Raw genomic sequence first — 144,179 nt, 5'->3', positions numbered from 1 at the left:
AGCCTGAGAAACTAACTCCACAGACCAGAACATATGGTGCATGTTGTAGTTTTTTTGTTCAGATGTTGAAGCTGTGCTTCAGAGGAGTCACCAGATACAAGGAGTCTCTCTCCAGGTTTCCCAGTACACTCTTCCCTCGCGATCAGCTCACCACCGGAAACAGGCAGCAACTGAAGAACTGTACCTCACTGCAGGTTTGTAATTGGACAATATTTTTAAAATTATATATATGCTCACTGAAGTATGTTGAAGTCGGGATCATTGTGGAGAAGTGATACGATGTAATAGTTTATAGCTACAAGTATTCATTTATCTTGATACCAATATATTCAGTAGTGATGATACATTGTTACAAACAAGAGAGTATTTCCAAAGTACAATCATGTCAAAATAATAATCATTGGAGGGGATGGGGGTCATCGTCTCATCTTGATTTCCATGGAAACAATTTGTACTTAGTCTCACAAGGGGGTTGATTTCGTTTCTGAAGCACAACTCAAAACTGTTCAATGTCTATTAACAAAAGTTGGCAGATATGTCAAACAGATCCTGAAGGTGTGCCTTTTGCTATTTGAGGATTTTTTTCTATCGATCATAGCACTACGACAGTCATATGTCGGGGTTAATATTTGGGAATAACTATGTTGTTAATAATCCACAGTCCATTACTACTAAAATATTCATGACCTATTTTTATTTTTTTCAATTTTGGATTTTTGCCTGAGTTGTGTATAGTTGTAAACCTTTCAAGTCTCTGTCATTGATTCTTGAGTTCTGCAGTTTGTGTCCAAAATGCATCATATCTTTTTTCGTTGACCATGTTGACAGGCAACTGAAAACTTGAGAGTGAATTAATATTTGGAGCAGAAGGAAAATGCAGGAAACGATCTATGACTTTCCCATTCATAGGGATTTGATTTGTTGTTTCAATACGAGCAGATTTTATTTTATTAACCCCCGCCACGAAGTGTAAGGGGGATATGGTAATAGGTGCTGTCCATCCTTCCGTCCATCCGTCATGTTTTGTTTCACTCTCCAAGTCACTGGAGCTACACTGGAGCTACACTGGACTTGTTGTTTACTGATCATGCCAGTGCTGTGGCATTCCAGACTCCTGTCTACACTCAAATCTTCAGATGATTGGTGCTGTACTTCTTAGTACATCTCATGATAATCCCTGTCTCAATGATCTCTAAGTGAAGTAAGAACTCCCTTACTTCTCTGATTATTGTTTTAGTAATAACACAACTCATCACAAATACAGTTACATATTCTATTGAAATGGCAAGAAACACCAGTAATTATCTTTTTAGTGCTGCATTTAGGCCATTTACAAACAGTTCCAGTGAACATAGTTCACGGGGGCTAATGCCTTGCACACAACCAGACATGTCATACTGGCAGGGGATGAAATGAGTATTTGAAACTCGTTTGAATGAGGATTTCAGTCTGTAATAACATTGAATGTTTTTGTGGTTTTTTTCAGAAGAGGATGAGGATGAGGATGAAGAGGAAGATGATAACAGTGTCTTTGTTATCCTTGTCCAAGGATTGGCAAATACTGTGACAAAAGATACTCTGACAGACTTTTTTGAAAACCGACGTCGAAATGGAGGAGGAGAGGTGGAAATCGTGGAGATTGACAGAGACTCAGCAACAGCTCTTGTCTACTTTGTGAAAGGCGATGGTAAGTGAAACAGCTTAGAATGAAGTATAATGACTACAAGTTGTAGTTTGATTACATGTATATCTAGCATTTCTAAAAGAAGTTACTTAAAGTAGTTCAATAAAACAATCAACAAACACCTAAAAGAACCAGCTGAACTGAGTAAAAGTCAATTGTTTTTTTTTTCAAAAATATTTTTTGTGTTCTTATTCTGTGCCTGTTTATAATGTTGGCAAGGTCACAGATCAGGGTCATTATTCCTTAATTCAAAAAGGGCATGTAAAATTCAGGGGGAAAGTAACATGCACTAGACATGAATTACATTTGATAAACAGACATGCTAGATTCCTACTATGAAACACATAACATGTACATCATGTTTATTGGAATGTTAAAGGAATGTTATTTTATTGTCTTTTCTTCAGTTATCAGATTATTTGTTTCTCATTAGTTAAGCTAATGTTCCATAGATTGTAATGGAACATAGCCTTGTGGATCAAAAATGACATTAAAGTTTTCAGAATTGATGAACAGTAACTCGGAGCTGATTCACATGCTATATTTTTCTTAAGTATGTTACGGATGTGTGTATATGACCCCCACTACAATACATGTGTGTATATGATACCCACTATGTTACATGTGTGTATATGATGCCCACTTTGTTACACGTGTGTATATGATACCCACTATGTTACACGTGTGTATATGATACCCACTATGTTACACGTGTGTATATGATACCCACTATGTTACAGGTGTGTATATGATACCCACTATGTTACACGTGTGTATATGATGTCCACTTTGTCACACGTGTGTATATGATACCCACTATGTTACACGTGTGTATATGATGTCCACTTTGTCACACGTGTGTATATGATACCCACTATGTTACACGTGTGTATATGATACCCACTATGTTACACGTGTGTATATGATACCCACTTTGTTACACATGTGTATATGATACCCACTATGTTACACGTGTGTATATGATACCCACTTTGTTACACATGTGTATATGATACCCACTATGTTACACGTGTGTATATGATACCCACTATGTTACAGGTGTGTGTATGATACCCACTATGTTACACGTGTGTATATGATGTCCACTTTGTCACACGTGTGTATATGATACCCACTATGTTACACGTGTGTATATGATACCCACTATGTTACAGGTGTGTGTATGATACCCACTTTGTTACACGTGTGTATATGATACCCACTTTCTTACATGTGTGTATATGATACCCACTTTGTTACACGTGTGTATATGATACCCACTATGTTACACGTGTGTATATGATACCCACTATGTTACACGTGTGTATATGATACCCACTATGTTACAGGTGTGTGTACGATGCCCACTTTGTCACACGTGTGTATATGATACCCACTATGTTACACGTGTGTATATGATACCCACTATGTTACAGGTGTGTATATGATACCACTGTGTTACACGTGTGTATATGATACCCACTATGTTACACGTGTGTATATGATACCACTATGTTACACGTGTGTGTATGATGCCCACTTTGTCACACGTGTGTATATGATACCCACTATGTTACACGTGTGTATATGATACCCACTATGTTACACATGTGTATATGATACCCACTATGCTACACGTGTGTATATGATACCCACTATGCTACACATGTGTATATGATACCCACCATGCTACACATGTGTATATGATACCCACTATGCTACACATGTGTATATGATACCCACTATGCTAAACATGTGTATATGATACCCACTATGCTACACATGTGTATATGATAGCCACTATGTTACACGTGTGTATATGATGTCCACTATGTTACACTTGTGAATATGATACCCACTATGTTACACTTGTGTATATGATACCCACTATGTTACACGTGTGTATATGATAGCCACTATGTTACACGTGTGTATATGATACCCACTATGTTACAGGTGTGTATATGATAGCCACTATGTTACACGTGTGTATATGATAGCCACTATGTTACATGTGTGTATATGATGTCCACTATGTTACACGTGTGTATATGATAGCCACTATGTTACACGTGTGTATATGATGTCCACTATGTTACACGTGTGTATATAATAGCCACTATGTTACACGTGTCTATATGATGTCCACTACATTAAGGATGTGAAGATATGATACCTACCACATGTTCAGATATTCATAGACCTTGACTGGGTTGTAAAGAAACTGTTTGTGAAAATCTACTTGTACTACTTGTGAATGTGTTAGCGTGTTATGTTTTCAGTTGTGAGGAGGGTTCTACAGAAGGCACCACTTGTCCTAGAAAAGAAAACAATTGAAGTCTCTGAATATCTCCCTTCCAAACAGCCAGGTTTGGTTACCATGGATACTGTCTTGAAAGGAGAGAAAGAGGGAACAGTTGTGAAAGTGGAGAAATATGGATCGAAGACAAGTGATGATGTACTGACCATGTACTTCGAGAACAAGAAGAGGAGTGGGGGGTCTGACGTGAAGAAGGTCATTGGGGATGACCAAGAACATGCAAAATATGTTGTTTTTGGAACCAGAGAAGGTATAGTTTCCTAATGGATTATCTATTCAGATTTGTTAAAACTGTTTAACAACCTCGGACAAATGTATCAGATAGGACCTTTGGTGGCATATGTCTTTGAAAATAATCGGTGAAAACACTCATCAAATGTCTGTCTGTCAGTAATAATTTAATTGTCTACATGAAAGACCCAATGGTATAAAAACATTCAGCACAATTGTATCATTTTCAAATTGAGTACCTGTTTTTGTTAGTTAGACATGTATATCTCTGTTGTGAGTTTATGTGACTGCTACACACTTTGGACAGCGCTCGAACAGATACAATTAGATGTCATCTGAAGCTGCATTATAAGCAGAATTGGTGTAGAAAAACATTGATGTAAAAATACCCAATAGACTGGACCCAAGGGTGTAAATATGTTGGATTCCCAAGGAAAACTATCAATATCCAAAATGGTGACTTGAATTGTTTGGTGCCCTGTGATGCTAAGTCAAAGATGCAGCAAAAGTGCACCAAATAGAAAGTAACTATTTTATTTTATTCTGTTGATTGGCATTAAAAGTTTAAGCAATTATACATGCATATATCTATTGCAGGCAAATGTGTATTGTACAGCTTTGGTATATTATTACATACTTTTTTCCAACCCTGGTTTTGTTTGACAGAAGCAGAAGCTGTTGTTGCCAAGCGACACCACACTGTGGATGGGCACAAGCTGCTGGTGAGTCCGTACAGACCCCCTACCCCTCCTCCCCCTCGGCCACAGTATCATGACAGATTCTTCATCACCGGACTCCGAGAGAAGACCACTAAAAAGACCTTGATGAAGTTCCTGAAGCATAAACTGGCCTGTCATCCCAAGGATCTTGTGTACGGGGAGGAACCTGGATCTGTTCTTGTTAATATAGAAGTCACACAAGGATCACTAAGTTAGTAAATTATATATAAATATATATGTATATATATATTTGGGACCATTCACAAAATGTTCTGTGTATGATCAGAATTCAATTCATAAGTACCTACAATGTATTTATCACCTTGACATTAACAATTATATCATGGGTCTTCATCTGTCATCTGTCCGTCTATTAGTTTGGACTTCAGTTATAAGTCTGTTCTTCTAATACACTGAACGGTTCAGCATGTTCAGTATCACTTTCAGCTCATCTGATTGAAAGTCAAGGAAGCATATGTCGTGGCCTGTTTATCCATGGTCCATTGTAAACATCTTCTCCTGGACCAGCAAAGCTGAAATTTTACAAACTTGTACCCACCAATGATGTTGAAGAGGTTCCAATTGAGTGAAATTTGGTAGCGTAAATGAAATCCGAAAAATGTGAGCGGTCTTTGTTCACTTTTATGAAACTTTGCATTTTTGTCTCCAAAATGACTATCAACAATAAGATGGCCTCACTGCACACTTTGGATAGCCGAAATGCCAACTTGAATATAAACACAAACATATATTACCCTGTCATTCAAAGAATAGGAATTACACAATAGGCATCCGGTGAGTTATCACTGCTGGGGTCACAAGTTCTACCAACTCGTGTCAAACTAGGTATCATTGATCACTCCAGCAGTCCAGACAGTCACCACCAATGCAACACTGCATCAAAGGCCGACATGACCCAACATGTACCGATAGGCTTCACCACACTCGCCAGATCTGTAGCCTTTGTCTTGTCATCTGCCTTCAAGTTTTTTATACCTTCTCTGCATAACAATCAGAGAACTGGTGTTGGTTTAATCGTTTTATTGCCTTTGAACTTCCTTAATGCCAATCAACAAAATAAACATTTTAACGGTGTGTTGTTTATAGAAAACACTGTTTAATGTTGGATTATTTATTTCTGAAATAACTGCCTTTCTTTTACTTTTTCATGTATGTAGATTACAAAGACAATTTTGTCGTGATACATCGTTCAATCATTGAGAAAAACAATTAACAATATTTGTGGACTACCAACGCCTTCATTTCATTTTACCAAATGAATTTGGTTGACATTTAGCATCTTGACTAAATATCCAGATGAGCTACAGTTCCATGACACTACTTTTACATATTCAACAGAGTCCAGACTCCTTAGTAACCATTGTATTGAACCTTTCATAAGATGTTTAAGAGTAATCCTGCTTTGCCTTTCTTGACCTCCATTGTGGCTTTTTTTTTTTATAAGATTGTGGATGCCCTCTGATTAAGGTCAAGGTCACAAGGAACCCAATGATCAAAATATTCAATATCATATTTTCTTATGTCTTGTTAATGCTTACAATATTGAAAGAGATAGACATGGGCAGAATGTTAACAAGCAATCTAAGATGACTTCGCTCTTATCTGTCAAAAGAAAAACTGTTGAATTCCAGCCAATGATTTTTCTGACTATGCAAAGGATTTTCTCTTTTCACACAGAAAACTCATGCCTGGCATATAAGTATTGATTATAGCTAAGATTTACTAAGGTTCTAAGTACAATGCCTTGGCCAAGACTGGTACTTGGAACATTGACTCCAGACCTGTGGAGCATCGTTGTCTTCTGTATGGTAAACACATAGTAGGTAAGCTAAAGTAACGATGGAATATTGTTTGTTCTGTCACCTTTGGCTGTGATCACTTGATCAGTAAGCCAGAAAATAAGACATTGTTTCACCTTAACAAAAGTAATATAATCTGCCTTTCATCTACCAGAACTGAAGAAGATGGAGCGTGTGTGCCGGAAGCATCCCCTGGAAGGGGCGTTCCTGGAGCTGTCTGCAGTGCCGGTCTCCAACTGTATCCAAGTGACTGGCATCACGGCCAGCACATCCGCAGAAACATTACAATACTACTTTGAAAGTAAAAGGGCAGGCAATGCAAAAGAACTCTCTGTGATAAATGTGAACACAGAAGATCCAAGACATGCCATCGTCCATTTTGAAGACCATTCAGGTACATGTAGTGACTGAATTATTTCTCACCCAAATGACTATGCCCCGTTCTGACAAAGTTTGTCATGTGATATAGAAACTGATTCTGTCTGTCACATTACTTTCTAGAGAGTAAGTCACAAAATATTCACATTTCTTTGTGCAACTTTGTTTTTGCTATTAAATGCATACGCACCAAGCAATTATTGACATTTCTGATATATACTACTCAAAACATGTTAAGGGTTACAAAATTTATTGATGATATTTTGTTATAATACAGAGAGCAAATATTTTAAATTCATTGTAATACGAGGTTCATTCAATATATAACCAGCCTAAGCTATTTATCAGATCTTAACGGTGGCATGCTTGTCATGTGCTGTGCACCAATGTATGTCACGTGCATAGACAACGTTTCAATGAGGAAATTGTATTTGAAGTCACACACGTGATCTGTAAAGATGGCAAGGGTAGATTCTGCCAAATTTTCGTCACAGGTTGAATACAGGGCTGTTATTAGGTACCTCTACTTAAAAGGGAAACCGGGAAAGGAGATACATGATGAATTGTCAAATGTTTATGGTGACAGTGCACCTTAGTATGCAAAGGTCAAATTCTGGGTTGAAGAATTTAAGAGGGGTCGGGTGAACCGGGAAGATGAGCCACGCCCTGGCAGGCCTGTAGAGGTGACCAATGACCAAACCAGTGAAGCTGTGAGACAACTGGTTGTCAAAGACAAGCGAATGAAGGTGTCAGAAATGGCCAAGGCCTTGGAGATTTCAGAGGGAAGTGTCCATACCATTTTGCATGATCGTCTGGGTAAGAGGAAGCTGTCTGCCCGATGGGTCCCAAAATGTCTGAGTGATGATCAGAAGGCTGTACGTGTGTCAATGTGTCAGGCACTTTTGACGCAATGCAGTCGGGATGCAGACAACTTTATGGAGAGAATTGTTACTGGTGATGAAACCTGGGTACACCACTATGACCCAGAAACCAAAGAACAGAGTAAGCAGTGGACTGGCTTTCCTTCACCCCGTCCCAAAAAGTCAAAGACTCAACCATCGGCTGGCAAAGTCATGGCAACCATCTTTTGGGATAACAAAGGGGTCTTGCTCATTGACTACTTGCCACGTGGCCAGACTATTAGTGGAGAGTACTACTCCGATCTCCTGGACCGTTTGCGGACTGCTATTCTTGCCAAACATCGTGAAAAGATAACAAAAGGTGTGCTGCTCCAACATGATAGTGCCAGATTGCACACCTGTCGACTTGCGGTTGCCGCAGTGAAGCGGAATGGGTTCAAAGTATTGCCTCATCCACCTTTCTCACCAGACCTGGCACCAAGCGACTACTTTCTCTTCCCAAACTTGAAGAAAGAACTGCATGGACGACATTTCCGGTCCGATGATGAACTCACGACAGCAGTGGAGGGGTGGTTACACGAACAACCCCATAGTTTCTATCACAACAGGCTTTTAGCTCTCACACATCGCTGGACAAAGTGCATAGACCTCAGTGGTGATTATGTGGAAAAAGAAGAAGTGCGGCGCAGTAGCAAATAGGTTAGGCTTGTTATATATTGAATGGCCCTCGTACAGTTTGGTAAGTTGTGAGTACCAGAAACATGCAAATCAATTTAGTGTCAAACAGAACTGTGCTACACACGTTCACCATGTCAATACCGGGTGACAGCACCTCGTGCTTGTGAACAGTTGATGCTCCGTTGAGGCATGCTGTCGATCAGATGTTGAAAGAAAGGTTGTGGAATAGCCTGTCACTCTACCTAAAGGAAGTGGGCCAATTCTGGAAGGGTATCAGGTTGCCTATGATTGTCTGTCACTCATCTCCCCAACTCATCCCATGCATGCTCAATCGGTGCCAAATCAGGCGAGTATGCAGGCCAATCCATTCGTTGAATGCCTTTTGGATTGAGAAAATTATTGAGTCTGGGGAGTACACACCCCCAGTGATAACGTACCCAGGCTCTGTGACTTGTGCACCAGACTCTGCATGCTGACCCATGACGTTGGAGAAGGGGTTGTCCAACTGCTTGCTGTCGAGATCGAATATTGTTGGCTCGCAAACAATTCTGTATGGTCTGGTCCAATACCTGAATACAAGTTGCATGTCGCAGTTGATCTCTCAGGTGTCTAGCTGTGACGGTGCGTTGAGGTAGTGCCATGTGTAGGATATACTGGTCATCGCACTGTGATGTTGATTTTGGCCTACCAGAGCGAGGACGATTCTCTGAATGGAATTAGTGGCTTGGAATTGCTGTTGTCGTTTATCAAACTTTTTGGCTACAACTGAAGAATTCTTTAGGCCACACTCCTCTGAATAACCATCCTGCAGCTACGCAATGGCTCTTCCTCTATCAGCATTGCTTAGTTGACGTCTGACCATGATGAAATTTCAAGTGAGTACAACACGATCATGGTAGCGATTTGTATGCCCCAAATGTTCACAGACGACGCAGTTTGCAGGTGCATTGACAAAACAAAAGCATGATGACCGGGCAACACTGTGTTCCGGCGATGCACACAGTTTCATTAACCCTTGTTTTTCAGCTTGAATTGGTGATTTGTCAAAAGATTCTCAGTCGTTGTGGTTGCATAGTGTGTATGATTTGCACTCAATGCTAAGCTTTAGGACACCGATTTGTGATTAGAAATTTCTAATTCCTATGTTTTCAATGTCAAATTCACGATCCTGCAGGATTATATGTTTGACCATTAACTTGTTTTGTGTAGTGTATTTTATTCAAAATGTGATAACTCTGTGTTTGTGTTTGATCATTTTGGCCATTTGGGTTATGTACATTAGATGAACATCGGTTAGATGAACATTCATTGAAAATTTGTTTTGCTGTCAATGAATGGCTTCAATTAAATCAAACAAAGACAACTTCTGGACATTATTGTTTCCTCATATAACTGACAAGAACTGGTATGCATGCCATTATTAAAGTATCAGGTCACATGTACAGAACGAAATTGTGTAGACATCCGGACAAGATTTCCAGATAGTGAAACAAAAAGATTAAAGGCCTAATGTTCTACAGTTTGAAGGTTGATTCTCCAGTGAACTCAAAGTAATAAAAGACAGTACATGCTTAAGTGTGATAAAGTAGAATAAAATTCAATTAAATGTTGATGAAATAGATCATATTAAGAATATACATGTTAATGTTTTTTTACTGAATGTGAGAAGTTGGATATATCTGTTCTTTCATTTGATAAGAATAAGTTTGTTTTCAGTAAAATAGTATTATACTGTGAATTATTATATCAATTCTGTACCACATTAAGAAAAGAGAAAATATTCGGCCAATACTATTATTATCTTGTCATCTGAGAGAGACAGAATCAATATTTGTTTCCGTCACTGATGACTGTATTTTCCGTTTTTTGCAAAAAGGTATGGTTTTTCACTGTCGTTTTCAGAATAGATGAACTCTTTATTAAGTGCAATCATTCGTGTTTCAGTGATACCTGAGATTTTGGACACAACCCACAAGTTAGATGACATGGCCCTTACAGTATCCCTGTACACTGAATGTCTGGGATCTGGGGGTGGACACAGCAATCCCACATGGTTCACATTGCCACCACCAATTACTTTACAGAATGTTGACTCTTACAAACTGCAATTCATCAGAGATTCTCATCTAAATATGAAAAATCTACAAAAGCAGCTGAAAGATGGGTGCGCTGATCTGAAGCTTGAGTCAGATGATTCTGTGATCCTTAAATGCTGTCTTACTAAAGATATGCCTGATGCAAGAAACAAGGCTAAGTCTTGGAAGAAAAATGCAACTGAGGATTTTGAACATTTTCTTTCCCTTCTGATCACTGAGAAGGTAAATGTCCTTCAGGAGGTTTGGAATCATGTGATGAAAGAGGTTGAGAAGATGAAAATTTCCAAGCCAGATGCAGCAAGACTTTATGTTTTTGATCAGTCTCAACTTATAGTTGTTGTCGGTCACAGGATGGTTGCAGAAGGACTGTCTAAACAGGTGAAGGACGTGGTAGCCTCGGTGGAGGGAGATCATGAGCGGAAAAAGAAGGAAATTAAGGAAACAATGTCAAGTCTGAAGTCATGGCAGTTACAGCTACTGCTTGCTCTTGGGTTCCCAGGTGATATGATGAAGAAATATGAACACCTGAAGGTTGAAATTAATGTGAACAAGAAAGAGATTATTTTCATAGGATTAGTTTCTTTTGTGAAATCTGCAAAGGTTGACATGTATGAAACAATGAATGACTTCAAGCAGACATCTTTGCCCAATGTGCTTGATGCCCAGATGATGCTTCTTCATAAGAAAGATGTCAGGGGTTACATTGTGAAGAAACTGAAGATGAAACATCTGGTTGGTGTCTGGGAGGCAGACAAAGGTAAACTGTATGTGTATGGGAGGACAGACACTGAAGCTGCAGATGTTGTAAGAGTTCTGAAACAATGTGTGGTCCAGCAAGTCATCAACCTGGACCCGGAATCTGTCCCACTCTTGGCCTCTCCAGACTGGAGGAGGATCTGTGATGACCAGACACAGAACAGAGGGGACACTGTGAAGATCATCACAGCAGAGGATAAGTCTCATATTGTCATAGCTGCTATAGATGAACTGGTTGCTGGGGTGGCAGAAGAGGTGAACAACTTCATCACAGAATACACAGTGTATAGCGACACTGTCCAGTTCCCACGGGGAATCCAGCGGTTCATGACTATGCATAAAGATACTGAAATCAAAGATCTTTCGGAAAAATTCAAAATATATTCTGTTAAGATTATCTACCAGAGGACATCTGGTGATTTTACAGTGAAAGGAACCAAAGATGGATTAAGAATTGTAATGGGGGAATTGGAAAGACTTTCCCAGAATGTGATATATGGTAGCCACCTTTTCAACAAACCAGGGATTGCTAAACTGATCCTATCTGACAAAGGAGAGGCTGATATCAAAAGGATTGAGCAAACAGAACAGTGTGTGATAGAGCGAACTTATGATCCAAATGAGCGGACGGTTTATGGTAATACACGGAAGCAAAGGGGTCTAAGAACAGTTACAGGAGGGCCTCGGACCCAAGCCACATGTGACCTTGGGTCCGGCCGTACTCTGTACATGTGCCAAGGTGACATCACACAGATGAAGGTGGGGGCTATTGTTAATGCAGCAAATCAACATCTTTCTCATGGCGGTGGATTGGCCAGAGCCATTGTTGATAAAGGTTTGTATAGTTTGGTTAACCGAAACATCCATTGAGAGTCTAACCTACAAACTCCAGATATTATCTGATTACAGTCGGTGTTTAATCCATGACAAGAGATGAAATATGACTGAGTGAGGAAGTCATGGAAAATTCAGTCTTTCCTAACTGTGAACCAAGCATTTATAAATTAATCATTGACAAATTCATTTTTGATAACAATTATAACAGCAGTTCAGTTATCAAAGAATTTTGAGGATATTTGCCTAAATATGAGTTTGTTCTAAAATATCACTTTAACATTCATTCTGTTTTCAAGAACTCCTTTTGGGGGCATATGAATAGGTATGTTAAAAAGTGTGTTGTTGATCTTCTTGAAGGTGGCAGAATTATTCAAGATGAAAGTGATGCTATCAGACGGAAAGATGGTGATGTGAATGTCGGAAAAGTAGCTGTGACCAGTTCTGGAAATCTTCCCTGCCAGAAGGTCATCCATGCTGTAGGACCTATATGGTCAGGTGGGAAGAATGACGAGGAAGGACTCCTTCAAGAAGCTATATTTAATAGTCTTGAGATGGCTGATAGCTGGAAACTTCCTTCTATTGCCATCCCAGCTCTAAGCACTGGTATCTATAGATACCCAGTGACAGCAGCAACTGAGTCTATCATTGATGCAGTACAGATATTTTTCACAGACAATCCAGGTAGCAAGGTGATGGATGTCTACGTGTGTGACAACAATGTCAACACTGTTCAAGCATTTATCCAGGCTGTGAAGAAAGTTTGTGGTGCCGCTAAAGTGGTTTCTGTGAACCAAGGTGTGGTAGCTGCAGATGAAGAAGATGGACAACACAGATCCCAAAAGAGATCAAGGAGACCAAGTGAGTAAAATGTATCTTTCATTGTGTTTAATGAGCTATTGATGATCCATTGATCAATAACAATCAACGATCAATCAGTAGACCTTTCTCGATCCAATGATGGCTGGAACGTTTGCTGAGTCTAGTGCTGAGCAACAAACAAACACAACAGTAAATCTGGTCTCATTGCATTCCCGCCCTGAATGATGGTTCTTGTTCCCCAGTCGGGAAATTACACATCTTGATTTGCCAAACATTCAGGCTACATTCGCCCCTCTATCAAAACAGCAAATTTGGCATTTTGTGTGTTCATTGAGATACAGTCTCTGAGGCATTTTTTAGCATGTGCTCAACACAGTTGTTTTAGTGATTGTGAGTTCCCCGATGGGAGCACACATTTTGGCTTCTGTGTGCACGTTCTGTTCATGCATGATTTAAAATTTCATTGTGATTTAGATGTTGCGTTCAGATGCGACGTGACGGTATTGTAAATGTACACCTCAACAATAGCTACATTCAGATCACTAGTTCCCTTATTTATTGTTGGTAGTATATATAACCACTGCTCACTTACAGGGCAATCAATGTGAACAGTGCCTTGGTGCGATTTATATGAAATGGACATGGAATCTTACCTATAAACCTTATTAGACTGTTTTCTAACTTAACTTACAGTTTTCTTTAGGATATATTCTAGTCAGAAGCTAAAGAAAATGAAAGTTGCCATCAAAAGAGCTCCTTTGTCCAGCATTTAAGCATACATTGTGTGTTAATAAAAAAATATCACCGTGAGCTCAATCTTGAAGACAGAGTAAACGTTTGATTTTTAAATTCTTTTCTTTCAATGCGACATTTTGGTACAAAATGCTAGTACCTTTATCAAGGAAATAATCACAACTGAGTAGGATATCAAAGAATATATAATTTTATTGGCAGTGACATTGTCTAATCAATATCATGCCTTTGTGACCTTAATTGTGTTTCGGAGGGTCTCTTTTGCATAAGTGACATCACTATCATCAGATCTTTGCACTGTTTATTGAAGAAATATAACAATCTCATTTGGTTATATGTAATCTTTATTAACATGAGGCACTTTTTTTGTAAGGGCATTCTAAACAACAGTATGCTTCTCCAGAGAGTGAAGACGCATTCAGTCGAGAGAGGGAGGATGCATTCAGTTCCTCAAGTATTCCGATAAACATTGTTTCTGGAGAAATAGCTACAGAACAGGTAAATGATTTATTCTGATCCAAGATTTCCAGTGTAATAAGCCCAAAGTAGTTACAGATGCAGAGCTATTTATATCAGGGATCATCATAAAGGTTCACAGACATCTGCCGAATGTAATTACTTTAGAAGAATGGGTAGGTGGTTGAGAGTCTTGTTAACGTATTTTCTTGAGTATAGTGTGCACTTTTTTTTCCAAAAAACACAGCTGTGTAGAAGGGGGTGCACATTATACACGCAATAATGAGTTTTGATGTTTTTTTCCCCCAATGGAAAGACATTACCGTGAGGACGTAACACCGGAAATACCATGTCAACAAATCCATACTAAGTACGCAAATTAATCATGTAATTAAACTGTCTGGCTATAAAAAGTGTTCTTTGTATATCTGGACTTAGAAATCTCTGTTTGTAACTTATTTCATTAATTCTATTCAAATTCCTTTTTAATATTGTTTTAATTATTTTCGGCAAAATTGTATGTGAAGCGATAGGTACTCAAAAAAAATTAAAAACAGCTTTTTATGTTTTCTTGGCTCTTCTAATGTGAATTCGCTGTGATTGAAATGTTGCACATGCCTTCTCTACATGGTTGGAACATGACACTTTGGCTCAGTAGCTGTTACAGCTCCAGTTGAATTATTTATAACATGATTATGATTTTCACACAGTTATTTAGTTGCCCGACAAGATTCCAAAACATGGGGATGCTAAGTTATTATTATTATTATTATGCCCCGAATGCAGTGAAATACAATCTCTTTCACGGCTCTAACTTAGAATGGTGGTAAAAAAATTCAACTATTTTTTAAAGTCTAGCAACTGACTCAATGTTTGAGATAGATCCTAAAGCGAATTGATCCATACTGCACAACTGTGCATTGTTCATTGCTTATATGACCAGTCCGTATTCATTTGTAAGGTCTGTTTTCTTCCATCAGGTGGATGTTATCGTCAACTCGACCTCACATGGCTTAGATCTGAACAATGGAGCGGTGTCCAAATCCATCCTGCAAAGAGCTGGAATGGTTATACAAAATGAGTGTTCTCAGAAGTACCCAAGCGGTGTTCGTCCAGGATGTTTTGCCATTTCTAGTGGAGGAATGCTGAGCTGTCGCCAGATTTACCACACCTGTCTTCCAAGCTGGACTCAAGACGCCAATGGGCAACAGGTAGTTCATTGATGTCAATGTGGGCATTTATATAAAAAAAGATTACCGGGTATATATAATTTTAGACTTTATCAATACTTGTTTAATGGACCAGTGAAAAGCAATATTGACCTCAGGCTTCGTCCTTGGTCCGCATTGCTTTTTGACGTATGGACTGAGGATAAAGTCGATATTGTTTATTGTGGGGATCCATAATAAGTAATGTCTTTACTTAATGTCTAGTATTGTCTTATTTTATAATAATGAGAAAAGCAGATTCAACATAGACAACTATGTCCGCTACAATAACGTTATGTGGTTCCAACAAATGGAGACATCTGATTGGCTTAGGTTTGGGGATTATTACTTCTTACACCCAATCTGGTTTTAGTAACTCAAGTTGTAAATACAGACATGACTTGGAGTCAATATGCATTTGTTGAATGACATATGACCACTTCTGGGCCTAAGAGTATGGGAGAACAGAGTGCATAAGATGCAAACACAAAAGGTGACACTTCAACATGAGTTTTTCTATGATTTGACAGAAATAGCCTCTGAATGTAAACCAGAAGAGCACACAGCACATTGTCCTTTCTGCTGCCATTAGGTTGTGGCTTCAGGATGGTTCAACCAAATTTAGTGTATGGAGAGACACTTATGAAACACATGTGAATGGGAACAGGTTTTGATAACAAGCAAGAAATCAGTGACGATGATCAGAATATGTTAAATAATGAGTTATTGTACCAGTAAAGGAGTTGGCCTGGTACCAGTGTCTGCAGGATTAGTCCTGCTGGGATTCTGGTGTAATGAGTGTATGGTGGGTGCTACCAGTATGGCAGGACATGCTTACCCTTTTGGAACATCACTGATTTTCACTGATCCATTGGGGGGCACGGTGGCCCAGTCGTCTAAGGCGCTACGATTCGCTGTGCGGAATTTGTGTCCCTTGGGTACACCAGAAACCTATGATTGCAGGTTTGAATCCAGGTTCGGCCCGATTATTTTTTTTAGGTTTGTCAGCATTATGCCCATGCTCGTGGGTTTCACCGAAGTGGTAAACGTCTGAGACATGCATCACTCCTGGCTTTCCTCCGTCATTAAGCTGTCACGCTGTGATATGTCTGGAATACTGTCAAAAGCGGCATAAAGCCCAGCACACTCACTCATTCACTGATCCATTCATAGATTTTTCTCCACTGTTTTCTCTTTCCTGCCCAACGGAATCTTTTGTAAGGTAATCAAGCCTGGTTATTCTCTTGCATTGATATTGTATGTTGTTCATTATCAGGATATAACTAACTACTCCACATGACAAACAACAATTGGACCACAGCCTCTAGTATTGCTGTGGGAGTTCACAAGCAGATAAAATACTTTACTTAACATATGTCTAGGTACAGTACGTTAAGACAAACAGCCATTACTTGCATTATTTTGTGTAATTAAAATGAACATACATTTGAAGAATCCTCAGTGTTGAGACGTCTCTTGTGTGGGAATACTATATGATGTTATCAATTAGGTGCCACAGTGAACACCCTGCAAAGATGATAGACAGTAGAGTGCAATACACTTTGAGCTTGCTATACTCTGATTCTGATAGATTCTGTTACAAATCAAAGGGCTTTCACGATTTACGATATAATGGCACACCACTTGCCTTGTAGGGGTTCAAGGTTAAAATCAGTGTCCAGCAGCCTATGCTGGTCATAAAAGGTGACCGAATGGGTGGTGGGACTCGGTAATTTGGTTGAAAGGTGTCCTCGTACCCCGATATCATGGATCATTGCTTACAATATTGATTACTGGACTGTCAGGTACAGACCTGATTATATACAGGCCATTGTCATATAGCTGGATGCGTTAAACAAACAAACATTTGAACTATTATTGCAAATGTTAACCTGGTATTTTCGCACTTTCTGAAAACACCATGAGTCTCGTAACTAATTCTTTCCTATCTTTTTTTGCTAGAAGGTTCTGCAAGATTTGATTCGAGATTGTCTTCAGGAAGCTCACAAAAAGAGGTACCAGTCCATTGCTTTCCCTGCACTGGGGACTGGTAACCTGGGATACCCACGAGATGTGGTTGCCAAAACCATGATGGAGACGGTGGAACAGTTCGGACAGGACAACCCCGGGACATCACTCCAGGAGGTGAAGATAGTTGTGTACCACAAGGATACACTGACTACTAAGGTACATTTATATATAGATATAAAATATTTAAAAAATTACTAACCATGATAAAGTTAGTGAAAGTGAAATATTTAGTTTTGTGGGTTTTTCAAAATTACATCACTTATGTTCAAATTGTGGTAAATGCTTGAACATTATCTTCATACAGATGATGGATTTCTAATGCAGCATTTCAGGAAATATTGAATAATCTCCATGAACTTAAGTAAGAAGTTGACATCTTTAGTCTACAATGTGGTGAATTCTTTGAAAAATTACCAAAGGTAAATATTCAGGATATAAACCTACTACTTCAGATACCTTTCATATCAATTCGGAACCGGGTTCTTTAACTTGAGGATTCAAATGTGTAAGCTTGTTGAAAATAATGGTTACAATTAACATAGTTTTTCGAAGAAATTAATGGAAAAACCTTCGGTAGATATATATTTTGTTTTCATTGCAACCTTTTTGTGTATTTGCACTGCTTTGACTCAACCAAGTCATTTCTAAAAGTTAAACATGACATCTTCCATTGTTAGGGGGACAGGTTATAGAAATCGTAACAAAAAATGCTGAACTGAGTTATTTCGGGGCTTTTGGGGCTTTTTAAGTTATGCTTATGAACGAGTTAGTTTGATATATCCCCTCAGTAACAATAATACATATCCAGAATGAACTCCGAACTTTGACGTGGCTGACCTCATTCTCTTTCTAAATGCCTAAGATTAAGATGTACTTGAACAGAGAATACATTTTTCTTCTTTTCTTGGAGGCTCAGGATTGTCTGTCTATCTCATTACCAACCGCTGAAACTAAAACAATGTCATTGAACCATTACGTCCTCCTTGCAAAGACTGCAAACACCTGTTTTCTCCTCTTGACCCACTTGTCATAAGTGTTCAGGAGATCAGCATTACAAGGCATCGTTAAAGGATTCTGAGCACAGGCCATCTTCAGCCAAGAAATCCAAGCGAACAGTGCTTTCTAATGTTTCCGTACCTCCCTCGTCTCCTTGTGAGACCAATTCATCAACAATCACTGCGCTACCGATAGAGGAGGACGCACTTTCCGACTCATTCCACACAGCTGAACTTCCCGCTGCTAAGACGACCACGTCCTGTGTGCGTGAGGATATCCAATCTTCTACAGTTGTCCCGCATTCACCTGACCAATGTACTGTAATATCAACTGACGAGTCCTTTCTTATCTCTACGATGAATGTTCTACATATGAATCTACATAACGACAAACCAATAGATCGACATACATCAAAAGGTCGACATCACTCGGAGGATTGACTGTCTTTGACAGAACGACATTCCTCAAGACATTGACAGACCTTGACAGAAAAATGTTCTTATGAATCGCTAGATCAACATGATTCAACAGATCATCCTTGATCTAGGAATCAACAAGCATCCAGAGATCGACAGAGAGCAGTTGATCACATGCGTAACTCGAGGGATCGACACCCAGCATTAGACTGCCATGGGAATGAGAGATCGCTGTCGCTTTAGATATTGTTGTACATCAAGGGATCAGCAGCACTGTCGTTTGCCAGGGGATCATCAAGGTTCTTATGGATCATCAGATTGATATGTCTCCATGGATCGTTATGCTTCGACCTATGACCATTTGGATGATAGACAGGATCATTGTCCCTATCCCACAGGAATCGTTATCGACATGGGACGTATGGACGACTGCGCGCTTTGAAACAGCCAAGAAAGATACACATCAGTTCAAGATTGTCGGGTGTTTATGGTCGTTCAGCATCTTTGTCACTTTCCTTAGGGATCGCCTTCATCGTCGATCTAGGAATCGCTCTACATCAAGGGATTGTTGTTCTCCTGTAGTTATGCCCAGACCACCTCAACGGTCCTCAACTTCAGATCAACACCTTTCTAATGATCGTCATACTTTTTTTCTTCTTTTTTTTCTTCTCAACTTTCTTCTCTTTCTTTTTACAATAAACCCTTACAGACTCACATGGTGAAAGGTATAGAAGGCTTGGTGTGATAATGACATTACTTAGAATAATAGGTACCAAAATAACAGTTATATATATCAATTATAAAAAAAAAAAAAAAAAAAATTCCCATGATCAAACTGATAACCAGAATCTTTCTACATTCCCTTCATCTTTAAATTTGTGAATATACAATTCATTGTAGATTTCAGTATTTACAAATTCAATGAACCCAGAGGTCAACCCTGATCTGTAATTTTGTGCACATTAATGTGATGATTTACTGGTGGAAATGAAAGCCACTGTGGCCCTGACACAGTACAGTCCTAAATGTATGTTATATTTAAGTCATGTGTTCTGAAATATATTTCATCATGTTTCTCATCAAATGTATACAATTTTAATGTTTTTTGGGCAGCGATTGTTATGTGCATTGTTTTGTAGGCTATCTATAGATAAATGTTCTCAAACACAAGGTTTTTGTGTGAAAGGGCATGTTAGTTTTGAAGTATCAAAGGGAATTAGGTACCTGATTTTGATCTTAATTTGACAAATCAGAATCAAGAATTCTTCAGTGTCATGGTACAATTATGCATACTAGAAATCATTCATAATATGATAAATCAGATACAGTATACAAAAGCCAAAGAACTAAAATATTGTAGAAATAATTAATGCCCTCAGATATAGGACCCGTGAAGATCCGGGGTAGTATAGGTCTTCAGCAACCCATGCTTGCTAAAAAGGTGACTGTGCTTGTTGTAAGAGTCGACTCACGGCATTGGGTGGTCAGGATCGATGCTCATGATGTCAATCACTGGATTGTCTGGTCCAGAATCGATTATTCATAGACCGCCGTCATATAGCTGGAATATCGCTGAGTGAGGTGTTAAACAACAAACCAAACAAAACCAAAACCTTAGATATTGTCATAATTTGCTTTGAACGAATGGGCCTTATATTATGACAAAGTGCAGCTTCTGGATGGAGACATCAAGAACTATCTGCAAGCTGTTTGACTCCCAGCCTTACTCAGTAATTTGCTGGTAATTGGGGGATATAGACTTTGTATATATCAAAATATCAACACCATGATATAAAGAACGGTGAGTAGATATACACATATAGATCGCATGATAATGAGTTTAACAGTAGCTATTTTGTCTTTAGTATTTTCTTTGTCATGTGATCACCGAATGGATCAGAATATCCAGTTTTGTATATATCTTTGTTTCTACTCAGCAATTGAAGTCTTTGTTACAGGCATTTCAGTACCACAGACAAAATGGTTCCAATGGTGCAGGTGCCCGTTCAGGTGCCCATGGCAAAGAAACATCAAGTAGTCGTAGCAGAAGAACATTCGCAAAGGGAGGTTCGTTATCTGCAGAAGCAAAGACAGGTTGGTCTTGAGTAGTGGTTTGAAGACATGTGAAGCAACATGTGGGCAACATGTAAAGTCCTGGATAGGACTTCTGTGAGGGAGGGTGACCTTAGGAATCATGAAACGGACACTTTTATATGGAACTGTAGCATGATCTGTGTTGGATTTGAGCACTGAATGAAAGTGAAGTATTCATCTTTTTTCTCAAATTTGAATCAGTAATATTCAAATTGTGGAACATTTTTGAACATTTCAGAAAAGATATGAGTACGTTTATCAAGTAAATGATTTGGGTAGAAAATGGTTACATTGCTAAAATTACATATGTGCACATATTTAACAAAAGCAAAAAACAAACAGTTGTGATAATGGACAAAACAATGGTGAGAATAATTAATTACCTGTCCAAAGTGAAGGAATGATAAAGTCTTAGACTTGGCAAGGGACATACGGCATTCATTGACAGTTAAGGGGACAGTTAATCTACAACTGTAAGATTAGAGTAGGTTATTCAATATAGTATTCATATTCATTTCAAGACAACAAAAATGAAGACGAACGAATGAATTGTGAACTCTTAAGAGGAACTTGTTCTGTTCTTTTATGTTGCCAATCTGTTAAGTCATGGATAATGATGATGCAGTGTCATATTGTTCTTAATGATGACATCATATTTCTTCAACTGACTAACTAGCCTTGAGGTTAGGTGAGGTGAAATGGGGTTTAACATCGCGTCGAAGATTATTGCACTTATATAGCAGCGTGCATGCACGTGTGTGTGTTTGGCTGCTTGTACTAGTCCGGACTGATGCCGATTTATAGTGCTAGCTCACTGAGATACCATGCCGCAGTTTAACATGAATACCCCACTCAGACCCAGTATACTGACTCTGAGCCGACCAGTCCTTGTTTTAGCCCCATAAAGCCAGGGACCAGACAGGGTAACAAGTACCATCTTTTAACGTCATTTGGTATGACGCGGTCAAATCAATCCCCGCACCTTCCGTTCTCCGGGCTGACGCTTTACCACTAGACCACAGAGGCAGTCAATTAGCCTTGAGAATTGCTATGATGCACATATGCAAATATTAGAAAGTTATCCCAACATACACATAGGTAAAATATTATGCAAATGTTGTTTTCTAGAGAAAATGAAGTGATTTTTACAAAGTTCTTTCTAATATATACAATAAATAATAAATACATTTCGAAGGCGCCTAATTCCATACACTTCAGTTAGTTCCCATAGCACTACATTGACTCCAGAAGGACAATAGCAATATGCAGTGTCTATATTATCCATAAAAGAGGAAATTGTTACAAGAAAGTTTATCAAGATGTTGGAGAATAGAAGTTTGTGAACAAATATGTCTAGCCAAGTCTTGAATGATATAAGAGAGAGGGTGCTGACTTTAGTTCAAGCGGCAGTTGATTCCATAGTAATAATACACTCTTTTAGCCTTAGTGTGTTGGGTTTCTGTGTAATGTATATCCAGACTTGCTATAAATTATGGAGGACCCACAATACTGTATTACTCAGAGTTTGCTAGGGATCACCTATTAAATAGATGACCATATCGACAGTGTGGGTGATGGTTAGATCGGGGCTTTGTCAGATGACCATAGTGACAGTGTGGGTGATGGTTAGATCGGGGCTTTGTCAGATGACCATAGTGACAGTTTTGGTGATGGTTAGATAGCGGCTTTGTCAGATGACCATAGTGACAGTGTGGGTGATGGTTAGATCAGGGCTTTGTCAGATGACCATAGTGACAGTTTTGGTGATGGTTAGATAGCGGCTTTGTCAGATGACCATAGTGACAGTGTGGAAGATGGTTAGATCAGGGCTTTGTCAGATGACCATAGTGACAGTGTGGGTGATGGTTAGATCAGGGCTTTGTCAGATGACCATAGTGACAGTGTGGTGATGGTTAGATCAGAGCTTTGTCAGATGACAGCTTGGATGATCATTAGGGACATGTTTGTTTTTCAGATGACCACAGTGGGAGTGTGGATAATGGATGGGAACATTTGTCAGCGAATGATCTGGAACAAGTCTTCAAGATTGGCAAAGTGACTGTAACTCTGAAACCAGGAAACATCACAGGAGAAAAAGCCAACTGCATCGTCAATAGCACAAACAGTCAACTGAACCTTCAACAAGGTAACCAACCCATATATTGGTGCATATCATTCACAAGTTGTGGGCATTTATGCCCCACTTCTGATCTCGCTTTGTTTTATCTGAACATGTAATTGTATTGGCCAATACACCTCTTGTTTTCACTACCTACACAATTAACCAATTGTGCTCCCCTTTTTGCTGATCAGTTTCTTTAAGCATATGAATCAGAATTTCTACTCTGATTTCTCAAGTCAAAACAAGTGAATTTGGAATGAAGTTTAACTTGAGCTATGAATGATCTGATATCGTTAAGTAACCATCAAATAGCCAATTCCATTCCACTTATTTACCAACCTGAACTAGAAATAAAGGAGACTAGTGAGACCATCTCATCTGTTCCATATTTTGATATGTGTATAAAGATTCTAGGTGACAAAGCACTCTCTTCAAGACTGTCTGAGAAGATGGATGTCTTCAACTTTCAAATAGTCAACTTTCCCTTTATGTCAAAGGGGCAGCAGGGTAGCCTAGTTGTTAAAGCATTTGCTCTTCAAGCCGAAGACCCGGGTTTGACTCCCCACATGGGTACAATGAAGTGAAGCCCATTTCTGGTGTCCCACACCTTGATGTTGTTGGATTACTGCTGAAAGCAGCATAAAACCATACTCACTCACGCACTTTATGTCGAGCAATATTCTAGCAGCTCCAGCCTTTGGTGTCTACATTTCACAACTTTTATATACAAATATTTCAAAAAGTGTCATACAACTCTTGCTCAAAAGTTCTTTGATCAAGGTTATACCATATTCAAGGCCTCAGTAAAGCTTTCAAAAAGTTTTATGGAAGACATGTGGATGATATTTCCAAATTTGACACATCAGTGAAGGAAACGATGTCAAATGCTATTTCTTATTTTGACTTGTCATATATGTTCCAGAGTTTTTTCAGTTGAACAATTGACTTGCCTTTGCATGTGTCTGTGATGGATGCCATCGGTGGGGTAGGATGTGCTAACCTTTTTGCAAACATCACTGTCATCACTATTTGATAGTGATTCATAAACACATGCTCATGATACAGTCAGAATTGTATAATCAACTCTACTTTAGCAAAGATTTCTTGTGGCTATGGAAGGAGTTGTGTAGCTTTTATCATTGTGATTATGTACAAATTTAAATAAGAAAATGCAGCAAAGAGGGTTTCAGTGATCCTGGCACAGTCAGGCTGGTTAGGCTCATCATCAGCTCAGGGCCCTTGCCCACTCTACACAAAGCCCAGGCAGCGAATGGGACTTCTCCCAGAAAGTGCTGCCAAGTCAAACCCACAACACTGCAGCCTTCTGCATTACCAAGATTGTCAGAAGGGCTGTATTCTGGCAGCACACCCAGATATTCTCCCAGTGTCAGTCAACAGATTGGGAGGTACCAAACCTAAGGCACTGAGAACAATGGGGAGTTAGACAACATGGTACTTGGGATGCAAGTGTGACATTTTAAAAGAGAGGTCCGCATATTTGCCATGATTTTCCTTGTCAGTCACATTAGTGTCAAAAGGGACAGAGAATTCAATGATCTATATGATTTGTTTGGATTTATCAAAATGGGCAAGATCAGGTTTGTTGGCCTTGATAGGTCTGAAGCTGTATACGGGCCTATTCCAAAAACGAATTATATTTATCATTTTCCATGAAACCCTTTACATATTCTTGGCTGTACCATGGATGGACCTCTGTGTCATAACCACAAGCATGGCCAAGATGGTAATAAAAGGATTCAGCTTAAGATACTGTATTTGTGCCAAAGCTGGGCATCCATTACAATGTGTTGGACAGTCTCATTAAGTTCATTGCACAATCTACATTTCATATTTATAGTTTGATGCAAAATCACACATTGACAGTTTCGAGTTGGAAGTGACTGGATGTGAGCTTCATCCAAGCGATGGACTCTTCAGGGTTGCTGATCCTCTCTACAAACTGTACATAAACTTGATGCAGTGTTAACAGTTATGCATAAAGGTCACATTAAAGGGAAAAAATATATAGATTTTTACTCACCTGGACTGAGGGATAAGTTAGTAATGCCAATCCTTGGTGTATCGGCCAATACCGTTACATTGATAGACCTCCATAGCATTGACATCCTGAAACGTTTGGTTTTAACTCTTACATATTTATGTTATGACTGCCACATAGAACAAACTTCTTATTGCAGATACACCTGGTACATGTGTTTATTAATCATATGTGGGTTAGTGAATGTCTTTGTAACTTTTCTGGAGTTAATGTCCAAACTGTTATGTGTACAAGAATAAACAAGCTTTCATATCACCATGTTCATTTTGACGTATTGATATTGTGACTTAGTGTAACCGTTTGAGAATTACTTTTAGAGTTTTTTTCACAGGTGCTGTATCCAAGTCTATTTTAGAAGCTGGTGGAAACGATCTAGAAAAAGAACTGACTCTTAAAAGTGAGAATGCTTATTACTTGATCATGATCAGATGACTTTCTGTTGCTTCGGAAAAACATATCTGCTACATAACCATTTTGAATATCTTATCTACCCTCAAACATTCATGAAAACTAATCTAACATCTTAAGCAAGTCCTTTGTATAGGTTACAATTGTAAATATATTTGGAAACCATTTTGTACCATGTATTGTTACTCAAATTCATATCAACTGATTGATGTTTCATAAATCATTACAGGTTTATTTTCACAATTTGATAAGTTACTATTTTTACTAATCTGAGTTGGCAAATCCAGGGATCAGTTATGATAGGTCCTAATGATATTTTGCTTTCATATACCCAAACCATAACTTTCTCCTTGATTGCTAAGCACGTCAGTAATTAAGACACAATAAAATGATCTTGTGCAGACAAAGGAGTATTCTTACTGTCATCCCTTGAGAATATGGAGCAACCATTGCATTGTTTTGTTCTTATGTTGTCACAATGTCCAAGCATTTTGACGAGACATGACATCACAAGTCAAGCTGTGTTAAGGTTACCTTTGAAGCCCCTTGTGATTTAACACTACACCCTCCAAGTCTTGTGTCAAGTTTTCCATCTAAAATACATTATTTTTATAATAGTGGAACCGCACCACGTTATTAAGCAATATTCAGGGACAGCTAGCATTTCAAACTGCTTACTGAGTGGGTTTGCAAAGAAGTGCATCAAAATGAATTTTTTCTCTCATGGTGATGTGGTTGTCAGTGACATTTATGGGATATAGTGTAATGTACATTTGATGCAGCTAGAGGAACAATCAGAATAAAGGATTCTAAATGTCACACATAATATTGACTTTCTTTTGTAGAGAGTGATATGAAGAACAATGGAATAGCCGTTACAACAGCAAAAGGTCTTCCAGCTGACTATATTATCCATTTATCAAGAGAACACTTTCGAGACTGGCAGACAGCAATAGTCCAGTGTTTGACGGAGGCTAGCAAACAGAGACTTCAGTCCATTGCCTTTCCTGCCCTTGGAACAGGTAGGAGTTATCAATCATTTCTATCTGATCTATCCATAATAATTAGATAACAAATTGTAGGCTGTTCTGTTTGCAGGTTCCTTCATCAATGAAATACTGAGAAATGCATATTTGAGCAATTTTTCTGAGAGCTGATGTCATCCCAGTGGGTTTCCCGGTGTCGTAACCTATGGGCACTGGTTCTTGCATGTTTTGGGGTGGTCGGGTAGCCTAGTGGTTAAAGCGTTCGCTCGTCACACCGAAGACCCGGGTTCGATTCCCGACATGGGTACATTGTGTGAAGCCCATTTCTGGTGTCCCCCGCCGTGATATTGCTGGAATATTGCTAAAAGCGGCGTAAAACCATACTCACTCACTCACTCACTCTTGGATGTTTTGTTGGTTAAAAGATTTTAAAACCATGTGATACATTAATTTATTCTAGAATTGGTTGTGAGTTGGCCTACTCTAACAGTGATATAAATCTCCTCTTCCTGTCAAAGGACGATCAACTGATATACTCACACTTGAGCATGGGAAAATCATGGTCATGGCTCAAGGTCAGGATAGCCTGATGCATCTTGGTTTGAGGATATCACTTAACATTCATATAAAACAGTTCACAATTTCTGACATGGGTTTTTATACCCTCGTGATCACCAGGACCAAAACTTGAAGTGAGTTTGTATGACATGGCATATTGTCCTTTGTCTGTCCATCCATCTGTCTATCTAGCTTCCTGATAGACATTCATCATTTTGAATTGAATTACATTTATCTTTATGTTTATTAAATGGAAGCAAAATGAATTTTTTGAAATCGTTTTAAATGTTCTCATAAATAGCACAAAGTCTAGGAATCCGAAACAGACATGTGATGTGCAGCAACACGCTGGGATCACAATTTGTTTTTGCTGGGAAAGTAAACAATTTAATTATTTTACAACTGAGAAACCACTAAGTCAAGAGATTGGAAATTGATGAAGATTTTTAACCAATATCTTTTACTTCAATATGTTTTTGGCAAGGAATTAATTATCTTTTATTCATATTCTGATCATGAATGTTTGTTGCCATCTCAGTATTCTTTAATGTTTCAAAATAGTTACTTTGAGATTGTACTTTCATCTCACATCAAACAGACCACATTACACAACTAATTAATAGCCTTACAACAAAGTTGAGTTCTCTCAAAAAATTTGATCTTTCAGCTTTGTACACCACTTTCCCACATGACAAAACTTCCTTGATCCATGGGGCTTTTGTTACTAAGGGTGGTTACCAGAGATATAGTAAAATATCTCTCTTCAGAGGTTCAGGACAAGTTGTCAGTACTGAAACAAATGCTATTTGAAGTTTACCTAGAAAACAATATGTAAAATGTTCGACTTCCTCAATGATAACGTCTATGTAAAATGTGGGAGTACGACATTTTGGAAAGAAGTAGGCATCGCCATGAGCCCCAATTGTGCTCCCCTTTTGGCTGATCAGTTTCTTAATGCATATTAATCGGAATTTCTGCTCAGATTGGCAAAGTCAAAACAAGTGAATTTGGCCATGAAGTAGGTGTCAGGAAATGGTCATATGTGCCGGACATGTCCGACTGGGAATCTCAAATGTCCGATTTAAAATATTGCTTACCGAACACTTAAATTGTTCTGTCCGGACATTTTAGAAAACAAACAACGCTGCCTTCGGGGTCCAAATAATTGATGAGCGTTATCGTATCACTTCAAGGGCATGAAGTATAACTTAAGGTTAAGGCATATCAATGATTTGATATTGTTCAGTAACCATCATAAAAACAATTCCCTTCCACTGATTTACCCACCTGAACTAGAAGTAAAGGAGACCAGTCAGGCCATCTTGTCTGTTTCATATTTAGATCTATGCATAAAGATTCAGAGTGAATCTCCACAAGACTGTATGACAAGAGGGATGATTTCAACTTTCCAATAGTCAACTTTCCCTTTATGTCGAGCAATTTTCCAGCAGCTTCAGCCTTTGGTGTTTACATTTTGAGGGAATCGAACATGCTCTTTCTACAAAGATTTCAGAAGTTGCTCAGAAGTTGCTCAGAAGTTGTTTGATCAAAGTTACAACATTCCATGCCTCAGAAAAGGTTATGATAGTAGACATGTGGAGGACATTTCCCAATTTGAGGAATCAGTGTCAGAAATGATGTCCTATGCAAATTTTGATTTGTGCCATATGTTCCCTAATTTTGAATGTAACCATGGTAACTGGTGAGCAAACAGTGCAAGGGGGTATTTGTTTTCTAATTTCTGTTAGTTTCATAATTTGGAGCTGTTTCCTTATGTAGGTGATTTTCAGGCCAAGTCTCATTCCATGGTTTCAGTTTCTCTATGTGGCTATGATGTTCATAAAAATGATCAAAGCCTCGTCATGTGGCATTTATCACAAACCATAAAATATCCACTTTACTTCAGCCATGGTACATAAAACTGTTCCCTAACTCAATCTCATTGTTCTAGGCATGCTTAACACAAAACCAGAGGACATGGCGAAGACATTTGTAGCTGCTCTCGATGAATACCAACAGTCAACAAAAACAATTATCCAAGATGTTCGGATAGTTATCTTCGTGAAGACCATGTTTGAACCTTTCTTCGCTGGGGTCATTGAAGCTGTGACAGCCAGAAATGAGGGGAAAAAAGGACTATTGCGGAAGGCAATGGGTAAGTGAGAAAGTCTTGATAAATATCTTTATCAATTGAATGAAATTTTCTGATGGACAGTATGGGCAAATGAATGTTGCATTTTTGCCGTATTGAAGAAATTTACATTACGTTTCCAAATCAACTGACACATACAGTCAAGTCTTGTTAATCCGACTCTCGTTAATCCGACAATCAGCTTTATCCGACACTTATGATGGCGACCGATTAAATCGATCCCAACAATCCAATACAAAACCACTTTAAGAAACATTTTTCTTCTACTTTTCTTTGCTATTTTCTGACACATTTCTTCCTGTATGGTAACAACCCACTGACAATTGACTAATAGTAGTGACTTGACTAATATCTAAAATAAACAGATGGTAATTTTGTTTACATATAATCATGGTAATGATATATGTAGTATGTTTTGGCAACAATATGACTTTATATCATCATGAATAAAACAGTAAATAGCAAATGTGGTAATTGGAAATGCCTGCCACTCAATGCAGCTGTCACCTTGGTCATTTTCAAGAATCGATACCGGGTAGATGCTTTCACAATGTACAGTGACCATGAATTAATCACAAGATTCCATTTGGATCAAACAGGATTCCTTTTTTATGACTGATCTGGTAAGAGACTATTTGCTCTCACCAACTAACAGAATAGCACCGGGGTTAAAACTGCAATTACCTTGCGCTGTTTGGCAAAAAATTTATCACTGTAATCACCACCTGTGCCACTAAGCTGTCTCTTGAAAGCAGATATCTCCTCCGCTGACTTTGACTACATGTTGTACGAGCATGTTTCACAATCCTCCATTTATTGTACAGCTTAGGAAAAACAGCCTTGACACCTTGCTGCCACCTCCCTCCCATGTTTCCTTCTTCATCCTTGAGGGCGGTCGGTTAGCCTAGAGGTTAAAGCGTTCGCTCGTCACGCCGAAGACCCGGGTTCGATTCCCGATATGGGTACAATGTGTGAAGCCCATTTAAGCTGTTCCCCACCATGATATTGCTGGAATATTGCTAAAAGCGGCATTCAACCATACTCACTCACTCACTCACTCACTCACTCTTCATGCTTGATGGCACTTCCAACTAGAACTTGCTCTAGATATTTCCACTCAACAAGAAGGTCTGGTCAGATGACCAGTTTGGTTTGCCTTTTTGAACCATTTGCGTTTCAGAAGTCATTGTGAGAAGTGTTGACAGATGACAGATGTAAACTGCTTGTTTACTTCATGTGATAGGCATGTGATACAAAATCCTTCCCCTGAATCTGTAAAATTGGGATTTCCCTGGTTACAACCAATCTCCAAACTATGAGCCTGTTCCGCAATTTGACCAACCCAAAACAAAATAGTACTGTAGCTTTCATGTTGTTATATTTCTGGTAAATTGCATTAAAATCAGATGCCATTAAAGTGATATACTGACTCATTTATGCAACCTGTGCTGCTTATATGACTTTGTTGTACAAAATATGTTGGTAGATGTTGGAATATATATATGTGCATTTTGATCAACAGACTTCTTCACTGGTAGTGGTGGAAGTAGACATGAGGCAGGATCTTCTGGATCTACACCAGGAACAGTACCTTCAGCACCTTCTGACGTGACCCTCCACTTCTTCTATGATGATGACATGCACCTTGACAGGGCTATTCGGAAGCTGGAAAATACATACAGGGAATTAGTAGCAGATCAAGTATTCCAAGACCCGGGTTTGAAAGACCTGTCGAATGCTCAGGTTATTCATGATTATGCTTTCATTTCCTATTGTACAAGGCCATGGACATACTAAGGTTGACTTACCCATGAAGATCCGGGGTAGAATAGGTCTTCAGCAACCCATGCTTGCTGTAAAAGGCGACTGCTTGTCGTAGGAGGCGATTAACAGGATCGGGTGGTCAGGCTTGCTGACTTGGTTGATGCATGTTATCAATCTAAATTGTGTGGATCGATGCTCATGATATTAATCACTGGATTGTCTTGTTCAGATTCGATTATTTACAGACTGCTGTCATATAGCTGGAATATTGCTGAGTGCAGTGTTAAACAACAAACCAACCAAACTCTGAACCTCACAGGACGTACAAGGAATTGTGTAAGGCTGAAAAATATATAGTCTTGGTTCTCAGGCACCGCCCGCATCATCATAAAGTTCGCCGCACGTTTTGTTTTTATTTCATTTTTTAAGAAAAATATAAAAAATCCTCAAATACTTTAAGTCCAACGATGGTCAAATACTGTATTCCAGTATTTTACTCATCAAGGAATACATTTATGTGGGGAGGCCCTCTGCCAGGTTGATTGTACACAATTGTTTATTGATTACACAACTGTTTATTGGTTACATACTAGTTTGAACAACAAAAAAAGAAAAAAAGACATCGCCCGCCCGCACTATATTTTCAGAAAACATTGCCTGAGAACCAATTCTTTTAATTTTTTTAAACCTAATAGTGAAATCTTTTGACGCTAACAATACATGATGTCATTAAGGTATTTATCCACAAAAACTTGAGTAAATTGTTTCGGTCTGACAAGTCAGTAAAATAAGCAGGGGCCAAAGACCCCATCCTGTGCCTGTGACATCAGCAACACCAAAAATCAAGAGACTCCACGATATGACGTGACGGAGAATCTCAATGATAGTTCAGTAGGCATTTCTCAGGAGAGAGAACATTCCATTAGCACTGAAACTTTGGCAATGAAGAAAGTGTTTTCAAAAGTTTCTGACATCTGATCAAAAACACACTAGGCACAAAATGTATCATGATAATTTAGCTCTGTTTGAAGTTAATCCAGAAACATTCTTGGGAGGATTTTTCCAAACAATAACCAAAATGGTGGAAACATTATCATTACCACAACCAAAATAGGCAAAGAGTGTACCATCAGCTGGAAAGGTTATGTTTTCCATATTCTGGGATGCTGAGTTTGTCATCATGGTGGGCTGTCTTCCAAAAGGTCTGACAATACAATAAACAAAGCATGACATCTATCGGTCAAATGATGAACTATATTGTATTCATTTTTTTAGAGAGAAGGGAGGTTACTCCAATTACCTTTCCCAATCCGCCGTGTTTGCGACTCTTCTGACAGATGGTGGAAACATTATCATTACCACAACAAATATAGGCAAAGAGTGTACCATCGGCTGGAAAGGTTATGTTTTCCATGTTCTGGGATGCTGTGTTTGTCATCATGGTGGGCTCTCTCCCAAAAGGTCTGACAATACAATAAACAAAGCATGTTATGCTGCACTTTGAGGCAGCTACGGGATGAATAGAGCTCAGAAAAAGAGTGCTCTTCCATCAGGACAATGGGCTAGTGCACAAATTAGTCATTTTCCTGGCTACAATGCACAAAAGTGATTTTGAACTCCTTCAGTACCGAACTTATTCTCATGATCTGGCTCTGTCATACTTCCATCTGTTCCCAAACATGCAGAAAGCTCTAGCCGGAACCCATTTCAACTCAAATGATAATGTCATAGCAGCTGTGGAGAATGTTTTTGATAGCCAAGAGAAGAACTTGTCAAAACTGGGACAAAATCCCTCCAACATCGTTGTCAAAAGTGTATCAATGTGGAAGGGAATTATGTTGAAAAATATATCCTTTTAATGTCTTTAGGTCAAATTTGTCTATTTGAGGCTGAGAACTTATCAATCAAACCTTCAGGATATCATAATGCACATTGATCTGCACATGTCATCATTTTGTGTTTTGGCAGACTACATGTCTTACTTGTTTATAGCTCACACGTCTGAAGATCAGGTAATCTATCTCATGTCATGGGCTGTTTGTCCATTGTTAATCTAAAAAAACACTGAACCAGTGAAGCTGATACTTCACAAACTTCCCAGGAATGATTATTTGTCCAAAACAGTTTGCTCAAGAGTTTTGAATACAATTTTCAATGTGGCCTCCAAGGCAAGCAAATTGGAAAACCTATTTATGGACATTACTCAGCCATTTGTTTCAAATGTAATGAAATCTGATACGTCCGTAGTTAGTAGTAGGGGTCAGCATAGATGTTCCGGTGTTTCTTTGTGATATTTTAACTTTTAACCTTGATTTGACCTTTGCACTTCGATCTTACTGAAACCTTCAGCTACTTGTGGACATTACTGCCCATGATGACACCCAATCTTCCTATTTCCAAACTTGCCTCCATTGCAGCCATATTGAGAAACCTATTTATGGTTACATGTGTAGTTAACTTTTGCATTTTGACCATTCTCCTAAATTCTTTCAAAGTGCCTTCCTTCCAATGTAAACATCTTGCCCTTGGAAATCACTGGACCAGTGAAGCTGTTACTTCACAGTCTTGTTCCAACCAATGGAACCTGAATTTGTTAAATTTTCAATGTGGCCTCCCAAGACATTCATAGTGTATTTGCTTAGCATCTATGTTTTACAATGTGACATGGGAATTGCTTGATTGTCTGAAGGTCAATATTAGCTTTGATAAATGAGCTAATTATGACTCACCTGTTTTTCCTTTAGAGATGTGTGTGTTTTTGAGGAATACTTAGTCATTCTTTTGTGAGAAATATTAGGGTGTAAAAGAAAGGAAATCATTAAGATTATGACTCAAGATCAACTTACTGTATGTCAATGAAACAAGGTTCATGTCATCTTATCTTCGACGATACACTTCCTAAATGGATCTGCCGACTCTAAATATTGCTGAAATTAAAAATAATTCTGACCCAATATTAATAAATGTGCATCAATGTTTTAAAAACAAACTTGTTTTATATGTAGAAAAGTAAAGAAGCTGTATGTGTTTGCAAGGATTATATAAACTGGCTATCTCATGTAAACATTACTCAGACTCTCCATGCCCTGACATCTATCGGTCAAATGATGAACTATTGTATTCATTTTTGTATGAGGGAAGGGAGCTTACTCTAATTACCTTTCCCAATCCGCCATGTTTCCACACTTCTGACAGAAGATGTTTTTATGTTAAAAAATCTGTTTCAGGAGAGGGAACTGGACGATTTAAAGGATAAGTATCAAATTGTTCTGGACTACAACCGGAAGTTGGGTCGAGTGAGGCTCCAGGGTTTGTCTGGTGATATTGTGTCTGCTATGGGAGCACTTCACAAACTTACTCTGGGGGTACAACGCCAAAAACAAGAGACAGAAAAGGCTGAGATTGTATCCTCATTTGTCCAGTGGAAATATGTGGAAACAGATCAAAATGGGAGCGATGTTCACAGAGATTATGACAAAATATCCAACCAAATAATTGAAGAAGCATACAAGAGCAAGAAACCCTCCATCACGCTAAGTACAACCGATAACACGGTTTATATAATAGATTTCAAAAACATGGAAGAGTATCCTTTGAAGAACACAAGTGACAAAGCAGCCATCATCAGGAAAGACATGATTCAAGGTAAGTTTTAAAAAACTACACGTTAATATAGGATATTCATTCATTGTCTGTTCATCTGCTACCAATAGATCTGACCCATGAAGATCTGGGGTAGAATAGTTCTTCAGCAACCCATGCTTGCCGTAAAATGCGACTATGCTTGTCATAAGAGGTGACTAAGAGGATCGTTTGGTCAGCCTCGCTGACTTGATTGATGCATGTCATTGTATCCTAATTGCGTGGATCGATGTTCATGATGTCAACCACTGGATTGTCTGGTTAAGACTCGATTATTTACAGACCGCCTTCATATACCTGGAATATTGCTGACCACGGCGGTAAACAACAAACAAGCCAACAAACAAATACATCTGTGCTTTCATATTATTTAATTCAGTGTGAATTATGTGATAGACAAACCTCTAGCATTTATGTTTTTGTGGTTTCATAATCATACAAATACCACCATGTTCTAGTTGATATTGACCAGAAGAGATTAGGTATTGCTGTTTTTAGATTAACTGATTGCTTTATCAATATTGAAAAAAACCAGATCAGGTTAGGGAATAGGTCTTCAGCAACTCATGCTTGCTTCGAAAGGTGACTGTGCTTTTCGAATGATGCGACAAATGGGATCGGGTGGTCAGGTTCAATGGCTTGGTTGATGCATGTCATCATGTCCCAATTATTTACAGACCACCTTATAGCTGTAATACTATTGAGTTTGGCATATACATATATATATATATATATATATATATATATATATATATATATATATATATATATATTTAACTTATCTAATCTCGAACTATGCATCAGGTTCAATGACTTGGTTGATGCATGTCATCATGTCCCAATTATTTACAGACCACCATATAGCTGTAATACTATTGAGTTCGGCATAAATATATATATATATATATATATATATATATATATATATTTAACTTATCTAATCTCACACTATGCATTTTTTTCTTTCTACTATCATATGTGAACAAGGTTTCCAGCTTCTAAAAATACAGAAATTCACCTGAACACACCCTAGCATCCCCATGGTTACCGGTCCAACGGCAACCTTACACAACCTGATCATTCTCGTTCTCTTTCTAATCGTCTTATTGTGAAGACATGTTTCTGCAGAGAGAATATGATTTGGTTTGCTTTTTTGGGTGCATATTTTCCCTTCGGCTTTGCGTAGGTTTAATGGAAACGTCTTACAGTAATGGGAAAAAAGTCCAGTTACGCCCGGCGCGTACGTACTCCACTTCAGACCCTTTGTTGTGACTGCCAAGGACAGTGTAGCTTCACCTCCCAGATTCTGCTTTCTTGGTTGTGTCACCGAAGGGAGATGGACTGTCAGGTGAAGTCTAAAGACTCTGTAAAGAATTTGAAGTCTCAGTTGGCTAAGCCGTCTACTGTTTCGTCCGGTGTTCCATCATCTGGCAAGGATATTGCCCATCATTCCTCTTTTCATCCTGGCTCTAATGTGTTTGATTGCTTTGATGATGTGTTAAATCAGATACTGAGCAGTCGCACCCTATTGTCTGTTCGAGATAGTGTTGTGCACTGTCTTGAAGAATCCATCATTTTCCCAGACGTCTTCAGCTGTATCCCAAGTTCTTTACAGCTATGCGGTGATTCATTGAATGATGACATACATGAAAACACGTTCGGGATGAACTACCCGATCTTATGCTGTTTTGTAAGAATAGCGTATCGAGATTGTTTCAAATGTTGTTGATGTGTTTTCCCGCTCAAGAGTTCTTGTCATTTTCTATGACACTAGGCTGTGTTCTAAGTAACTTTTGATTTGTTTCACTGTTTGAACCAACTTCCTCGTGTTGTCTCACGGTTCTAGTCTTTCAGACTAGGGTATCTGCACATGTTGCCATGCAGGGGAACATGTACATGACACTGTTGTTGGCCGGTAACCATGGGGATCCTGGGGTGTGTTCAGGTGAATTGTTTTTTTAGAAGCTGGAAACTTTGTTCAACATTTTTCCACATGCTATCCAAGAAGAAAGAAGAAATACATTGTGTAAGATAGGATAAGTACAATTTATTAAAAAATCCATTATTTAGTTGGCCGTCTCACCATATATATTCCGTGGTGATGCATTGTATCTAATTATCAGGAATTATGTCTTTTATACAAAATGACTACTTTGGCACATCCTAGTTTACATTTCTGTACCTGCGGTTCTGCTTCTATTTGAAATATATTTGTCATTTGGGATACACTGTCCCAGTCTTCTTGAAATGCAAGTTCTAGTTTATCTACGGTAATATGGCTGGGTGGTTGAAGGCAGGGGGTCACACGCATACGTGTTAACAGTTGTGTGAATCACTTTGGTGGACTGTATTCATTCATTTGATTTACAATGATTGAATCGTACATTGAATATTCATTCAAAGGATTGTCTCCTTTTGGACATGAAGTGAAGTAGTAGACATTTAATTACATTGAAAACACAGTATGTTTATCTCCATTCTACCATTACTAAATAAAACACGAACTCTTTGGTGTTAGCAAATATACTGAGTGAAGCGGCATGGGTTGAGTTCAGTGTTTTGAGCGGGTTATCGATCTGAATTACGGAATCACCGAAGAAAATATGGTACAGTATATACTCAAGCAGTTTGTTGACACCGTTATACTTCACTCGAACATATGACAGGCATTGAAGGCATGCAAGCAAGGCAACTTGGTAAGCTAACATGAGGTGGGCATTCCTAAAGAAAACAAAGCAAGCTTTGCAAGGCTTTCGCTCTACATCGCACGTCACCATTATGACGTCATATTGCTCATTGTGACGCAAAAAATATGACGTCACAGTCGTATATAGAAAAGCGCCAAAATTCCAAGCTCTCTGTTGTCTCCAAAACGTAAATACATTCCCTATGTTAATCCTGTCGCGTTTTTCTGCACGAAATGTATTGCCACACATCCTTTGAATATTGTAGTAACCGCATCTGTGCATTTTGTAACCTGTAATTGTAGATATAATTTTTTAAATATGCCTACCGACAATGACTGAAAATAGTACTATTCTATTAATATTAGCTTCCACGGTGATGTGGCCGTCAAACCAGCTGTTTCAATCAGGGAGTTTATTGTGATTTAATAGCCTCTGATTGACCAATCAGAATCGAGTAAATTCCAAATTCATGGTAGAATTGTCATCATACATCATTCACTGGTATTTACTCAAGTTTCCATGTCGCCTACTGTTTTTATAACACTCTTTTTTTGTATGAGTAGTCCAATATTGAATCACCACTTAATCTCACCATGTATGCATGGTAAACATGAATTTTATGGCAATATCACATTTAGTGTATAGATTTCCCAAATATTAAAGTACAGTCTAGTCTCGTTAATCTGACACTTGTTAATCCAACACTCGTTAATCCGACAATCAGCTTTATCCAACACTAAGAATTGGAACTATTTATAGTGCTATTTATGCCCCCATTTCACTATGACCACAAATATCCCGAACCATCCCGAACAGGAAATTTTTCATGTTAAATCTTAATCATTTCTTGAAGTTCTTAAATAAATTTTATTTGATTCCCAAACATTCGTACAGTTCGCAGGAGTTCGTAGAATCGCCAAGAAAGTTTTTGTTTGTGGAAGGGTCCCCGAATTGCAATTTCGTGGCTGTATCGTAATCCATTCGTAATTAATTCTTATATTCCTTAACAGCTTCGTAATCGATTCTTTTGCATTCTTGGCTATTCTTAGCGGATTGTGGCTCCCAAAATTTCTATCCTCAACCCGAAAACATCCCGAAACAGCCACAAATGTCCTGAGTCAACTACGAATTGGCATATTCATAACTTAGTCATTGGTGATTCTTACAATTCGTGCATGATCCGTACATGAATCTTGTAATTTGTACATGTTTCTTAACCCATTCCTGGCATTCTTCATATTTTTTAACCCGGAAATAAAGTTTGCATTATTGGTCGATTCGATATTCGATGCGGGATGATTCAGGATATTTGTGGTTCTAGTGAACGGGGGGCATAAGACCCGTTCATCACAGCTAATTTGCAAAGAATTACCAAAATCACTCATTAATCAGTCTCGTCATTCCAACACAGTGATGCGAGAGTTCAATGTGAGAGATGAGTTGGCTCTTAGCTGCATATTACAACGGCTACAGAGATAAACTTGCTTAACAATAAACAATTAATGCTGGCCAGCAGAAACAGTACCAGTGCAATAGGCTGGAAAAAAACACGAAATCATTCACAAAAGTTTTATTTTGGTTCAAGGCAACAATTCTAAACAACAAATGCTGTTGTATTTTAATTCACATTTACAAATCTTTCCGAATTCCCAAGTTTCTATTACGATCACGATTACTAAATGACAAGAGTGTCGAACGATGTTGCCTATCCTATCTCTAAAGCCAAACTGTAATTACAACACAGTGTGGGATATGTGCATGTTTTTTTCATGCTTTTTTTCCACAATATAATGCAGTGCATGTGCAAACTGTTTTCACACACAGAAACGAAACAGAACGAGCTGTCCGAAAACATGGCATACACTTACAGAAATACAAGAGAAACTAACATATATACAACCTGTGATGACAATATCCTTTTGTCCAAAAGCTTTAAATAAACAAAACAGGATTAATCACATGTTTAGATTACTTTATCACATTAGAATAAGATATAAGTTCTCGCTACCACTGAGGACATCCTATTACAGGTGCGACCTTTTGCGAACTTTGACTGACAAGTGAAATGACTTGCAGGAAGTCGACATTAGCCACTAAGAAAGATGCTGTCTTGAGCTTTGCGGCACTAACTAGTGAAACTTCAAACTGACAACATCAATTCCAGACAACGTTTACAAAGAATTTTGAATCAATTTTGTTTATCCGACATTCCTGTTAATCAGACATAATCATATGCAACCAACCATGTCAGATCAACGGGACTTGACTGTATATGGAATATACTGTCAACCACTTGGTAATGAGGTTCTGTTTATTGAAAAGGACAATCAATAATTATAAAACACATTTTAAGGAAAGAAAGTATATTATGCTATATACTTTACCTGCCATTTAGGTCTAACATGGACTAAAAGGTTTAGACATGACCACATGAGCTTTTCAGTCCAAGATGACAGTCCAAGAAATGTTTGTTTGGTGTTTAACGCCGCACTAAGCAATATTCTAGCTACATGACGGCGGTCTGTAAATAATAGAGGCTGGACGAGACAATCCAGTGATTGACATCATGAGCATCGATCCACGCAATTGGGATACGATGACATGCATCAACCAAGTCAACGAGCCTGACCCCTGATCCTGTTAGTCGCCTTTTACAACAAACATAGTCGCCTTTTCCCCATCTTCACAGGTCTCCAAGAAATGAGAAACTTACTGAGAAACTTACTTGTAGGTTTTCAACTACATGTAGTGTTGTTTAATGAAACAAGAAGTCACATCAGGAACTATATGTGGGCACTATTTTATGGCCCTCTGGCAAAGGAAAGCGTGTCTGTCATCATCGAGCATGCTGACAGTAATGCTATAGGCTTGATAGACTGTGTGAACTGGTCCTTGAGACCAAGAAATCTGTGAAAGATTACAACATGATATGTAAGTTATTTCATCTGTCTTACATACACATTATTACAAAGTATTTAATAAAATCGCCTCAAGAAACAATTGGTTGCTAATTTCCGTTCAAGAATATATATTTCTTGTAGGATATAGCAGATTTTGCACACTTTGATGTATCAGAGGTATATTAACAGGAAGATGGGCATTCTTTTTCTTCACAGGAAGTTCATCATCCTTTGAACCTCCTCCAAATTGGACTGCAACAAGTTCAGACTGTGAAAATGTTCTTGTTGATACGAATTCCAGTGAGTATCAAACACTTGTGCAAAGTTTCTTCACTAGTGTTGGATCACAAAGACCTATCATAAAGGTAAGAATAAATGCACATTTACTGACATACTCAACAACAAAAGTTCCTGTGACACCAATATTTTAGTGTATTTTTCAAACAAGTAAAGTTTGGTTTTCAATATTGTAGTACATGTATGGAATCAAGTCACAAACATGCAACTGCTACAGAAAAGCATGCATTTCATGCAAAAGTTGACTTTTATGCAAGCCCCATGCATTTCACTACCCAAGAATGGGTATAAAAACATGTGCATTAACAGGATTCCATATGCATTGTTTAGCATTGTGCTGACAATAACCACTCAGAAAAACAACAAAATTACGTAAGTATTCAACATTACGAAATGCCACACCTGTTCGAAAATGAGCGCCTGCGAGCCATTGGTATGCTTGAAGCAGGATCGAGTCAACATGATGTTGCAAGACATTTTAACGTCCACAGAAACACCATTTGGTGTTTGTGGCAACGTTGGCAACAGACGAATGCAGTCAGAGACCATCCTCGGAGTGGCAGGCCACGCGTAACCAATAATCGACAAGACAACTGGATTCGAACAACACACCTACGAAATCGATTCCAGCAACAGTGACTGCAAGAAGCATCCCTGGCCTTCGACTAATATCTTCAGAAACTGTATGTTGTTGCCTCAGATTGCAGGAATTCTCTCACCAATCGAGCACATGTGGGATGAGATGGATCGGCGCCTTCGATGTCAACCACGTGTTCCACAGACACTCCAGGAACTTCGAAACATGCTCCAGCAGATATAGACAGATATCCCACAGGACCTTGTGCGACACCTGGTCCACACACGCTATTGATTTGTAAATTGACATGTTCATGTTTTTTTTATGAAATCACGCATTTTCTGAAGACAGTATGGCAAATTAAACCATTTGAACACTTACAGGAGTCTTTTATCTGTTGCGAACCAAAATTGTTTCAGATTTGGTAGAAAACCTAACTTTGCATTAAATCTTATTCAATGTCACAGAAACTTTTGTTGTTCAGTATATATGTGAAAACAAATTTAACTGGATGCTGCTTGCAAATATGTAATTCTTTAGTGTTTACATTGAATAACATGTGCCAAAAATATGGTGTCTTTTCTATCACTTTGTCATCTGTCATCAACATGTTCTCTTTTCTCTGAAATCCTGTTCTGACAACACTGAATAATATTAGGCTAAAACAATAATAGTCTTGGTTCTCAGGCACTGCCCGCTTCATCATAAAGTCTGCTGCATGTTTCGTTAGTATTTCCATTGTCAAGAACAAAACAAAACAAAATGCTTGATACTTAAAAACAGTACGATCCAATAATGTGTGCAGTTACTTCCCTTGACATGCACTCTGCTTTACTGTGCATCTTGTGTTATGGTCGTGGCGGCAACAGGAGTTTGTGATCTTGTTTTGCTGTTTGCAAATTTGGTCAATGAAAACATGAAGTCAATGGTATTTGTGTACTGTATGCCAGACAATCTTTCATATGCAGAGATTAAGATTATATGTGTATTTGCCTTGTAATATAAGCTAGAAATAGCAATCAGCTGTTCACAGCTATGGGTGATTTTGTTTAAAAAATTCTTATTGTAATGGCCAATATCATGACTGAAAAGAAATTTCAATACAATGAAAGGAAGACTGAAGACTTTGTATCTCAAACGACTAATATTTGTTTCAAGGCGTGTTCATTGTGAGTTTGTGATTTGCCAAGTAGTTCATACAAGATTTCAATGAAATTAATGTTATTAAAATTGAATGGAATCTTTGATAAAAGTAATATAATGGATTACAACGTATGTCCAGACACACAATTAACACTTTTATAGCCAGATAGTGTAATAACAGAATTAACAAGTGTACTTCCATACGGATTTGTTGACAATGGTAGTCAAACAGTATTTCAGTATTTTACTCATCAAGGAATACCAGGTACATTTATGTAGGGAGGCTTTTTTTCAGGTTGATTGTACACAACTGTTCATTTGGCTGCATACTAGTTTGAACAAACAAACGGAAAACCCCACCTGCCGTCACTATATTTTCAAATGACATTGCCCGAGAACCAATTCTTTTATTTTTTAAGCCTTAATAATTAGATATTCATCAAAAAGATTTGAAAGTGTTAAGCAGAAGTCATTTTAGTTTAATGTTTTTTTATTTTTTTAACAAACTGTTTAAAGGCATCCACATGCACATTAAAAGTCAATGTATGTGATTCGGTGAAACTTAAATATTTTGATAGGTCAACATATCTGGGATATGTTACGGAGGCTTGAAAGAAGATTTTTCTTCATGTGTGTGTTGTTGGACAATAAGATTGTGTGAAATGTGATGTTTGGCAATGAGACAGACAGAGATGAAACTCTAATTATTTTATTTATGAATGTCTAAATTGAAAGTGACTCCTGTAGCCTTGAGATTGTTTGGGTGCTGTTCTGTTCTATTCGGTGTTGTTTTGTTCTATTCGGTGTTGTTTCGTCAGTGGTTGAAGTGCTGCAATATAGCGCTGGGACTGACCCCGGTACCCTAAGGGACTACCAGGACCCATAGTTAGTCACATGATATATTGTTAATGACAAAAATTGTCTAAAACTCTATGGTTTCACTATAAGTCACTAGTGTTCCAATTTCTTTCTGACTGTGCACCCATCCCTTCTGTCTTTTATATGTTTGAATAAAGATAAAACTTCATGCAGTAAACTTCAGTGTATGCATGACCAGATCGTTTTACACGTGTATCTAAATACATTTTGCCAGGGCTACGATCAAACTTTTCCAAATCTGACAGTTTGTACCCATCTCTTGATATCCACAGCGGGTACCCAGGTAGGGTTTTGATACCTGGGTCGTAAATTTTGACTCGTCCCAGGCCTACTGCAAGCACATGTGTCAAGTCAGTCTATCACCCTTGAACATGACGAATAGTAGAATTTAAGTCCAAATGAAAACGCAAAGCTATTTATTTCTACTGGTTGCTGATGGGTCATTGGAAAAACAGTTTCCAAACCATAATGTCACTTAACCATGTTGTTATGTGAGTTCCTAGACTTATCATGATGTAACTGTCACCATGGTATTTATAGAATTATGTATCTACAGTTTAACAAACCGTGAACTAAATCGGATACAGGCCTCATCATGTTTGGAGTGAATGCTCTTGTTCTATCTTTCATATTATGTCGTGTTTGATTCTTCTTGTGTTTTAGGTTGAACGTATTCAGACTAAGTTCCTATGGCAGCAGTACGTAGCCAAACAGCAGCAGCTCGACAGGCAGAACCCTCCTGGACATCAGAACGAAAGGATACTGTGGCATGGGACAGCACCTGATGCAATTCCTAGCATCTGTAAAGGGGGATTCAACAGGAGCTACTGTGGAAAAAATGGTAAGAACTTTCCAGTTATACTGCCATGTATATTATCTATTTGTCAGGTCATGTGGTTTGGTGAGTATTTTGATTTTGATCCAGCTACCACCTTTGACTTCACCTGTCCTTGATTTTTTATGAGTTTTCAACATTGCCTGTCCAACAACAAGGCCTATGAAGCTGTTGCATCAGTGATCTTAACTAGCTATGTTGTCTGTATATTGTCCAGGCATCGATTCACCATCCTACGCTTTGTGATACTGTAAATCTTGAAATTGACGTGAGCGTGAATTAAATTCGAAAAATGCGAGAGGTGTTTGTTCGCATTAATTAACTTCACATTTTGTCTGCTAAATGACTATCAACAATAAGACGGCCTCACTGCACACTTTGGATAGCCGAAATGCCAACTTGAATGTAAACACAAACACATTTAGTGAGGACCAGTTGTAACAAGTATATATATAACAATGTCATTCAAAGAATAGGAATTACACAATAGGCAACTGGTGAGTTATCACTGCTGGTGTCAAGAGTTCTTCCCACTTGTGTCAAGCTTGTTGACACCTTCTCCCCATATACCAATCAGTGAACTGTTGTTGGTTCAATTACTTTATTGCCTTTGAACATCCTTTATGCTCTACTCATAGCTAATACGCGGTGCTATTTGCTGTTTGATTGGATTAACATAAGGTTGGATTAAGGTAAGGATATGTATCACTCCCTGGGGATGGGGTTGGGGGAGTCACATTGATATTGAATTGCATTTTTGGCACCAGCACTTATATCAATTTGGAGAAGCATTAATTTCCAAATTTACAGCATTGGATGAAAGAGCAAAACGAGTTCAAACAGGTCAAAACTACAGAAGGCTGGCCTGCATTTTGGTCAAAATGAACGTTACACCTTTTGCTGGTCAAAGTGAAAACACCCACTGCCTTGTCAGTCAGTAAAATTCCCAAATTGGAATTAACAATTTCCCAATTCAGTGTCAAAACAGTTATGACGGTGGCTATGGCCTTGTAGAGATGACTTGTGTTTCCTGATAACAGAAACAATAAGCAGTTTTAATGCATAGTTTTACATTATTTCACTGATTGTTTCAATGTCACTTTATTTAGGAAACTATAAATAACATTAAAAAAATCCCAGTTTTGAACAAGATAATGATTATTTGCTCAATTTGCCTGCCCAGGGCACTTAGTTTAAAATCCCAGGGAAATCCATGAAGAAGGGTCTCTTTTTTGTGATGGACTTCTTAAAATGTCAATGAAAACATGAAATTTACAATAAAACGTCACTAGGCATGATGATTTACAAAATCAATGGTATTTGTGTACTGCATGCCGGACAATGTTTCATACTCAGAGATTAAAATTACATGTGTAATTTGTATCGTAAGATAAGCCGGAAATAGCAACCAGCTGTTCACATATTTTCTCCCCAATCCAAAGGTGATTTGGTTTTAAAAATACTCAATGTCATGGCCAATATCATAACAAGAAATTTCAATATAGGAAGACTGAAGACTTTGTATCCCTCAGACTAATGTTCGTTTCAAGTAAATCAAGTTAACCTGTGCTTATTGATAGATCCTCATAACAGACATTGTTTTGTAACCAGCCTATCAGTATATAATGCCAAGGTCAAAGTTCAGTTAACACTAATAATGACTAAAACAGGTTGTGAGCAGATATTGTTTGATCTGAATGAAATTATAGTTGTTGAGAGATGATGGATGGGTGTTCTTGACAATGACTCCTGACAAATGTATTTATCATTACAGCAATAGTACATGGAGATGGAGTGTACTTTGCTGTGAATGCAAGCTACTCCGCCTCCAGCACCTACTCTGTACCTGATCAGCAAGGCTACAAGTACATGTTCCAGGCAAGAGTGTTGACAGGCGTGACCACACCAGGTCAGCGTGGAATGAGAGTCCCACCAATTAGAGATCCAGCTAATCACATCAACTTTGATGCTGTCACGGGACCTGACATGTTCATCATATTCAATGATACCCAGGCATACCCAGAATACCTTATTACCTTCCAGTAATTCTAGTACATTGTAGTACTTTCTTGAAAGGTTGATGGCATGCAATTGTTAGTGATTTACGTACACTGTGATAAAGTTATAGTATCAATATTAATAAGTTTGATTGCAGTTTTTGCCATCTGACACACTGGGTCTTCATTTTATATTTATGACAATACAAAACACATGAAGTAACTAATGTTAATACTTCCTAGCGACAATACATTCTCCTGTATTAGTAATTTGTCTTATTATTATATGTGGTTTGCGTAACTACTTAAGTAGCCCCTGTAAGAGGGGCAAGCTGAATGTGTTTGCTCAAATTTGAGCTCTGCCACCACAACTTAGGACAGGTATGATTGGATGACCTTAAAGGTCAATGGCCCAGTGTGAACTTGGTATCAACAAGCCTGTACAAGATAACACAAGTATTTACAGATGGAATTTAACAAAACTTACTCATGATTTCTAAAGTGGGGTCTTGATCACATCAAATGTGTGGATGATTTCCATCTAAAGTCAAGGTCACTAGAGGTCAAATTATGAAACATGGTTCAAATTTCATGAAATTTCGGAAGTTATCAGTTAAAATAAAGTCAAAGTAACTAAAATGAAGTAAGTCAACACCTATCATATGTCATGACTGTGTCAAATGGCAAGGTCACTTTGAAGGTTGTAGACACATGAAATGACTTGTAAATAGTTTCATTCAGTAATTATTGTTCGTATGGTATGGATACCTTTTTTAACACAACCATAGTTGTAGTAATGATCTTGCATGTGATTGGATGATGTTAAAGGTCAAGGTCATTTGTTGGAAAGTAGATGTCCCTAAAAACTTGTATGTAGACAACGTCTTGAACATTAATGATTGGAAATTACAAAAAGAACTATTTACATGACCTCCAGAGATAAAGGTCAAAGTCATTGGACCCAGGAGTGTTTTTTAACTTTGTTGGGACTGTCTGTTTCAAATTTTTGCTGAACTAACAATGTGTTTTTCCTCAACAGAAGTGATGTTATTAAACTGAAAGTGATGTAGGTAGTCAAAATGGTTCATGATAATGTTTCTGATGGGAAGGCTTAAGGGAAATGGTGGTGAAGGTGCTGCTTCTGTTGTCGCATGTAATGCAAAAATCTTTCTAAATATTTGAGAATTGGCTTTCACTGTGACTGTATATGTCGAGGGATGTAGTGCTAGATCTATACTTGTGACTTCATGTTTACTCTTGACAGCCATCCAACAATCAGCTGTATCGTGGAATGAAATAGTTCCTCAAAATGAGAGGTGACGTGAGTATGTATGCTCAATTTGCTTTACAGGAACATCTGTTGTAGTTTGTTTACAAGTAATGTATTCAAATAAGGCCTTTTAAGAACTACCTCAGTAAGTCAGTCACAATGACAGCACGTCGTAATACATTTGCATCAAGTACAAGACGTCAAAATGGCTGACGCAAGAAATGAGACAGGAGATATTTCCCAAGTTGTTAATGAACCTGTGGCGGTTACATGTGTTGGTCATCACTGGTCAGTTGGCCGATCACTGAAAGGTGATTATGAAGATGTGTCAAGTAGATACTAAGGTAAATTCATAGATTGCTGTGGACTGTAACTGTCAGTCTAGACACTGATCGAGTCAATACTACGATAGTGGATGTGCATTTCTTTGTTTTGTTAACTAGGATGGGTCTATGGAGGATATTTGTGAACAATCATACAGTCAAACTCCCTGTTATTTTCTCAATGTATGCTAAAACACTGAGGTCAAGGTGAAAGGATCTCATTGATCAGAAACAATGCTTTTGTATGTATTCGTGCAAGGCAAGCTCCGACGTTCATACAGTTTGGCCCTCACTCTATGAAGGTTCATATGTAACGGAGTAACGGAAGTTTACACTCGAAAACGGAACAGGAAGTTACCTTGGTTCATACGGGTGTTTCTAACATCCAGGTTTTTGGAAAGGGATACTTAAGCTCGTGCGTGCCGCACAAGCGGCAGTCAGCGGCGGCTCCGGGGACAGGCTTGCTGGAATCTGTGCGCACATGCGTTCGGTATGGTAAGATAATTGTATTAGTAGTAGTTTGTTCTTTTTATTTGCTCAGTCACACCATTTTACATTTTTTGTTTTGTTTAGGTTATCATGTTTGTTATAATGGGATAGATTTAGCAGTAGTTTCTATATTTTCTGCTGGAATTTGTGTGCCAGTGTTGGTTAGGCTAAAGAGTTTTCAAAACTTTGGACCCGGTGTGTCGACCGAGTGTGTTAGATATGTTCGAAGACAGGTGTGACTCATTTCAAACATTTTCTTATGGGCAAGAAGTTCCTTATCAGGACCGATCATGGCTCATTAACCTGGTTGATGAGGTTTAAGGAACCCCAGGGACAAGTAGCTCGGTGGTTGGAGGTTTTATCTGAGTATGATTTTGAGATCAAACATGGACCTGGAGAGAAGCATGGAAATGCTGATGCATTGTCCCGTACACCTTGTCGACAGTGCAATAGAGTTGAAATTCTAGCAATGTCCATTCAATCTCCGTTAGAACAAGCACAACAAAGTGATTTGAGTAGCTTATATAAGGCCGTAGATCAACAAGATAAGTCTCTGGTACAACGCCCGTTTACAAAATTTGTCAGTGTATTAATGCAGCAATGGGATTCCTTAGCTATATTGGAAGGGGTTTTGGTGAGGAAGTTGAATGGTTCTAGTGTTAACCAGAGTGTGGTTCCACCTAGTATGGTTAAGGAGATTTTGCACGGAGTTCATAAGGCCGTAGCTGGAGGTGGACATCTAGGTAAAAGAAAAAGTCTGTCGAAGGTCAAGGTCCGATACTATTTGCCTGGTTGGCGTAAAGATGTATACTGGTCGATAATACTTCCATTGGTGTGTAGCCAGTTGTGTCTGAACTTGAAACCCATGTATACTGGTCGATAATACTTCCATTGGTGTGTAGCCAGTTGTGTCTGAACTTGAGACCCATGTATACTGGTCGAAAATACTTCCATTGGTGTGTAGCCAGTTGTGTCTTAACTTGAAACACATGTATACTGGTCGATAATACTTCCATTGGTGTGTAGCCAGTTGTGTCTGAACTAGAAACCCATGTATACTGGTCGATAATACTTCCATTGGTGTGTAGCCAGTTGTGTCTGAACTTGAAACACATACATGTATACCGGTCGATAAGTATGTCAATTGGTTTGTAACCAGTTGTGACCGAACTAGAAACACCTGTTTATCTTTTGATATTAGTATTTCCATTGGTTTGTAACCAGTTGTGACCGAACTAGGAACACATGTATATCGTTGCAAATACTTAAAATTGTAATAAATCAGTATGTGGAACAATTTTGTAGTTTGTCCCTTATTTAGGACTTAAGCATTACTCCCTCACTCAGAGTGCCACCCAAACTTGGAGAACCTCTTGTTTAAATTTTGTAAGCGTAACAAGAGTTTATGCAAACTCTTGAGGCGGGAATGAGTCTATAAAAGTAAATCGCTTACACATACTCCAATGAACTCACACAAAGTGAAGGTCAATTCTTAAATGTAATTACTGTGTGCTATTTTATGTTATATAACATCTTTTATAACTTTGTAGGCCTTTTGGCCAGACATTTGCGCTAAATTGTTTTTTAAATGTATTTTTTCATAAAAAATGTGTGACACTTCTTCTTCTTCTTCTTCTTATGTATGCTTGTGATGGTAATTGTTGATTGCTGTGTGAAATAGCCGTCTGCCCACTAGCCCATGGTTGGCAAAACATCCATCAGGCTATAGGTTATGAAATGTCCCTTGAAAACTGGCTACTGAAATTTTAAAAGTGGATCAAAATATAAAAGAAGTCAAAATTAAAAATCAATATTCGTAAAGAATCACGTTTGATAGGATAGGACTCCCCCATCCCCTTTCATCTTGTTTGTAATACTGTGACTGTAATACTGTGACTGTAATACTGTGACTGTAATACTGTGATTGTAATACTGTGATTGTAATACTGTGACTGTAATACTGTGATTGTAATACTGTGATTGTAATACTGTGATTGTAATACTGTGACTGTAATACTGTGACTGTAATACTGTGATTGTAATACTGTGACTGTAATACTGTGACTGTAATACTGTGATTGTAATACTGTGACTGTAATACTGTGACTGTAATACTGTGACTAAAACTGTGACTGTAATACTGTGACTGTAATACTGTAACTGTAATACTGTGACTGTAATACTGTAACTGTAATACTGTAACTGTAATACTGTGACTGTAATACTGTGACTGTAATACTGTGGTCAGGAAACATATTTTGATTTGTTGTAGTTCAAAGTTTAACCAATCACAAGCTATGCTACTTACCAAACTTCGACTGCCCCTGTCAAACATTGTGGGGACGGTGAACGTTTCCGCTTCTACTTTGGCAATTTGACTCTGAGTATGATCCTGTGACACGTCCAAATCGTCTCAACAATGTTGGGGATGGAAACCTGGCCCTGCTCTTTAGCCTAAAATGAGTCGTAAGGGGAATGGGAGCAAAATTGGGAGTCCGGAAAACAGGTCAGGAAAAGAAATTTCTTCCAAAAGATCAGTATGTATGATTGCTGACAATTTGGAAATTTTTTGCAATGTCTGTTATACATGCTATGGACCACTTATGAAAAATATTGCAAAGGACCATTCATCACAGATTGCAGTAACATAACCTGCAGCCATTTTTAATAAGTTTACTCTGACTATTTGAATAAAAACTAGATTGACGAAACAGATTGAGATTCAGAATATTAGATCAATACTATGGTACAACTACTATCTTGTCACTAGATTAAGATTTAATAGTAGACTCCTGTTTTGCAATTTGGGTTGACATTATTATATATAGTACTTTTTTAGAATTAAATTTCTGGGGGAAAAACTGCCTTGTTCTTTTTAAAGGCTAACTATCCTGTCTGACCAGGAATATTTTGAGGCAACTTTACACACTTGTTAATTGGTACAATTTCATCAGAAGCTATAAGGCTGACTACTTAATCAAGTAAGTCACTGAAATTTAATGTTTAATTTAATTTTTAATGTTTACCCTTTATAGTAATTATACAATCCTGAAAATCATTTTTGTTTCCTCTATGTCAACTTGAATGTTGCATGTTTAAGTAAATGCACACATTTTAATGCATTCTTGTATTTATTCTAGGGACATAATTTGCTCTTTGTTGTATTGTCAATTGTGTTTAGTCATGACCATACCACCTAGACTAACAGGATGTCATGAAGCAACCACAAAAACTAATTTCAAATATCCTCTGAATGTAGGGCTACTGAGACACTACTTTTCGGCAGATGATCTCAGAGCAGAAGTGGAAAATTTCCTAACGGATGAACCCGCTAGCTATGATATTCCAGAATTTCAAGTGGCTAACCATACCTTTTTTAAAATAATGGGTGATGATAAAAAGATAAGAATTAGTCTTCGTAGAGCTGTGAAACTCGCAAAACAAAATAAAATAATTTATACTGATCCAACCGATCCTATTTTTATGAATAACTGGACTCCAGTAGGAGGGACTCAATGGCTATCAGGAACATCATATATGCTTTATGGATGCTTCTTTGGACTCATACTTTTAACTGTCTACATGGGAATTTTATCAAGAAGGCTAAGTGTACTAATTTTGGCTTGTCATCTTGAGAAAGCTTCAGCTTCAGTTCTGAACCAAAACTCAGATAGGCGTTTTAGATGGCTTCCACCAACTCCATCTCCCACAAAGGCTTCAACCGATAATAACCTGGCAAATATAAAAGCAATGTTTGATATTAATATTCTATTCTATGCAGGAGTTTTGGTTATCTTTGCCATAGCAGTGTATATTATCATGAAAAGAATGAGAAATTCTAAGACTTATTTGGAAATAGAATTGGCTTCCAGAACTAAATGTACTCATGTTACCTTGGCCACGATTCCAGTTAGTCCACTATATATTAGAAGCTTAGGAACAAACATGATTCCACAATCGATCTCCATTACAAGACGATTGGTGAAATTTGACATGATTTTGTCATGGGGACCTAACAAACCGAGTTTGGTAAATACCATTACTAATGAACGTATAGAGTTACCCAGGAAGGTATCTCTATCATGGGTTAAGGCAGGTAGACTGACCAGAATGATGGATGAGGATTACATAGCAAGTGTTTCTCTGATACATGGGAACGTACAATATCCTATAGTTGTTAACGAATCAGGTAGACCTTCTGCTCCATTACCTTGCACCACTGCTACTCAAACCGCTGCTGTTAGGGATGTAAAATTAATTTATCCGTCAGTTCCGCAGAGACCAGAGAGCATTGAAATGTCACAGTTTTAGAAATCTAAGTGATCTCAGACATACTAGTGTCCTCTTGTATTAATGTTGATGTTATATTGTATTCAAAAATGTTGATTATACTTACCTGTATGCATAAATATATTGTATACAAATGTGTGTACTTATAAATTGATGACAAAATGTATTGAATTTATGAGAGAAGATATATCTGTTATATGTTACAGGTATAGTGAATAAGGTGCATTGTATTGCATCGCAGGTTTTTGTTGATTGTTTAAAAATGTATGCTGTATTGGTAGATGCAGATCTATGTTACATACAGAAATATTTGTGAGCAATTTTACTGATAGAAATATGTATGTTGTGGCATGTTTGATGTCTTCAATACTTGTTGATGGATCGTAACCGTCAAGGGGAACATTTGGTAATAACCTATATGCATGTATGTTCAGAAATGTAACATTAAGTTGATGTTGTGTGAAGAAAAAAAATGGTAATCTGTTGTATACGGTTTCCAATTGATGTGTTGCTAATGAAGCACGATACAGATACTGTAGCTATTTGCTTTGAAATAGTTAAAGTGACACCTAAACAAAAAAATGAATGTTCTCAACGTATATAATGTTGTTCCGTAGTCTACATACTGGCAAGTTATGCAAAAACCTAATCAGTCTGATTGCAAATGTAAATAGAACTGCTTGGCCGCAATCAGACTATACGCTTTAACGTGCCATGATAGTTTACGGGGGTTTGGTGTGGCTAGCTCGTACCCCGAAGTATAGTGCAATTTGTGATATCGTTTGCGATTCAAATTATCTCTATAGAATATGCTGCATACAATAACGCATATTTTGCTTATCGCTTATCACGCACTTGCTTGGCTAGTCACCGGTCGTTGACCACAGGGGTACACCTCCAATAGTTAGACGTCTGTGTAAGATATTGTTGTGTCTTACTATATATCTCAGTATTGTGAGTAATTATATTGTATTTAGTTATCATCAATTACCTATAGACTGAAAATGAACAGGAATAGGGTTAAGGGTGCTTTCAAAAATTCTATCAATCATGGTGAAACTGTCACCATTACGCAGGAGCAGGTGAGGACATGGGCTGGATGGTCCTTGTTCTTTGCACAAATGTTGACATTATACTGTGAAGTTGACATGCCTGAAGTACTTTATTTAGAGGTACCAGAACTGATAACTCCATATATTCATAAGGAGATTTTGGCAATCTTCGCTTATGATTTGAAGGAGCCTATTTTCGACAACCGGTTGCCAATCGCCACCACTATGAAAAATAGAGGGTACCGAAAATTTCAAATTCGACCCATAACCATGGTTATATATGGGATGTATTTCGGCTTCTTTGACATAGTTAAGTTGGGATTAGTCGGCATGTTGACACCGTCTAATGTAGGAGATTCTCTTATGATTTGTTATACTTCACCCTACCGAAGAAATTTGATGCCCTTCTTCTATGCTTACTTGCGAGGAGCTGGGTATACTACAGATCAAGTAAATAAATTTTGTGTATTTGGGGATGAAGGTAATTTAAACATCCAACTTAGGTTGCGGTGGACACCACTTGCCCACACTGATCATTTCCCTTTCCACAATACCTGGAAAAGGTGTGGATATTGCCTGGAGGACTTGCTTGATGTGGACCGTTATGCAAGTAAGGGCTACGAAGTGCAGCATTGTGCGTGGTGTAAACGCATGTACCATGCAACATGTGCCATGCATGTGTTGATTATTTCGAAAAAGGTTAAGTTTGAGCTAAGGGATAGTATTGCTGGCACATTAGGCAGGATGACAGAACAGGACAATTGACATTTGTTCGTTGATAGCAATAATACACTTCGGTGTGAAGTATGTCAGGTCAGGATGGATACTAACATACGAGGGGATATATCAGATTCTCTGGTACTACCCTATTTTGAGGCCCAAAGAAGGTCCGGGACTACCACCAGCTATGCTTGTGAGGTGGTCCGCAGTTTATTTCCAGATGGCATGGCATTTGGAATGATAGGGAATGAGTTTCAATTCCTCATTCCAGAACTCCAGATGGACGATCCTTTCGAACATCTCGACTTTTACGCAACCATATCCGAATATGAGTTAGAATTTCCTGACGCTTCGGGAAGTCAAACTTTTCACTATCGGACTTGTAGGGATGAGCAGCCTCATTCTACAAGATGGTGGAGAGCCGCTTTCCTCGTCAATTTTTCTCATTTAATGGTACATCACTGGCCTTTTTCAGACCAGTTCATTCGAGGGGGATTTTTCCCAATAAGACCAAGTCCACCTCCTGTTATAGTCCCTAATGTAATAGACAGTGACAGTGACAGCGAAAGTGACGCTTCGTCAGACTCAGGTCTACATTTTAGAGCTAACCCTGACGACTTGGACTGGTTAATTTAGGGAGGAATAAGGATATTGATGATAAGTTGTTAGTTGGTGTTGTACAATTATTGTGATTTTTCTGTGCCTGAAGGAAAATGCTCATATGTCCTTACATATAAGATCGAAATGTTAAGAAAATGTTTTTATTACCAATCTGCATCTACTGAAAAAGCGTAAATTTTACAAAGAAGAATTGTTTGATTATGCCTTTATAAGTCTTGGCATGTTATTATTCTCAGATAGGTACAACCCAAGACAGATCCTATCTGAGACATTACTTTGTAAAATTTTATTGTATTGATTTATCTGGTCCTCAGATGCATACATACACATGTTGTTACATATTGATATTGTACCATTGTATTTACATCTTATATTTTATTATCATTGGTCAATCGCATGGGACATGCTCTACAACGGGAAGGGCATGTATAACCAGGGTATTTTGGAAAAAGGGTTTTTAATATTTACTTAAAATGTAGTTTACTAAATTGAGCTTTTGGGTAGAATATGGATGCATATGAGAGAAGTGACCGTACGGGGTGAGGGCATAACCCCCAGGGCATATGATTATTTATTTTGCTTCTCTTGAGTAATAGAGATGGCTTTTCATTAATCTGAGGAAATTGGTAGAATATGGTCTTGAAGTGTAAGGGTCGGAGGGTCCGGATGTGATCAAATATTTCTGCAAGCTATTACTGACTTGAATGTCTAAATAACAAGCTTCATTTGAATCACAATCTTTTCGGCGCCTTCCAATCTGGCAGAGTATTGGGTTTACATCTAGGGTTGTTTAGAGTTGAGGGTATATTCGGTTGACCAATGAGTTAGGAAATTAGCTGAAGGTTTGGTTAAGAAGGGCTTGATAGAAAAACTGATTGGAACGGAAATTGGGGTTCATATGGAGGTGAGCGTTAGGACTCGTTTCACATGACGTCAAATAATATTTCGGTGGGAGGAGCAAAAATTATCATGAATAGTATTTAGGGAGTTGTCCGAGAGTGGTGCGGGGAGTCGGGAGCGTACAGCTGAACAGAACGGTTCTCTGTAGGTCTTGGGATCCCGAGTCAGAAAAGAAGTAGAGTTAACGTTCATCAGAAAAACCATCAGGCTCTTCAACCATTATCTAGGTATGTGTTGTATTTATATCAGGCAACAACAAGAACTTATCTGAGGACCATATGTGCGTATTTATGATTAACTCTATCATAAATAAAAAGGACTTGAGCAAACCATCTGACTTGTGATTTTGAAAGCGAGCTACATCATCCCTAGAACCAAGGAGTAGTTGATAGGTACAAGTGACCATAGGTAGAAGGGTAAAGTACCCGGAACCTAAGGTTACATAACTGCACTCGTGTCTGTCAGATACCATTGTTCTTACAACAAGTTGTTTCAAAACGTATCTAACGAGCAAAAGGCTGAAAAGTAATCTCCATAACTTAAAGAACCTTATGTTTTAAACTTGATGGGTGAGATGGTCACGTTTTTCAAAATGTGTTATGGAATCGTAATCAGGAATCAAATGCGGCTGCCAGAAGCTATTTGTGAAAATACAGAAAACATTTGTCTTAAACACCTAATTGGGATTCTGGTTTCATGGTGTCTGTTTTGCAGAGTCCTTTGCTTTTTGTTTTGTCAATCAACAAGGTGTATGAAATACACACATTATTCGGTCTATTGATGTTTATTTAAGATATAGAAATTAAATGTGCTGCTGGAATGCTTCATTTGTTAACCTGATTCAACTAAATATGATGGGCTTGTCAGATCTTTACGAAGAGATGTATTTGATTGGAGTAAAAAATCTAGCTGTCTTTATTAAGATTGGCCTGGAGTGAAGATAACCCCTTAAATTCAATACAATATACTCTTGAAACAAGTTCAAACATTTAATGTATCTAATAAATTACACTATTCTCTATTATTAACAGTTTCTATCCACTAATTGTGGATAAGTTCACTTTTATATGTGATCAGTTACTATGTTGTTTTATAACAACGTTTCTATTCTAAATGCCCGTATTGGAACAAAATGATAAGCACATGTTGCCACCTGACAACTAAAACTGAAAACCACAGTCCATCAGTTCATCTTGCCCGTAAAACACAACATTTTCATTTGTAATGTTCGTTTTGGGGCACTGTTTTACTGTTTCGTTTTTGCACACAGTTGTCCTGTCCATGGCCTTTCATGTGATACCATTGTATAAAGTGTGGCCATCATTTAATACTTTTCCTTTTATTCCTTTATTAACTGGGTGAGGTCGTTGTGTAATGCAGGATGTCAGTATTTGGCTCCTTCCAATTGTTGCCATTGTGAGCTACACGTGCCATCAAATAGGCAATATTGTATATATGTGTTGCCTTTATATCAACCTATGCTTTGTCTCTGAAGGAATGCTTTGTATAACACTTGATGTTTTGCTTCAATAAACTACGCTAGAATAAACTTATTGTGAATGTTATGTTTCCTACATTTTATCGTGCCAACGTTATTTTATACATTTTTCACAAAAAGACATGCGTTAGTAGAAGCATGCTTTGTTTTCAGAAGAGATCTAATAACTGCATTACGTTTGGGAGTGTTTTCTGTAGCAAAGGGGCTGTCTTTCCATTTTCATCAACATCGCCAAAGTGGACACAATCTTTATTGATAACAACTTCTTTGTTACACTGTAATCGCGACGTCATGGGGTTGACCCATATACGTTTAATCTCAGCAGCATGAGTATACAGCTTGGATTCCATAATTCCCAGGGAGTTCAGACTGACGACAATGAACGCATACAGATCGTTTGATCGGGGGAAAACAGAAGCACCTTTGAGCAGTTATTGACTGGAAGACTACTATTTCGAACATTTAGATTTCGTTCTTGACAAAATTGTGTGCAACTTTTACACACAAGAAGTAGGCCTACCTCGGGAACTTGCCAGTGTATTGGACAATAGATACTTGTGGATGAACTGGAGTGTGGCCGGTGGGGAACTGTTCAATCGAGGTCGACCGCTCATGATATGATATGATAGTGCACATCGTTTCAATTTGTTATAATAGCGTTTAACCATTAAGATTTGGCAGCTGAATTGCCATCGGTACTCTCATTCTTTTTTTTATTACACAATACATTCATTCCTTTTGTATGTAAATTTGCCATCGACAATATGATAAAAATGTTTCTTTGTGGACCCCTTTCCCCACACACCACAATCATCTACAAATTTACTTCGACTGGACATCAACCTGAGGGATAAATTCTGAGAATTGTCACAGATAAATGTTACGTTTTCTTTTATTCCTACGTGAATCTGACTGAATGTTTTTTGCATTGATTATTGTCTGAAACAACTCCAGTATGTCCATGAGCCTTCCACTGTTCCATAGGGAACACAGACTCTTGGTGATGAATCCTGTAGGGACAGCTCATCTTTACTTGGATTGACAGATGACTCCTCCATGGTGGACACTAGAGGCGCCATTATGTCGACTGCTGTATGGTTGACTGCTGTATGGTTGACTGCTGTTTGAATGCTGTATGTTCGGCTACAGTTTGACTGCTGTATGTTCGACTGCTGTATGGTTGACTGCTGTATGTTCGACTGCTGTATGTTTGACTGCTGTATGGTCGACTGCTGTATGGTTGACTGCTGTTTGAATGCTGTATGTTCGGCTGCAGTTTGACTGCTGTATGTTCGACTGCTGTATGGTTGACTGCTGTATGGTCGACTGCTGTATGGTCGACTGCTGTATGGTCGATGTTTGACTGCTGTATGTTCAACTGCTGTTTGATTGCTGTATGGTTGACTGCTGTTTGGTCGACTGCTGTATGGTTGACTGCTGTTTGACTTCTGTATGTTTGACTGCTGTATGGTTGACTGCTGTATGTTTGATTGCTGTATGTTCAACAGCTGTATGGTTGACTGCTGTATGTTCGACTGCTGTATGGTCGAATGCGGTATGGTCGACTACTGTATGGTTGACTGCTGTTTGACTGCTGTATGGTTGACTGCTGTATGGTCGACTGCTGTATGTTCGACTGCTGTATGGTCGACTGCTGTATAGTGACTGCTGTATGTTCGACTGCTGTATGTTCGACTGCTGTATGTTTGACTGCGGTATGTTTGACTGCTGTATGTTTGACTGCTGTATGTTTGACTGCTGTATGGGTGACTGCTGTATGGTCGACTGACTGCTGTATGTTCGACTGCTGTATGGTTGACTGCTGTATGGTTGACTGCTGTATGTTTGACTGCTGTATGGTCGACTGCTGTATGGTCGACTGCTGTATGGTCGATGTTTGACTGCTGTATGTTCAACTGCTGTTTGATTGCTGTATGGTTGACTGCTGTATGGTCGACTGCTGTATGGTTGACTGCTGTTTGACTGCTGTATGTTTGACTGCTGTATGGTCGACTGCTGTATGGTCGACTGCTGTATGGTTGACTGCTGTATGTTCGACACCTGTATGGTCGACTGCGGTATGGTCGACTACTGTATGGTTGACTGCTGTATGGTTGACTGCTGTATGTTCGACTGCTGTATGTTCGACTGCTGTATGTTCGACTGCTGTATGGTCGACTGCTGTATAGTGACTGCTGTATGCTCGACTGCTGTATGTTTGACTGCGGTATGTTTGACTGCTGTATGTTTGACTGCTGTATGGTCGACTGCTGTATGTTTGACTGCTGTATGTTTGACTGCTGTGTGGGTGACTGCGGTATGGTCGACTGACTGCTGTATGGTCGACTGCTGTATGTTCGACTGCTGTATTGTTGACTGCTGTATGGTCGACTGCTGTATGTTTGACTGCTGTATGGTCGACTGCTGTATGTTTGACTGCTGTATGTTTGACTGCTGTATGGGTGACTGCTGTATGGTTGACTGCTGTATGGTCGACTGCTGTATGGTCGACTGACTGCTGTATGGTCGACTGCTGTATGGTCGACTGCTGTATGGTTGACTGCTGTATGGTCGACTGCTGTATGTTTGACTGCTGAATGTTTGACTGCTGTATGTTCGACTGCTGCATGATCGACTGCTGTATGGTCGACTGCTGTATGTTCGACTGCTGTATGTTCGACTGCTGTATGATTGACTGCTGTTTGACTGCTGTATGTTCGACTGCTGTATGGTTGACTGCTGTATGTTCGACTGCTGTATGGTTGACTGCTGTTTGATTGCTGTATGTTCGACTGCTGTATGGTTGATGGTATCCTGAAAAAATCATATCATTCAAATGAGAGACATAAGCCACACGTATGTCTTCTACATTACATTTCTATGCAAATTAGCTCCAACAAACGTCATGTAATAATAGGTGACGTCACATAGACAGACAGACAGTTTATTAGGGTCTCACCTCATGTACAGCATGAGATGGCACCAGATACTTCTTCCTCCGTTATGGGAATATTCAAAGTATGATCAACATAAGATAGCTGCATCTGTGGGGAGATTAATATCAGGATCTGCCTGAATATTTAAAAGATTTCTAAAATCGGTTTTCAATTTGCCCATTACAGCATCAAATGAGTTGGATACAGTCCAATCATCCTTAATCACTTCCATAGGGATAGTCTTTCTGTGTTCATTACTCACGCCCACTTTTCCTATTGTCTTCCAGAACTGTGTCTTACCATCCCGTACCATGTCAGCAATCTCACCATGCAATTTCTTCACACAGTCCCGTTTTGAGCGCTGTACACTACGATCGACTTGCTTACGTTTATTAACAAAGTCAGCTTTGAGAATTTTCTTTCGTAACCCTTTACTTTTCGTCCATACTTTCTCCGCTTTACGCAAGCCACACCACATGTCGGTATATGAGTTAGCCGTCAGCATGAAACCGTTTTATGACGTGTATTCGAATTAAATTGATTGGTTGTTGGTTGGTTTATTGACTCAGCAATATTCCAGCTATATGACGGCGGTCTGTAAATAATCGAGTCTGGACCAGACAACCCAGTGATAAATATCATGTGCATCGATCTACGCAATTGGGATCGACGAAATGCATCATGACCACCTGATCCCGTTACTCGCCTCTTACGACAAGCATCGTCGCCTGTTACAGCAAGCATGGTTTGCTGAAGACCTATTCTACCCCAGATCTTCATGGGTGCGAATTAAATTGAAATAGAAAAGTTATATGATGTATAGTTGGTTGGTTTGTTGGTTGGTTTGTTGTTTAACGCCGCCCTCAGCAATATTCCAGCCATATGACGGCGGTCTGTAAATAATCGAGTCTGGACCAGACAATCCAGTGATTGACATCATGAGCATCGATCCACGCAATTGGGATCGATGACATGCATCAACCAAGTGAGCGAGCCTGACCACCCGATCCCGTTAGTCACCTTTTACGACAAGCATCGTCGCCTGTTACTGCAAGCATGGTTTGCTGAAGACCTATTCTACCCCGAATATTCTCGGGTGCGAATTAAATTGAAATAGAAAAGTTATATGATGAATAGTTGGTTGGTTGGTTGGTTTGTTGTTTAACGCCGCACTCAGCAATATTCCAGCCATATGACGGCGGTCTGTAAATAATCGAGTCTGGACCAGACAATCCAGTGATTGACATCATGAGCATCGATCCACGCAATTGGGATCGATGACATGCATCAACCAAGTGAGCGAGCCTGACCACCCGATCCTGTTAGTCACCTTTTACGACAAGAATAGTCGCCTTTTACGGCAAGTATGGGTTGCTGAAGACCTATTCTACCCCGGAATCTTCGCGGGTGTATGATGAATAGAATTAATAGAGTTAATATGAACGTGAAATATCAACCTCGTCTGAGACATTATCGTAGACTCGTATTGAAAAGCAACGTGGCGAATTCTCTCTCCTTATATATTTTTAGAAACTAGATGAAAGAGATCCGTACGTCGAGTGACGTCAGATCAAGGTCCATCGTTTCATCTGCAGGAGCGGCAGCACCGGAACGGTTCACGTCCTGTAAAGTGAATAATCTTAGGTAGTACTGTCATTCGACGGTTTGTCAAAACACGCCGATGAGACAACTTAATTCGTATTAAGACATTAATTGGCGTATGTATAATGTTCTAATCAACATTTTGGACATAATAATTTGTAAGATCATGGTACCTTTATTCGGCTGATATCCATGTCAATCGGGGTTTCGCTGAAGACCGGAGAAGACGTTTCTGGTTTCATCTGCTAACAAACAGTATATTGATAAACAAGACGTATCCGATATGTAGCAATTAGTATATAGCATAAATATATGGTTTCACAGTACATACAGCTAATGCATGTATATGAGTGACATACGTTTTTCTCAGGTGTTGAGGCGGTTTGTGTCTTGTCGTCGTGACGTGGCTTCTTCTTCTTTCAAAATGTTCTTCACGCTTCATCTGCAAAGAGTGAGTGAGTGAGTTTAACGCCGCTTTTAACAGTAGTCCAGTTACATCATGGCGTGTCAGCTTAATGTGGGAGGAAAGCCCGAAGTGATGCAGGTCTCAGACGTTTACCACTTCGGTGAAACCCACGAGCACGGGTATGGTGCTGACAAACCTAGAAACATAATTGGGGCGAACCGGGATTCGAACCCACAATCATAGGTTTCTGGACGACTGGGCAACCCGTGCCACCTCATCTGCAAAGAGATAATGACCATTAAATATCTTGGTCGAAAAATAACTAACCATAGGTCACCTCTGATCTCAAAGAAGAGCTGAAATTTACATCAGAATCAGCACTTACAATCTTAGGAGGCCTCACTGATGGTGCAGGCGAGATGGTGATGACAGCATCCCTGGTCTCTGTCACATCGCGTCTTGTTTCACCACTGCTACCGTCGCCTTGTTCTTAGATACAGTTGCTAATCTGGAACATAAGTGAAATATAATACTATCAGAAAGATGTTGGAATAATACAAAATGCCATACATTAAAACATAATACCAATGAATTGTTACAATGCACATGTCATCTCTTCAAGCGCAATATGTAAAGTACTCCTAGCCTGTTGAAGTTGTTTAAAATGACTACGATCGATGATCCTCTCCAAAACCTCATAATTTGTTGTTATTATCTATTTATTAATTGGTCTTGTCGGAATAAGAGCTCCAAAGTGCTAATGTTTTCTTGTTACCTGTAATAACCGATGTTACATAACATTTATTGGATCAAAGAATGCATATATAAATATTTTTGTTAAAAAAAGAAGAAATATAATACATACAAATAATTGACATATACATACGGTAATATCTGGTAGTGCAACTGTTGCCCGGACCACCTCCGTGGTCTAGTGGTTGATCCTCGACCGCGTCATACCAAAAGACGTTAAAAGATGGTACTTGTTGTTTCCCTGTGTGGCGCTCGGCATTAAGGTGAGGTGAGGTGAAATTGGGTTTAACGTCGCGTCCAAGATTATTGCACTTATATAGCGACGTGCATGCACGTGTATGTGTGGCTGCTTGTACTAGTCCGGACTGATGCCGATTTATAGTGCTAGCTCACTGAGATACCATGCCGCAGTTTAACACGAATACCCCACTCAGACACAGTATACTGACTCCGAGCCGACCAGTCCTTGTTTTAGCCCCTTAATGCCGAGCGCCAGACAGGGTAACAACAAGTACAATCTTTTAACGTCTTTTTGTATGACGCGGCCTGGGATCGAACCCTGGACCTTCCGCTCTCCGGGCGGACGCTCTACCACAAGACCACGGAGGCGGTCTCGCTCGGCATTAAGAGGCTTTAAAAGGGACTGTTCGGCTCGGAGTCAGTATACTGTGTCTGAGTGGGGCATGGGGGGGATACAGCTCTTTTGAAAAGGGGTGGGGGTGTTTGTGCACAATTAAAATCTATTTATTGTCTTTGGTGGTGAATTATACAGAAATAAAGATTTGTTTCGACCCCAAGACACCCCCCCCCCCCACCCCCCCCTCTTCCTCCTGTATCCGCCCATGTGGGGTATTAAACTGCGGCATGGTATCTCAGTGAGCTAGCACTATAAATCGGCATCAGTCCGGACTAGTACAAGCACACACGCACGCACGCACGCACGCACGCGCGTGCATGCACGTCGCTATATAAGTGCAATAATCTTGGACGCGACCTTAAACCCCATTTCACCTCACCTAACCAACTCATGCCCATGTCCTCTTTTCATTGGGGGTTGAATTTGCTCACTAAGCAGGACAAACTGGTTAGGTAACTAAATCCTGCCGAGTTCTGATGCAGGGGGGTTGTGGTACTTCTCCACTTTGTTTTAATGGGCTTGGTGGAAGATGTCCTGCGAGTTTCAAATGTACGGATGAGGATAGCAAGAGACTGATCCATCATGCCATTGATTGGGGGACAACACGAGATAATGTTTCTTCCAACTACAGAAGCCACAGCGTGCATAGTCCAAGATGAGTGTGACATTCCAGTGTAGCGCTTGTGTAGTCTGTACCGACAAGAGTCAGACGCCTGTTTCTGATAATTCAGTGTAGTATATCAGAGACCATTATATGGTCTCTGAGTATATGGAGCATTCAGTGTCATTTCAGTGCATGTCCTCACTCGCAGTTCTGTGGCTCTGATTTCTGACCCAAAGACACCAATACTGACAGCGTTGAACAGACAGTTCCCGTTTCCTGTCACCTTCAGTGGAGTCTCCGGCATCTTACCACCGTACTGTTGAATAATTGACGCAGCATCATCAACAGAACGTGTGGTCACGCTGTTCGGTTTGTTACAGTCCGTTCAGGCAAATTGGAAACCACGGCTTTGACTTCCGTAATGAGACTCTCAATACCTTTAAAATAACACAATACGCAAGTTTAGGCGATTGCAGATTGTGTACTTTTGATTAGTAGTGAGTAGTGGCAGTAATTGGATTAAACGACACCATTAATTAATTTTATTTTAACATATTGGTGATTTGATGAATTGCGAAAAACTTGATTCTTCCCGACAATGTCATGAAATACCTTCCAAGTATATATAAATCTTTATTCCAAAACTAACATCGAAATTAAAAAGTAAGTAGTTTATCGGAGTGTAGATCTGGCATAGTGTTATGTATTATTATTGTTATGGACAACGATGTTTAATTTAAACGAACTGTCAACAACACAAAAGTGCAAATAGTCGGAGTTTTAACTTTCCGAGGGACGCCCCAGATGCTCCCCGACGTTGCCCGGACGCTATAGATCCGGGGTAGAATAGGTCTTCAGCAACCCATGCTTGCCCTAAAAGGCAACTATGTTTGTCGTAAGAGGCGACTAACGGGATCGGGTGGTCAGGCTCGCTGACTTGGTTGAAGCATGTCATCGATCCCAATTGTGTGGATCAATGCTCATGATATCAATCACTGCATTGTCTGGACACGATTCGATTATTTACAGACCGCAGTCATATAGCAGGAATATTGCTGAGTGCGGCGTTAAACAACAAACCAACCGGACGATTTGCACTCAGTGAACCATATGTGGCCACGCATGAACTTTTGAAAGCGCACGTCTTTCACTATTGCTTATGAAATAGTATACAGAATATGACACTATTAATGTACATTATTTTTGTTCCATAAGCAGATTTACTTTGTATCCTTCAAAACCTTCCTTCCGACCACCACGTACGTCAGTTCGAATGAAATCGTATTCACCATTAAAAAAGAATAGGGGTGTATGTAATTTTCTTCTCGCTATATGTTATTTTCTATAATTAATACAAGAACACATTTTTATAGAATACAATTTATCATTTAGTATCCAGTGCCGTACCCGGGCAAGGACCACGTCAAGTGATGAGTTTTCGACTTTTGTTATATCGTCTTAAAACTTTTATTGTTTGCGTTTCCGGGGCAAGACGTTGGACATGTTCATATATATATATATATATATATATATATATATATATATATATATATATATATAATGGTCCCCCATAAAAAGATGGGGGGCCATTATATAATCTATTATATGTATATATATATATATATAATGGTCCCCCATAAAAAGATGGGGGGCCATTATATAATCTATCATATGGTCTCTGGTTGGGTACAAAATGCTTTTTTTTACTGTAGCCCTGGCAAAAAGTATTTAGATGAACGATCTGATCGTGCAAACACTGAAATTGACTGAAGCTTTGTCTTTACTCAAACAAATAAATGCAGAGATATGAAACGTACTACAGGTAGCGAAACTACCGGGAAAAGAGATATCCTCTTATCAGCTACACAGCCGAATATGGTAAAAATATTGACACTCAGGTTGGGTTATGGAAGCAGTATTTTGTAAGGGAGATAACTTTTGCTGTACAGCACACTAGCTCCTAACACGGCTAAGTAAATCCAGCATGCTATCAAAGGAGACTTAGCGATCCTTGTCGATGCAAGGAAAATACAATGTTTTGACATGTGACTTACAAAACGAAAGTACGAAATCTTTGTTTCGTTATCAATTGCGGGAACGAATCGATTCGACAGTTAGTCACACAATGCCTCTACCTTCCTGTGAAGGGGAATTTGAAGCAGGAAGAAATTGAGTGTTCGAATCTCGTCCGAAAGGAGTGCTGTTGTGTGTCACTGTTCTGCAGGGCTATCTGGCAAGTATTCGATCACCAGCTGATCACTAACATGAATAATGGCAAATCGTCCCAGAGAGCAGTCTGCCCAGAACGAAAATGTCAAACAGTTTGAAGGCGCATTTTAAGATATAACCCTTAAAGTTATTCCACCACGTTTATTAATGTTTGAAACAGGAATTGTCAATTCGGTTTCATCTTGAAACCTAAAGTCCTCTTCAATCACGTTTTCAAATTCGTTTGTAAAGATCCCCGTCCATTACGCAAGAGTGTCGCAATCCCTTTGTCGGAGTGTTTGTATACCCTCAAATGTTAGCTTTTATTATTGCTAACCTTCTTTTCATTGTAAACTGAATTAACTTTCTTTTCATTTTTTATCAATATCGATCATTGCTTATCAAAGCAGCCATTTTGATATTGTAGTAGAGGCTTGAATGACTTATGAATACTAGTATGTTGTTGCTGGTCAAAGGGAATGTCTGTTGATGTCATATGTTTGTTTTTTGTTGTGACCCGGTGTAAAATAATTGAAGTTGCAGTGGGAAAATACCTACCCAGCAATGCTTTGGACTAGGGCTGGGACGAGTCCAAATTTACTACCTGGGTACCCGACCCCTTATTACCCGACCCTACCCGGGTACCCACTGAAGGTCTCAAGTGTTGGGAACAAGATGTCTGATTGGGAATTGTTTTACCACAGCCCTGGCAAAAAGCATTTAGATACATGTATCAAACTGAATCTTCATCTTTACTCAAACATATACAAGTCAAAAGAATGTGTGGCTTGTCAGAAAGAATTGCGAGATATGAGCGACTTGTTGTGTAACCACTGAGCTATAGTGAGTTTTTATAATTGAACAATATAACACATGACTAACCACGGGTCCGAGAAGTCCTGTGGGTACCCGAGTCCTACTCGGGACCCACCCGACCCGAGTAACCTGTCCCTGCCCTACTTTGGACGTACTTATATTCCTGGTGGATGATTTATGACTTTACTAATCTCTACAATGTCATTCAGTATGTGTTAAAAGACATCTGTACCACAGGGGGATAGTCAAAAGGACCAAATGTAAGTTGTGGTGTGTCCATTTTGACTGAGGTGTCTGTGGCCCTTTTGACCTATTGTCATACCAGAGAAATGTGTGGGTATGAAGTAGAATAAGGGGAGGCAACTCAGTATCACAGTGAAAGGCTGTGAGGTGTGATGGTGTTTAACATCACTTTCAAGATTGTTGCACTTATATAGCAATGTGTGCGTGTGGCTGCTTGTACTAGTCCGGACTAATGCTGATTTTATGGTGTTAGCCCACTGAGATACTATGTTGCAGTTTAACATGAACATGATGAATACCCCACTTCCACAGTATACTGACTCCAAGCTGACCAGTCCTTGTTTAAGCCCCTTTATGTCTAGCACCAGGCGGTACCATCTATTAACATCTTTGTGTATTTTGAATATATATCAACCATTTGTACTTTCCTTGAAAAAACAGGTAATACCAAACAGACAGAATTTATAACTTAATATATATATACATTTATATGAGATAGATTTCCTATTTTGTAAAATGTTATGGTAGGTTTTGGCTTTCAAAGAACATGAAACATTGCTTGACAATATAAAGGCTATCACAACATTCTTCTTAAAGTTTAAAATGCTCAGTGTACATAGGACAATATAAAAGTACAAGGCATTCATCTTCAACAACATTATCGCAGTTAAAACTTTCTTGTTGTAAAAGGCGACTAACAGGATCGGGTGGTCAGACTCGCTGACTTGGTTGATGCATGTCATCGTATCCCAATTGTGTGGATCGATGCTCATGATGTCAATCACTGGATTGTCTGGTCCAGACTCGATTATTTACAATGTTTAGCGACTGCCCTCATATAGCTGGAATATTTCTGAGTGCGGCGTTAAACAACAACCAACCAATCTCTCGTCTACTGGCTTATTACTGAATCGACCACGCTCAATGTTTATTGGGACTGTTCTTAAAGAAGCCAATACAGTCTTAGCATTTTACCTCCCTTACCTGAAGCATGTTTCCAGTCCATTTTAAATCTATCAAACATGTCAAATAGCACACTTTGTACTTGTGTAATAAAATGTATGTTAAAATGGTTTTCAGGTGGGATAGTCCTCTAAACCAAGATCTCTGAGCTTTTTACATATCCTGAAGTATAAATTTCGTTTCTTCTGGCAGCCCAGTAATTCTCTAATCAAAGATTTTCTGGGTGATTCGATCTTGGGTTAGCATGGTTAGATTAGAGAAAATTCATAATAGCTATCAACATTTCCCCATTGACAGACGATTTGAGGGATCCACATTACATTACCATTATCAGCCATATTTGGTGTAAATTTCCTTAGGCCTTAATAAAATCAAATGGAACAATTGATGCTTGATGAATCTTGGGTACCCCAAATGCATGACCCATATTGAATGACCGACCACACCATTGTGTCACATGGCGTAGTAAAAGAATGATAGGCCATCCCTACTAAAAGTTTATACTTAGAGATTAATAGACTAGGAGCTCTGCTGGCTGAACTTGCAGCAACCTTTGCCACACGTGAATAGTTCAGTCAGCAGTAACAATAGTTATTTCCAACTTCTAAACTACCGTATTCGACGTAATAAGTGCCCAGGGCGCTCTCAAAATTAGAAATAGGGGGCTCTTATTAGAATATTATTTTGGTGAAAAACAACAGAGTTGAAAGATAAATTTCGTGGTTTATGCTGACAGCCTGAAATGCTTATCAACGACATATATATTTTTCCAGAATTAAATTGCCTATAATAAGGGGTACATATAACACATGAGTGCGTATTATACGTGAATAAATAAGCCTTGTGTATATTGATCAATCCGAAGGGGTGCTAATTGGGATTGTTCACTAATCACTATATTAGCAATTATTACCGTGGGCGCTTATTAGGGCACTTATTACGTTAAAATATGGTATTTTCACCACACATAAATAAAACTTTTGTTTTTAGTGTGGCTAAAAAAAATAATTTTGGATTTATCATTATTTTGAGATATTTGATTAACATTGCACCAAGAACCAACACAGTCAAGTAAAAAAAAATAGATCTTCAGCTGTTATCTTCAGACAATATCATCAGCATAAGTAAGGATAAGAATTTATGGATGAACAACTTCTTTATTACAATTAAGAGCGACGTTTCGTGTAGGTTCTAACACCGTTATCAAGCACGTTTCGGTGTAGGTTCTAACACCGTTATCAAGCACTTGCTTGATATCGGTGTTAGAACCTACACCGAAACGTCGCTCTTAATTGTAATAAAGAAGTTGTTCATCCATAAATTCTTATCCTTACTTAGTACTCCAACTTCTAAATGCCTATCAAAGAAGTTAATCATCAGCATAAGCTAACACACCAACCATTGTATTATTAATCTTAACACAGACTGATTAACACATATAACAAATTATCTGTACATGTTAGTCACACAATTGCTGTTTGGATGTGGACAGAAGGACATTTTAATGCTTGTTATTGCATAGTGTTAGAAATTAAGGGGGTAAGGGGACCTTCGAACTTTAATGCTCTGCCATTTTGATAAAGGGACCCCGTTGAAATTTCATTTATATCTATGGGGAGCCCCCTTTTACTTTTGTTTATAGCGTTTAATTTATAACATCGACCCCATGACAAATTCTTAGTTTCAGACCTTAAAAAACTCTGTAAATTCATGCACCGTTTAACAATGCTAATGAGGAAGCTGTTTTTGTGATCATATCTTGATAAAAAAAAACATTATATTACACTGCCCACATACAAACTACTTGACTGGTCTCATGCATTTTTTCTTCCTCTCATGTTTCTCAAATACAAGTGGGAAAACTAAACAGTAGTGGCAACCCATGTGTTTGAGTCATTTGACATGGTTTCTGTTCAAGACTAATGAGGGGGGCACAGTCTAAGACGCCATGATTCGCTTTGCAGAGTTGCGTCCCTTGGGCACCCTGATTATGTTTCTAGGTTTTTCAGCACCATACACGTGCTTGTGGGTTTCACTGAAGTGGTAAACGTCTGAGACCTGCATCACTTAGGGCTTTCCTCCCACATTAAGCTGACACGCCGCAATATAACTGGAATACTGTTAAGAGCAGTGTTAAACCCAACTCACTCACTCACTTAAGACAAATGCAAAACATTCTCTTGCACCTTTATGAGTATTTAGAGACATTGTGAAAATGTGAAATTAGTTGTTGACCTAAGCAATTGTGGACAAGATGGCTCAATAATAAATACAGCAAAAATGTATGATTATTGTATATATTACATTTTCATGGATGATTCTATGTTTGATCAGATGAATTTAATCAGGTTAGAATTTGTTTTGTTTGACATTTTGATTGCATCCTGACCACATCGTCTAAGGCACTGTGATTGGCTGTGCAGAGTTGCATCCCTAGGGCATGCCGGAAACCTATCATCGTGGGTTTGAATCTTGGTTCGCCCCTATTATGTTTCTAGGTGTGTCAGCCCTTGTTCATGGGTTTCACCAAACTGGTAAATGTCTAATACCTGCATCACTTCAGGTCTGCCTCCCATATCAAGCTGACACATCTAGATATAACTGGAGTACTGTTAAACACCCCATAAAACTTACTCACTTCACTCATTTGTTAGTATTCTAATGTTTTTCAATACACCGGGTTTAGGGAGATCCAGAGGAGGGGTCTGAGTTGACAATCGTAAGTCGATCCATCGTTTGGGGGTGTTGCCCATTTAGCAATCTTCAGTGGTTTATATTTATTTCAAACAGTGACCCATGCATAAAAAACTACTGATTGATGGCAAATATTTATTTCTAAACTAGCTATGTATTTCTGTTTTTGAATACCAACATGCAACAAGAATGAGAGTTTAGTTGTGGTACGATAGAATAATTGTTGCAGATTATCATCACATCATCTTTAGATCTTCGAACTAAAACAGTCACTGACGTAGCCATGTGAGGCATTGTTTTCTGAATCACCGGTAGTGCAGAGGATGAATCATATGTCATTGTTTTTGCCATTTCAAGATAATCATGTATAGTAAAATCACACATGGCAATATTGTTACATGTAGACTTCCAAATTAAAACAATATGTTAACCCAGAAATCTACACTTAAATAAATTCAGTGTGAACCAACAAAAAAAAAAAAATGTGTTACAAGTACAATTGTACTATCTAATAATCTGGGTTTACAAATCAATACAAATTACTGCAAAGTAAGTTCAATGGCAGTACAAAATTTAATAGCAGTATAAAATACAAAAGCTGTGTAAATAGCGAAATAGTAAGTGATTATATTCACCTTGCAGTAACAGTGGTCAAGTTTCCAAAATAGGCCTAGGCTGGATATCAAGGGTGAAAACAATGTTTTGCTGGTCTTGATGTAATGTGAGATGTTAGAGACATGTACTTTCCCCACTTATGTACTCTAGGTACATTCTAGAAATGACCTGTGAAGATCCAGGGCAGAATAGGTCTTCAGCAACCCATGCTTGCCGTAAAAAGCGACTATGCTTGTCATAAAAGACAACTGATGGGATCAGGTGGTCAGGCTCCCTGACTTGGTTGATGCATGTCATTGTATCCCAATTGCGTGGATCGATGCTCATGGTGTCAATCACTGGATTGTCTGATCCAGACTCGATTATTTACAGACAGCTGCCATATAGCTGGAATATTGTTGAGTGCGGCATCAAACAACAAACAAACAAACAAAGAAATTTCCATACTATGCAGGGTTGGTATAGCTGTTCCAGAAGATTCCGGAATACCCTTGACTTCAAAACCATCTGAATATAGTACCTTCCACATCACTGCTTACATTAGATAGTACTACAATCCTGACAACAAACCATTGTCAAAACATATTGCTATGAACTTCAAATGAATCTGAATAGAGACAATGTAAAACAGTTGCAACATTGTATCCCAATTGCATGGATCGATGCTCATGATGTAGATCACTTGATTGTATGGTCCAGACTCTATTATTTACAGACCTTGCCATATAGCTGATTATTGTTGAGTGCGGCATTAAACAACATACAAACACACAATGAAATTTCCATACTATTGTATAGCTGTTCCAGAATACCCTTGACTCCAAACAGGAAAGATGTTTTATGTAGCATGGGCTGCCAAACATGTTTTTGAAATTATTTTGGACCAAAATATGTCATTGCCAAAGAACTCAATTGCAGAATAGGATTGTTTTTACCAGAAATTGTTCAATTCTCTCACAGTTCCAAGCATGAGAAAATGAATAGATGAAGGCTGACTGTGTTGAATTCTGAGTGAGTGAGTATTGTTTTATGCCGTTTTTAGCACTATTCCAGCAATATCATGGCGGGGGACACCAGAAATGGGCTTCACATATTGTACCAATGTGGGGAATCGAGCCTGGGTCTTCGGCATGACGAGTGACCGCTTTAACCACTGAACCGCTGAATACTGAACACATGATTACTTACTGACTGCAGCAAAATCAAACTGTTCTTCCTTTGACTCCCTTTTGACCTTTTTGTGTGCTTGCTCTTCAGATGGATGCCAGAAAGCCACCTGATCCTGCAGCTGGGATGGCTGAACATCTGAAGGATGCCACTGATAGAGCAGACCTACCTTCAGATGGGCATATATCAGGAGTGGATGACATCAAAGCTGATACTGCTTCCACTAATACTCAACAGCCACCACAGACACAGACAGGACCTCAGGGGCCATATCAGCAAGGCTTTACAGGTCATCCTTACTCAGGTCAGCCGGGTCAAGGGCCTGGTCCAGGACCACCTCGGGACAGTGGACAACACCCCAGTGAACAACACCCCAGTGAACAACACCCCAGTGTACAACACCCCAGTGTACAAGGACATGGACAGACGGGTCAACAGGTGCCCTCATATCCTTACTCAGGTCAGCCTGGTCAAGGGCCTGGTCCAGGAGAGCCTCAGGACAGTGGGCAACACCCCAGTGTACAAGGACATGGACAGACGGGTCAACAAGTGCCCTCATATCCTTATCCAGGTCAGCAAGGACAGTGGCCTGGTCAAGGACAGCCTTACTATCCACATCCGCAGGGATCATATCCCCACCCTCAACAAGGAGGGCAGATTCCACACCCCCAAACACATTATGATCCTAGGTTTGGCTATTATGATTACAGATATGGTGGGTATGTTAATCCACATACTCGTGCTTTCTTCCAATGTCCTGCCCCTTATGGTCAGCATCAGTACCCCCATCCTGATGGAAGCCAGCAGCCGCAGCATCCGAACCTCTCCCAGCACGGTGATGAGACCACTGGACAGACAGGCCAACAACCTACACCACCCAGAAAGGATCAGAGGACACAGAATGACCCAACCTCCACTGAAACTTCCCAAGCAGATTCTCCAGCTGGAAGAGATATGTCACCAGGGCCGCACCCCACTGGCTCAAACTCCGTACACCCGCCGGTTTACCCAGGACAGCAAGATGGACACTCCTATGCTGCTTATTCTGGATTTCCTCAGTACCCACCAGAACCACCCCCTCCTTATGATGGACATCAGGGAAATGTGCTGAAACTGGAGCAGGGTAGGTAGTAGGGATGGAACTGGAGCAGGGTCGGTAGTAGGGCTGGAGCAGGGTAGGTAGTAGTTCCTGAACTGGAGCAGGGTAGGTAGTAGTGCTGGAACTGGAGCAAGGTAGATAGTAGGGCTTGAGCAGGGTAGGTAGTAGGGCTGAAACTGGAGCAGGGTAGGTAGTAGGGCTGGAGCAGGGTAGGTAGTAGGGCTGGAACTGGAGCAGGGTAGATAGTAGGGCTGGAGCAGGGTAGGTAGTAGGGCTGGAGCAGGGTAGGTAGTAGGGTTGGAGCAGGGTAGGTAGTAGGGCTGAAACTGGAGCAGGGTAGATAGTAGGGCTGAAACTGGAGCAGGGAAGGTAGTAGGGCTGGAGCAGGGTAGGTAGTAGGGCTGGAGCAGGGTAGGTAGTAGGGCTGGAGCAGGGTAGGTAGTAGGGCTGGAGCAGGGTAGGTAGTAGGGCTGGAGCAGGGTAGGTAGTAGGGCTGGAGCAGGGTAGGTTGTAGGGCTGGAACTGGAGCAGGGTAGGTAGTAGGGCTGAAACTGGAGCAGGGTAGGTAGTAGGGCTGGAGCAGAGTAGGTAGTAGGGCAGGAACTGGAGCAGGGTAGGTAGTAGGGCTGGAACTGGAGCAGGGTAGTAGTAGGGCTGGAGCAGGGTAGGTAGTAGGGCTGGAACTGGAGCAGGGTAGATAGTAGGGCTGGAGCAGGGTAGGTAGTAGGACTGGAACTGGAGCAGGGTAGATAGTAGGGCTGGAGCAGGGTAGGTAGTAGGACTGGAGCAGGGTAGGTAGTAGAGCTGCAACTAAAGCAGGGTAGGTAGTAGGGCTGAAACTGGAGCAGGGTAGGTAGTAGGGCTGGAGCAGGGTAGGTAGTAGGGCAGGAACTGGAGCAGGGTAGGTAGTAGGGCTGGAACTGGAGCAGGGTAGGTAGTAGGGCTGGAGCAGAGTAGGTAGTAGGGCAGGAACTGGAGCAGGGTAGGTAGTAGGGCTGGAACTGGAGCAGGGTAGTAGTAGGGCTGGAGCAGGGTAGGTAGTAGGGCTGGAACTGGAGCAGGGTAGATAGTAGGGCTGGAGCAGGGTAGGTTGTAGGGCTGAAACTGGAGCAGAGTAGTAGTAGGGCTGGAGCAGGGTAGGTTGTAGGGCTGGAACACGAGCAGGGTAGGTAGTAGGGCTGGAGCAGGGTAGGTTGTAGGGCTGGAACACGAGCAGGGTAGTAGTTGGGCTGGAGCAGGGTAGGTAGTAGGGCTGGAACTGGAGCAGAGTAGTAGTAGGGCTGGAGCAGGGTAGGTTGTAGGGCTGAAACTGGAGCAGGGTAGATAGTAGGGCTGGAGCAGGGTAGGTTGTAGGGCTGGAACTGGAGCAGAGTAGTAGTAGGGCTGGAGCAGGGTAGGTTGTAGGGCTGGAACACGAGCAGGGTAGGTAGTAGGGCTGGAACACGAGCAGGGTAGATAGTAGGGCTGGAGCTGGATCAGGGTAGATAGTAGGGCTGGAACTGGAGCAGAGTAGTAGTAGGGCAGGAGCAGGGTAGGTAGTAGGGCTGGAGCTGGAGCAGGGTAGGTAGTAGGGCTGGAACACGAGCAGGGTAGGTTGTAGGGCTGGAACACGAGCAGGGTAGATAGTAGGGCTGGAGCTGGATCAGGGTAGATAGTAGGGCTGGAACTGGAGCAGGGTAGGTAGTAGGGCTGGAACACGAGCAGGGTAGGTTGTAGGGCTGGAACACGAGCAGGGTAGGTAGTAGGGCTGGAGCTGGATCAGGGTAGGTAGTAGGGCTGGAACTGGAGCAGGGTAGGTTGTAGGGCTGGAACACGAGCAGGGTAGGTTGTAGGGCTGGAACTGGAGCAGGGTAGTAGTAGGGCAGGAGCAGGGTAGGTAGTAGGGCTGGAGCAGGGAAGGTAGTAGGGCTGGAACTGTAGCAGGGTAGGTAGTTGGGCTGGAGCAGGGTAGGTAGTAGGGCTGGAGCAGGGTAGGTAGTAGGGCTGGAGCAGGGAAGGTAGTAGGGCTGAAACTGGAGCAGGGTAGGTAGTTGGGCTGGAGCAGGGTAGGTAGTAGGGTTGGAGCAGGGTAGGTAGTAGGGCTGAAACTGGAGCAGGGTAGGTAGTAGGGCTGGAGCAGGGTAGGTAGTAGGGCTGGAGCAGGGTAGGTAGTAGGGCTGGAGCAGGGAAGGTAGTAGGGCTGGAGCAGGGTAGGTAGTAGGGCTGAAACTGGAGCAGAGTAGTAGTAGGGCTGGAACTGGAGCAGGGTAGGTAGTAGGGCTGGAACTGGAGCAGGGTAGGTAGTTGGGCTGGAGCAGGGTAGGTAGTAGGGTTGGAGCAGGGTAGGTAGTAGGGCTGAAACTGGAGCAGGGTAGGTAGTAGGGCTGGAGCAGGGTAGGTAGTAGGGCTGGAACTGGAGCAGGGTAGGTAGTAGGGCTGGAACTGGAGCAGGGTAGGTAGTAGGGCTGGAACTGGAGCAGGGTAGGTAGTAGGGCTGAAACTGGAGCAGGGTAGATAGTAGGGCTGGAGCAGGGTAGGTAGTAGGGTTGGAGCAGGGTAGGTAGTAGGGCTGAAACTGGAGCAGGGTAGGTAGTTGGGCTGGAACTGGAGCAGGGTAGGTAGTAGGGCTGAAACTGGAGCAGGGTAGATAGTAGGGCTGGAGCAGGGTAGGTAGTAGGGCTGGAGCAGGGTAGGTAGTAGGGCTGAAACTGGAGCAGGGTAGGTAGTAGGGCTGGAGCAGGGTAGGTAGTAGGGCTGGAACTGGAGCAGGGTAGGTAGTAGGGCTGGAACTGGAGCAGGGTAGGTAGTAGGGCTGAAACTGGAGCAGGGTAGATAGTAGGGCTGGAGCAGGGTAGGTAGTAGGGCTGGAGCAGGGTAGGTAGTAGGGCTGAAACTGGAGCAGGGTAGGTAGTAGGGCTGAAACTGGAGCAGGGTAGGTAGTAGGGCTGGAGCAGGGTAGGTAGTAGGGCTGGAACTGGAGCAGGGTAGGTAGTAGGGCTGGAACTGGAGCAGGGTAGGTAGTAGGGCTGAAACTGGAGCAGGGTAGATAGTAGGGCTGGAGCAGGGTAGGTAGTAGGGCTGGAGCAGGGTAGGTAGTAGGGCTGAAACTGGAGCAGGGTAGATAGTAGGGCTGGAGCAGGGTAGGTAGTAGGGTTGGAGCAGGGTAGGTAGTAGGGCTGAAACTGGAGCAGGGTAGGTAGTAGGGCTGGAGCAGGGTAGGTAGTAGGGCTGGAGCAGGGTAGGTAGTAGGGCTGGAGCAGGGAAGGTAGTAGGGCTGAAACTGGAGCAGGGTAGGTAGTTGGGCTGGAGCAGGGTAGGTAGTAGGGTTGGAGCAGGGTAGGTAGTAGAGCTGGAGCAGGGTAGGTAGTAGGGCTGGAGCAGGGTAGGTAGTAGGGTTGGAGCAGGGTAGGTAGTTGGGCTGGAGCAGGGTAGGTAGTAGGGCTGGAGCAGGGTAGGTAGTAGGGCTGGAGCAGGGTAGGTAGTAGGGCTGGAGCAGGGAAGGTAGTAGGGCTGGAGCAGGGTAGGTAGTAGGGCTGAAACTGGAGCAGGGTAGGTAGTAGGGCTGGAACTGGAGCAGGGTAGGTAGTTGGGCTGGAGCAGGGTAGGTAGTAGGGCTGGAACTGGAGCAGGGTAGTAGTAGGGCTGGAGCAGGGTAGGTTGTAGGGCTGGAGCAGGGTAGGTAGTAAGGCTGGAGCAGGGTAGTAGTTGGGCTGGAGCAGGGTAGGTAGTAGGGCTGAAACTGGAGCAGGGTAGGTAGTAGGGTTGGAGCAGGGTAGGTAGTAGGGTTGGAGCTGGAGCAGGGTAGGTAGTTGGGCTGGAGCAGGGTAGGTAGTAGGGCTGGAACTGGAGCAGGGTAGGTAGTAGGGCTGGAACTGGAGCAGGGTAGGTAGTTGGGCTGGAGCAGGGTAGGTAGTAAGGCTGGAGCAGGGTAGGTTGTAGGGCTGGAGCAGGGTAGGTAGTAGGGCTGAAACTGGAGCAGGGTAGATAGTAGGGCTGGAGCAGGGTAGGTAGTAGGACTGGAACTGGAGCAGGGTAGATAGTAGGGCTGGAGCAGGGTAGGTAGTAGGACTGGAGCAGGGTAGGTAGTAGAGCTGCAACTAAAGCAGGGTAGGTAGTAGGGCTGAAACTGGAGCAGGGTAGGTAGTAGGGCTGGAGCAGGGTAGGTAGTAGGGCAGGAACTGGAGCAGGGTAGGTAGTAGGGCTGGAACTGGAGCAGGGTAGGTAGTAGGGCTGGAGCAGAGTAGGTAGTAGGGCAGGAACTGGAGCAGGGTAGGTAGTAGGGCTGGAACTGGAGCAGGGTAGTAGTAGGGCTGGAGCAGGGTAGGTAGTAGGGCTGGAACTGGAGCAGGGTAGATAGTAGGGCTGGAGCAGGGTAGGTTGTAGGGCTGAAACTGGAGCAGAGTAGTAGTAGGGCTGGAGCAGGGTAGGTTGTAGGGCTGGAACACGAGCAGGGTAGGTAGTAGGGCTGGAGCAGGGTAGGTTGTAGGGCTGGAACACGAGCAGGGTAGTAGTTGGGCTGGAGCAGGGTAGGTAGTAGGGCTGGAACTGGAGCAGAGTAGTAGTAGGGCTGGAGCAGGGTAGGTTGTAGGGCTGAAACTGGAGCAGGGTAGATAGTAGGGCTGGAGCAGGGTAGGTTGTAGGGCTGGAACTGGAGCAGAGTAGTAGTAGGGCTGGAGCAGGGTAGGTTGTAGGGCTGGAACACGAGCAGGGTAGGTAGTAGGGCTGGAACACGAGCAGGGTAGATAGTAGGGCTGGAGCTGGATCAGGGTAGATAGTAGGGCTGGAACTGGAGCAGAGTAGTAGTAGGGCAGGAGCAGGGTAGGTAGTAGGGCTGGAGCTGGAGCAGGGTAGGTAGTAGGGCTGGAACACGAGCAGGGTAGGTTGTAGGGCTGGAACACGAGCAGGGTAGATAGTAGGGCTGGAGCTGGATCAGGGTAGATAGTAGGGCTGGAACTGGAGCAGGGTAGGTAGTAGGGCTGGAACACGAGCAGGGTAGGTTGTAGGGCTGGAACACGAGCAGGGTAGGTAGTAGGGCTGGAGCTGGATCAGGGTAGGTAGTAGGGCTGGAACTGGAGCAGGGTAGGTTGTAGGGCTGGAACACGAGCAGGGTAGGTTGTAGGGCTGGAACTGGAGCAGGGTAGTAGTAGGGCAGGAGCAGGGTAGGTAGTAGGGCTGGAGCAGGGAAGGTAGTAGGGCTGGAACTGTAGCAGGGTAGGTAGTTGGGCTGGAGCAGGGTAGGTAGTAGGGCTGGAGCAGGGTAGGTAGTAGGGCTGGAGCAGGGAAGGTAGTAGGGCTGAAACTGGAGCAGGGTAGGTAGTTGGGCTGGAGCAGGGTAGGTAGTAGGGTTGGAGCAGGGTAGGTAGTAGGGCTGAAACTGGAGCAGGGTAGGTAGTAGGGCTGGAGCAGGGTAGGTAGTAGGGCTGGAGCAGGGTAGGTAGTAGGGCTGGAGCAGGGAAGGTAGTAGGGCTGGAGCAGGGTAGGTAGTAGGGCTGAAACTGGAGCAGAGTAGTAGTAGGGCTGGAACTGGAGCAGGGTAGGTAGTAGGGCTGGAACTGGAGCAGGGTAGGTAGTTGGGCTGGAGCAGGGTAGGTAGTAGGGTTGGAGCAGGGTAGGTAGTAGGGCTGAAACTGGAGCAGGGTAGGTAGTAGGGCTGGAGCAGGGTAGGTAGTAGGGCTGGAACTGGAGCAGGGTAGGTAGTAGGGCTGGAACTGGAGCAGGGTAGGTAGTAGGGCTGGAACTGGAGCAGGGTAGGTAGTAGGGCTGAAACTGGAGCAGGGTAGATAGTAGGGCTGGAGCAGGGTAGGTAGTAGGGTTGGAGCAGGGTAGGTAGTAGGGCTGAAACTGGAGCAGGGTAGGTAGTTGGGCTGGAACTGGAGCAGGGTAGGTAGTAGGGCTGAAACTGGAGCAGGGTAGATAGTAGGGCTGGAGCAGGGTAGGTAGTAGGGCTGGAGCAGGGTAGGTAGTAGGGCTGAAACTGGAGCAGGGTAGGTAGTAGGGCTGGAGCAGGGTAGGTAGTAGGGCTGGAACTGGAGCAGGGTAGGTAGTAGGGCTGGAACTGGAGCAGGGTAGGTAGTAGGGCTGAAACTGGAGCAGGGTAGATAGTAGGGCTGGAGCAGGGTAGGTAGTAGGGCTGGAGCAGGGTAGGTAGTAGGGCTGAAACTGGAGCAGGGTAGGTAGTAGGGCTGAAACTGGAGCAGGGTAGGTAGTAGGGCTGGAGCAGGGTAGGTAGTAGGGCTGGAACTGGAGCAGGGTAGGTAGTAGGGCTGGAACTGGAGCAGGGTAGGTAGTAGGGCTGAAACTGGAGCAGGGTAGATAGTAGGGCTGGAGCAGGGTAGGTAGTAGGGCTGGAGCAGGGTAGGTAGTAGGGCTGAAACTGGAGCAGGGTAGATAGTAGGGCTGGAGCAGGGTAGGTAGTAGGGTTGGAGCAGGGTAGGTAGTAGGGCTGAAACTGGAGCAGGGTAGGTAGTAGGGCTGGAGCAGGGTAGGTAGTAGGGCTGGAGCAGGGTAGGTAGTAGGGCTGGAGCAGGGAAGGTAGTAGGGCTGAAACTGGAGCAGGGTAGGTAGTTGGGCTGGAGCAGGGTAGGTAGTAGGGTTGGAGCAGGGTAGGTAGTAGAGCTGGAGCAGGGTAGGTAGTAGGGCTGGAGCAGGGTAGGTAGTAGGGTTGGAGCAGGGTAGGTAGTTGGGCTGGAGCAGGGTAGGTAGTAGGGCTGGAGCAGGGTAGGTAGTAGGGCTGGAGCAGGGTAGGTAGTAGGGCTGGAGCAGGGAAGGTAGTAGGGCTGGAGCAGGGTAGGTAGTAGGGCTGAAACTGGAGCAGGGTAGGTAGTAGGGCTGGAACTGGAGCAGGGTAGGTAGTTGGGCTGGAGCAGGGTAGGTAGTAGGGCTGGAACTGGAGCAGGGTAGTAGTAGGGCTGGAGCAGGGTAGGTAGTAGGGCTGGAACTGGAGGAGAGTAGGTAGTAGGGCTGGAGCAGGGTAGGTTGTAGGGCTGGAGCAGGGTAGGTAGTAAGGCTGGAGCAGGGTAGTAGTTGGGCTGGAGCAGGGTAGGTAGTAGGGCTGAAACTGGAGCAGGGTAGGTAGTAGGGTTGGAGCAGGGTAGGTAGTAGGGTTGGAGCTGGAGCAGGGTAGGTAGTTGGGCTGGAGCAGGGTAGGTAGTAGGGCTGGAACTGGAGCAGGGTAGGTAGTAGGGCTGGAACTGGAGCAGGGTAGGTAGTTGGGCTGGAGCAGGGTAGGTAGTAAGGCTGGAGCAGGGTAGGTTGTAGGGCTGGAGCAGGGTAGGTAGTAGGGCTGGAACTGGAGGAGAGTAGGTAGTAGGGCTGGAGCAGGGTAGGTTGTAGGGCTGGAGCAGGGTAGGTAGTAAGGCTGGAGCAGGGTAGTAGTTGGGCTGGAGCAGGGTAGGTAGTAGGGCTGAAACTGGAGCAGGGTAGGTAGTAGGGCTGGAGCAGGGTAGGTTGTAGGGCTGGAGCAGGGTAGGTAGTAAGGCTGGAGCAGGGTAGGTAGTAGTGCTGGAACTGGAGCAGGGTAGATAGTAGGGCTGGAGCAGGGTAGGTAGTAGGACTGGAGCAGGGTAGGTAGTAGAGCTGCAACTAAAGCAGGGTAGGTAGTAGGGCTGAAACTGGAGCAGGGTAGGTAGTAGGGCTGAAACTGGAGCAGGGTAGGTTGTAGGGCTGGAGCAGGGTAGGTAGTAGGACTGGAGCAGGGTAGGTAGTAGAGCTGCAACTAAAGCAGGGTAGGTAGTAGGGCTGAAACTGGAGCAGGGTAGGTAGTAGGGCTGGAGCAGGGTAGGTAGTAGGACTGGAGCAGGGTAGGTAGTAGAGCTGCAACTAAAGCAGGGTAGGTAGTAGGGCTGAAACTGGAGCAGGGAAGGTAGTAGGGCTGAAACTGGAGCAGGGTAGGTAGTAGGGCTGGAGCAGGGTAGGTAGTAGGGTTGGAGCAGGGTAGGTAGTAGTGCTGGAACTGGAGCAGGGTAGATAGTAGGGCTGGAGCAGGGTAGGTAGTAGGACTGGAGCAGGGTAGGTAGTAGAGCTGCAACTAAAGCAGGGTAGGTAGTAGGGCTGAAACTGGAGCAGGGTAGGTAGTAGGGCTGGAGCAGGGTAGGTTGTAGGGCTGGAACTGGAGCAGGGTAGGTAGTAGGTCTGGAACTGGAGCAGGGTAGATAGTAGGGCTGAAACTGGAGCAGGGTAGGTAGTAGGGCTGGAGCAGGGTAGGTTGTAGGGCTGGAACTGGAGCAGGGTAGGTAGTAGGTCTGGAACTGGAGCAGGGTAGATAGTAGGGCTGAAACTGGAGCAGGGTAGGTAGTTGGGCTGGAGCAGGGTAGGTAGTAGGGCTGAAACTGGAGCAGGGTAGGTAGTAGGGCTGGAGCAGGGTAGGTAGTAGGGCTGGAGCAGGGTAGGTAGTAGGGCTGGAACTGGAGCAGGGTAGGTAGTAGGGCTGAAACTGGAGCAGGGTAGATAGTAGGGCTGGAACTGGAGCAGGGTAGGTAGTAGGTCTGGAACTGGAGCAGGGTAGGTAGTAGGGCTGGAACTGGAGCAGGGTAGATAGTAGGGCTGGAACTGGAGCAGGGTAGGTTGTAGGGCTGGAACTGGAGCAGGGTAGATAGTAGGGCTGGAACTGGAGCAGGGTAGATAGTAGGGCTGGAACTGGAGCAGGGTAGATAGTAGGGCTGGAACTGGAGCAGGGTAGATAGTAGGGCTGGAACTGGAGCAGGGTAAGTTGTAGGTCTGGAACTGGAGCAGGGTAGATAGTAGGGCTGGAACTGGAGCAGGGTAGGTTGTAGGGCTGGAACTGGAGCAGGGTAGGTAGTAGGGCTGGGGCAGGGTAGGTTGTAGGTGATTATGTTGTTTAATGGGAAAATTTATCTAGAACTCTATGGTTACACTATAAGAGACAAATGTTCACATTTCTTTTTGATGATGCACACATTCCATCTGACTTCATATGTTTGCAAAAATATAAAACTTCAGTCTACTTCAGTGTATACATGACAAGATCGTTTTTTACCTGTATCTAAATACTTTTTGACAGGAGTACGGTCAAACGTTTCCCAGTTGGACATATTGTACCTATCTCTTGAGACCTACAGCGGGTACCAGGGTAGGGTTGGGTAATAGTGGGGTGGGTACCCAGGTAGTAAATTTGGACTCAGCCCAGCCCTAGTAGGTAGCTCACTTGTTGTTTGCAGTTTGTCCACCAAAATGTCGGTGGCTGTCTGTATAGTTCAAGAGATTCACAATGAATGTTCATATGGGTGACTTACATATCGGTTTCTGGTTGCTGAACATTTGTGTGCGATATGGACAGATTAAAATTGAAAATCATTTTTCAATTTGCAAAAATATCCATCCCTTAATTTAAGTCTTTAAAACATACTGATTCTTTCAAAAGACTTTTATATTATGTTCACAGAAAATATAACATTGCAACATAGAAACCACATTTGTGATAATCATATTGCACAAGGTTATTTCAGGGTTGTATGCTTAATGATAGATGTGTGAGGCATCTCTATTCACTGTATTTCAGATCAGTATGACATGGAAAAGAAGATTGCCATCAAAGATGCAGTGTCTGCCGCCGTACCTGACAGGACTGGAACAGACGATGGAGGGGTCACGAACCCTGCGGAAACAGGCGATAAAGCAAGGAACCCTGATCGGGATAGGTCAACTGAAGGTGCTGATACAACAGGTAGATATCTTCCAGGGTAGATTATTGAAGGTTTGCACTCTGTATTCAATATGACTGAGAATAACGCACCTATAAGTAGTGCTGGTCCTATTGGCATGGTAGGTTTAACTGATATTTCTCTTCTGACATGTCTGATGAGACATAAAGTTTCAGTTAGTTATTGAAGTGTCATAATTATAGGGGCTAAACTTCATCCTTCATTATATGATCTCTAATCAATTATTATAACTAACTAAGACTCATTCCATACTGTTCCGCAATGTGAATTCCATTATAATAACACAATGGAGGCTGCTTGGTGTGTTTGATCAAATTTGACTTCCAGTTACCATGATTGGCATAATTGTTTTTTTATGTTTTTTTTGTGTTTTTTTTTATGACAAATGTTGAAGACTTCCTACCTTATGAACCTCCTATATGACCCTTGGAATGTTTTGGTAAAAAGAAAATGGGAAATGCTATAACTTGAGAATTTATGATTAGAATTTGAAGATTTAAGATGCATGATCACTTGTGAGTGACCTCAGTATGATCCCTCGTGATCCCGCTACAACAAATTTATATTGCCGACATGTTTAAATATGACATTATAAAATAATTCAAATAAATTCCCAATTTATAAAAAAACAGCTGCTTGATTAAGCTTAGGTTAGTTTGTGCTATGTCACGTGAAATCCATTGGCTCAGAAAAAGTGTGCAGCTTTTTACTTTGAAGCGGGTGTAAAGGTTTTATTCTGTCTCTCAGAAATACAGGTGCAGCCTGTAGTGCTCGCGGTGAGGTATTAAAAGATTTATTCCCCCGCTGAGAAATTTATGACCCTCCAAGGCGGGTTACACAGTATTTTTTATCATGATCATGTGGACCAATCAGATCTCATCATTCTGATGTGGAGGTTTGATAAAGATATTTGTAAGGTTGTGAGGCTATTCTAAACCATATTGTTCTACACAAGTGCCTTTGTATATTTCCAGAAATCACTCCATGTTACAAAATTGAAGTGAAAGGACTACCTGCCTCCCTCAGCAATGACAGCATCAGTCTGTACTTCGAGAACCGCCGCAGATCGGGAGGGGGCCCTGTTGTCAATGTGATTAACAGAGAAGATGGAACAGCCGTGGTGGAGTTTGCACATCCAGAGGGTAGGGTATACTCTATAGATAGCACAAGGGACTGGAATGTACCCTATGTAGGCCTTGGTTTCAGCGGGGCGGGAACATGATAGATTAATAAACCTAAGTCTTGTCTTGTTTCATGCCAGTTGATATAAATATACTGAACAAAAAAGTTATGGATCATGTATATTTGTTTTTTAATTGTTCTTAGTTTTCACTACAAAAAAGTATTCGGCATCCCTAACTTTTTTTGTTCAGTACAATTATTTGAATCTTGACTTGTATATCCTGAAGATGAAGAAGGCTTGACCAAAAGAGAATGCACATGCATTAGTGTCCTTGATACAGACATCACAGATAATCAATGTTTTAGAATGTAGAATGATACCTGTTCAATATTTCCTAACTTTATGTATACAGGACCTGTGAAGATCCGGAGTAGAATAGATCTTCAGCAACCCATGCTTGCCGTAAAAAGCAACTTGTCGTAAGAGGCGACTAACGGGTTCGGCTGGTCAGGCACGCCGACTTCGTTGTGGCATGTCATCGTATCCCAATTGCATGGATCGATGCTCATGATATTAATCACTGGATTAATCATTGGTCCAGACTCGATTATTTAGAGACCGCCGTCATATAGCTGGAATGTTGCTGAGTGCGGCGTTAAACAACAGGCAATCAATACCCCTGTATTCTGGATTGTGGCTTTGGTGGGCAGTGAACAGAAAAAGGACAAATTAGATTATTTAAGAGCTTTTTTCACATATTTCTGCTAGCCATCAACCAAGAAAATGACGATACAGTCCAAAATTGTTAATGCAAATTAGTAATTGTTTAATATTGGTGCACCATTGCTAGCTGTGGAGGGAGTGTTGAAGAAGGTGACACACACAATATCGGACACACGTATTGAAGTGAGTCGATACCCACCAGAGATGCTACGGTCTGAGGTCTCCACAACATGTGATGAAGCTCTCGGGGCAATACCAGACACAGTTGTCACGCTGTACAAACCAAAGCCAACAACGCCACCCCCTGGAGAAGAAGAAGTTCCTGTTGTCTCACCAGACACGATTATAGTGACAGGCTGTGGAGGAATCTCTGATGAATTCCTGGAGATGTACTTTGAGAGCAGGAAGAAGAGTGGAGGAGGAGATGTGAAATCCATGGAGAGAAGAGAGGAGGATGTGGTCCTTGTTACATTTGAAGACCCTGAAGGTAAGTTCTTGGCCTGAGGATCTGGAGCAGCCAAGACATTTGTTATCTAATTAACAGATGTTTTTACTTCTGGATAAGATCAAAACTGAAATTAACTCCTTGTAATGAAACACACCCATAATAACCCAAAATACATAGAACACATTGGAAATCAACACCAGTCATCATGCTTGATTGAGGTCAGCCAGACCAAGGTTGGAAGTAAAGTCTACCTCCACACACATGGTTGACAGTCTGGAGTGTGGAGTGGGGCTATATGAGTAAAGCCTGCCTCCACACACGTGGTTGACAGTCTGGAGTATGGAGTGGGGCTATATTAGTAAAGCCTGTCTCCTCACACATGGTTGATAGTCTGGAGTGTGGAGTGGGGCTATATTAGTAAAGCCTGCCTCCACACACTTGGTTGACAGTCTGGAGCGTGGAGTGGGGCTATATTAGTAAATCCTACCTAAAACACACGTGGTTGACAGTCTGGAGTGTGGAGTCAGTCTATATTAGTAAAGCCTGCCTCCACACACGTGGTTGACAGTCTGGAGTGTGGAGTGGGGCTATATTAGTAAAGCCTACCTCCACACACGTGGTTGACAGTCTGGAGTGTGGAGTGAGGAGTGAGGCTATATTAGTAAAGCCTGCCTCCACACATGTGGTTGACAGTCTGGAGTGTGGAGTGAGGCTATATTAGTAAAGCCTGCCTCCACACACGTGGTTGACAGTCTGGAGTGTGGAGTGAGGAGTGAGACTATATTAGTAAAGCCTGCCTCCACACACGTGGTTGACAGTCTGGAGTGTGGAGTGAGGCTATATTAGTAAAGCCTGCCTCCACACTCGTGGTTGACAGTCTGGAGTGTGGAGTGGGGCTATATTAGTAAAGCCTACCTCCACACACGTGGTTGACAGTCTGGAGTGTGGAGTGAGGCTATATTAGTAAAGCCTGCCTCCACACACGTGGTTGACAGTCTGGAGTGTGGAGTGAGGAGTGAGGCTATATTAGTAAAGCCTACCTCCACACACGTGGTTGACAGTCTGGAGTGTGGAGTGGGGCTATATTAGTAAAGCCTGCCTCCACACACATGGTTGACAGTCTGGAGTGTGGAGTGGGGCTATATTAGTAAAGCCTGCCTCCACACACATGGTTGACAGTCTGGAGTGTGGAGTGGGGTTATATTAGTAAAGCCTGCCTCCACACACGTGGTTGACAGTTTGGAGTGAGGCCATATTAGTAAAGCCTGTCTCCACACACGTGGTTGACAGTCTGGAGTGTGGTGTGGGGCTATATTAGCAATTCCATTTATTCACTGCAAATTCATTCTGCCATACTTTGGTGATATTTCCTGAAGTATTTTCACACATATCTGATCACACTGATGTGATAATTAAGCATCCCGATGCATGCAGTGTGAATTGGGATATTATAACAAGGTAATAAAATAATAGTCCTGGTTCTCAGGCACCACCAGCATCATTATGAAGTTCGCGGCATGTTCTTTTTTATTTCTATTTAAAAAAATATAAATTAAAAAATTAGTATCATAATTCTTGCGATCTAATATAGCATGCAGTTACTTCCCTTTACATGTGCACTGCTTTACTGCCTTCTCATGTTATGGTCATGGCGACAATAGGAGTTTGTATGCTTGTTTATGTAGGGAGGCCCTTTCCTGGGTTGTTGGTAAACAACTGTTTATTTGGTTACATAAGAGTTTGAACAAGCCCCCCCCAAAACAACCACCGCCTGCCCGCACTTTATTTTCAAACATCATTGCCTGAGAATCAGTTCTTTCTTTTTTTTAAGCATGAGGTTTTGTTTTTCTTCCTTGTGACTACAACTCAAGAAGTGCTCTCTGTAGTAGGATGGAATTTTGAACATAGGATATAGCAGTGAAATAGGTCAGTCATGATCTTCATGGAAGGTCAAGTTCACTGGAATGGCCTTTCGTAAGGTAGCTCTGATTCTTTTGAATACTGAACCAACCCCCATATTTAAAGTAAGATGGTTGTCCATGTAATACAGAGGTGTACTTTATTTCAAGATGTCAAGAGAGTGTTAGAGAAGGGATCTCACAAGATTCAAGGGATGGATGTTGACGTCACCCTGTACAAACCAAAGCCACCAACGCCATCCCCTGAAGAAGAAGAAGTTCCTCTTGTCTCACCAGACACGATCCTAGTGACAGGCTGTGGAGGAATCTCTGAAGAATTCCTGGAGATGTACTTTGAGAGCAGGAAGAAGAGTGGAGGAGGAGATGTGAAATCCATGGAGAGAAGAGAGGAGGGTGTGGTCCTTGTCACATTTGAGGACCCTGAAGGTTAGTATGGTCGATCTATTTCAGCTGACCTTGACATCATCAACTTGAATTTCATCTTCCCGAGGCAAGAGAGTTAACTGACTATAAAAGTCCAGTTTCCACCCTTGCCCAACTAGGCTGGAATTACTGGTCTCGAACGTAGCGCCACCAGTGGCTATTACCATTTCTAAGCCTCTCCTAGCTATGGACCAATCAGATTCCACCTCTCGTATCACTTACGTTTGCTTCACACAAAATGGTGGTGCCGAGTCAGGACGATCTGATCGATAATCAAGATCTATATTGTGATAAAACGGGTCTTACATTGCGAAATGAAATGGGTGTTAGTTCACATTTGAAGACCCTGAAGGTAAGTTTAATCAGCGTTAATGGCTTATTAACAGATGTTTTTATTTCTGAATAAGATCAAATCAAATGAAACCCTTTTCATGAAACACACCGACAATTTCATCAAATACATAGAACTCGCAAATCAACACTCTCGCAATCATGATGTTTCATTGAGATGAGCCAGGCCAAGGTTGGAAGCAGAAACTGTCTTTGGTCGACAGTCTGGAGTCTTAGTGAGGCTATGTAAATATAGTCACAAAACCCTTTCCATATCCAATAGACCTGTGAAGATTCCGGGGTAGAATAGGTCTTCAGCAACCCATGCTTGCAGTAAAAGGTGACTATGCTTGTTGTAAAAGGCGGCTAACGGGATCTGGTGGTCAGGCTCGCTGACTTGGTTGATTCATGTCATCGATCCCAATTGCGTGGATTGATGCTCATGATATCAATCACTGGATTGTCTGGTCCAGAATCGATTATTTACAGACCGCCGTCATATAGCTTGAATATTGCTGAGTGCGGCGTTAAACAACAAACCAACCAACCAACCAACCAACCATATCCAATAGAATTCTCTGCAGAAAGCAGAGTCGATGGTTAACTCAGTCTCCATTTATTCACTGGACATTCAGCGCAACCACAGCATGCCAAAATCTTATTAAAGAATCACAAGGGTACTTTATAAATATCTGTGTGTCTGCTTTGTTTCAAGATGTCAAGAGAGTGTTAGAGAGGGGATCTCACAAAATACAAAGAAAGGATGTTGACGTCTCCCGGTACAAACCCAGGCCACCAACGCCACCACCTGTTGTCTCACCAGACACAATAGTAGTGACAGGATGCAAAGATATGGCTGATGACTTCCTGGAGATGTACTTTGAGAGCACGAAGAAGAGTGGAGGAGGAGATGTGAAATCCATGGAGAGAAGAGAGGAGGGTGTGGTCCTTGTCACATTTGAGAACCCTGACGGTTGGTATGATCGATCTATTTCAGCTCACCTTGACATGATAAACATGAATTTGTATCATGGGTGTTAGTTCACCTAAGCAAGCTTACATTCTGGTATTATTCTGTTGTTCATCAGTCTGGCCCTACGTTAGCACTGAAAATAAAAATCTCTTCTCCTCTGAACTGGGGATCATCTATTGTCTGTCAGATGAAGTGTAGGCCCTGGATAGTACTAGATTACAATTAATACTGTCCTGCAGACCAAGTTGAAGGTGTGTTTTGTGTACCATGTACATATGGTACCATGGATGATGGATATATACGACAGCATATTCGACAGCATACAACACTATCTTGATTGATGGATGTTGCCTTTAAGTTCTCTTCTAACCTTGGTAGAATTCCACATTACCTGTGTCAGGTTTGCAAATGACTACCACAGAAACTCATTTCTCCACAGCAACTATTAGACACACTGTTTTCACATTTTTAGAGATCATAAGATCATCCTTTATCATGAAGTTAGGTTTTATTTTTGAAAATGAATAACATGTTTTGGCACTTGTAATGGCTTTCTCTTGCTTTGGGAGAATTAACGCTAAAACTGCAGGGACCTTGAGTCAGCATCATGGAATGGACTCCATTGCCGCTTCCTATGACCTAAGCAGGATTATACAGACAATCAACCCTAAACAGTCATCTCACACCTCCATCATAGATGGTTGGAAACTATCTCATATACTATCTTATCAGCAACAGAAGCCATCCCGATGACAGTAGCCCTTGCTTGCTAAGGCGTCTGAAGAGGCTCATATCAGGGGAGCAATAGTCCTCATTCATGTGGTATGGGACTTACTCTTGCATTTTTTTGGGCGACATCACCACCTGTTGCAATCCTGTCCCTGGGAGGACCAGCTAATGGTACAGCTATACAAACAACCATGGTCATCTTCGTCTAGACAGGTGGATGAAGATACAAAAACTAGTACCTTTGACACAATTGCAAGATCAAGATTCAACTCCCAATGTCATTACACCATGACCTTCGGTGATGGCTTCAGGAATCGAACATCAGCGAAGGAGTTTTCTTGACGCTGTTCACACCAACGTATCACCTATTCGCCAACTCTTCAATGATCCGTTTGGGGATCACATCTATTGAGTGAGTGAGTGAGTATGGTTTTACGCCGCTTTAAGCAATATTCCAGCAATATCACGGCGGGGGACATCAGAAGTGGGCTTCACACATTGTACCCATGTCGGGAATCGAACCCAGGTTTTCGGCAGGACGAGCGAACGCTTTAACCACTAGGCTACCTGACCGCCCCACATCTATTAGATCTAAGGCTGGCAGGGCCTTACTCTGCAGACGAACAAAATCTTCACTTCACCAACCTGGAGTTCAAGATGGTGGTGTTTGCAATAATACATTGGGCAGAGGTCCTACGTGCATCCTGACTGATGTTCTCCTGATTGAGAAAGGAGATTATTGAAGTGTGGCTTGCACTAAGGCTCTTTATGATCACAAGTTGAAGGCCTTTGAAGGTTATTGGAAGTCTGAGGACATTCATTCCCTGACTACGGCCACGACTCAACAGAATACCGTCAGCACTTGAGGTCATAAAGAAAGCTGAAAGGTTCTATGTTCACTACTTATTTGGCTGCTAGCAACTCAGTGATTGCCATAACCACAGGTTGGAAGATTTCCACAGTATCGGAACTTCATGCCTTAGTTAAGTCATGCAGACGCGGCCGTTTTGGCAGTGTCTTGAACCCTCAGCTTGCTAACCTCTGACTATGGATATTGCTAGTACAGAGTTGTTGGTTTGAAGATTAATCGTTCTGATCATGTTCTGATCGTTCCTCTTCCTGTTCTAGCATAGTCAATCACTGCGGTTGTGGTTGATAGCTTTAACGAAGCAAAAAAAAAGATGCTAATGCTGATGATACACTTTATGTCTCAGGAATGTACCGGTAAGTGTCCGGGCACACAGTCCAGGCCAGGGATGATCCGCTCCCGCTCATCTCAGGGTGAGTTGTTGATCGTTTTCCCCTTGTTCTGGAGTACTCAACTGCTGCAGGCATGGTTGATAGCTTTAGTGAAGTGTGAAAAGAGATGCCAAGCTACACCTCATGTCTGAGGGATGTAAGACTGGGGGCAGTCTTGAAGAAATTTCAGTCTGGTCTGGTGATTTGCTCTTTCTCGTCTACGGGGTGGTAACAAGCTATGCCGTAGTTCCATGCTACACAGCTGTTCATTCAGTAAAGAACGGCGTCCTGTGCAAAAACACAGGGCACATGAGTACCCGACCTCATGATAAGTACGTCTGAGTAGTGCAAAGGGTTTTTTCAGCAGCAACCCATACACAAGTTTTTTCATTTTTGATGAACCTGTACATTGTCCTGATCATTGGATCGGATCATGGTTTAGGACTGGCTGCCTTGTGTACATCTCATAGTTGAGGTCTTTGACAGGCTAGGGTATCTGCGCCCCACCATCTAACCATGGGATATATGCACAGTGGGAAATAGGATAAGTTTTCACAATTTGTAAATTCTATAATAAATTGTGTATTCATATGTACATCAAACTCTGCATTTCATCCTTCTTTCTTGCAACCCTAAAGCATGTTTCCAGCTTCAAAAACACCTCACCCCACCACATACGGGACGTAATCATGGCTACCACCACTAACAAAGGGCTGTGCACTGCCTAATTCCTGTGCATCTTGATCATGTGATCAAGCTTACTAAACCGCTTCCGTGGTCTAGTGGTAGAGCATCCGCCCGGAGAGCGGAAGGTCCGGGGTTCGATCCCCGGCCGCTTCATACCAAAAGACGTTAAAAGATGGTACTTGTTGTTACCCTGTCTGGCGCTCGGCATTAAGGGGATTAAACAAGGACTGGTCGGCTCGGAGTCAGTATACTGTGTCTGAGTGGGGTATTCATGTTAAACTGCGGCATGGTATCTCAGTGGGCTAGCACTATAAATCGGCATCAGTCCGGGCTAGTACAAGCAGCCACACACACACACACGTGCATGCACGTCGCTATATAAGTGCAATAATCTCGGACACGACGTTAAACCCAATTTCACCTCACCTCACCTCACCTCACCTCACCTCACCTCACCTCACCTCACCTCACCTCACCTCACCCAAGCTTACTCATTCTATTCCAAAGACTGTACAGGCTGGTGTAACTGTTTTTCATTGTTTGGCTGTTAGAATACTTCATTTCTCATTTTTTATTTCACTTTCATCATCTACATCTTGGGTGAATCTGATCGTGTGAAAGGTTAATGAGGTTGTAACTTTCTATCAGGTTTGTCTCATCAATGTCATTATCTAACTTTTTTTTAGTAAGAAATGAAATAGTTACTTTGTGTCTCATTACATTCATTTATATAAAATCTCAGATTTTGGGGAAATATAATTGTGGAATACGACTTCGTCATAATTTTTCTTGTATCAGCTTATGCAACAATAAATGTGGTCATTCAACAAGAGGCATCACAAACTATTATAAGAATAAAAGATTTAAGGATCTCTTATACACATCTTTTGACACATCCTCACTCATTAGGTTTTATGTGGTTGGATAAAGGTGAGCTTCTGTACCCGTGGTACTGTTGTTATTTTACTGTTTGTTGATATGTGTCAACAGTTAGTATAGCACTGACAAAGGTAATATGGTGTCTTTTGTATGTTTTTTGCTCAGATGTGGAGGCTGTGCTTCAGAGGAGTCACCAGATACAAGGAGTCTCTCTCCAGGTTTCCCAGTACACTCTTCCCTCGCGATCAGCTCGCCACCGGAAACAGGCAGCAACTGAAGAACTGTACCTCACTGCAGGTTTGTAATTGGTCAACTTTCAGCCGGTATATATGATGCCTTATACAAGGGATTCATTGATTGATATTGAAGTCAGGATTGATACTGCAGGTTTGTAATAGCTCAACTTTCAGCCGGTATATATGATGCCGTATACAAGGGATTCATTGATTGATATTGAAGTCAGGATTGATATTGCAGATTTGTAATTGGTCAGCTTTCAGCTGGTATATATAATACCGTAAACAAGGGAATTATTGATTGATATTGAAGTCAGGATTGATATTGCAGGTTTGTAATTGGTCAGCTTTCAGCTGGTATATATAATACCATATCCAAGGGATTCATTGATTGATATTGAAGTCAGGATTGATACTGCAGGTTTGTAATTGGTCAACTTTCAGCTGGTATATATAATACTGTAAACAAGGGATTCATTGATTGATATTGAAGTCAGGATTGATATTGCAGATTTGTAATTGGTCAGCTTTCAGCTGGTATATATAATACCATATCCAAGGGATTCATTGATTGATATTGAAGTCAGGATTGATACTGCAGGTTTGTAATTGGTCAACTTTCAACTGGTATATATAATACCGTAAACAAGGGATTCATTGATTGATATTGAAGTCAAGATTGATATGGCAGATTTGTAATTGGTCAGCTTTCAGCTGGTATATATAATACCGTAAACAAGGGATTCATTGATTGATATTGAAGTCAGGATTGATATTGCAGATTTGTAATTGGTCAGCTTTCAGCTGGTATATATAATACCATATCCAAGGGATTCATAGATTGATATTGAAGTCAGGATTGATATTGCAGGTTTGTAATTGGTCAACTTTCAACTGGTATATATAATGCCGTATACAAGGCATTCATTGATTGATATTGAAGTCAGGATTGATATTGCAGGTTTGCAATTGGCCAATATTTCAATTAGTGTGTATCAATCCATATTCAAAGGATTCATAGATTAATATTGAAGTCAGGATTATACTTTGGAGAAAGTGTTCATTTATCTTGATGCCAATAGATTTCAGTTATTATGGTACATATATTTGTTACAAATCAGAGTGTATGTACCATGTATACATCTTCAGATTAATAAGGGGCTGTCGGGTAGCCTAGTGGTTAAAGCGTTCGCTCGTCACGCCAAAGACCCGGGTTCGATTCCCGACATGGGTAGAATGTGTGAAGCCCATTTCTGGTGTCCCCGGCCGTGATATTGCAGGAATATTGCTAAAAGCGGCGTAAAACCAAACTTACTCACTCACTCAGATTAATAAGCAGCGCCATGTGGGTGGCAATGCTTTAATGCTTTGTCAATTTTGGTGAGGCCATCTTGTGAAGGAAGTGAGTGACCTACTTGTAAGGTCAAACCTGCGATGAAGTTAAAGTATGATCTCTACATAGACCGTGAAGCCATTTCCTGTAGATATGTTCAGCCTCACGCTGAAGTACTTATGTGGTGAAGATTTATGTATGAGAACTGACAACATTCTATTGTAAAAAGTGTCAGATAATTGTAATACAAAACAGTGGGCCTTATGTTTTGTTTTTTTTGGTTTGTTGTTTAACGCCGCACTCTGAAATATTCCAGCTATATGATGGCTGTCTGTAAATAATCGAGTCTGGACCAGACAACCCAGTGATTAATACCATGAGCATCGATCCACGTAATTGGGTTTATGTGAAAATTGGAATGGGATATGTTTTTTCATGAATATGAATTAATGTTGTCAGTTGATGAGTCACACAGTCCATCATAACCCTATTTTCTGTGACATTTAATATGAGAAACAATTTTTTTCAAGCATGTTTCCTGTCAACAACAAAAGTAAAGTTTTTACTTAGCTTTGGAATTTGACATGTTTGAATCTGTTTGACGATATCTCTTTCTGTTTCAGAAGAAGATGATGAGCCGGATAATGATGTAGAAGATGACAGTGTCTTTGTTCTCCTTTTGGAAGGGTTGGCAAATACTGTGAGTGAAGACACTTTGACACTCTATTTTGAAAACAAGCGACGAAGCGGAGGAGGAGAGGTGGAAATCGTGGAGATTGACAGAGACTCAGCAACAGCTCTTATCTACTTTGTGGAAGGTGATGGTAAGTGAAACACCTGAAGAACTTTAACCGTTACTAGCTACAGAAATATTTGATTCATATTAAGCATTTGCGATTGAAAGTAGGTTATAATGGTTTGATTAAACAATGAATCTATCAAATTTTAATCAAACCATTATAACCTAGATCAATCAGGTAAAGGGACAAATATCTTTTTTCAATACGACAGCAGGAATCAGTTTTCATGTCATAATTTTGTACCTTTATTGACATGATTGTTTTGACATGTCATGAGTTGATTCAAAAGCAAAGGTAAAAATCTAAAGATGCATGAAGTGAAATATGTGTAATTAACTAGAATATAGCCAATAGTAGCTACAACAAATAATATAGTCAAAAGAAGGTCATTAGATAAGGATCAAGCAACTTGTGATCCCAATAACCTTTGATTGGATATTCACCTTTGACCGCATGGACAAAAGTTTACAGTTGAACAGACTTTTTGTGACCTTTGTGGAAGGTCAAGGCCACCATACTTCAAAACATCAATCATCACAGAGAAAGTCATAATAGAAGTTTTGCAGGATTTGGTTCTCAAATATATCCACTTCCGTCTGTGTAACTTCAGTTGTGACGCTTCTATATGTGGTAAACAAAAGAATTAAATGATTGAAATATGACCAGCACATGGACATGATTAGCATCTATTTACTTGAGGGGGCACGGGTGGCCCAGTCGACTAAGGCGCCGCGATTCGCTGTGCAGAGTTTCGTCCCTTGGGCACGCCTGAAACCTATGATTGTGGGTTTGAATCCTGGTTCGCCCCGATTATGTTTCTAGGTTTGTCAGCACCATGCCTGTGCTCGTGGGTTTCACCGAAGTGGTAAATGTCTGAGACCTGCATGACTTCGGGCTTTCCTCCCACATTAAGCTGACACGCCGCGATATAACTGTAATACTGTTAAAAGCGGCGTTAAACCCAACTCACTCACTCACTCACTATTTACTTGACCAGGTAGATATTATTATTGGGTATTCACCTTTCTTTTTCAGTTCATTTAGGCTAAATTAGTTGGTCCTAAATGTGTAGCATGATTTCTGGAGTAAAAGAAACACCTTTGTACTTAGTACTTACCTTACTCTGTTGCATACTAATTGCTATTTCATATTGAATGTGCAGTGAAAACCTGCATTGTTTTCACTTGAAGTGAAGTCGTGAACCACCCTAGCACAAAAATAAACTAAGTCAAATCTTCAATGCAATTGAAATTTTTACATTAAAATCTGAATGAAAACACAAGCTAAGACTTGACATTTGTTTGTACAAACCTAATAGTGCAGCTGTTTCGTGGCAGATATGGGGTCAGTTGTGCACTTTGTGATAAAAGCATGAAACTTGGCACAGTTGTAGGTAATGACATTCCAAATATGTTCAGATATGGAGCCACCTAAAACAATCCAATATGGCCACAAATCCAATATGACTGCCATATGATACTGGTAGAACACTGCAAAACTTGTATATTACTCTATCCCAAATAGAAATGATTTCGATGAAAAACATCTCATCTATATCTATGTGTGAGGGGGGCACAGGTGGCCCAGTCATCGAAGGCACCGCGATTCGCTGTGCAGAGTTGCGTCCCTTGGAAATGCCAGAAACCTATGATTGTGGGACGAATCCCTGTCCACCCTGAATATGTTTCTAGGTTTGTCAGCACCATACCCGTGCTCGTGGGTTTCATCTAAGTGGTAAACATCTAAGACCAGCATCACTTCGGGCTTTCCTCCCACTTTAAGCTGACACGCTCTGATATAACTGGATGACACACCGTGATATAACTGGAATACTGTTAAAAGCGGCGATAAACCCAACTCACTCACTCACTCACTCACTCACTCACTTACTCTGTGAAATAATTGGTAAGGGTTTCTCGCACTGACTGAACTGGTCCTAGGTAGTAGTCATGTGTATGCAATTTGTTTTCAGCCGTAGAGAGGGTTCTACAGAAAGCTCCTCATCTACTAGATGGAAAAAAGATTGAAGTCTTTGAATATCTCCCTTCCAAACAGCCAGGTTTAGTTACCATGGATACTGTCTTGAAAGGAAAGAAAGAAGGAACAGTTGTGAAAGTGGAGAAATATGGATTGAAGACAAATGATGAAGTACTGACCATGTACTTTGAGAACAAGAAGAGGAGTGGGGGGTCTGAAGTGAGGGAGATCTTTCCAGATGTACAAGAACATGCAAAATATATTGTTTTTGAAACTCCTGAAGGTATGACTTATTTCACCCAAATAGCGTTGGTATAGAATATCCATGTAGCCATGTTGTGAACTTCATCAACACATACGGTACAGGTCATTAAACTTTAAACTTTTTTTTGCATTAAACTTTACAGGAGCAATGACCACTTACTCACCTTTTGCCTTTTCATATTTTTCAATTTTTTTATTTATTTTTTTTGTGTTTAATGCTTAAGAGTTTTCTGCTAAGTATAAAGCTACTGATTGTTCATTTTGGGTACTTCTACTTGCACACTACAATGTATCATCCAAACTGCTGTTACAAGTTCAATAGCCCTATCTGCCATACAAAGTCAACATGGCATCAACTGTAGGGCTGGAACGGGTAACTCGGGTATCCGGGTCGGGTGGGTACTGAGTAGGACCTGGGTACCCACAGGACTACCCAGACCCGTGGTTAGTCACGTAATATAATGTTTAATGTTTAATGACAAAAATTATCTTGAACTCTATGGTTACACTACAAGTCACTAATGTTCGCATTTCTTTCTGACTATGCACCCATTCCTTCTGACTTTTCATATGGTTGAATAAAGATATAGACTAACTTAAGTCAACTTCAGTGTATGCATGACCAGATTGTTTAATACATGTATCTAAATATGTTTGCCAGGGTTATGGTTAAAAAAAATTCCCAATCAGACATTTTGAGACATCTCTTGAGACCTACCATGGTTACCCGGGTAGGGTCGGGTAATAGGAGGCAGGGTACCTGGGTAGGGTCGGGTAATAGGAGGCAAGGTACCTGGGTAGGGTCGGGTAATAAGAGGCAGGGTACCTGGGTAGGGTCGGGTAATAGGAGGCAAGGTACCTGGGTAGGGTCGGGTAATAAGAGGCAGGGTACCTGGGTAGGGTCGGGTAATAGGAGGCAGGGTACCTGGGTAGGGTCGGGTAATAGGAGGCAGGGTACCTGGGTAGGGTCGGGTAATAGGAGGCAGGGTACCTGGGTAGGGTCGGGTAATAGGAGGCAGGGTACCCGGGTAGGGCCGGGTAATAGGAAGCAAGGTACCTGGGTAGGGTCGGGTAATAAGAGGCAGGGTACCTGGGTAGGGTCGGGTAATAGGAGGCAGGGTACCCGGGTAGGGTCGGGTAATAGGAGGCAGGGTACCTGGGTAGGGTCGGGTAATAGGAGGAGGGGTACCTGGGTAGGGTCGGGTAATAGGAGGCAGGGTACCTGGATAGGGCCGGGTAATAGGAAGCAAGGTACCTGGGTAGGGTCGGGTAATAAGAGGCAGGGTACCTGGATAGGGTCGGGTAATAGGAGGAGGGGTACCTGGGTAGGGTCGGGTAATAGGATGCAGGGTACCTGGGTAGGGTCGGGTAATAGGAGGAGGGGTACCTGGGTAGGGTCGGGTAATAGGAGGCAGGGTACCATGATAGGGTCGGGTAATAGGAGGCAGGGTACCTGGGTAGGGTCGGGTAATAGGAGGCAGGGTACCCGGGTAGGGCCGGGTAATAGGAGGCAAGGTACCTGGGTAGGGTCGGGTAATAAGAGGCAGGGTACCTGGGTAGGGTCGGGTAATAGGAGGCAGGGTACCCGGGTAGGGTCGGGTAATAGGAGGCAGGGTACCTGGGTAGGGTCGGGTAATAGGAGGCAGGGTACCCGGGTAGGGTCGGGTAATAGGAGGCAGGGTACCCGGGTAGGGTTGGGTAATAGGAGGCAGGGTACCTGGGTAGGGTCGGGTAATAGGAGGAGGAGTATCTGGGTAGGGTCGGGTAATAGGAGGCAGGGTACCTGGGTAGGGCCAGGTAATAGGAGGCAGGGTACCTGGGTAGGGTCGGGTAATAGGAGGCAGGGTACCTGGGTAGGGTCGGGTAATAGGAGGCAGGGTACCTGGGTAGGGTCGGTTAATAGGAGGCAGGGTACGCGTGTAGGGCCGGGTAATAGGAGGCAGGGTACCTGGGTAGAGTCGGTTAATAGGAGGCAAGGTACCTGGGTAGGGTCGGTTAAAAGGAGGCAGGGTACGCGTGTAGGGCCGGGTAATAGGAGGCAGGGTACCTGGGTAGAGTCGGGTAATAGGAGGCAGGGTACCCGGGTAGGGTCGGGTAATAGGAGGCAAGGTACCTGGGTAGGGTCGGGTAATAGGAGGCAGGGTACCTGGGTAGGGTCGGTTAATAGGAGGCAGGGTACGCGTGTAGGGCCGGGTAATAGGAGGCAGGGTACCTGGGTAGAGTCGGTTAATAGGAGGCAAGGTACATGGGTAGGGTCGGTTAAAAGGAGGCAGGGTACGCGTGTAGGGCCGGGTAATAGGAGGCAGGGTACCTGGGTAGAGTCGGGTAATAGGAGGCAGGGTACCCGGGTAGGGTCGGGTAATAGGAGGCAAGGTACCTGGGTAGGGTCGGGTAATAGGAGGCAGGGTACCCGGGTAGGGTCGGGTAATAGGAGGCAGGGTACCCGGGTAGTAAGTTTGGACTCGTCTCAGCCCTAAGCAACTGTAGGTATAATAGGTACTGTTCTGAAGACATGTCTGTTCATTAAATATGTGCTCCAAAACGCACCCAGAGCCTATAGATCGCGCTTCGCGTGCACTCGTGTTAGTTTTAAAAAAAGAATCTGTTCTCCAAAACGCACCAGATCGCATCGCTTGAACACACCAACGTATGGCTGTGACTGCACGTGAAATGTGAGGGTTGTGAGCAAATATAAGGCGGTAGCGCGCATCAGTTAGTTGGTTGGTCAGAGTTCGTTCGAGAGCTGGCGGCCTATTCACGAAGCTGTCTTAGCGCTAAGATTGGCGTAAATATGTCGTGACGAAAAACGTCTTAGTTAAGTCTATTCTCGAAGCTGTCTTAGCGCTAAGCTATCTTAAGTTTAAGACAAAAATTAAGACAGGGTCTGACCTGTCGTAAACCTGTCTTAGGTATGCATCATGGCGTCCTACCTATTGCTCGGGCTTCTCGATAGAGAAAAGCAATCAACCCTAACACCTTCGAGGAAGAAAACATTCCGTGACAGGACGAGTCAGCTGGACACGCTAGATGACACGCAGCTTATATCCAGATATAGGATAAATTGGCATGCCATCATGCAAATTATTGCGAGTCCCACCTCGAACGACCGACCAAGCGTTCAGTACCTCTATCACCCGAAATGCATGTTTTGATAACTCTACGATACTTGGCAAAAGGTGGTTTTCAGTCTGAAATCGGGGACCTGCACGGCGTCAGTCAACCTAGTGTATTGAGGGTGGTACACAAAACCATAAATCTACTGTGCAAACATCTGAATTTGATACACTTTCCAAACGATGCCACAACCCGTCAAAACACGAAAGAAAGATTTTATGACATAGCTGGGTTCCCCAATATAATAGGGTGTATCGATGGCACGCTGATCGCTATTATTAGACCACCGCATGATGATGAGGTCGCTTACATGTGCCGTAAGGGTTACCATGCCATCAATATTAAAGCAATATGTGATGCTGATCTCCGGTAATTGTACACGGTTTTGTAATAGTAATGAAATTGTATATTGAATGAGAAAGATACATACTGCTATTTCATACATCGCCACGATCGCATTAAATGTACCGCCTCGCATAGTTGACCTTGACCATGACCCAATTGCGCCCCCTGTCAATAAACCCAGCCAATGACATCGAAGGGGCACAATAAAGGTTTAAGGAAGGGGTTCCTATAAGGTTACTTAATCATAATATTAACAGTTTGTGATGAATATACACACATTGTTCTGTCAGTAGAATGAAATGTGAAAGAAATATGTTTTTAAAATGAAATAAATATCAAATCCATGACTTAGATGTAAAAGTAATCAATGTCAATGTCAGCAAATGTACACAAATTAATTAATTACTCCCTGGAATTATTGGTGACAATGATATTTAAAATTATTAATTAAAGTAGTATAAAATTATTGGATTTCTTTTCAATTTAACTTACCATGTGTGATTGCGGGATTAAACATATCAACATTTGTTTAAAAAATAATTTAAGTGAATATTCGAAAAGATGGAAGGAATGAAAATGATATGTTTATTTGGTTGTTTGTAAAAACAACAACAATAACAATTGTATGGTTTGAAGCAGTAACACCACCATCTCTCCAATATAACATTTAGAAAATGGTTGACCCGTTCTAGGAGATCATTAATAGAGATAATGAAAATATATTTCCACTATTTCAGTTTCAAAAACATTGTCTGTAGATGGCCAGGGGCAACTCATGATGCATTCATGCTGTCCAACAGCAACATTGACACCAAATTAGAGCAGAATCCTGGGGATGGATGGTTGCTCGGTGACTCTGGGTATAACAACATTCTTATGTGAACAATAACATCAACATAGTAGATTTGATTGTAAATTGTAACAGTTTATTTTTGCAGAATACCTTTAACTAAAGGAAAACATGTATGTCACAGTTTGGAAATGCTTAGATAAATTGACAGTTTTCAAATAAATTGATTTATAATGATGACATTAATGTTGCATTGAAGGAAAATAAAAACCCATCAATCAGTCACATATTCTGCAATGTAGGTCAAGGGAATTCCCTTCATTCAAAAAAGGTAAGTCATTCAAATTTAAGATTAGTTTTCATTTAAGTTAAACCACGCTCAAATATTCAGTTCCACTGCGCAACAGGTACAGTCAAGTCCCATTAATCCGACATGGTTGGTTGCATATGATTATGTCGGATTAGCGAGTGTGTCGGATAAACAAAATTTAGCAATATCAACATTTGTGATTGAAAATCAGACAACTACACAATAGATAACGAAAATGAAAAATGAAATATTCATATTGTTATGTTACATTGTTCCTGTTGTTAGCGGAATATGTTTCCTAATCATGCAACCTCTAAAGCTTAACACAAAACTACTGTTACGGGCTGTAGGACTTGATTCAAAATGCTTTTAAAAGCATAGTCTGGGATGGAAGTCGCCACGGAGTATGTTGATCACAGTGTCGGATTAACAAAACTGATTAATGAGTGATTTTGCTATTTCCTTGCAAATCGGATTAACTGGTCTAAATAGCATTGATTTGATCGATTCCCATGATTAGTGTCTGATAAAGCCGATTGACGGATTAACGAGACTCAAATTAACAAGACTCGACTGTCCTTAATTTAGAACAAAGGTGTATGTGAACAATATAGGTGATCAAAAGAGTTGTATCTGATAATGTCACCGAGAAACTTTGAAATTGGAACCAAAATGCAACAAGACTAGTTTCTCAATATGACCATATTTAACCATACTTTTGGTAATCTATCGACTCACTGTCTTTGTGTATTTAGTTGTTATTCAGTATCTTTCATTTTACAAATGTCAAAATATCAGATTAGACATCTCTTGTTGCATGCTTGACATCAAATGGTTAGTATTTCAATACAAAGATATAGCATGTACTTATTAATACAGTAAAGGTGAGCTTCGGTACCTGTGGGTTTATTTTAGGCCCAGCAGTATTGTACAACATTCAATCGGTTTATCAGTATATATATACATGTTGATGAAAGAATAACAAATAGTATAATTGTTGGTTAATATATGAAGAATTCAAGAGATATTAGCTTGGTTCGATGCACAAACAAACATATTGGTATGTAGTCTCAGAGCTACAGATAAGCAGAGTATTTGCATAAAATATCCCGCTAAACTATTCAAAACCCAACAACTTTTAATTAACTTGCATACAGAAACGCATGCATTAAATGAAAAACTCGATTGTTTGAAAACAGCACGCGGAAATACCCAATGAAGTTTTTCAGCTTACGTACACCGGTGCTAATTTCTGAAACACAATTACGAGCTAATTTACTTTCCGAGCCAAGCCTATATTTAGAACTGTTATATACATATACATTATTTCATTTTTTTTAAATCTCAAAATGCTTACTCATTTTGGGACCCCTAGCCCAAATTGGGACTCAAAATCAATGTAACTCCCCCCACCCCATCCCCAGTGGAATGATACATATCCTTGCTTTAATCCAATCAAACAGCAAATAGCACCACTTATTAGCACTGGGTAAATAAAGCGCATCCGTAATAACAATAAACAATGTTTTCTTAAAAACAACACACAGTTTATCTCCAATATGTATATATTCAGTTCTGACCCCGGTTTTGTTTGACAGAAGCAAAAGCTGTTGTTGCCAAGCGACACCACACTGTGGATGGGCACAAGCTGCTGGTGAGTTCGTACAGACCCCCCACCCCTCCTCCCCCTCGGCCACAGTATCATGACAGATTCTTCATCACCGGACTCCGAGAGAAGACCACTAAAAAGACCTTGATGAAGTTCCTGAAGCATAAACTGGCCTGTCATCCCAAGGATCTTGTGTACGGGGAGGAACCTGGATCTGTTCTTGTTAATATAGATCTACATCAAGGTCCTTTGAGTAAGTTATGTATAAACTTTACAGCCATATATGTACCATATTTAGGTAATGTTGTCTTCAGGAACAACAACAATCAAGCTCTAAAAATCACCCAATGATAACTACTTGGACCTACAGATACAAAACAAACATTTCCATGTCTTGAATCTGAACAAAATGCCATTTTATTATAAGTGGCCATGGGTATTGAATATTCAGTGTGAATTTGTAAAATTTTTGAACATGCTTGAAATTGTTTTTATGGTGTAAAGAGATAGATATATTTAATCTATAAGTATTTTATAAAAATAAAATGTACCAATATAGACCAAAATATGTCATACTTATTCAGAAAAGTGTATGTGACTTTTTGTCCTTCACCTTCTCTCAGAACTGAAGAAGAAGCAGCGTGTGTGCCGGAAGCATCCCCTGGAAGGGGGGTTCCTGGAACTGTCTGCAGTGCCGGTCTCCAACTGTATCCAAGTCACTGGCATCACGGCGAGGACATCCACAGACACACTACAATACTACTTTGAAAGTAAAAAGTCAGGGAATACCATAGAAAGTCTTGTGGAAAAGGTGGACATTGTTGAGGAACCAAGACAAGCAATTGTCTTCTTTGAAAATCATAAAGGTAAGTATGATAGTTACTGCTAAACCAACTTAAGAAACAAGTGTGAACACTGTGGGTAGGGATGGTAGACCATGCCATAAATATTCAATTGGCTTCTTTGAAAATCATAAAGGTAACTATGACAGTTACTGCTAAACAAACTTAAGAAACAAGTGTGAACACTGCGGGTTCGGATGGTAGACCATGCCATAGATATTCAATTGTCTTCTTTGAAAATCATAAAGGTAACTATGACAGTTACTGCTAAACAAACTTAAGAAACGTGTGAACACTGCGGGTAGGGATGGTAGACCATGCCATAAATATTCAATTGTCTTCTTTGAAAATCATAAAGGTAACTATGACAGATACTGCTAGACAAACTTAAGAAACAAGTCTGAACACTGCGGGTAGGGATGGTAGACCATGCCATAACCATTCATTGGGATGCCAAGGAGTTCAATGTGATGCTCATAAAGTGCACACAGGCGAGCACTCAACCAACTGGCAAACTTCCACCCCTGTATGCTTCTGCATGTAACTTTCTTGTTGATGTGGCTAGAAGAATGGGACTTTCTGTTTAGTAATCACACTGCATATGCATATTTCCCCAACCGCAAGTGATGTAATTCAACGGGAAGTGCATATACTTTTCGATTAAGGGGACTTTTTGTATCATCAATCTGTTTATTTGTACTTGAGGCCTCAGGCCCATATACAAAGTATACAAAAATACAAATTTTCCATCAAGGTGATGGCGGTTCATCATACTTATATATTCAATGATAACGTAGTGTAAAGTAATTAATGATAACATGCTCTCCTCACAAGTGAAGCTTTACAGAATTTTAGCAAGTTTTCTACTATAGCTGGATCATAATCATTCATTAAATTAACAAAACATTTGGATGTGCATTTCCTTAAATATTTCTTTGGTACAAAATCATTTTTCAAATCATTAAAACATGGGCATTTCATTATTATGTGGAATTCATCCTCTAGCTCATTTATATTACAGTTCTGACAGATTTGTTTACTTTTTTCAACATTTTTCCATCTTCCAACATTTATGTAACTTTTTGCACCTCCAGTTCTTAAAAGAGCTAAGTATCTTCTATGCATTAAATATGTTTTGCAATACACATATGGTTCAGCATTTAATGAAAATTTGTATTTACTGTAACTATCGAATCTTGAACTTTCTCTTAATTTTGTTTGCCACTCTTGAAGAGAAATATCTCTTAATCTAAGTTTAATCATGCTTATCAAATAATCAATATTACCAACACCTTGTGAGAACCAGACTTCCCCAAGACCTATCAAACATAATGACTCTCTAACTTTTGTTACCCAATTTCTCCTATCACATTCATCTAATTGTTTTAAAATATTATACGACTTTTTTGGTATTCTATCATCTGACATGTGTATTAATCTTAGCCAATATTTTACACATTGCACAAATGAATCAACATATAACGGGTATCTACCACATTCTCCCACAGCCATAGCATTTGGAGTTTGTGACGGTAAACCAAGAAATCTTTTACATGCATAAATCTGAATTTTCTCAAGTGGATCAAATGTATTGGTGCCCCAAATATATGCACCATATAATAAAATAGGCTTAATCTTTACGTCAAATATTTTGAAGAATATATCATAAGACAAGCACCCAAGTCCATTTAATGATCTTAAAATTTCATTAAGTGCTAATTTACCCTTTTGGCATGTGTATTTCACTGTTTTAATCATATTCATATTTGAGTAAAACATAACACCCAAATATTTATAGTGTTTTACTATTTCGATATTTTGGTTATTAAAAGTCCATCGTTCGTGTTTTTTTCAAAATTCCATAATTTCTAAATACCACTATTTTTGTTTTGTCTAAATTAACTGTCAATTTCTATTTGTTACAATACTTATTGAGAGTATTTAATTGTTTTTGTAAACCTGAAATCATTTCTGAAAACAATATAATATCATCTGCAAATAAAAGTATCAACAATTCTATATATTCAGGAAAAAGTTGTACCCCTCTAATGTTTTCGTTGTCTAAAGTATGAACGAGTTCGTTTATATACAGAGAAAATAATAAGGGGCTTATAACACACCCTTGTTTTAAACCTATGTGAGATTCAAATATATCTGAAAATTGTCCATTAGACTTTACAATATTTCTAACCTTTTCATACACAGATTTAATAGCATTTAACATATTTCCTTTTAGACCTATATGTTCCAAGAGATATAAGAAATATTTTGTATCTACGGAATCAAACGCTTTTTTAAAATCTACGAAAGCGACGTAGAAACTACCTTTACGCTTAGACAAATGCTTGTTGATTAGAGCATTCAAAACAAAAATATTATCAGAAGTAGAGTAACCTTCGCGAAAGCCAGCTTGTTCCTCCGATATTTTCTTAGAACTATTTGCCCAACTTGTTAATCTATTACTAATGATTGATGTATAGAGTTTGCTTAATATATTCATTAAAGTGATGCCCCTATAGTTATATGGCTTTGTTTTGTCACCACTCTTATGCAGAGGAAGAATTATACCTATTCTCCACGAATCCGGAAAAAGACCATTTTTAAAGAGATAATTAAATAAATCAAGGAGATAAGGAATAAAGTAACATTGTCCTGCTTTCACATATTCCCCTAAAATTTGATCTAAACCTGGAGCTTTCATATTTTTAAGATTGCTGATAGCTTTTATAAGTTCATTGTTGCTTTTTTCCCTGTTATAATCATCATCAAAATTCATTTCATATTTGTTTGACATACAGATATTAATATCACAATCAGTCTCGATATGGTCACTATGCAGTGTTGAAAAATGATCAAACCAATCCGTTATCTTTATCTTACATGGAGTATGTTGATACCGACGACTTCTAATTTTTCGCCAAAAGGTTTTTCCGTCTTGTTTTACTAAATTATCTAGATAACTTACAGTCTGATTTCTAAATGTGATCTGTTTTTCTTATTTCTTACCGATCTATAGTTTCTAAAGTTAACAGTTCTTCTTTGGCAACGTAGTTTTCTAAACGCACGTCTGTCTTCTTTTCTTCCTTTTCTGCACTCATTATCAAACCACGATTTTCGGCTTATATCGTTTGGACATTTAACAGTTTTATGGAAACAACTACTTGCTTTACGAATTACGGTTGTAAAATTTTCAATTGATTCGTTAACATTATGTTGTATGATAGATTGAGCATATTCTATTTGGTTAAGAGATTCGTTAGATGATATATTCAAAGCAAACTCCCCTGTTTTATCATCACTCCATATATTTTGTTCCATATAACTGGTCGACTTCTCATCAAATGATCCCTATTGTTTTCATAACTAATGATATTGGTAGTTGACTAGATTCGGTCCTATTTTCAACATTACATTCTTTTACATAATCATTATTTTCTATAGACTAAACTACTTAACTCTGTCTGTGAATCTCAATGCTGGCTGCATATACACAACAAAGTTCACTTGAGGCCCGGCAGAGACCCTATCTATGTGGAGCGCCCCGCAATCCTCGAGCCCCACTAGCGCCCCGCGATATCCTTGAACCCCGTATAGACTTTCTCCTTGTCTCCATACCACTCTGGAGACTCCCCATTGGAGGCTCATAGAGCTCGTCGATGTAGAGTTGACCATTTACGTAGTAGCCCCTTTGACCCTGTTGCCTTAAAGATGCCAGCTTCTCTCTTTGTCTTTTGGTTAGGTCACTGCTAAAGGTAACACCCTTTGTCTTGAATTCACCACGTGCCCCTCTGATTGAAACTTGGTCCTCAAAATGGAAAAACTTAGCAATGATTGGTCTATTCTTTCCGGTTACGCATTTGCCAAATCTGTGCACACGTTGTAAGTCCTTGGGCGTCAGTTTGGCTTCTGGCATAACATTGTTAATAATGTTGGGCAATAGATACTTTGCCTTAAACGAATTTTCTTCTCTTTCCTCGTTGATACCGTAAAATATCAAGTTATCACGCCGACTGTTTATTTCTAACTTGTCTAACTCTTCTTCCAAAGAATTAACAGTTGCCTCTGATTCTTCTGCACGCACCACTATGTCTGTAACCTTGTCCGACAACGTCAACACGTCGTCTTTGATCGTGCGAATCTCCTCAGTTAAACAGTCGATGCTACTACGTGAGCCTTTAAGTTTTTGTTTCATGTCGGATAGTTCGGTTTTTAAATCAGATCTTAAGGATTTCAACTCGTCCATTATGTCATCTAATGTCGGCGGCCCTGGGTTACGTTCAACGTCCCCGGATAACAATAACAGTTCTCTGTTTATGTTTACGTTGACTCCACACAACAAAGTCGAAAAGTGGGTCAGTGTGACGCCGGCGGTCGTGCTGCACGAGAAGTTCGGACCACCACTAAGCATGGCATTTGTTAGTTTACAACAGTGTTCATGCCAAACTAAGTCACTTCTTTGTAGATTGTTACAAAGGATAATGCACATATGGCATTCATTTAGCACGAAAGTGAAAATAATCCCACAAATGAGTAAACGGTAAGATAAATCCATGGAGCGTGTCCATGTCGTGTCGGACTGATACCTCTCAACTCGATCAACTTGCCTGAGTCCCATCGGCTGTTTGAACCCACCTATCCTTGCTCGCCACACACCAATTGTCACTCCCATGATCTTAGAGTAGTTTCCAATTCATAGGCCGCTTTTAACTTTTGATTAGTTGCATTAAACACCAAAAGTCACTCACACAGAATCAGTGACCACCATCACCATCAGGGGACGTCACTCTCTATACTCAAAGCAGTACTACACTGGGGATGTGTCTCCCCAAACTGGAAGTGATTTCATTAAACTTGAAGTACTTACAGCTTTTATTAGTGTAGCTATATGGATAAGATCAGGTCAGCTGTCACCTAATTCATCCCATGAAGATCTGGGATAGAATAGGTCTTCAGCAACCCATGCTTGTCGTAAGAGATGACAAACAGGATCGGGTGGTCGTATCTCAATTGCGTGGATCAATGGTCATGATCACTGGATTTTCTGGTCCAGTCTCCATTATTTTCAGACTGCCATCATATAGCGCTATAAAATCGGCATCATTCTGGACTAGTACAAGCAACCACACACACTTGCATGCATGTCGCTATATAAGTGCAATAATCTTGAACGTAATGTTTAACCCCATTTCACATCACCTTGTGTTATGCTGGTTATGTGTTTTTGATCATGTTTCAGTGATACCAGATATTTTGGGCAGATCCCACAAGTTAGAGAGTGTGGCCCTCACAGTATCCCTGTACACCGTATGTCTGGGTTCTGGAGGGGGACACAGCGACCCCACATGGTTTACATTGCCACCTCCTGTTACTTTTCAAGATATTGACAGAAACAAAGTGCACTTCATCAGAGATTCCAGTCCAAATATGAAAAATCTACGAAAGCAGTTGCAAGATGGCCACACTGATCTGAAATTTGAGTCAGATGACTCTGTGACCCTTGAATGCTGTCTTACCAAAAATGTGCCTGATGCAAGAAGCAAGGTTAAGTCTTGGAAGAAAGATGCAACTGAGGATTTGGAGCATTTCTTGGATCTCCTGATCAGTGAGAAGGTGGATGTGTTGCAAGACATTTGGAATAGTGTCATGACGGAGATACAGGGTTTGAAAATGCCAAAGCCAGATGCAGCAACTTTGTTTGTCTTTGATGAGTCTCATCTGATAGTTGTGGTTGGCCATAAAATGCTAGCAGAAAAACTGTCTAAACAGGTGAAGGAGGTGGTAGCCTCAGTGGAAGGAGACCATGAGCGGAAGAAGAAAGAAATCACTGAAACAGTGTCAGGTCTGAAGTCATGGCAGCTACGCCTACTGCATGCTCTTGGGTTCCCAGGTGATATGATGAAGAAATATGAACACCTGAAGGTTGAAATTAATGTGACCAAGAATGTGATGATAATCACCGGCTTGATGTCTGTTGTAAAATCTGCAAAGGTTGACATGTATGAAAAAATGCAAAACTTCAAGGAGACAGCGTTATCAAATCTGTCTGATGCCCAGATGATGCTTGTTCAGAAGCCTGATGTCAGGGGTTACATTGTGAAGAAGCTGAAGCTGAAACATCTGGTTGGTGTCTGGGAGGCAGACAATGGTAAACTGAAAGTGTATGGAAGGACAGACACTGAAGTGACAGATGTATCGCACATTGTGAGACAGAGTGTGGTCCAGCAGGTGGTGGACCTGGACCCGGAATCTGTCCCACTCTTGGCCTCTCCAGACTGGAGGAGGATCTATGATACCCAGACACAGAACAGAGGGGACACTGTGAAGATCATCACAGCAGTGGATGAGTCTCGTATTGTCATAGCTGCTATAGATGAACTGGTAGCTGAAGTGGCAGAAGAGGTGAACAACTTCATCACAGAAAAGACAGTGTATAGTGACACTGTTCAGTTCCCACGGGGAATCCAGCGGTTCATGACAATGCACATGGATGGGAAGATCACAGGACTTTCAAAAACATTTGAAGCACACTCTGTTGAGATAAAATTTCAAAAGTCATCACATGATTTTACAGTGAAAGGTACCAAAGTTGGATTAAGAATTTGCATGTCAAAATTGGAGGAACTTTCAAAGATTGTGGTGCACACTAGTCATGTATTTCGCAAACCAGGGATTTGTAAGCTGATCCTGTCTGACAAAGGTGATAGTCATATCAGAAATATTGAGGAAAATGAAAGGTGCGTGATAGAGCGAAACTATGATGATCAAGTGCAGCCAATTTATGGCAACAAAAGACAGCAGAGAAACATGAGAAGTTCAGGAGGAGGGCTCCAGACCTTGGCAACATGTGACCTTGGGGCAGGCCGAACGCTGTATGTATGTCAAGGTGACATTACTCAAATGAAAGTGGATGTCATAGTGAATGCAGCCAATCAGCAACTGGCACACATAGGCGGACTCGCCAAGGCTATTGTAGACAAAGGTGTGTATTAGTATCACACATTTGCATGTGAATGAGTAAAGAAGTAGACTGCTAGATTTGTTTGTTCAAATTTGAGGTTTAAACACAAGAAACAGTGTGCATACTTTGTAAATCTAGGAAGTGGATTTAAAACAAAGCATCCACACCATTTTTTTACATTTATATCTCCACAAATGCAAAACATATTGAAGTCAGTTCTTTTAAAGAATATTTCAACAATAATAACTGTCATCTCATCTTAGTCAACAAAATATAATATTCCAGAAAATGCAGGTGAGCTGCAGCATATTTTCATCCATATACTATGTCTGATAAAGAACACTTCTTGTCTGCAGGAGGACATTCTATTCAGGTAGAAAGTGACGAGATAAGACGGAGTCAGGGTGACATTGGTGTTGGAGAAGTAGCGGTCACCAAGCCAGGCAACTTGCCCTGCAAGATTGTCGTCCATGCTGTAGGGCCTATATGGTCTGGAGGGAGGAACGACGAGCAGGGGCTTCTTCAAGAAGCTATATTTAACAGCCTTGAAAAAGCTGATGGCCATAGACTTTCGTCCATTGCCATCCCTGCTTTGAGCACAGGTATTTATAAATACCCTGTTGCAGCAGCTACCAAAAATATCATCGAAGCAATACAGCAACATTTCAAAGACACTCCGGGGAGTCAGGTGAGGGACGTCTATGTGTGCGACAACAACGCCTCCACAGTCCAGGAGTTCATGCAAGCTGTGAAACAAAGGTTTGGAGCAGATAGTGTAACTGCAGGAAACAGAGGTGAATCTGTAGAAGATGATCGGGATGAAGACAGACATGTTCAAGCAAATGGTCGAAGACAAAGACAGAGGGCACGAGGTAGGTTCAGTATGTCTTCTTATCACATTGTTTCTGAAATGATGTTTGTTCTTTGGAACTTTGTAGTTGATGTCATCTAGATAATCTTAAGTGTGTTATTTTTTTTCAAATTTAAATCAGTATTATCTTTCCTCTTATTGTCGAATTTACAGTTAGTTAGTTTTTCAGGAAAAACAAAACGTTCAGTCACCATTCTTTTTGTCATTATGAGTGAGGCTTAACGTCCCATGACTGGTTTCCAGATTTGTCTTTATGCTTCCTTTTCAAGGATCTTTTCCACCCGATCCTTCTCCTCCACGTGGAAGAGCAGCACACAGCATGTCCAGGATAAGGATGAGTGTTGTCCCTGGAGAGATAGCTGCGGAACAGGTATGTTCAACATTGCTGGATGAGTATTGTGATGGTTTCATGTGTGAAAAATATGATAGTATTTAATGAAATATTACTTTATGGTGGAAGTACACTGGAGCAGAATATTTATTTAACATGAAACTTACTTGAATTGAAGCCACAACAACAACTGATTGTGTAGTTGCCTGGATGATGTTATTTGTATCGGCATTTATTTTTAGCCTTTATATACCCACTCCATTAGTGGCCACTAGTATCTTTCTGTCAAGCTGGTCATGGCAAGAGGCAAATTGATGTAGCAGTGCAAAATAAAAATTGGAACTCGAAGAAAGATATTGCAGATATTTTTAATTGATAATATGAACTCACATGGTTGTGGTGGAGATGGTCCTTTTGACTTGCTTTGTAAGGAACTGGTTGAGATGGGTGATGCTTCAAGGTCAAGGCTACTGGAGCAGATGTACTTGGTTCTCTTGGTCTGTGTAAAGAGGATGCCAGACTTAGCTTTAGTGGGGTGGTTAGCACAAGGCTACTGGAACAGATGTTCTTGGTTCTCTTGGTCTGTGTGTAGAGGAAGCCAGACTTAGCTTTAGTGGGGTGGTTAGCACAAGGCTACTGGAACAGATGTTCTTGGTTCTCTTGGTCTGTGTGTAGAGGAAGCCAGACTTAGCTTTAGTGGGGTGGTAAGCACATGGCTACTGGAGCAGATGTTCTTGGTTCTCTTGGTCTGTGTGTAGATGATGCCAGACTTAGCTATAGAGGGGTTGGTAGCACAAGGCTACTGGAGCAGATGTTCTTGGTTCTCTTGGTCTGTGTGTAGATGATGCCAGACTTAGCTATAGAGCGGTGGCTAGCACAAGGTTACTGGAGCAGATGTTCTTGGTTCTCTTGGTCTGTGTGTAGAGGATGCCAGACTTAGCTATAGAGGGGTGGCTAGCACAAGGCTACTGTAGCAGATGTTCTTGGTTCTCTTGGTCTGAGTGTAGAGGAAGCCAGACTTCGCTTTAGTGGGGTGGCTAGCACAAGGTTACTGGAGCAGATGTACTTGGTTCTCTTGGTCTGTGTGTAGAGGATGCCAGACTTAGCTATAGAGCGGTGGCTAGCACAAGGTTACTGGAGCAGATGTACTTGGTTCTCTTGGTCTGTGTAAAGAGGATGCCAGACTTAGCTATAGAGGGGTGGTTAGCACAAGGTTACTGGAGCAGATGTACTTGGTTCTCTTGGTCTGTGTAAAGAGGATGCCAGACTTAGCTTTAGTGGGGTGGTTAGCACAAGGCTACTGGAACAGATGTTCTTGGTTCTCTTGGTCTGTGTGTAGAGGAAGCCAGACTTAGCTTTAGTGGGGTGGTTAGCACAAGGCTACTGGAGCAGATGTTCTTGGTTCTCTTGGTCTGTGTGTAGAGGATGCCAGACTTACCGTATATCGCTGTGTATAAGGCGACCCCACGTATAAGACGACCCCCCTGTACATGCCTTAAAAATCAACCCAAAATCCTATACTCCGTGTATAAGGCGACCTGGAATGAAACACATCACAAGTCTGACTGATATACCGGTAGAAGATTTAACGTGCTCTTGCCGACTGTAGCGTATTTCGCACACGGACATCACAAATTAGTTAGTTAGTTACTTTGGAGATTTAATGTGCGCTTTCCGACTGATGCGTATTTCGCACACATCACAAGTGCGCACACAAACCTTATATATGCAATAAAAATATGTTTATCTTGCGTTGTTTTTTTTCTACAATGATAGGTCGCGTGTGTAACTCCGGCACACGTCGCCATTTTGTGTTTACACGGTACGACACCAAATTGGTGCCCGTTAAATAAAATTCATTTATGAAGTAATGACATATAAGAGACAATGGTGAGTAATTTAATCGCCAATTAACTATGTTGTAACTAACTAGGCTTATGTTTGCTTCACATTCAGCGTGTCTATTCCACAATCACTTGTACACACCGTCTCCAACACTTGTTAATACAACTGTAAAAACAGCGGGAATTGATTTCAGCTTCACCGGTTATCACATGTTAGGTCACATGTGCAATATGCAAATGATTACCGGTACTTCCGGCTCTCTACTCACGGATGTTGATTGTTTTACCGTGTCAGCTGGTTTGACAATCTGCATCGAGGAGAGAGTCATTTCAACTTTATTTGCAGAAATTATTAAACTTTATTCAAGGAAAAGAGATACAAATCATGTTTATGTATGGAAATAGTTATTTGAACAGTTATTTAGGACGAAATGCGAAGTTTTATTGTCAAATGCTGGGCTGGCTATCAGACGCCGGTTGACATCGCCAGTGGAAAAAAATGTGAGATCTTCGACTCCGTGTATGAGACGACCCCCCTTCTTAGCCCCCTCATTTTAGGTACGAAAAACTCGCCTTATACACAGCGATATACGGTAGCTATAGAGGGGTGGTTAGCACATGGCTACTGGAACAGATGTTCCTGCTTCTCTTGGTCTGTGTGTAGATGATGCCAGACTTGGCTATAGAGGGGTGGTTAGCACAAGGCTACTGGAGCAGATGTTTTTGGTTCTCTTGGTCTGTGTGTAGAGGAAGCCAGACTTAGCTTTAGTGGGGTGGTTAGCACAAGGTTACTGGAACAGATGTTCTTGGTTCTCTTGGTCTGTGTGTAGAGGATGCCAGACTTAGCAATGGAGGGGTGGTTAATTAGCACAAGGCTACTGTAGCAGATGTTCTTGGTTCTCTTGGTCTGTGTGTAGAGGATGCCAGACTTAGCTATAGAGGGGTGGTTAGCACATGGCTACTGGAGCAGATGTACTTGGCTCTCTTGGTCTGTGTGTAGAGGATGCCAGACTTAGCTATAGAGGGGTGGTTAGCACAAGGCTACTGGAGCAGATGTACTTGGTTCTCTTGGTCTGTGTGTAGAGGATGCCAGACTTAGCTATAGAGGGGTGGTTAGCACATGGCTACTGGAGCAGATGTTCTTGGTTTTCTTGGTCTGTGTGTAGAGGATGCCACGCTTAGCTATAGAGGGGTGGTTAGCACATGGCTACTGGAACAGATGTTCTTGGTTCTCTTGGTCTGTGTGTAGATGATGCCAGACTTAGCTATAGAGGGGTGGTTAGCACAAGGCTACTGGAGCAGATGTTCTTGGTTCTCTTGGTCTGTGTGTAGAGGATGCCAGACTTAGCTATAGAGGGGTGGTTAGCTCAAGGCTACTGGAGCAGATGTTCTTGGTTTTCTTGGTCTGTGTGTAGAGGATGCCAGGCTTAGCTATAGAGGGGTGGTTAGCACATGGCTACTGGAACTTCATGTCATTAAGGCATTTCTTTCCTTTCAGATTTTTTATGACAATAATTATGTGCTTAAGCAATACAATGAAATAAAACAAGTCATACAAATTCTGCATATGTGATTCTAGATAATAACTCAATGATGTTAAAACAAGGGTGATGTTTGTTTCTAGATTAGAAATATGAACAGATCAATCTTAACTTAATTCATTCATCAACAGTAACGATAAGTTGCAGAATGGCAGTATTTGGTGTAAATGTAGCCTAAAATTAGTTTGTTTAACTTGTTTAGGAATTTAAGTCATTTAATCAGTAATCCAAAAGAAAAAGAAATGCTAGAATTATGCAATATAAGATTATTAGGTAAAATTTAATTTTTTACAGCATTTGAGAATTCAAATGTCTATGGTTGAATAATATTCTTGTATTTCTCATTATAGGTTGATGTTATCGTGAACACCACTTCAAGTAGTCTTGATCTAAATAAGGGAGCAGTTTCCATGTCAATACTGAAGGCTGGTGGCAACAAGATTCAGCAGGAGTGTGCTGCCAAATATCCAGATGGAATCAAACGTGGACAGATTGCCATCACTGGGGCAGGCAACCTCATGTGCCAGCGTATATTTCACACCTGCCTACCGAGCTGGCCACATAGTCAGAACGGTGAAATGGTAACTAGAAATGTGTTTGATCAGACTGTTTCTTCATAGTGGTTCCACTCTTCAGAGTAGAGTTGCATGCAGACCATGGGCTCTACATGTTAACAGATATCTGAGACAACTAACTGTATGGGTGTCTATATTGCCTGTACACCATGTTTGACTGGCACACTATCCTGTACACCATGTATGACTGGCACACTATCCTGTACACCATGTTTGACTGGCACACTATCCTGTACACCATGTATGACCGGCACACTATCCTGTACACCATGTATGACTGGCACACTATCCTGTACACCATGTATGACTGGCACACTATCCTGTACACCATGTATGACTGGCACACTATCCTGTACACCATGTATGACTGGCACACTATCCTATACACCATGTTTGACTGGCACACTATCCTGTACACCATGTTTGACTGGCACACTATCCTGTACACCATGTGTGACTGGCACACTATCCTATACACCATGTTTGACTGGCACACTCTCCTGTACACCATGTATGACTGGCACACTATCCTATACACCATGTATGACTGGCACACTATCCTGTACACCATGTTTGACTGGCACACTATCCTGTACACCATGTATGACTGGCACACTATCCTGTACACCATGTTTGACTGGCACACTTTCGCTGTGGCACATAACCGGACATGTCATATTGGTGGAGGATATGAGTATTTCATGCTTGTTTCAAATGTCTCAGTTCAAAAACAACCCCAACACATATTTTGTTTGCAACTTGCTATGGAAAAAATCTTATTAAATCTGCATCATGAATGTAGTTCCATTGGCGGATGACAAGCAGGTGTACACTCCATTTCAACGTTGTGTCAACTGTCTCCAAATGGTCTTTTTACGTGACTTTGTACAGCTAGATCTCTAGTTAGATTAGGGAACTATGGGTTAGGCATGATACTAGATATGACTAGATATGAGTTAATGAGGCCAATTAATAAGATGGAATAGCACCAAATAGTGAGGTTGTTTCAAGACTCCTTCAAAGTAATGATTAAACATCATCTATTATCAGGATGCTGTTGCAGGTGAACAAGCAAAGGTCATTATTGTCTATCTTTTCAGATTCTGCAAACTTTTGTTGCAAACTGCCTTAAAAAAGCTACAGAAAAAGGCTACGGATCCATTGCTTTCCCTGCACTGGGTACTGGTAACCTGGGCTACCCACGAGATGTTGTGGCCAAAACCATGATGGAGACGGTGGAACAGTTCGGACAGGACAACCCCGGAACATCACTCCAGGTGGTGAAGATAGTTGTGTACCACAAGGATACGCCGACAATAAAGGTACTGATGCTTTTGTGTTACCATGGTTACCAATAGGATATCATTTGTTACAGTGGTTATTATTCCTGATGATTAAGCTTTTCAACTGAAATACCTTTTGATCCCCTCGGCATAATATATGCGGGGGATATAGTTCAGTGTCGTCTGTCCGTCCGTCATTGCAATCATTTCGTTTCCAGGGCTTTATCCGAAAACTGTTTAATATTTTACAACAAAACTAGGCACATATATCGAACAGATCCTTAAGTGGTGCCTTTTGCTCTTTGCGGATTTGGGGCATTTTTGTTTTTCTTGATTTCCATGGAAACAATTTGGATTTAGTTTCAAAAGGTGGGGGTGGGCATCGTTTCTGGAGCACAACATGAAATCTGTGAAGGCTTTTCCTCCAAACCTGGTACATGTATTCACCAAGGGCTGAAGTGGTGCTTTTGCTATTTAGGAATATTTTTAAAATTTGATTTTTCTGTTTCCATGGTAACAAGTTAGACTTAGCTGAAACAGAGGCAGATGTCGTTTCTGGAGCAGAACTAAAACACTATTCAACATTTTTCATCCAAACTTGGTACATGTATTAATCAAGGGCTGAAGTGGTGCCCTTTGCTATTTAGGGATTTGTCATCTTCTGATGACTCTTGTTTACATTTGCTGTTTCTTCCATCACTTTGCACTAATATTAGCCAAATCTTTGTCCAGATGTTGTTTGTTGTTTAACACCACACTCAGCAATATTCCAGCTATATGACGGCGGTCTGTAGATAATAGAGTCTGGTCCAGACAATCCAGTGATTGACATAATAAGCATCGATCCACGCAATTGGGACATGATGAAATGCATCAACCACGTCAGCGAGCCTGACCACCCGATCCCAGTAGTCACCTCTTACGACAAGCATAGTCGCCTTTTATGAGATGCATGGGTCAAGGTCGCTAGAGGTCACATTATGATACATGGCTCAAATTTTAGGAAATTACTAATTATTTTAGGAAAAATATGAGCATATTCCATTGAGTAAAGATAAACTAAAAGAAAACCAACTCAATACCTGCCATATTTCATGGTTATGTTAAGGTCACTTTTAAAGCAATTTACTCCTTACTTGTATATACATTAAATATTATCATTGTATGGAGACTCATATTGATAACACCACGTACTACTGATACACCAACATTTTGGTATCGATTCTTATACCATTGTAAAGCAAGACATATAGTTGTTATCCTTAAATGTCTACTGTGTCATGTGTCAACTTCAAAGGAATTCAATGTTTGCCTGTCACGCTGAAGACCCGGGTTGGATTCCTGACATTGGTACAATGTGTCAAGCCCATTCGTGGTGTCCCCCGCTGTGATATTGCTGGAATATTGCTAAAAGTGGCGTAAAACATCACTCACTCACTCCAAGGAATTCCTATCAAACAATTTAGACCAGAATTGCACATACAATATATCATCTTGTTTCTGAAGGGACTTTATGCATGAGAGTGATCGGCGTAGATCAGGAAACATAAGCCACTAGTTTCTGTAGATTGCACATGTGCTATATGTACCAAAGGAATAAACAGAGATTCAAATGTTGGGCATGTGTTTCAAAAACCTGACGTGGTGTTATTAAAATGGAAGGGCTTAATACTTTGTAGTTACAATAACATTGGGCACAGGACTTTTCAAAAGTGTGCTGCATTGCATTTGTCATGTTTTTTATAGAAATTCAGAAGTAGTGTTTTGCAGAGGAAGTGGTTTTTTTCACTCTTTTCCGGGTTTCTACAGGCTTTGGACTAGGTAGACAGAATAAAGATGCAAACTTGAATACAGATATTGATGAGGTCAGCTTCACCTGATTTGGTAGTCATAATGGTTCATGATGCATCCCTAGAGGGAAAGTTTTGGCACATTCAGTAAGAGGTAGGGGTTAGGCTGTTTTTGATGCAGACACCTCACTCATTCTGTATATACAGCCAGAACCAAAAACTTTTATAGTATGGTTGGGAATTTGGAGTTTTTGTTAATTTTATTTTTTAGTAATATATACTTTTGAAGTTTGTGTGTTAGATCATATTTCTATATACATATACAAAATATCGTCAAACTAATCATTATGTCAATCGGTGCACCACTTTTAAGTTGTTACTCTCATTGTACCTTTCAGGCTTTTGAATACCAGAAGGGGAAAGCCATTGGAGGTGCTAGTGGGCACACGCAACGCAGCAGTCGCAGGAGTCAAAGAAACTTTGGCCAAATGGATCAAACACAACATAGAACATCCGCAGGTCTCGATGATATTTCATTATTTAAACAGGTCCAGATTTCTGCAGTTTAGTTTGGAGATCATAATCATACTACTGACATGTTCCCTCTCTCTCTCCCCCTCCCTCTCCTCTCTCTTTCCCTCCCCAACTCTCTCTCCCCCCCTCCCTCTCTCTCTCTATCCCCTCCCTCCCCCACTCTCTCTCCCCCCCTCTCTCTCTCTCTCTCTCTCTCTCTCTCTCTCTCTCTCTCTGTATATATATAAAACATTGAGTTTGGGATTTTTTTTGTCAGGTTCAACAGAAGATGAGGGCTGGCAGCTTATCACTACAACAGATTTGACTCCAGTTTATCAGCTGGGCAAGGTGAAGCTGACCATTAAACAAGGTGATTTGTTGAAGGAAAAAGCCAGTTGTATTGTCAACAGCACCAACACTGATCTCAACCTAAAAATCGGTAAGTCAAGAGGCATCCAGAAAGACGATGTATCATTTCAATATGTGTACATTCTCGAATGATGTACATTATAAGCAAGTAACCATTACAGAGTTCAAGTCTTTATTACCTTTGACTGGACTGACAGTTGTAAACAGTGACAAAATTAAAGGATTTGGATGTCAGAAAATGATCTTACCCAGCTTGTTTGTTATCGTCTAGGTGCAGTGTCCCAGTCTATACTGAGACAAGGTGGAGTAAATCTTCATATTGAACTTCGCCTCAAAGGTATGTATTGACATTTGGGATTGCTGTGTGATAAGGTATTTGCTGTTAGGTGGGATACCACCAGGATCTCACAAGGATTGAATCTATGTCGGATCCCACAGGGATTTCAGAGGAATCGCAGATGTAAACTGATGTCCAAAAGAAACTTTACCACCTGAAAATATAAATTTCAGACAAAGTATAAAGTTTTTTCGATGAAGTCTATCTAAAACACATAACCTAAATACATCAATAGTGTATGCAGAAAATGTTAACCTTTTGTTACATGTTTGCGAGATAACTCGCGAAAAAGTGAAAAACATGTGCACCACAGACAACTGCAAATGCATGTGCGGGTAGGGGTATAAAACGATTGCAATGGCAAGTCAGACATCCAAAGTGATAAAAAAAACACAAAAGAAATGCCACGACTCACAGTCGAACAACGTGAATGAGCCTTGGGTATGGTACAGATGGGAGCCACCCACACCCATATTGCACGAACCTTCGGTTGCTGCAGTGTTGCCATTACAAACTTGATGCAACGTTACAGACAGACAGGGCGGACCGCTGACAGGCCAAGAACAGGCAGACCCAGGGTGACCACGCCCCAAGATGACCGGTACTTGCGTACCTTGCACCTCCGAAATCGCTTCCTGACAGTGACGTCATCGGCGACAAATGCCTTAGGCCACAGGGTTAGTCGATAGACAGTGGCCAGGAGACTCAGGGCTCATGGAATCAGGGCTTTTAGACCATACAGAGGACAGCTATTGACAGCGCAACATCGTCGTCTGCGATTGAGATGGGCCCGGACTGTACGACGTTGGCAACGACGTGACTGGCAGAGGGTTGTCTTCAGTGACAAAAGTCGATTTTGTATGTTTAGGGCTGATGGAAGACAATGTGTTTACTGCCGAAGGAGGGAACAAACGGCAGCATGTTGCGTGCAGAAGGTCGTACCATATGGTGGAGGGAGTGTCATGGTGTGGGGAGGGATCTGTGGGCAGGAGAGGACACCGCTGGTCATCGTTGACGTAAACTTGACAGCTCAGCGTTACATGGATAACATTCTTCATCCAGTTGTCCTACCATTTCTCCAACAGCAGCCACATGGTGTCATTTATCAGCATGACAATGCTAGAGCCCATACAGCCAGAATTGTCACTAACTTCCTCGCAGCCAACAACGTCAACACCCTGCCGTGGCATGCACGCTCACCCGACATGTCCCCCATAGAACACCTCTGGGACTTGATGGATCGTCGTGCTCGACAACAACCAAACTCTCCAGCCAACCTGCAAGAACGGATCTTGGCTCTCCAAGAAGAATGGCGTCAAATCCAACGTGACCTCATCAGACAACTGACTTTTTCTGTGCGTCGAAGAGTTTTTGTGTGTATTGAGGCATTTGGTGGTCACACACGCTACTAATGACTTGTTATTGAACGTGAGCGATTGTTTATGTACTCTGCCTATTGTTCATGATTCTGAAAGCTCCAGTTTTGTACCACACCCAACTTTGAGGGGCTCTGACGTCATTCTCGGTCGCGGTATGATTGTCATTTTCAGTGTTTATTATGTTGATACATGTATATTGATCTTCTCAATACACTTTACTTCATGCATGTATGTTTTGTTGTATTTGAGCAAGAGTGACTTCAAACTCTGGTAAAGTTTCTTTGGGACGTCAGTTTTTATAATACCATACATAGGAAACAATTTAATTTTTCATTTTCATCTTGATCATTCTTTAAACTTTGCTAGGTTATGGTTCTATAGTAGATTATTTATACAAATATGAAAATTACTTTTAAGTAATAACTTTCAGTGATCTTGATCTAGTGATAATTTTCAGTGTTTTCAGCATATTTAAGCATGTTGTTTACACTGATATCTCTCTAAATTCCAGTGGCTAAATGAAAATTACTCCTTTATAGATATATAGGAATAAGAAAACTTGGGTACTGTTTGAACATCAGCATTCCATTTCACATCTGTAATCAATGGCAAAATTTCAATTTTAAGTTACGTGTAACATTACGATCAAGAGTTACCTGTCCTTGGTCACACACATCCCTCTCACAGATGTGACCATGAATGACAGATGCAAATAGAGATTTTTACAACAAATCTACTATGTGGAGTTATCTTCCCATGACTCCTCAGGGACATATGAGCTGCATAGCAGACTTGGCCTGGTCTGTAAGAAAGGTCATTAGCCAATCTGGCTGGAACTTCCTGAGGCAAAGGAGTTAAAAGAATGTAAAAATCCACCCTTGCCGAACTAGGCTGGAATTTCTTGGTTCCATCATAGTGCCACCAATGGCTATTACGAGTTGTGTCCAATCTATGTCCCTCCTACTGACCATCAGATTCCACTCTTATAAGTTATATCACTTGTATTTGCTTCAAACAAAATGGCGGTTCTGATCGATTATCTATATTGTAATAAAATGGGTCTTAGTTCGTGAAGTGCATCAAATCATGTGAGCACATGATTTAAAACATGAAAAGATTTGGAAAATATCTGTTGACACTAAATTGACGTTACACATGTTTCGCAACTCCTGCAATCAACCAAAATCTGCACGACAGTTTATGAACCGGATGTTAATTTGGTTACCCGATTTTGATTGGACTATGCATAGACTGGTTAGTTCAGCCAAAATATAAATTCCAGGATAGTTTGGCAAGGTAGGAAACTTGACATTTATAGTCAATTAACTCCCTTGCTGGAGTTTCGCTTCAGTTCAATTTATACTGGTACATTTAATTGGAACTAGCATTGAACCTGTGAAGATCCAGGGTAGAATAGGTCTTCAACAACCCTTGCTCGCCGTAAGAGACGACTATGCTTGTCTTAAGAGGCGACTAACAGGATCGGGTGGTCAGGCTTGCTGACTTGGTTGATGCATTTGAGCAAAACAAAACAAAACAAACACAGCATTGACTAAACATAATTCATATTTTCAGCCAGTGAAATGAAAAGTAAAGGAACTGTTACAACGACAGCAGGAGGTCTCAAAGCAGACTACATTATTCATGTCTCTGGAGATTATTTTAATCACGACTGGAAAAAAGTCATTTCAAAATGTCTTAAAGAAGCTGGAACTCTACCTGGTGTGTGGTCAATAGCATTCCCAGCGCTTGGAACAGGTACGTATGTTTAGCTCAACTGGATGAAGAGTTTGCTCAAATTATTTCGGTTATAAGGATTGACTGGAGTTTATTGCACATAACTTGACACGCCCACAAAGTCAGCAGACAATCAAGGAGAGTAGGATGAAAACGAAGAACTGCAATAGTCAGACTGTAACAAACCGGAAAAAATATGTAAGGGATGTCATGTACTGGTACTTAGGACTCAACAGGGAGCTAAGTCAACATCTGACTAAGTATATTCAGCCATGTGCTCATTCCAGGGTAGCTCCCAAAAGTTGCACAGGCAAACTCAACTGAATGGTTGTAATGAAAAGTGGGATTTCACTGAAATACTTCACAAGGGAGAAGGCAGCTGTTTCAAAAGACTTGGTCAGTTACTGCCAATTTCAAACATTAGTTCCCTGAGAACTGGAAGAAATAGTTGCAAAAATGCGGGTTAGAAATGAAACCCAAAGACATGAAATTTGTGGAAACCAATGGTACTTTGGACAATGAATATGCATGAATTACAATAAATGTCCTGTGCAAGACGATACATGGGAGCAGAATGGGAATTCCCTCGACTGTAATATAGGGATTCCTAGACATTCTGTAGTAAGAAAAGTAGGCCATTTTGTGGGCATTGCTTAATTGTTTTACGTTCATTCAGAAATGAATGCAATAATACACGACCAATTCAGTGAATTAGAATGCAGGAATTACAATGATCACAATGAAAATTTAAACATTTCTTCAGTTTGATATGCCTATCCAAACTATACTGTTGTATTGATGAAGTTATTTAATGCATCACTTTGGCATAACCGATCTATATATCATTTTGAAGTATTGAGTATTACTCTGTTATGTCTTATAATCACATAGTATATCGAAGTGAGCTGCATATTGCAAAAAGCCTGCATTAAATCATTGAGAATGTTTTAAATGAAGTTTACATTTTAAACTTTTCAACAGGTCAGGGCAATATGACACCCGAACAGATGGCCACATGCCTGATTGAAGCTGTGAAGGACTACCAGAGCTCTCCTCCAAAACATGGAATGATATCAGATATTCGAATGGTGATTTTCCAGAAAGATATGCTTGACCCATTCGTTGCAGGAGTTAGCAAGGCTCTATCTACCAAAAAGAAAGGATACCTCAAAAAAGCTCTCGGTAATTATAAGCTATTTGCAAATCTGCAACCCTATATACACTCAGGGTATAGTGTGTCCCAAACACCATTGCTAGTCGTAAAATTGGATATCATGTTAGAATTGGTCCATAGAAAGCTATGCTTTGTTTGTTTGTTGTTTAATGCCGCACTCAGCAATATTCCAGCTATAGGACGGCGGTCTGTTGATAATCAAGTCTGGACCAGACAATCCAGTGATTGACATCATGAGGATTGATCCACGCAATTTGGGATCGATGACATGCATCAACCAAGTCAGCATACCGATGCTGTTCATCGCCTCTTACCACAGGATCTTCACGGGTTATCAAAAGCAAGCTATGCAGGATCGTAAAGTCAGCCTCTGTGACATGGTTGATTGCCCCAATGGTGTTGAATGTTGTTCATAATGTCAATCACTGGATTGCTTGGCCCAGGCCACCAACTTATAGCTGCAATATGACTGACAGCAGCATTAAGCATTAACCACACACACACCGTTTGCTATTCAGGATTTTAATTTTTGTCATGTCCATCCAAATAGGACTGGGGTGATCCTGTGATGACTGTTGTGTGCAAATCCATTCCTCTAATCAGAAATGGGGGCACCGGTGGCACAGTCAACTAAGGCACTACGATTCACTGTGCAGAGTTGCTTCCCTTTGGCAGGCCAGAAACCTATTATAGTGGGTTCGAATGCTGGTTCGCCCCGATTATGTTTTTAGGTTTGTCAGTGCCATACCCATGCTCGTGGGTTTTGCCGAAGAGGTAAACGTCAGAGACCTGCATCACTTCCTCCCACATTAAGCTGACATGCCATGATATATCTGGAACACTGTTAAATGCGGCGTTAATCTCAACTCACTCACTCACTCACTCACTCTAATCAGAAATACATGTTTCATCAAGCTGTTGTGGGTCAGCATGTGAGTCTTTCACTCTTGTTTTGTAGATTTTGTCTGGGGGGGATCTGATGAGCAGACTGGCCATGTCACACAGCCAACAGTTCAGCCGAGGAATGATGTTACCCTCTACTTCTTCTCGGATGACATCAAACATATTGAACAAGCAAAATCTATGTTGGAAACCGAGTACCAAAATAATATGATGACAAAGCCAATATATGATGAAGCACTCAAGACGTTGACTAAACAGCAGGTGAGTACCTTTACATGTGAAGATCATTGTTATTTACAACTTACAACAAAACAGATAGTCCTTGTCAACACAGCACATAGGCGAATAGAATTTGATTTTAGACTTTAAGAAGCAGCAATAGGGTAAGCACAAACAATTATTTAGTTTGATAAGACTTATGGTACAGGAATAAAGGACTTGGAACATTATTGTGAAAGAAATCAAATGGATGCTGCAATCTGTACCAGTTGAAAACACTTTTTAACATTCCCCCAAACAGACTAGTACAGTGGCCTGTAAGTGAGTGAGTGAGTGAGTATGGTTTTACGCCACTTTTAGCAATATTCCAGCAATATCACGGCGGGAGACACCTCATTGTATCTTTGTGAGGTGAGGTGAAATTGGGTTTAACGTCGCGTCCAAGATAATTGCACTTAAAAAGTGACTTGCATGTACGTGTGTGTCTTTGTGTGGCTGCTTGTACTAGTCTGGACTGATGCCGATTTATAGTGTTAGCCCACTGAGATACAATCCCGCAGTTTAACATGAATACTCCACTCAGACACAGTATACTGACTCTGAGCCGACCAGTCCTTGTTTTAGCCCCTTAATGCCGAGCGCCATACAGGGTAACAACAAGTACCATCTTTTAACGTCTTTTGGTATGACGCGGCCGGGGATCGAACTCCGGACCTTCCCCTCTCCCGGCGGACGCTCTACCACTAGACCACGGACGTCAAAACAGAATGAATGCAGGAAACATGAAATCACCATGACCAGTTAGCTGCCCTTGCAGCTCAAGGAGCAGGGAGAGAATTTAAATTATGACATTTTGTCTATCTGTTTTGTTTTAGGAAGCAAACATTCAAGATCTAGGATCCAAGTTCAGCATCTCTGTTGACTACAGCCGCTCATCAGGAAGAGTTAAACTTCAGGGCTTGACAAATGATGTCATCGCAGCCATGGAGGCAGTACACAAGATTGTACAGGATGCTCTTCGACAGGAACAGCTGTCTGATAAGGCCGAGATGCTGTCATCCTACGTTCAGTGGTCATTCATTGACGTAGATAGTACAGGCTCACACACAACAGTGGAATATGAAAAGATCATCAATCAACAAATTGAAGAAGCCTATCAGAGCAAGAAGTCTTCTGTATCTCTGCCACCTGACACTAATGGAAATGTTTACATTGTTGATTTAACCAACATGGAAGAATATCCTTCAGATAATCCCAATGATATAGTCACTGTCATCAGAAGAGATCTAATCAAAGGTATGTTGGTCTCAGCAACAATGATCAATATCATTAGATTATTTGAGGTTAGAAACTATGGTCACATGTTGCAGTACATATTGTTGGATCCCTCCACATGTGCACACATCATGTGTCTTGTTCTGAAAGAGCTTCATTAGGGGTGCACTCTTCGTGTTTGCTTTTGAAGTACCCATGTTTCAGGAAAATATGCATGCATTCTACACAAGTAGATAGTGTTGTAGCCATTCTACACACTTTAACGTATACAATGCCTGTCATTGTACATCTGCAAGTAATGATGTAAAAATGTGTTCATGTACATCCTGTGGTAAATCAAAACGTAACTCCTTGAAGCAAGTTCAACCTTTTAATGTGTCTCATGAACTACCCTATTTACTATTTTTCAGTTTTACCCACTTTAGTATGGAACTTTTATTTTGAATTAACTAAGTTTTTGTGACACAATGTTTCTATTCTAAGTTCCTGTATTGGAATCATGATAGCTGATGTAAGATGAATTGATGTTACAATACACTTAATAGCACGTGTACATGTATGTTGTTCAGAATTATGGTGGTAATATGTTGGTACCATGCTGCTTGACCCTTGAAGATCCGGGTTAGAATAGGTCTTCACCAACCCATGCTTGTCGTAAAAGGTGATAGGGTGGTCAGGCTCGCTGACTTAGTTGATGCATGTCATTGTATTCCAATTGGGTGTATTGATGCTCATGAGACTCCAGACTCGATTATTTACAGACCACCATCATATAGCTGGAATATTGCTGAGTGCGGCATTAAACAACAAACAAACAAAACAAGGCTGCTGACATGTATCTATGATCTTCAGGTGCATCATTTGAGGCTCCTGCCAACTGGACCACAATGACAAAAGAAAGTGAAATGGTTCCAGTTAAAAAAGCATCTCAAGAGTACAAAGATGTTGAGCAGAGTTTTGTGAGCAGCCTTGGAAGATATCCCACCATCGTGAAGGTAGGATCACTTGCATATTTTGTGGCCACATCATGTCTTACTTGCAGTAAAAAGCACCCTTGATGCTTCTGAAATTGACAAAGCGGAGCGCTTATTAAAGCATACACAAGTTATATTTATTGTTTTTGACATATTGATGTGTTGTTATGTGGCAGGTTCAAGAATTTGTACATATCTACATAGCTCTATATTAAGTTATGTAAGTAATTAGTAAGGTTGTATGAGCTTTAAGACATTTAATCAGTTAAATACCTTAGATACTTACATCAAAGAATATAATATTAATTAGAATATATGTTATCCTTCAGTATTGTATAGCTAAAATATTCATTCCTTAGCTCTGTAACATCAAGTAAGCTTTCTCTTTGTTTAGCCTCCGGTTATTGTCACACTGCATGCTTTTGACTTGCAACACTCTTTGCCCCTGCATGCACCAGCCTTGTCTTTTGTCTCGCTGAATTTTGTTTGTTGTTTAATGCCACATTCAGCAATATTCCAGCGATATGACGGTGGTCTGGTCTGGACCAGACAATCCAGTGATTAACATCATGAGCATCGATCCACGCAAATGTGATATTATGACATGCATCAACCAAGTCAGCAAGTCTGACCAACCGATCCCGTTAGTTGCCTCTTACAACAAGCGTAGTCGCCTTTTACGGCAAGCATGGGTTGTTGAAGACCTATTCTAACCCGGATCTTCACGGGTCTTTCTCGCTGATTTGCCAAGCTGGCCATAGCTACAACTTCAATGTTTATGTAGCGGCTATAAAACTATGGAGTCCCTTGATTGGATCCAAATCATGGACTTTCTGGTCCAAGGTCTGATGCCATGTCCACGTAACCAAAGAGGTTAACCCCGTCAGCAAGCCGACAAGGTAACGATGTCATCCATGGGATGACTCCACATCCTGCTGCATTTACATTGTATACGTTTTAAAAAATCAGTTCTAACTTTACTTCTCAAGGAAGGACATATTTTGTACTCAGTGTATATTTATTGCTGCACTCTTTGTCACCTTTCTCATAATGTGACGATTCTTTCACACTTAAGATGTGTTGTTGGCACTGCTTGCCTGGTGTATGTGTCCTTAGTTCCAGCAAGGGTATGACCAATCTGTCTGACTATATACATACATACGTACCTATATACGCAATAAACGTCTTTAGCCTCACATGTCACAGCTGTTTGTGGTCATTTAGGCTGCAACACCTATCTGATAATCCTTATCTGCCCAAACTTGCGCTGTTACAGTATCAAGGCTCTCCTGATAGCCTGAATCATAGCCTGAAAATGCTTGTTCACTGTGTTATTGAAAAAGAATTTACTGTAGATCTATGAAACTTGTTACAGTCTTCCTTAGGGCGTGACAAAGATTAGAGATGGTCTTGAGTGACCATATTTAAAGGTCAAGGTCACAGTGAAGGTTATTAGTAGCTATTTTCACTTAAATACCTGTTCCTGCAGATATATTTATTAAATCTTATATTATTTCAATTTATTTGACTGTTTATGCATGACATGTGATGACAAGCCTATGATTATTGTGGCAGACAGTGACCTCCATTCAATGTGAAACATATGCTATATTTTTGTTGCTCATTGATTAATTTAATGTTTGTGATTACTCAAGAAGTGTTCACAGTAGTAGGATGTACCAGGTTTACTGAATTTGCAAACTCTTTCTAATATGTTTGTGAAAACAATAGCACTGGGCAAAGGATTAGGCATGTCACCCACTGTTACAATATTTGAATGAGGGGACACACTGCTGTCAGACATTCATATAGATCGCGTTGGCTCCATACACAGTCTGCTAGAAACCATGCAAGAGGACTTACTTGCCACTCAAGTATGGATGTTGTTCCAACTACTTTGGGTTCAGAGACAACAACTCCTCCACAGATTCATTCCAGAGCAGTCTTGGCTCAAGCTAAGAAAGTGGTCATGTCCCAATCCATCACTGCTCCCAAGATCTTCAATGTCAAGCTTGGGAATATCGTTGACGAGGTCCGTCAATATACTGCAGAGCCCTTTCAAGTCTCTATGATCAACTTTGCAGTCAAAGCCCAAGGGTCAACTTTTCCTGAAAAAGGGTTTGGAGAACGTTCCCTGGATGCCACATGCTAGGAAACCTAACATCTCCCCAAGACATGACTACCAGAGGAAGATTGATGTTGCATCTTCTGGTTCATCTCCCTCTGATCTCAAACCTTGGATTTTCTTGTTCAGACACGACTTGTGACTAGACGTCCATTGGTCTTTCTGAGCACCATCTATATACTGACACCTCCGACTCGACATGGATGATCTCATGATCCAGGGTTTATGGTATGCTTTAGAGGGGCACCTCCACATCAACTGCAAGGAGATAAAGACAACATTGTATACTCTCTTGAATTGGAAAGTACTCTCCTACTCCTCACTCATCAACGCATACAACACCATAGTTGTGGCATACATCGAGAGGCAAGGAGGGACCAAGTCCAGCTCCCTGACATGATTGTTTGCCTTAGAAGACTCCATCAGATGGAAGCAAGACATATTCCTGGGAAGGTGAACATCTTAGCAGACAGCCTTTCCTAACGAGGGAGAATTGTAGCAACGGAATGGATTCTTAATCAAGAAATCTAACCTCTCTATGGCATACTCCACATCTGGAACCTACCTAAACAATCAACCTCCAGTTTATATCAGTCCAGTGCCGGATCCGATGCTTCCCGAGTCGATGCTCTGTTGATGGATTGGACAGGCCTCTTGATGGTTATTAATGAATGGAACAGTATACTGACTGTTGGCCAACCACTCCTTGTTTTGGCCCCTCAGTGGCAAGTGCCAGGCAGGGTAACAACAACTACCATCTTTTAATATATTTTGGTATGATGTGGCCGGGGCTTGAACCCCGGACCTTCTGCTCTCCTGGCGGACACTCTGCCACAGAGGAAGTCTCTTGCGGATAAAAGTTTTGAAAGATGAGCTGTCTGCAATTGGTTATGTAGTTAACATTGAAGAGGATTTTTGTTGAAAAAATGTATTATCATGTGATTGCAGCCAAAATACAGGATTATGGCAATGATGTAATAGAGGTAGTATTCTCAGAATTATTAACCATTATTTTGGTGATTTGTTGAATCTCTGTTTTGGCAAGACAAGCCAAATACATAAAGCCTTTGAAACCAGGGATTGTTGAACATCATTGTTTTCACTCTTCTCAGCCAGCTTCCGGGGTAGAATAGGTCTTCAGCAACCCATGCTTGCCGTAAAAGGCGGCTATGCTTGTCGTAAAAGGCGACTAACGGGATCGGATGGTCAGCCTCGCTGACTTGGTTGATGCATGTCATCGATCCCAATTGCGTGGCTCGATGCTCATGATATTAATCACTGGATTGTCTGGTCCAGACTCGATTATTTACAGACCGCCGTCATATAGCTGGATTATTGCTGAGTGTGGCATTAAACAACAAACCAACCAACCAACTTCTCAGCCAGCTATGTGCATTCACAGTATCTGCAGTGAGGTTGTCTGTCTGTGACTGTATTGAATGTTCTTGTTTTCCCTTCTGTGAATCTCATGAGTTATAATATTCCAGAAAACTTAAAAGTGTGCTGTATGATTTTTTATGTCTTCAGATTGAGCGGGTCCAGACCAAGTTCTTGTGGCAGCAGTATGTTGCAAAGAAACAACAGTTGGAGAAACAGAACCCAGGACATCAGAATGAGACAGTGTTGTGGCATGGGACAGCTGTGGATGCCATTCCCAGTATCTATAAAGGTGGCTTTAATCGCAGCTACTGTGGAAAGAATGGTATGTACTATCCAGGTGGTCATTCAAGAGAGAATGACTGAGCTGCATTAGTCATATTTTCACCTCGCCTTGTGGCATGGGTTTTCATTTTCCTTCTGTCCCACCAACTGTCAGTTTACCCTCCTGTCGCTGATGTTAATGTTTTCTATAAGGGCAACTCTTCTCACCTGTGCCTCTTTAATTAAACAGTGTAATCACCAGATGCCCATAGTCACATCAGTCAAGATTATGATGCAAAATAAGCCAATTGTGACTCTGCAAAGACAACTGCCAGTGTTGGAGTGTTGAGCCTTTTAACATATCATGTACTTAACACATGAAGCCATGCAGAAATTTACGTTGATGATACCAACATTAGCCTCTCTAACACTTGACGACAGAAAAGCCATGATAGCCATATTGAAAATGTCATTTTTGTTATCACTCAGACATATGTATTTTATTGGTAGACAGTAAACTGTGGTTGGATGGGAGATGTCAACTCATCCAAAACTTTTATAGAAGGTAGAAATAGGTTCCACAGCACATGCCAATTTGTATTTCTTGTTAAATAAGTAGTGTAAGCACAAGCACATGTGGGTTTTTATGTAAATGTTTACATTTACTTGAGTTCCCTGGTATCATGACCTTAAATTATTATGAAATATTTCAAATAATCCAGAAGCAACCAACAAAATACCTATTCTGTATGACAAATATTACATGATGAATTCTTACTTCCTTTAGCCAACGCAGTAGGAGAAGGTGTATACTTTGCAGTTCAAGCTGCTTATTCAGACCAAAATACCTACTCTGTGCCAGACAGACAGGGTCACAAGCACATGTTTCAAGCCCGGGTGCTCACAGGGATGTACTGTCGAGGACAAAGAGGGATGAGAGTCCCTCCACAAAGAGATGCCGCCAATCACATACAGTTTGATTCTGTGGTTGACAATGTCAGTGGACCTGGAATGTACATAATCTTTAATGACACCCAGGCCTATCCAGAATACCTTATCACTTATGTATGAATTCAATGACCGTTTATGTTCTTTCAGTGTATTTAAGCAGTATTTGTGTTAACTTGCCTCAGTGAGGCATGAGGTAGGCTCATTCATGATTTAGGTTAAGATGGTGTAATTAATGTCTTGTGTGAATTACATAGTTTCTCATCTTCCTTAGGCAAGGTAGTTAGTTAACTGTCTGAGAAAAGTCAAGTTTCCACCCTTGCCGAAATAGGCTGGAATTCCAGTGTTACATTTTGACTGGACTAATGAGTCTATGCATAGTCTCATCAAAGTCATGGAATGAACCAGACATCCAGTTCATAAACAACATGGATTTCAACGTGCAGATTTCCGTCAACTGAAGGATTCGCTAAGCATGTGTACCGGGTGTTGACTGATAATTTCAAAATCTTCTATGTTTTTCATGAAGGTGTTCAAATGCACTTGCAGGGTAAATCCTGTTTTATTACAATATAGGTCTTGATTATCGATCAGATCATTTTGACTGGGCCACGCTATTTTGTTTCAAGCAAATGCAAGTGATGTGAGAGTGGAATCTGATTGGCCAATAGGAGGGACGTAGAAGGGACATAACTTGTAATAGCCACTGGTGGCGCTACCATGAAGCCATGAAATTCAAGCTTAGTTAGGTAAGGGTGAAAACTGGACTTTTACAGTCAGTTAACACCCTTGCCTCAGCAAGATGATAGTTTCAATGTAGTTAGGGTAATCATTTGTCAGTTAGGATTGTTCTTGTGATCATATTATATTGAAGTTCCCAGATGTCTATAATTAGTATCCATATTGTTGTTCTTTATTCACTGGCGGCGCCATGTGGATTCTTGATTAGAATTGGTCCCCATCAGCTAGGCTTGTTGTATAGAGCAAGTAAAAGGCAGGCTCTGTGACTTGATTGTGTGTCATGGTTCCTTCACAGCGTGGAATGGTGCTCACGATATATTCAGCATGCTCATCACTGTTCTAGACTCCGTTAATTGAAGGCGTCACCATACACCGAGCTTGAAAATTGCTGAGTGCAGCGTTAAACACCAAACAAACATCGGTTTGTGTATGAGTTTTAGTAATTGTGAACTTTTATTCCAAACTCAAGCAATGATTTCTGTGAATCATATGGGACCTGATTCTTTTTGTGATACTAATATTGCAACTTTTAGATACAACTATGCTTAGAAATGAGACACTTACAAACTTAAGTGTAGATCAGACTTGTTTAGTTTGATAAAGCTGTATTTTCATCAATTTGTATTGATGATTCATATCCAGCTTGTATTGAGACATGTATGGAAGTTGATGATTCTTATCCAGCTTGTATTGATACAGTTCTAGAAGTTGATGATTCATATCCAGCTTGTACTGAGACAGGTCTGGAAGTTGATGATTCATATCCAGCTTGTATTGAGACAGGTCTGGAAGTTGATGATTCATATCCAGCTTGTATTGAGGCAGGTCTGGAAGTTGATGATTCATATCCAGCTTGTATTGAGGCAGGTCTGGAAGTTGATGATTCATATCCAGCTTGTATTGATACAGTTCTAGAAGTTGATGATTCATATCCAGCTTGTATTGAGACAGGTCTGGAAGTTGATGATTCATATCCAGCTTGTATTGATACAGGTCTGGAAGTTGATGATTCATATCCAGTTAGTATTGATACAGGTCTTGAAGTTGATGATTCATATCCAGCTTGTATTGATACAGTTCTAGAAGTTGATGATTCATATCCAGCTAGTACTGAGACAGGTCTGGAAGTTGATGATTCATATCCAGCTAGTATTGATACAGGTCTGGAAGTTGATGATTCATATCCAGCTTGTATTGAGACAGGTCTGGAAGTTGATGATTCATATCCAGTTAGTATTGAGACAGGTCTGGAAGTTGATGATTCATATCCAGCTAGTATTGAGACAGGCCTGGAAGTTGATGATTCATATCCAGCTTGTATTGATACAGGTCTGGAAGTTGATGATTCATATCCAGCTTGTATTGAGACAGGTCTGGAAGTTGATGATTCATATCCAGCTTGTATTGAGGCAGGTCTGGAAGTTGATGATTCATATCCAGCTTGTATTGAGACAGGTCTGGAAGTTGATGATTCATATCCATCTAGTATTGATACAGGTCTGGAAGTTGATGATTCATATCCAGCTTGCATTGATACAGGTCTGGAAGTTGATGATTCATATCCATCTAGTATTGATACAGGTCTGGAAGTTGAGGATTCATATCCAGCTAGTACTGAGACAGTTATGGAAGTTGATGATTCATATCCAGCTTGTATTGAGACAGGTCTGGAAGTTGATGATTCATATCCAGCTTGTATTGATACAGGTCTGGATGATTCATATCACAGGTCTACACAGTTGAGAGGAGTTATGTGTTACATGTACATTGATGTATGTGTAAATCTGTTTCTTAATATTACCGGTTAATTTGACAGTATTATATTTAAAGTTTTGAAACAATATGATACATGTTTGGTATCAAATTAAAACCATGCTAGTCTGCAGGTAACATGACTCTACACTGAAACCACAGTATTATTAATCTCTCAGTTATCCTTCAGCTTTCAATTTATCCTGTATCTTTGAATGTGGCAGTGATGACAGTGTCTTTTTTTTCTTTATGTATTGTATATTTGTTATTTTGCTAGATTGACATCATCAATGTGAACTTATGTCATGGTTCTTTGTGTGTGGTTAACACTTTATTTATGACAATTTTCTACACAAAGTTGAAGACCGCCTCTGTGATTTAGTGGATAGAGTGTTTACCTGGAGAGTAGAAGGTTAGTTTGATTCCAGATTCCAGACCATGTCATACCAAAAGACATTAAAAGCTGGTACTTGTTGTTACCCTGCCTGGCACTCGGCATTCAGGGGATAAAACAAAGACTGGTTGGCTCGGAGTCAGTATAATCTTTCTGAGTGGGGTATCCATGTTAGACTGTGGTATGGTAAATAAATCAGCTTGCACAATAAAAACAGCATTAGTCCGGACAAGTAAAAGCACACACACATGCACACATATAATACACACCTTGCTATATTAGTGCAATAATGTTGAATGCGACGTTAAACCCCATTTTACCTCCCATCACTTCAAGTTGAGCAAGTGAGTTTGGTTTTACGCTGCTTTTAGCAATGTTCCAGCAATATCACGGGAGGGGACACCAGAAATGGGCTTCACACATTGTACCCATGTCGGGAATCTAACCTGGGTCTTCCGAGTAATGAGCGAATGCTTTAACCACTAGGCTACCTGACTGCCTCCACTTAAAGTAGAAGAAAGTTTTATATTTATTAAAGCTTTAATGGCAAGACATTACAGGAAGACAGTTTCAAATTCAAAATTTACCTATGCCATATACTCGGATTAAAACAAACCATTAAACAGATACAGGTGTAAACAATGTGAATATGTTATCAACTATTTACATGTTGCTGTCCTTTAAGGAGGAGATATACACTGGTGTTATGGAATATTTCATCATGTTAAGGTTTTTAATAATTTTCCTAAAACAATGCATAGAATTGGATATGTATACATTTTCCTATAACAATGGTATGCAAATATTCATACATATTCATACACGAGCAAAATGTGAAATTTGATTTCTGTGTAATATTTTAGTCCAGTACACAGTCTGAACAAAGTCTTTCTTCAGAGTGCAGGTCTTGGTATGTTCCGGTTTTTACAGCCAGTTTTTTAACATTTGTAAATAATGTTGATATATTCACCTGTGGTCTACTTTTTACTTATTGTTTTGAGAGGTGAAACGGCTCCTCATAGTGGTTGTTTAAGGTTGGCCCTCTACTTAGCCAGCTATGATGTATTAATATGAACGTGTGTGAAAACTATAATTTCTTTTGTTGATTCTTCTTTACCCTTGAATGACATGTTTTGTATAATATTATATTCCAGAAAGATTTAGGTGAGCTACAGAGCCTTGTGGTTCCATTTTTTAAAACACTACATTTATGACAAGAGGAAAAGAAAAACAATGTGTATGCCAGTACAGTCATGTACTATTCAAAACATCATCCCGTGTCTGGCCAAGAACACATTTACCTACGGATCACTTTACCTTTTCAAATATCACGATACATGCTAGATGACATATTACTTCTGGAAATTATACACCTGGAACTTCATTAAGCGCCAACCATATTTATATCAATGAGTCAACCTTGTTGCAACCTACCGAAAAATTCCTTTTACATACGTATGTCTAGTGTTGTTCACTGCTGAAAAGGGACACTACTCACAGAGAAAACATGAGTTTGAAGCATACTGATGAATTTTATTTTCAAATGGTGACATTTTAGAAAAATACGTAATTTGCACTAAAAACAAAGTGAAAATTACTATTGTCACACAGCAGTTACTGAAATGGTTGCATCAAATTTGAATCAGTGCAATCCTGGAACAATGTCTAAAGGAGCCCAAAACACAGATTATGTCAATATTTGGTGTATCCTCCTTGTGCACGAGTGACGTCAGCCAAGCGCTTCCTCATTCCCTAAATCAAACGTTGAACTTGATGTTGAGGTGTTTTAGCCCACTCCTCATGCAATGCAGCATAGAGTTCACGTAAATTTTGGACAGGTGGGTCTCTTTCTCGAACTTGACGGCCTAAAATGTCCCAAAGATGCTCTATGGGATTGAGATCAGGACTTCGTGCTGGCCAAGGAAATGTCTCAATTGCATTCTGACGTAAACATTCGTGGACAGCAAAAAGACAATCCTGCATTATTCATTCCAATAACCTGCCATCTTAATGCTTCTGACAGTCTACGACGTGGCATGGTGGTGTTTTACAACGATCAGACAGTCTTTGTCAAGAAATGTGTACCTTTCAAGGTGTGCAAAGGTAAAAACCCATACTTGATTTCAGAAAATTCAAGGGTATTGTGCTTCACGTGCAGTGCATGCAACAGCAATTGCGTTGATCGTGGCATTGTCACTGTGATGGTGTGGGGAAAGGGCCATATTGTCTAATAAGTAATCGTTGTTTGCATATTTTCGGTATTCATAATTCTGTGTCATATTTAGTTTGGTGGCGCTTAATTAAGTTCCAGGTGTATATTTGATTGCAATAATCGATGTAACTTAATAGAAAAGGTGGTAAGGCATTTGTGTCATGGTACCGGTGTGAAATGTGTCATAGTTTTTGCACTTGGATTCACAATTATAACCATGGAAAGGTACACGTAATACTTGCTTTTGTGTGTGCTTCAAAAACTTTATCTAGTAGTCAATACTTTTAACTCGATTCTTTCCTCATCTATTAGCCCATAGAGATAATTCAAAACCAGTGAGAGAGTCTGTTCCATCGTGATAATAATGTGTTGTAATATGATGATAAAGGAAATATATACACACCATGCTTCAAGAAAAAACAAACACCAGCACAAATTTGCAGTGATTCTCCCAGGATGTATTTTCACATCCATTCACACAGGAGATCTAATATGAGTTTAAAAAATGTGATTCAAATAATATTTACAACATTTATTTGTTTTATCAACAAGTACAATGTCCAATACACAGTATGTATTAATATGGTATCCAATCTAACTAGATTTAAATACTTCAATATAATGTGAATAAAGGTTTTTGAGACATTGGACAGTAATATCAAGGTCAACTTCAAGGTTAGAGCCTGAAAAGTAATTAATTAGTAATTACATTTTTTTGCTCTTAGATTCAGGATTATAACAATGGAAAGGTACATGTGGAACATGCTTTTGTGTGTTAACTTCAACCCCTTATCTGTTTATGATTCCATCTTATGCATCTGCGTGTCGTTCATTTTAGTTTATTACCTTTCATCATTGATATTTAAGTTGTAGCAAAAAGGACACGGTAGCTGATCTTGTCATTATCATCAATAAACTTTTTTTAAATAATTAAGTCTTTTCTGAAATGGTTTATGGATTCAGCTGAAATTTTGTGTGTGTGTTGCTATGATAAAAGGGGTCAAGTTTGTTCAAGGCATCAATGTGGTTGCCAACTAGCCATCTTAAATTTTTAGAAAAGGATTGAAACATCGTCTCCAAAACTTAAGGACTTTGTGGATTGAAAATTGTTGGGTGAGGTGATCTCCATTTCAAGTTTGTTACATGAATCTTGATCAGAGATCAAATGTGGCTGCCATCAGACATTTCACAAAATACAGAAAATTAGGCCTGTGTTGTTTCTGGTTTCCTGGTTGCTGTTTTGCAGAGTTCTTTGTTTGTTGTTTTGTCAAACAACAAGGTATATGAAATAAGCACAACATTATTCAGCCCATTGATGTTCCTTTCAGATATTGAAATCAAATATGCTGCTCTGAATGCTTTATTTGTTCAACTTTGCTGAGACTTCAGAAATATCAATACTGATTAGCTGACTGGAAAGTTAACCTGATTGAACCAAATATAATGGACTTATCAGATCTTCCCGAAGAGAGGTACTGGTATTTGATTGGAGTAAAATATCTTTGACTTTTGACTCGTTGACTTTTATAAGAGTGGCCTTTCATGTGATACCATTGTTAAAATTTTGGCCTTTATTTGAATACTTTGCCCTTGATGCTTCTATTGACTGGTTGAGGTTCTTCTGTAATGTCGGATGGATGTCAGAGGCACATGTATTTGTTCGTCCTGTGGCTCCTTCCAATTGTTGACTACATGTATACCATTAAATAGGGAACATGTGATGTGTGTTGCCTATATCAGCCTATGCTTTGTCTCTGAAGGAATACTTTGTGTAACACTTGCATATTTAGAATAAACTTATGCTTCATGTTAATTTTCCTTTTTATCATCATGTCAACTTTATTTTGTACAGTTTTCACAAAATGACATCTTTGTTAATAGTAGCAGGCTTTGAATAGGTGTTTTCAGAAGAGGTATAAAAAACTGGAGTTCATTTGAGAGTGACATCCAAAGGAAATGGGCTGTCCTTCCAAAGCATGTGTCACCAAGTGATGAAGTTTATGTTAGTAAGTGCTTACTAACGGAGTCATTACTAATTATTCATTTAGTCAGGACCACCTCTGTGGTCTAGTGGTAGAGTGTTCACCCTGAGAGAGGAAGGTTTGGGGCTCGATAAACGGAAGTGTCATACCAAAAGATGGAATTGTTGTTACCCTACCTGGCACTCAGCATTAAAAAAGGTAAAATTGGTATCAGTCTGGACAAGTACGAGCAGTCACACACACATGCATGCATGATATTGGATGTGATGTTAAACGCCATAATTCCTTTGAATACCCCACCAATATTACATCATTGTCATAAATTCCTAGTGGTGCTTGGGTAGCCTTGTGGTTAAAGTGTTCCCTCGTGACGCCGAAGACCCGGGTTCGACATGGGTACAATGTATGAAGCCCATTTCTGGTGTCCCCCGCCGTGATATTGCTGGAATATTGCTAAAAGCGGCGTAAAACCATACTCACACACTCACTCACTCATAAATTCCTGTTTGGGCTGTCAATCACACCATAAATTTATTGATATTTTCAACAGATGTCCTCTTCACTGCCAATCTATGTAAATATTTGTGAGGTTAATACAATCCCTGACAGGAAGCGCAACTGCACATGTGCAAGGCGGGAAACCATCACTTCTTTCCTGTGTGTCCAGATGTAAACAGGCAAAAACATTGCTCCACACACGTGAACAATAGGTTACAATATACACTTGACATCTTCAAGTTTGACTACTAATACATTCTACAGGAACTGCTGCACTTCAAGGGGGTATAAGAAGCAAGATGGGTCTGGTAGGTAATTACAATGTAGTTATTAAAAGTATTGTCGGAGATGGGGTTACTGCTAGGACTCATCAAAGACAAAATTCAAACTTTTGTACAAGCCATGGGGCAAAAACCCTGATATAAAAAGAGCCACAAGATCGGCAAAAAGTCCAAAACTACACTTTGATTCACTAGGGTGGAATAAATCTCATCAACAGTAACTAAACTGACCAACAAATGCTATCAGCTGCTCAAGAAATTTTACTAATAAACAATTCTGTCACAAGCAAGCTCCATGCATGACATAACACCTTACAAGAGTCAACCAGGTCAGACACAAAGTAATTAACAAACAAAGGGAATCGATACAGAGGGTCGGTGGTGTAGTCTAGTGGTTAAAGCATTAGCTCGTCACGCTGAAGACCCGGGTTCGATTCCCCATATGGGTACAATGTGTGAAGCCCACGTCTGGTGTCCCCCACTGTGATATTGCTGGAATTTTGCTAAAAGTGACATAAAACAATACTCACTTACGCACTTGGAACATAACTTCACCTAATTACAAAAGTAATCAACGTGAATCACGTGCTCCCGCAAACATCATGATAACAGGTCACAAAAAAACATGATAGCAAACCCCACAAACGCTATCATGCAAATTACAAGCGTGCCCATCTCATACCACGACCTGTACGAGCTCTGCCTTCGACAGCTCGCCCGAGATTGCGTCATCAGGGTCCTGTTACTCTGCACGTGAAGCACACAGCTCTAACCACAACTTTCACAGCTCTCCCTCATGCAGCCTGCCTAGGGGGTCCAGCCCTAACAGTAATAGTACTTCATCAGTCATTGACCCCGTCCCTGAAGATATATTTAGACCAAACAACTTTTCTATCAGAGACAACATTCAGGAGCTATATCATTTAATGCCCGCCTTACAGTCCATCATAGAGGAGTCTAGACCAAGAATGGAACGAGCAGGCTATGAGGAACCCAAGATGAAGTCTGATACATTCTGTACCCTACCTTACCCTTCCTATATATATGACGTCATTAACAACATCAACTCATCCATGAACGCTTCTGGAGCACACAATATCGGTCTGTCAGAGGACTCGGATACAAGGATTTGGATCATATCAACAAACAAACCTTGGATATCAACGCCTACATTAACTCTCCATCAGACACGTCATTTCACCAGTCAACCATCTAGAGGAATCGGCTCCGGATGCTACAATAAACATAAAAGCAGAACACGACGTGTTACCGTGGTCCACAAAGTCCGAATTAATCCTCTCTCCCAAGATATCGTGTTTGACATCTAAGTTATACATCTAAACTTAGATGTCAATAAGTGTATATATACCTATGTTGTTTAGCCCTATCCATCACTTGCTTGATAAAGGTGTTACGATCTACACCGAAACGTCGCACTAATTGTAATAAAGAAGTTGTTCATCCATAGAACTCGTCTTACTTTATCACACTAACTTCTAAATGCAACTCAAAGAAGTTATACGCCGCTTAAACCTTTTAATACCTCGGAAAGAAAGTACTTTGAAAAAATGTTACGTAAGCATAAATATTCTTATCAGCTTTCTGAACAGCGGCGTTTTTAGACAGTTATGGTGGTAGTGATCATCGGAGCTTTTGGAAGCAATAGGAAATCAAGGCACAGCCAATGAAAAAAGTAACGGTATTCTGTTGAAAGTCGAGGAAGATGGAATGTTGTATTCGGACAGGTGATGTTCTCAATAAGTGGGAAAACGAGTATAGCTCCTTATTTGTAGCTAATACATACCCGGGGTTTGATGATAGCCATTTACGGAAAGTCTGAAAACAATCTAGTGACACAAGATTTGACTTCAGATACAACTGACCTAGATCATCCCATTTCCCGGGCTTAGGTTGACTTTGTGATTGCACGTGCTAAACGTGGGAAGGATGCAGGACTTGACTTACTTCCAGCGGAATCCCTAAAGAATGCGAACTGTATTGAAGTTCCGTTTAGATTGACTTACTTCCAGCGGAGTCCCTAAAGAATGCGAACTGTATTGAAGTTCCGTTTAGATTGTTTACCCACTGTTTGCCCAATACTCTTTTCAGTATTTATTAATGATTTGGTTAGAGAAGTCTGTAGCTTATTTTCTGGTAATCAGTTGGACGGCTCTATGTCTAGTATTTTATTGTCGTCGCGCTTATTGCGCCCGATGAGAATTCGTTGCAGCGCATGTTGGACTGCGTAGCTCCCAGGTCCTCGCAGTGACGACTCTTTGTAAATATTAAGAAAATACCGTCTGTTACAAGATCTGGATTTAGTTTCACAACTGGTTGTGATCACATTGAAATCATTCATGATTATAAATATTTAGGTATTTGGTTGCAAGAACATCTCGACTAGACCTTTACTGCATCTGAAATAGCTAAAACATCAAGGAAAGCTATCGGAGTCCTGACAGGCAAGTCCACATTAGCTGGTGGTATGGCTAATAATGTTTGAACACTTTATGAGTGAGTGAGTGAGTGAAATTTAACGTAACATCGGCAATATTTCAGCCATATCGTGACGAAACAGTTATAATAATTATATTTTGATTTAATTAAAATTAATTTGCCCAATAAGTTCAATTTCTTTTAAAAAAGCCTAAAATTAAATGAGAATTGATTCTATTAAAACGATCCGTCATTGATGATGATTTGAAATATTTATCCC

At 40.6% G+C, this 144,179-nt stretch overlaps 2 protein-coding genes across 5 annotated transcripts in view; both read left to right on the top strand.

The window, feature by feature from the left end:
- Window positions 1-57,357, top strand: part of LOC139452994 (protein mono-ADP-ribosyltransferase PARP14-like) — a 75,928-nt gene extending 18,571 nt beyond the window's left edge. For all 4 annotated transcript variants that reach the window (XM_071234622.1, XM_071234621.1, XM_071234620.1 and 1 more), the window contains 20 exons: window positions 63-194; window positions 1,487-1,687; window positions 3,967-4,254; window positions 4,902-5,165; window positions 6,929-7,168; window positions 10,635-12,377; window positions 12,737-13,237; window positions 14,325-14,449; window positions 15,388-15,618; window positions 17,578-17,802; window positions 21,017-21,152; window positions 23,128-23,298; window positions 25,665-25,730; window positions 26,587-26,763; window positions 29,237-29,440; window positions 30,960-31,180; window positions 34,429-34,846; window positions 40,647-40,795; window positions 43,990-44,167; window positions 45,936-57,357. In XM_071234622.1, the coding sequence (XP_071090723.1) occupies window positions 63-194; window positions 1,487-1,687; window positions 3,967-4,254; window positions 4,902-5,165; window positions 6,929-7,168; window positions 10,635-12,377; window positions 12,737-13,237; window positions 14,325-14,449; window positions 15,388-15,618; window positions 17,578-17,802; window positions 21,017-21,152; window positions 23,128-23,298; window positions 25,665-25,730; window positions 26,587-26,763; window positions 29,237-29,440; window positions 30,960-31,180; window positions 34,429-34,846; window positions 40,647-40,795; window positions 43,990-44,167; window positions 45,936-46,207 (5,942 nt within the window). In that variant the 3' untranslated portion in view covers window positions 46,208-57,357. The remainder of the gene's footprint in view (window positions 1-62; window positions 195-1,486; window positions 1,688-3,966; window positions 4,255-4,901; window positions 5,166-6,928; window positions 7,169-10,634; window positions 12,378-12,736; window positions 13,238-14,324; window positions 14,450-15,387; window positions 15,619-17,577; window positions 17,803-21,016; window positions 21,153-23,127; window positions 23,299-25,664; window positions 25,731-26,586; window positions 26,764-29,236; window positions 29,441-30,959; window positions 31,181-34,428; window positions 34,847-40,646; window positions 40,796-43,989; window positions 44,168-45,935) is intronic.
- A 15,698-nt stretch (window positions 57,358-73,055) lies between these two features.
- Window positions 73,056-140,584, top strand: LOC139452998 (protein mono-ADP-ribosyltransferase PARP14-like). The gene is made up of 26 exons (XM_071234628.1): window positions 73,056-74,088; window positions 83,561-83,725; window positions 84,698-84,865; window positions 85,697-86,056; window positions 88,087-88,362; window positions 89,405-89,662; window positions 93,362-93,493; window positions 95,389-95,589; window positions 97,538-97,825; window positions 103,964-104,227; window positions 104,598-104,840; window positions 110,053-111,795; window positions 112,131-112,646; window positions 112,915-113,015; window positions 116,712-116,942; window positions 118,037-118,258; window positions 120,408-120,528; window positions 120,800-120,961; window positions 121,163-121,228; window positions 124,183-124,365; window positions 125,326-125,526; window positions 126,477-126,682; window positions 127,516-127,936; window positions 128,768-128,910; window positions 132,542-132,716; window positions 133,443-140,584. The coding sequence occupies exons 1-26, from the start codon at window positions 73,056-73,058 to the stop codon at window positions 133,724-133,726; spliced, it is 8,163 nt and encodes a 2,720-aa protein (XP_071090729.1). The 3' UTR covers window positions 133,727-140,584.
- The last annotated feature ends 3,595 nt before the right edge of the window (window positions 140,585-144,179 follow it).

This window comes from Haliotis cracherodii, unplaced genomic scaffold (genome assembly GCF_022045235.1).
Source record: "Haliotis cracherodii isolate W230 unplaced genomic scaffold, xgHalCrac1.p SCAF_9, whole genome shotgun sequence".
Lineage (NCBI taxonomy): Eukaryota > Metazoa > Mollusca > Gastropoda > Lepetellida > Haliotidae > Haliotis > Haliotis cracherodii.
The sequence above is the reverse complement of the archived record's forward strand: the minus strand, read 5'-3'. Positions and strand labels throughout refer to the sequence as shown.

What these genes read in the sequence shown, in the direction of transcription:
- LOC139452998 (XM_071234628.1), top strand. Translation starts at nt 73,056, where the DNA reads ATGGATGCCAGAAAGCCACCTGATCCTGCAGCTGGGATGGCTGAACAT. An exon ending in CTACTTTGTGGAAGGTGATG is followed by an intron (nt 95,590 to 97,537) that starts GTAAGTGAAACA and finishes ATTTGTTTTCAG; the next exon opens with CCGTAGAGAGGGTTCTACAG. An exon ending in TATTGAACTTCGCCTCAAAG is followed by an intron (nt 121,229 to 124,182) that starts GTATGTATTGAC and finishes TCATATTTTCAG; the next exon opens with CCAGTGAAATGAAAAGTAAA.